The following is a 113381-nucleotide window of genomic DNA, read 5'->3' on the forward strand; positions in this document are numbered from 1 at the left end:
TTTTTGACAATAATTTTAAGTCTTAAAAACATCGATAATCTTCTCCATGCATTTTTTTGTACAAACTTGTTAAATAACAGAGGATTGTTTTCTTGGTGATTTTTTCTGTTCCTATGGCATTCACTTTTTTAGGGCAGTGTCGGGACCACGATCTCACTACCACAATTTAAAGCCAAATTTGAAGCAAGCTTTAATTAGATACTGGCCAGGTTGATGGACTCTGACTAGGTCCATCTCTGGGTTTCCAGAAAATGGCTCCTAGTCATGGTTTGCAGGGTTTAAAAAGGCAAACACCACAATTCACCACATTTTTCATTGGGTCCAATCAGGAGAAAGCTTACGTCTTGACACATTTCCTGCCTATGTGTCTCCCGCCTACACGTGACCAAACACAACCTGTGTAGTTGGATCAAACTCTTTTAGGGAAGTGAAAACAGCGGGGCTTGTTATCGCCCCTTAAACAAAAGCCTCCAGCTTTTCAGGAAGTGTTTGTCCTTGGGAAAGGGGCATATGGGTCAGAGACATTTTTATTTCACGGATCTCTTAGGCACAACAATTAGAATGTTAGCTCTCGTGGTTAGCCTGAGCTGGGTGTGTAGCCAAGGCTGACCTTGGCCTCCTCATCTCCCGGCTTTCATCTTCCAGGTACTAAGACTGCAGATTTGGGTCACCACATCTGGTTTTAAAGCATTCAATGTTTCAAACCTCTTTTGATGACTACAGGAGGCTGAGGAGCTGCCTTACTCCACTTTGAAAACAGGAGCCATTTTGTCATAGTGTTAAACAAGTTTCCATTTACTCTAAGAGATGAGTTTCTGTTTCCTGGAACCTGACCCAAGACCTTGACTTGTTTTTGAGAACACCCTAACCCTTGTAACTAGTGACCACATGATGATGGCTGTTTCTTGTGTTTGAGATTTTTCTCTACATCCTAACTGCCCTATTGCCTACAAACCTGCTATGCAACTACTTGTGATTTTACTCCTTAAAAGGGCCCTGAGAAACGTACACTCAACACTTCTCTCTCTAACCTGATTTAGGAAACAATCGCTGGCCAACTTTCTGGTACACCCAAATAAAACAAAATTTGCTTCCAATATGGCTCAAAAAATTATGCTAGTGGGCCTATTCTCACCCAGAGAATTACCATTTTCTGGAAGCCCCAGTGAGATAAGACCACCCACCCAAATTCTTTTTTTCTTTTTCTTTTTTTGTTTTGTTTTGTTTTGTTTTGTTTTTGAGACAGGGTTTCTCTATGTAACAGCCCTGGATGTCCTGGAACTAGCTCTGTAGACCAGGCTGGCCTCGAACTCATGAAGATCCACCTGCCTCTGCCTCCCTAGTGCTGGGATTAAAAGCATGCACCACCACTTTCCAGCTCCCACCCAAATTCTAAAGTCAGACTTTCACTCCAGGACCTTAGAGTTGAGGGACTACTTCAGGAGGTGTACACTTTGAGAAGTTCCAAGGCTCTGAGGCATGCTTTTGGTTTCTAGGACTACCAGAGTGAACTACCATGCTGAGAAAAGCAGCAAGCATCAACGGAGGCCTCCCTTGATAAAACATAGTAATTTTCTGTGACATTTGGTTCTGCTAAGATCCAGATCTAGAATGAGGAGGGTATGGCAAGACCCAGTACTCTTCCATCCAGAACAAAAAGCAGGACATCACACTGCCCACCTGAGGTTCTTGGTCTGGTTTTGTGTCTTGTTTGTCTTGTGTTTGTACGTCTTATCTTTGGCCTCATTTTACTGTCTCAGTCATATGTTCTTTCTCTGTCCTGTGTTAATTGATTTATCTTAGACTTGGAGTAACTGAACAGATGGACAGGATGGGTAATAACTAACAAGTCCAAAAGCCCCCTAGCCTGTGTTCTAAAGAATTATAGCAAACTTTACTCCCTCACACCAGAGTCAAGGGAGATTATGATTATCCCATCACTATAAACTACCTCCCAACATCCTGTGAAACTGAATGACCCACATTCAAAGTTGACTGGCCCCTCGATGGTACTTTGATTCTCAGATAGCCTAGGAGGTGGTGAATGTTTCCCTTAGTAAGCCCAGCTACCCAAATTATATTGAATACATCTTTCCCTGGCCCTATGCAGAAATTTGGGCCCCACATTGGGTGCCATTTATAGTTGGAATTTTCTTTGGACTACCAAAGAAATATCTACTCCTTCAAAATCCAACCTATTCTCTGGAAGGGGAATGGAAAAAGTTGTTGGTCCAGAAAATTCCTACAGTTTGGGCAGAGGACAGTCCTCCTGGCTTGGTCAAACATGTGCTGTTCCTTATAGTGCATCTAACACCTGAAGCTATTCCCTTTTGAGTCAAGCAATACCCCATCAGTTCAGAAGCCAGTGAAGGGGATTAAGGTTTGCAGCGGGTGCCTTCTTGAGATAGGCATACTTACTCCTTGCCATTCAGTCAAGAATACCCCTACTTTCATGTCCAAAAGCTTGGAACTAAAGACTATACACCAGTATAAGACTTAAGGGAAGTGAAAAAAATGGGTAGAAATCATTTGCCTGACTATTACAAATCCCCATAGTTTGCCCAATCTATTACAACCAGAGGATAACATTTACACTGTATCGGACTTAAAAGATGCATTCTTCTTCATCCCCCTGTCAAACTTAAGTCAGCCCGTCTTCACATTTGAACTGGCCATCCCTAAACTCAGGATATTGGGGCAGGTAATCTGGACCAGACTGTCTCAAGGATCCAAAACCTCTCCCACTACCTTTGATGAAGCATTCAACCAGGAATTAAGTCTCTTTTGTATTAAGTACCCCGAGGTAACTTTGCTTCAATATGTGACTGATTTACTATTGACTGTTAGAGATGAAGAGGACTATTTGAGAGCCACCCAAGGCCTTTTGGAAACTCTAGCCCAATTAGGCTGTAGAGTTTCTAAAACGTAAGTCCAAAGTTGCTCACTCCAGGTTACCTACTTGGGATATGAAGTGAGAGAAAGGAAAAGAAGGAAAAGACTCCATTTCCCGGGCTGTATAGAGGCCATAATGCAAATCCCAACTCCAACCATCAAAAAACGTTAGGGAGTTTCTGGGAGCTGTTGGATATTGCTGTCCTTGGATACCTGGGTTTGCTAAAATTGCCAAACCCCTGTACTTTGCCGGGGGTAACACCCCTTTGGGGGTGGACTGAGAAACATGAACAGGCCTTTAATAAACTTGTACAGGTCCCTGATTTAACTCCCCCTGATGTCTCCAAGCCCTTTCATCTTTATATCCATGAAAGAAAGGGTACTGATTAGATCCTGGATCTAAAAGGATAATAGCTTACATCTCAAAGAGACCGGATCCTGCACCCTCTGGATGCCTCCCTTGTTTAAGAGCCATGGCAGCCACTGTGATTCTTGTAAGAGAAGCTGACAAGTTCACACGTTTCTAAATATAACAGCCCCGCATGCCATGAAAGTTCTGCGAGAGATGCCACCAATCTGTGGGTTTCTAATGCCTGTCTGACTCAGTACCAAACCCTTCTTTTAGATAAGGAAAGATTGATTTTTTTTTTGATTTTTCAAGACAGGGTTCCTCCGTAGCTTTTTGGTTCCTGTCCTGGAACTAGCTCTTGTAGACCAGGCTGGCCTCAAACTCACAGAGATCCGCCTGCCTCTGCTTCCCGAGTGCTGGGATTAAAGGCATGCACCACCACCGCCCGGCTGGAAAGATTGATTTTTGATTAATCCTTGTCCATCAATCTTGCCACCCTGCTGCCGGACCACAGACGACTCTGAGGAGTCCATCTGTGACTCACTAGAGATGCTAGACATCATCCAAGGTTTGCGTCCCAACCTGATAGACGTTCTTCTCATCACCAGACATGTGATCTCTACATGAATGGCAGCAGCTTCATTCAAGAAGGAACCAGGTATTTGGGGATGAGGGTGGTCACAGGTCAGAAGGAGGTCATTTGGGCACAAATCTTGCACAGGGGCATATCTGCCCAGAGAAGAGAAATAATTTCTTTGGCACAGGCTTTAAGATGGACTGAAGGGGGATGGAGAGATGGTTCAGAGGTTAAGAGCACTGGCTGCTGTTCCAGAGGTCCTGAGTTCAATATCCAACGACCACATGATGGCTCACAACCATCTATGATGAGATCTGGTGCTCTCTTCTGGCATGCAGACAGAATACTGCATCCATAATACATAAATACATATTAAAAAAAGAAGATGGGTTGGAAAAAAAAAGGTGAACATCTACACAGACAGCAGATTTGCCACAGCTTATGCTCATGGACAAATAAACAGAGGGAAAGACTATTAAAAATAAGCAGGAAATTGTCCTGTTGCATCTGTCTGCCAGATCTGTGTACTGGTCACAATACATCGGCAAGGACATCAAAAGGGCCAAAGCCCCCAAATTCAAGGTAACAACTATGCAGATCAAGTCACCAAAAAGGCTGCTCTGGGGGAACCCAAAGCCCAGGGCACCCTGGAAACTATCTGCTGCTCCTCAGCCCCCATTCTGCTTCGATAAAGATGTTCCTGAGTACGATCCCGAAGACATCTAGTCACGTTCTGACTAGATCGTTGGGGGCTCAGGAGAGTCGCAATGGATGGTAGATCTTGCCTGACGGAACAATCCGCTTGCCAAAGACAATGGTCCCAAACAGGCAAACTGCCTTGCAACATACCATGCACTTGTTACATAAGATCTCGGGACTCACTTCCTCTCATGTCTGGCTACCTGGACACTGAGCAAAACTTCAGAGCATTTCAGACTGATGCCTGACCTGCGCCTAGGTATGTGCAAAGAAATACCTGTTTCCCCAGGACAACAGAGTCCCAAGACACACACTGTGGAAGATGAGCTCTTCTGACCTTCACGAGTGAGCCTGGGCATGTATACGTGTGCACACACACATACAGAAAATATAATTTTAAAATACAAAAAACCATATATATAAAGTCATAATTGCATAAATCATGTAAGTTCACATCCTTTCGTTTTCTGATGCCTAGTTGGTTGGATACTGAATTTTGGTTTCCACCAGGGGGCGCCAGCCTGCTCACAGAGGTCCGCCCACACTGCGCAGCCTCAGTGCAGGCGCAGCCTGGGCACGCCCGTGTTGACGCAGGTGACGTCGCCAGAGGGCGCGGTCCGCGGAGGGGGCGGAGCCTTCCCCGCCGCGAGGGGAAGGGCCCGCCCCCGAGCGCAGGTTCCAGGGCCGAAGTAGGTTGCGAGTGGCAGGCGGTGACTGCGGCTCCACTTGGGGAAGATGGCGCCACCAGTGACGGAGCGGGGGCTGAAGAGCGTCGTGTGGCGAAGTGAGTGCGGAGGGGTCAGGGCTGAGACTGGAAGGCTGCGGGTCCGCCGCACCGGGTCTTGCGTTCCCGCTGCAGCCTCTCCGGGAGCCGCACGGGCAACTTGTTGCTTTGGGACCAGGTCCCTGGAAGGACGCCTTCCGGCTTGCCCAGCGAGTCGGATTTCGTGCCAGCACCAGGGATGGGTGGGTTAACCACACTCGGCCTTCTCCCCGGCCTTGGCTTCGGCTCTCCCGGGTGAGGCTCACCGGCGAAGCCCCATCCTCGGCCACTCGGGCCGCCTTTCCCTCCCGGTCCCTGCGCTGGCCGGGGACAGTGTTTCCATTCCACTCCCCCCTCGCCCCACCAGGCTGGGACGTCTCTCCTCCCGACACAATCTGACCTCTGTGTTTCTCTATCCTGCCCTCGTCCTTGTGCTTTCAGAGGCCCCTTAGTGTCCACATTCCTGTTAGCATCAAGGGTTGTACTACCACGCTTTTCAGTGTCTTGTCCTTTAAAAAGTGCAGACGTTGCTGTTCAAGAGAGCCTTCTGCTACTGTTCCTGGAGAACACGACTTGCTAAACAACTACAACAAAAGTTCTTGAGACAGGACCATCGGACTGCTCAAGTCTGTCTAGCGTCAGCTCGCTGCATAGTCTGCTCTTTCACGGTTTTAAATGGTCTACTTGTTGGTTCCTGGTTTTCTGCCGCATCAACCACAGCTTTTATTAAAATTACACCAAACCTAGGCCTGCCAAGTTAGAGGAGAAATGAAAGCCTCAAACCGGAAGGACCTTCCTTGTTTGGCATCTCTGGGTTCGAAGTAATTATAGTTTAGTAGTGGAAAAGGAGTAACGTCTTATTAGTGTTTCTTACTCCACCTTGGTGAGCAAGAAACAGAATAGAAATTAGTTAACAGAATTCTGTCTTATAGACGTCTTGGTATGAAAGTTAAAATCCAACTTAGTAAGTACAGGCATATACTGTTTGTATAAGTATATAAAGAGATTTTGTGAAAGATAACGTTATCCTTTAAACATTTAGTTCGGGGACCAGTGAGGTGGCTTAGTGGGTAAAGAGAGGTGTTTGCTGCCAAGCCAGAAAACCTGAATTGGATACCCTGGGACCCATGTAGTGTAAGGAGAGAACTACCTCAGGCAGCTTGTCTGTATTGACTCTCAAACGAAAATGGATGGCATTTTTGAAAATTGGGTTGTATAAATTATTTCTGAGTTATAATGGTACGTTATGTCAGGGCTTATGAGAAAAAGATACCATAGTGCTCGTAATGCCAGTGTCAGTAGTGTGAGGGGGGACTAGAAGATGACAGAATTTCCCTCTTAATGTTAACTTGGGGTAACAGTACAGACAGGCTGTACGGGAAGAAAAAGATGTGAGGCTGTAAAATATTCTCTTAAACTTGTGTAACTAGAAATTCAACCAAAAGACAAGATAATAATAACCCAGTGTTTATTGCACAAAGCATGTATATATATTGAGGGGCTGGAGAAATAGCTAAAAAAAAAATGAAAATAACTCACATTTCTACAGGTTGATGTATGGATGCATAAACAGATGCATATCTTTTTCCAATAAATATAAGTAAAGTGCCGATATATTTTATGCTATTGCATCTTGGAAACATGCTAAGAGCCAGTCACGAAGGACCACATGGCGTGACACCATTCATGTGAAAAATGTCCAGGACAAGCGACTCTAAAGAGACAGGAAGGAGACTAATGTGTTCCAGTCTGGACAGAGGAGATTACAGGGATGGGGTTCTGTGTTGGCTTTTGTTACAATTATTCTTTTGCTTTGGTTTTAGTTGTTTGAAACAGGTTTTCACTGTGTGTTCCTGGCTGTCCTGGAGCTCACAGTGTAGTCTGGGCTGGCCTTGAACTCATAGAGCTCCACCTGCCTCTGTATCCTGAGCGCTGAAGTTAAAGGTGTGTGCCACTACACAGGGTTCTGTTTTGTTTTTGAAACATGGTCTCATGTCCCCTCAAACTCAACTTTGTAGCTAAGGATGACCTTAAACTTCTGATTTTCCTGCCTTCTCCTACTGAGTGCTAGCATTACGGGTAAATCCCACCCTAACTGGTTTTATGCAGTACTGGAGATTGAACTCAAGGCCTTTTACTAGGTGAGCAGTCTACCGACTGAGCTACACATATTCCAACCCCAAGGGATGAGGTTTCCTTTTAGAGTAGTGTACATGTTCTCACAATACTTGTTGGTCATGCAGTAATGGATGCATGACCGTGAGCTTGCTGAAAATGGGTAGGGTGTGCACTTTTGAGTGAGTCAATTCTGCAGTTTGTGGTTTATATCTTGATAATGCTATTAAAATGAGTCTGACAAGAGCTGTTAAATCTAGACCCAAGAGTCAGGCATAGTGGCACATGCCTGTAATCCTAATTTTTAGAGGTGGAGGTACATATCAGTTCACCCATAGAGCGAGTTTGAAACCAGTCTGAACTTTGAGATCCTGTCTCAAATAATAAGTAAAATCTACACCTAAGATTTATGCCTAGGTCTTTTGACTACAGTCAGGGTTAATGTTTGACACAGCTGTGGCTTCTGTCATATTTAAACTTTAGTTTAGGATCTTATTTTATACACAGTCTATTGCTTTAGCCTCTTAACCAAGCTTCAGAGTTCTTGCTTTTCTTTCTTTCCAGTCCATCCAGCAAATACTTGCCAGAGTAGTTTCTTTTACTAGTGCTGACTTGAAGACCCGCAGAGGCTCCCAGTTGCCTAATGTTCATCCCAGCCCACTGTAGACTCTTCCCTAGCTCAGTCACTATAGACTCTTCCCTAGCTCAGTCCCCTATAGACTTCCCTAGCGCAGTCCCCTATAGACTCTTCCCTAGCTCAGTCCCCTAAAGACTCTTCCCTAGCTCAGTCACTATAGACTCTTCCCTTACTCCAGTCCCCTATAGACTCTTCCCTATGTCAGTCACTATAGGCTCTTCCCTAGCTCCAGTCCCCTATAGACTTTTCCCTAGCTCCAGTCCCCTATAGTCTCTTCCCTAGCTCAGTCACTATAGACTCTTCCCTAACTCCAGTCCCCTATAGACTTTTCCCTAGCTCTAGTCCCCTATAGTCTCTTCCCTAGCTCAGTCACTATAGACTCTTCCCTAGCTCCAGTCCCCTATAGTCTCTTCCCTAGGTCAGTCCCCTATAGACTCTTCCCTAGCTCCAGTCCCCTATAGTCTCTTCCCTAGGTCAGTCCCCTATAGACTCTTCCCTAGCTCCAGTCCCCCCTGTGTTACAATAGTGATTTCCCCCGTGGCCATACTGTTTCTTCTCATTGCATTATTTTATCTTCCTGTCCTATCTTGGTGGCGCACTCCTCTATCTTTTGTTCGCTTTCCCTTATTCTTTACCTACTCCCATTTTAGCCTCCAAGTCTTACTTCAGATGGGCTTCTACTTCCATTAGTGGCTTTTATTTTCCCCCACCTTTCTTTGCGTTAGCATTTAGTTTACCCTTCCCACAACTGCCTAAGGGGAGCCCCTTCTGTTTTACTTTGCTTTGCTTTTTGTCTTTTCCTTTTGTTTTATTTCCAGACAGGTCTCTCTCTGTAGCCCAGGCTGGCCTGGAATTCGCAGTAGCCCTCCTCCCTGCTGAATGCTGAGGTTGCAGGCATGGGCCACCATTTGCAGTTAGGAGTCTCTTGAAAAGCTTTCATAAGGTAGATTCACTTTTTTTTTGTCTTACAGCCCTTTAAGTTTGTGTGTGTGTGTGTGTGTGTGCATGTGCAAATTCCAGTGCCCGTGTGCATGCTTGCAGAGGCCAGAGGTCAATGTCAGATGTCTCCATCTAATGCTCTCTACCTTAGGAGACAAAGTCTCACTGGACCTGGAGCTTCCTCGGCTAGGCTGACTGGTGGGCTCTGAGGATCCTGTTTCTGCCTCTCCAGAACTGAGCTTACAGATGTGCTCACCATGCCTGACTTTTGTGTGTGCTCCGTGGGTCTGCACTCAGGTCCTCATGCTTTGCCCTTTACCTGCCGCCTAGGCTGTAAGTTTTTAACAGTCCTCTGACCCGCTCACCAGCCTCTCCTGTAAGTTTTTAACATCCCCAGCAGAATGTGGTGGGTAGTGTGTATTTTTGTTCTAAATAAATGACACACTTCCTTAAATTTTCCCTTGTTCCCTACCTCAAAGACCCCATTAATGCAGCATTGAATTCCTGTGGGAAAGTTCCCAGTGCTCTTAAAGCTTTTGTTAAGGTGGGGATTAACAGGACATGAAGAGGAAAACTCGGGGTGAACATGATTATCTCAGTTTGTGACGCACAGGGAGAGAGGCTGCACGAAATAGGTGCATCAGGAAAAGTTGGTCTGACGAGGTGACATTTCTCAGACCTAAAACACGAGACAGAATCAGCCATTAGGAACTACCTTAAAACTCTTTAAAAAGATGAGGGCGTGAGGTGATGGTTCAGTTGATAGGCGCCTACCTCACAAGCATGAGGACCTGCGTTTGAACACACACTTAGGTAAAAGTCAGGCACGTCAGCTAGTCTAGTCTATTGATGACCGTGTTCAGTGAGAGACCCTGTGTCAGAGGTTTAGGCTGAGAGTGACAGAGGAAGGCTCTGCTGACCTCCAGCCTCCTTGCACGTGTGCACACACCCACATGAGTTCTTCCGGACACCACACACAGTGCAAGGCATTTGTTACAAAGGTTGGGGGCGTGTGGAACAAAAGGTGGGTTGGAGCCAGTTTTTGAATGGTTTAGGCATGCTCTGGTTAATGGAGAATCATTGAAGATGACATTTCCCCTTCTTCGCAAATAGCTGACATTGGCGTTTTGCCGTCTGTTAATGCCAAAAGGAAGCCATTTCTTGTTCCTATTTCTGAGGGGAAATGACCTTTAAATTTTAATTAAGTGTAATAAGCTATACTAATGTTAAGTGTACAGTTAGGTAAGTTTTTGCTCATGTAACTTCCACCTAAATCAATCTGTAGAATGTCTCTAAGCATTCAGGAGAAGGTAGCCCCTCCCCTACCCCCCAGTGAACACCGTTCTGACTTTCGTTATCATCCAGTAATTTATAATATAGTCTGTTTTCCTCTTGACACTCATGTTTAAGAGAGAATCCTTCAAACTGCATTTGTGTGTGTGTGTGTGTGTGTGTGTGTGTGCGCGTGTGTGCGTGTGCGCGCGCATGTGGCAAGCAAGGACTCTGCCACTGGGCTATATCTGGGCCCTGCCTTTGTATTTAGTTCTTGCAGTAGTCTTTATTTTCATAGGTTCTAGTTTCATATACTTTTTGAATTAAATATATAAGGTTGAAGAAATTATCAACTGGACTTACTGTATTGATGAATAAAATAATGGTCCAATAGAAAAATGAGCAGAGGAAATAAAAAGAAGCAACCTACAGATGACATAGTCTGCTTTTGACTTGGAGAAATCCAAATTAAAACCAGATACCCCCTTTAACCCATCATATTGGCAGAATCAGGTGATTGACGTCATGTAGCACCTGGAAAGCTGGCTGGTGGGGCATGATTAATTACAGCCTGTTGAGAAAGCGGCTGGCGACAGTTTAGTGAGACAGAAGACAGTGCTGTGTGGTTTCAACAATCCCACCTGAACCTTTCATAGTAAAAGTGATAATAATATACACGCAGACTTAAAATTTCTTTTCTCAAAGGATTTTTAAATTAGATTTTAAAATGTATTCTGTACATGCATGTACGCCTGTGTATACACTGTGGCACGTGTGTGAAGGTCCCTGCCGGACGTGTGGGTCCCAGGGATTGCACTCAGGTCACAGGTGTGACAGCAGGTGTCCTTACCCACTGAGCATCTGACCCACCCATACTTAAAGTTCTTTTTTTAACATTTATTTTTGTTTTTTTTTTGTTTTTGTTTTTGTTTTTTTTCGAGACAGGGTTTCTCTGTGGCTTTGGAGCCTGTCCTGGAACTAGCTCTGTAGACCAGGCTGGTCTCGAACTCACAGAGATCCGCCTGCCTCTGCCTCCCGAGTGCTGGGATTAAAGGCGTGCGCCACCACCGCCCGGCTAACATTTATTTTTAAGTATGTGTGTGTTTTGCCTGCATACATGTAAGTGCACTGCGTGTTTGCCCGGTGCCTGCGGAGGTGAGAAGAAGGTGCTGGGTTCCCTGGGACTGGAGTTACAGATGGTTATAAACCTCCATGTAGGTGCTAGGAACTACTGAACATGGGTCCTCAAAGAACAGTAAGCATTCTTAACTGCTAAGGCATCTCACTAGCCCCATTTAAAGATCCTAAGGCAATAGTATAGTACCAAAAAAATTGGGAAAATATAGAAACCTGGTGCATAGAGAATAAGTAAGATATGGCAGTATTCTTTTTAATCACTTAAAAAGTTACTGATGTTAGAAAAAGAATAAGTTATCTTTGTTCGTTATTTATATGACAACTATTCATGATGCATCTTTAGCAGAGAGGATAATAACAGAATAATATGTATATGCCGAATCTTTTTTGTGATAATTTGATTTTCAAGCCAGGACAAAGTTATAAAAGGGGAGGGGAGATGCATTTGAGAAGTTAATCAGAGTAGGGTCCAGTAGGGCTGTGGTTAGGTCGTGTTGTTGGAGAGAAGGTTGGAATTGTGAAAAGCTGGTGAGGAAGATGGGTGAGAATAGTGGTGAGCTAGGAGCTAGAGTCATCTAACTGACATTCCGGGCCAGGAGACTAGGTAGTGATGCTGTGTACTGATGAGGAGAAGGAAGGGGTGAGTTTGTGTGGGAAACACAGTTCTGAGTTACAGTACAGTGATTTTCCATGCTGGGTTAGGCCTCTGGTAGGCTTTGCAGATGTAGAGGTCTGCAGATCTTAGATACAGGAGCTGGACTAGAGATCAGGGCTCGGGTCACAGCCCGAGTGGTCCTGAAGCCGCGGGTTACGATGAGCAGAGCAATTAGAAACTAGTTACCTCTTCCCAGCTGAAATAGAGATCTTTTAGAAGGGGCAGGTTTTTTCACTCTCATTCCCTTGTTTATGATTTCCACATTGCTTAGGTTTTAAATGTCATTCTTTTAAAATTCTAGCTATCCATAGGTTATTTCCTGTTTCTAATACATTGTTATCATGTTCTCAGAAACTCCTTTGTGCCGTAAGGTCGTATGCAAGCCTTGCTTGTATTTCTCTCTAACTAGTTCTTGCATTCTGCCTTCACTGTGGCCGCCTTTTCCCTTTGCACTACAGTTGTGCACAGATTTCCTTTGTACCTAGAGGACCCAAGAGAGAGCAGGTGGGACTTGGTTTTCGTGGGTCACTGTTGGGATAGTGGCTGGGCTAATGGAGGCTGAGCCTAGAGGGTAGATAGAAGCCAGGAAGTGGAGTGTCTTGAATGTAGGGTTTAGATTTTCCTCAGTGGGCAGGTGAGCGTTTCAGGACTTTTTGGGGTAGATATTGTTATAACCATGGGTTATGTTTCAGGAAGGTGACTAGCAGGAGTGTGAAAAAGGAAGACAAAGGGATTGGAGGGAGAAAACAGCCAAGCCAGCTAGGAGACTATTGCCCCAGCTCAGTGAAGGTGTTTGAAGTCAGGGTGGTGCTGATGGCAGTGGCCAGTTGCCAGAGGACAAGCCATAATTCCTGCCGATTGAATGTAGAGGAGGAGAAAATAACCGAAGGCTGTGACTAAGAAAATGTCAATAAAACAACAGCCATGAAGTCTAGAGCAGTTCTCTCGTGGAAGGCTGTCTCCTTGTGTGTGTAAGTACTTAAACCTATTGTGTGTGACGGAATGAAGTCCAGGAGAGTGGTCCATGCGATTGTTGAGAACTGATGGGCTGACTGATGCTGAAACTTCAGCAGTGAGCACAGTCTCTGGGGGTGAGTATGGACCAGGCATAGCACGAGCATCAGTCTCGGGGCCACGGTTAGTCGCTGAAGGAAAGATGGGATGCTTTTCACTGTTTTCTCGTATGAAGGCAGTACTTAAGTTCTGTAGTACTAACCGCTGAGGGGTTCCTTAGCCTCTGCTCTCAGCGTCTGTTACCTGGGACCTGTCACTTCTTATCTGTGCTCCCATTCTCTCCGTCCACAGCTCACGACACTGACCGTGGAGCTATCTGTAGCATCTCGGGCTGTGCTTTCTACACAGTGAAGCTATAATGTGAGCTAGGTGATGTAGCTTAAAGTTTTGTGGTAGCCACATTAAAAAATAATAGAAATAGATGAAATTAATTGTAATTTACTTAACCTGACATAATCAAAAGTATTTAATATAAGAATTAATAAGGTAGGGAAAAGGAATTCATAGGATATTTTATACCCCCCCCCCCAATTTTAAGCTTTAAATTTGTTCTCTGTTTCTCTTGTTTTGGTGGCGCTAGGGATGGAACCCAAGCTTCACAGATGCTTGTCTTCTGCCACTGAGCCACATTCCAGCTCTCTCTTTTGTGTTATTTTATATCTCATGATTTTTTTTTTTTAAAGTCAGGTTTACTCTAGCACAGGAAGACTTGGAGCTCACAGCAGCCCTGCTTATCCTACCGGGTGCCAGAATTTTCCAAGTACGAACTACTGTGCCTGGCTACTGCTAGCTCTGTTTCCAGGGCTCCTAGTCACATGTCCTTGCTCCTGTCGTCTAGGGAGGGCAGAACAGGTATAAGGTTCGGAAACTAGTGACGTGCCCCCTGCTCCAGCAGCATTTGTTTCTTAGAGGGTAGTATAACTGTCAGGACCTGCATTGTCTTCTGTGCTCAGCTTGCCGTATATGCAGTGAAGGAGTCTCAGTGTCTGCGCTTTGCCTTAAAACAGCCTTCATGTTTGCCTGGCGTGTGCCATAGAAACTCTTGCTTTCTGGTTTAATTACAGTTAAATACTTCAGAGTTTTTTTATTGTTATTCCCCTATAACATAATCTACCTAGATCTTTCTATCTTTTTTGGGGGGTGGGGGGCTGGTGTGTGATAGATAGAGCCCAGAGTTTGGCAGTAGGTGTGCTCCTCTGTGGCTCTCCACCTTAGTCTCTCCCTGAACCTGGAGCTCCTCGTTCATCTTGGCTGGCCAGTGAGCTCCGGGAGCCGCCTTTGCCCGCTCCCCATCCCGTTCCCAGCTTGGCGCAGACGCTTGTGCACAGCTAACTTCCCACATGAACGCTTGGAGTCAGGGTCCGTTCCTTGTGCTTGCGCAGCCCACACTCCTTGGCCTCCACTGGTTTTGCTTTGTTTGGGTTTGGTTTGAGATGGATTTTGTGGAGCCCAGCCGGCCTCCACCTCTATGTAGCTGGCGATAATCTTGAATTCTTCTGCCTTTGTCCTCCTGTTACTGGGGATTTGGGTACCATGCCTCCACACTCAACTTTTGGGTGATGTTTCTTAACCCTTCAAAAATCTTCCTGATTACAAAATCGGATCAAAGGTTGTAAAACCCACGTGGGGTGTGTGTAAGGTAGTGCGGGCTCGCGCAGGCTGCAGTGTGCCAGTGGAGGTCGGAGGATAACTTACAGGAGTTGGCTCTCTCATTCTGTCATGGAGTCTGGGTCAAGCTCAGATGGTCCGGCTTGCTGGACAAGCAATTTTACCCACTAAGCCATCTCTCCAGCCCTAGAGCACACAATATTCTGTCTGTGTGTATGCCTACAGCCCAGAAGAGGGCACCAGTCCCCATTACAGATGGTTGTGAGCCACCATGTGGTTGCTGGGAATTGAACTCAGGACCTTTGGAAGAGCAGGCAATGCTCTTAACCTCTGACCCATCTTTCCAGTCCTAGAGCACAACTTTTGAATACTGCTTTTTCTCGGAACACTTCTAACAGCAAATATGTTATTTTCCTTCTTACTAACTAGTTCTCCAGCTCTTCACATGCTGATGGGGTATCCTGCCATTCAGTGCAATTCTGACTCGACTTAGGGCCAGCTTTGGCATGGTTAAGGATTCAGACCCATAAGACTGCCCCAGTTCAGATGACAATTGCAAGCAGCTTCCCACACTGCCCGGCTTGGTTGTGCAGTTGGGGCTTCCTAGACTCTGCCTTCCCTCTCAGGTTTAGTAACTCGGGCCTTCTAACTCCTGTAAACTACTTCCTGTTACCAGGGTTTTTGTTGTTCGGTTGTTCTTTGTTGTTTTTCTAAAGCATACAAATCCACAGCCAGCTGAAGTCTGTAGGTGGAGGTCCAGAAGGGGCTTCCCTCCCTGTGAGCCGGGCGTGTCTCCATTGCTACACATGACTGCGTTCAGTGACTCAGAAAGTGGGTGGGTTAAGGGACTTTCGTTGTGTAGGCCTTCCTGATGAAATCAGTGGCCACTGGTCATTGCCCCTGTTGTCTCCTTAGAAGTCATAGCTTGGTCTTCTGGTGAAGACTGCTTGCTGCTTGCTGAAGCTAAAAGAGTCAGGTCTCCAGCCTGCCATAGATTCTCTGTCACATAAAAAGTTTCAAAGATTTTTAGATTTATGACAGGAACTAGAAAGAACATATTTTTTTGAAAGATGTATTTTTACTTTTAATTATGTGTATGTTTATATGGGTATGTATACAGAAGCATAGTTGTCTGTGGAAGGTAGAGGAGGGCTCAAGTTACAGGTGGATATGAGCCACCCAGTGTGGTGCTGGGAACTAAACTCTAGTCCTCCACAGGAGCAATACTTGCTCTTAACCACTCATCTCCTCAGCCTCCCCCACCCAGATATTTTTTTTATTATGTCACAGTAATGCTTATTCATTAGAGTGTTAGAATTGTCTTTCTTTAGAAAAACATGGTGTCAAAAACTTGGTGGTAAACTTCCAAAAAGTATTTACCGAAGACATTTTAATTTAAAAATAGAAAAGTTTAGGGGCCCGGAGAGATAGCTCAGTGGTGAAGAGCACTGACTGCTCTTCCAGAGGACCGGGTTCGATTCCCAGCACCCACACAGCAGCTCACAGCTGTCTGTAACTCCCTTCCAGGAGATTCAACAGTGTCACACAGATGTAGATGAAGGCAAAACAAACGCTGATATACAAATAAATCTTTAAAAGAATAGGAAAGTTTAAACAAATTAAGATGTATGGTGGTACATCTTCAAACACCTGATATTTGATAAAGAAGCAAAAAATATCAAATGGAAAAAAGAAAGCATATCTAACAAGTGGTGCTGGCATAACTGGATATCAACATGTAGAAAAATGAAAATAGACCCATATCTATCACCATGCATAAAACTCAAGTCCAAATGGATCATAGACCTCAACATAAAGCCAGCCACACTGAACCTTATAGAAGAGAAAGTGGGAAGTACACTTGAACATGTTGGCACAGGGAACCACTTCCTAAATAGAACCCCAGCAGCACAGACACTGAGAGAAACAATTAGTAAATGGGATCTCCTGAAACTGAAAAGCTTCTGTAAAGCAAAGGACACGGTCAACAAGACAAAACAATAGCCTACAGAATGGGAAAAGATCAACACAAACCCCACATCAGACAGAGGTCTGATCTCCAAAATATACAAAGAACTCAAGAAATTGGACACCAAAAGAACACATAATCCAATCAAAAAATGGAGTACAGACCTAAACAGAGAACTCTCAACAGATGAATCTAAAATGGCTGAAAGACACAAGAAAATATTCAACATCCTTAGTCATCAGAGAAATGCAAATCAAAACAACCCTGAGATTCCATCTTATACCTGTAAGAATCGCCAAGATCAAAAACACTGATGACAACTTATGCTGGAGAGGTTGTGGGGTAAAGGGAACACTCCTGCATTGCTGGTGGGAGTGCAAACTGGTACAGCCCCTTTGGATGTCAGTGTGGCAATCTCCCATAAAATTAGGAAACAACCTTTCTCAAGACCCAGTAATACCACTTTTGGGTATATATCCAAAGGATGCTCAATCGTGCCACAAGGACATTTGCTCAACAATGTTCGTAGTAGCTTTGTTTGTCATAGCCAGAACCTGGAAATAACCTAAATGTCCCTTGATCGAAGAATAGATAAGAAAAATGTGGTACATTTACACAATGGAGTACTACACAGCAGAAAAAAATAACAACAGCTTGAATTTTGCAGGAAAATGGGTGGAACTAGAAAACATTATTTTGAGTGAGGTAACCCAGACCCAGAAAGACAACTATCACATATACTCACTCATAGATGGTTTTTAAACATAAAGAAAGCCAGCCTACAAACCACAATCCCAGAGAACCTAGACAACAATGCGGACACTAAGAGAGACTTACATAGATATAATCTACATGGGAAGTAGAAAGTATAAAAAGGCAAGATCTCCTGAGTAAATTGGGAGCATGGGGACCTTGGGGGAGGATTGAAGGGGGAGGGGAGAGGCAGGGAGGGGAGCAGAGAAAAATGTAAAGCTCAATAAATATCAATAAAAAAACAAAGAAAAAAAGATGCATGGTGGTGTGTGCCTATAATCCAAACATTTGGGAGGTAGAGACTGGAGGGGAATTGGTTCAAGATCGTCCTTGAAAGATGTCAGATGCCCTGAAACTGAAGTTACAGGTGATGAGCTTTCTGATACGGATGCTGCAACCCCACCCAGGTCCTCTGCATCCAGGTGTTCTTAACCACTGAGCTATTTTCCCAGCCCCAGCCTGCATGTGTTCTTTAACAGGAAAGTAAATGAGGATGAAAAACACGTATGCAGATTTGCCTTGAGCCAGTGAAAGATCTTCCTATGGGTTGTTTTTTTTTTTTTTAAGATTTAAGAAAGAAGGAAAACCTAAGTCAGATAATAGTTTCAGAACTATTTTCTGGACATGTTCATGCACGTGTTTGAGGATCTATCACAGTTTAAATCTGCAGGTTAGGTGTTGAATTGTGGTATTTTTACTTAGAGCTTACTCTGCAGTGTTTATGTAGCTCCTCCACACATCCCAGGTTGCAGTTGTTCTCGGCCGTTTTGAACCTTTAACACAGTCCTACATTCTAACTGTTGCTCTAGATTTCTAACCCTTTTTTTCTTAACAGAGATAAAAACAGCAGTGTTCGATGACTGCCGGAAAGAAGGCGAATGGAAGGTAGGAGTGTGTGGAGGGCGGGCTTCGGAATGTTGTACTTAGGGTGTTTCCATAAGGTCATAGGCCTAGAATGTCACTTTCAGACTTCATTGCCTCCCAGCTGTGGCACCTTGGACAAGTCGCCTAACATTTCCCTGTGTCCTTGTCCAGAGGCTGGGTATGGTAACACATTGTATTATGCAGATACTAAATGTCTGAGCAGTACTTCTTGGCAATAATTCTGTAAATGACAATTACATTCTTGGAAAATTTGATGTAAATATTAGATATATTTAAAATGAACAAGTGCTGCTTCGAAATAGAAATATTTCTATTTCCTTACTTGTATCTAATATTTACATGTATGTGTACTGAGAAAGTAAACCACCAAATATGCAGCTGAAGAGGAATTACTAAAATTCTGTCTGTTAATTGTTATTCTTGACAGCAGCTGCTTATGCTCTCTCTTGCTTTGTTTTAAGATAATGCTCTTAGACGAGTTTACCACCAAGCTTCTGTCGTCGTGCTGCAAGATGACAGACCTCCTTGAAGAGGGGGTAACTGGTAAGTGCTGCCCTGCTCCTGAAGGCTTGGCTTTGGGCTAGTGATACTCCTTCCGAGGATGGTATGTTTCCCTTCTTAGAGCTCTAGCCATAGCAGACATGTCTGCCCTCAGTTGTGAGATGTGGAGGTCGGTCCAGTAGTCCTCAGAAATCCTGAATGTATAATAATTATGTTTTGATATTTATGAATAAAGTGATTGGTTATCTATTGCATATTCAATTTGCATTTGCTATTACACTAGCATGTTTTTTAAAAGAAATAAAAATATTTACTTTTAAATTTTATCACATTTTGTCGTACATGTGGCGGTCACAGGACAACCTTCAAGAGTCAGTTCTTTCTGTCGACCGTGGGGTTCTGGGGACTGAACTTAGGACATCAGTCAGACTTGGCAGTAGGTGCCTTTACTTGCTGAGTCATCTCACTGGCCCTGAGAATTAATGAAGCCGTGTAACTTGTTTAAATTCCTACAGGCTGCTCTGGTAGAAACTAGAGTGAAACCCATTGATAAATACATAGAGTACCGTGCAACTGCAGAGCTAACTGCACTGTGGGGGCTTTGATTCTTTTATAGACCGTTGTTCCTTATTGTCCATCCAATGTTAGTAGGAGAGAGAGAGGGAGAGGGAGAGGGAAAGGGAGAGGGAGGGGGGAGGGGTCACAGGACCACCTGCTGGTGTCAGTTCTTCTGGAGAGGATCCTGGGACCAATTTAGGATATCAGCCTTAGCAGTAGGTTCCTTTACTTCTGAGCCACCACACTGAGACAAGAATTTATTTTACTTTTTGATGCATTTCTTGTTTCTTCTGGCACATTGATGCTTGTTCAGTACTCTGGTGCCCACCTGTAAAAGGTCTACTCTGTCCCTCGGTGCTGACACAATGCCACGGACAGTCTCAAAGAAAAGAAGATACCTTTTATTTTTTTTAAAGGATTTATTCATGCAAAAAGGTCCAATATATAAAAATGTGTTTCTTTATTATTATTATAAATGTAAAATACAATGAAGTTTATTTTAAAATATTTTAAACTTTGGTTCTATCAAATGACTTTTTTTGTTGTTATCAGTTGTAGAGAATATTTATAAGAATCGTGAACCTGTCAGACAAATGAAAGCTCTTTATTTTATCTCTCCGACATCAAAAGTGAGTATTTTCAGTCCTGAGAGTGAGGTTTGGGGCTGGGGTGTGCTTTCACACGTGCAAGACGCTGTAAACCCAGAACTTAAGACTTTGTTAATTGATTTTTATTTTGTATGTATGGTAGTGTTTCTGCTTTCTTACGTGTGCACACATGTGCAGGTACCCACGGAGGCCGGAAGGGAGTATTAGATACCTTGTAACGGGAACTTCAGGCGAGCGTCACTGCTGAGCAGCTTCCAGCCCCCAGCCCTTAATAGTGACACTCAAACAATGATCAGTTTCTTCACTAAGTAGTAAATATGCCTTATTAGAAGATTATTTCTATTAACTGCTTTATTTATGAAAGTTTTTCTGTATTATGTTTTATTTGTATTCCTCCTAGTAGAAATGTATAAGGAAAGATTTCCTTTCTCCTATCATATATAAAAGCAGAATTAATGCTATAAAATGGTAGTTTCTTTACAGCATTTGAGATTCACATAGCTCCTTATTGACCCTTAATTTTGGAAGAGATGGAAATGTAGACAAATAAGTCTTTTAAAAGACGTATTTGTCTATATTTTATGTGTGTGAGTGTTTTGCCTACATGTGCATATGTGCATCATGCATGTGCTTGGTGCCCATGAAAGCCAGAAAAGGGCACCAGATCCCTGGAACTGGAGTTACAGGCCATTGTAAGCCCCTCCCCTCCCCTGTGGTGCTGGGTCCTCATGAAGAACTGTAAGCACTCTTAGCCTCTTGAGCCACCTCCCCATCCTTGAGCAATGTCTTTATCTTACTGATTTTCCTGTAGTATACATGTTTATATAGAGATCTATGTGTGTATATGTGTGTTTTATGTCAAAGAAATTTCTTCAGTTTTTCTTTTGACAAATATGCCTTGACTTGCTTCTTGAGCCAAACTTGAAGTATAGAATTGAATTCATGTTTTTTTTCCATGCAGTATCTTCTTGGGTTTTTTGTTTTGTTTTGTTTTTTTTGAGGCAAGTTCTCACTATGTGTTTTAGACCGGCCTGGAAGTCACTATTTAAAGTGACTTCAGGCTGGTCTCAAACTCATAGACTCCTGGTTCAGCCTCCTAAATGCTAGGATTACAGGCATAAGCCACCGCGCCCAGCTCTTTGTAATGTCTGAGAAGGCGTTTTTCCAGCACCTTTTTTCACCCCACTTCTAACTCTTAGATATTAGAGAAGTGAGCGAACAGAAAAACAGTACACAAAAAATAATCTGCATATTGGCTGCTAGGAACACAGTGGGTTTTTTAAAATGATATTTTATCGTTTATCCATGAAGTAATATAGTACAACAAGAAAAAAATTATGACTGGAAAAAAAAACGCAACCTAAAAACACCATGTTTAGCGGAGCGTGTGGCTCGTGCCTTTAATTCCAGATCTTGGAATGCAGGAGGAGGTGGATCTCTGAATTTGAGGCCTACCTGGTCTGTATAGCACCTAACAAATCGTCAAAAGGATTGTGTGTGTGCTCCTGCGCTCTCTCTCTCTCTTAGTTATTCTAGCTATCTACGGTAAATGAAGCAAAACAACATACACTCTTTCTGTTTTTCGAGACAAGGTTTCCTCTGTAGCTTTGGAACCTGTCCTGGAACTAGTAGGCCAGACTGGACTCGAACTCACAGAGATCCGCCTGCCTCTGCCTCCTGAGTGCTGGGATTAATGACGTGCACCACCACTGCCCGGCTCTTAACATATACTCTTATACTGAAAGTAAGACTATCTGTATAAGAAACTGGGTTTGCCATTTTCTTTTTTAAATATTTATTTATTTATTTATTATGTATACAATATTCTGTCTGTGTGTATGCCTGCAGGCCAGAAGACGGCACCAGACCCCATTACAGATGGTTGTGAGCCACCATGTGGTTGCTGGGAATTGAACTCAGGACCTTTAGGAAGAACAGGCAATGCTCTTAACTTCTGAGCCATCTCTCCAGCCCCTGGGTTCGCCATTTTCAAGAAGTTTTTAAAAATATTTTTTAAATATTCAGTAAGAAATAAATGTAATCATTTAATTAAGATGATAGAAATAAATTGATTAAATTCTGGTAATTGATAAATTGTAGTATAAAAGACCATGTGGTCATTAAAAAAAAGATTTATATTGATTTAATTACTTGGAAATTCATTTTTAATGTTCAGTGACAAAAGAATGTACAATTACATATTCAGTAAAGTAGCAATTTAGAGAAGGCAGTACCTGACATGGCCCTAGTACTACCCACAACCAACTCAGCATTGTTTCTCACCTTGAACGGTTGGCCTGCAAGCCTTATAGGCCTCTGGGCAGGTGAGTGAGGCTTTGGAGTCTTTGGGAGCACTGTGAAGATTGTGAAATTTGCTTCCCGGGGCTGGGAGAGCCGGAGACCAGGGTCAGGGTTCCCAGATGAGAATCATAGACAGATTCCAGGAGGTTGGCTGGAGAAGATGCTAAGGGAGGTCAGCTGGTGTCAGGAGGGCCTTAGTAATTTGTGTACTTGGCTTAGGTGGTTTGCCCTTGGGAAGGAAAACTTCTTTGCCTTCCTGCTCCTATGGAAGTGGCTGTATTTAGGATTGTCCCAGAGTTGAGCCTAATTGCCGTGTGACTGATAAAGGAAAGCATCCAGCCACATACCTGAGGAGGTCCAGCTGCCACAGAGATGACATCCAGCTAGGGACGTCAGTGCTTGAAGAGTTTGCTGTCGTGAGCAGAAAAGTAGCACAGCGTGGAGAGACCCACGCAGCTGTTCAATCAGCTGATGGAAGGAAAGGGTTCTCTCCAGAAATTTGAATTAGTGGTCTCTAAGATCAAAATGGATACCTGTAAGGCAAAAGGAAAAGTTATTCATTAGAGACTAGATCTGTGGAGTGTTACAGAGATGGAGTTTTGCAAGAGAAGAAGGGTCAGATTAACTTGTTTTCATTTTCCCATTCAAATCAGTAACATTTTTTTTTTTTTAATTTTCGAGACAGGGTTTCTCTGTAGCTTTTTGATTCCTGTCCTGGAACTAGCTCTTGTAGACCAGACTGGCCTTGAACTCACAGAGATCCACCTGCCTCTGCCTCCTCTGACTCCTGTGCTGGATTTTGGGACCCTACTAATACTGGGTCACCTTCCCCAGCCTTAACACAAGGGGAGGTGCTTAGTCTTACTGCAATTTGATATGCCATGTTTTGTTGATACCCATGCGAGGCCTGACCTTTTCTGAACAGAAAGGAAGGAGAAGTGGGTTGGGGGTGGCAGGTGGCAGGGAGGGATGAGAAACTGCCTTCAGGATATAAAATAAATATATCTTTTAAATTTACTTTTATTTTACATGCATATATCTTTTGCCTATATGTATGTCTACATACCACATGTGTTCCTGGGTGCATGCAGATCCAGAAAAAGGCATCAAATACCCTGGCACTGAGGGTGAGGACAGCGGGGAGCTCTACTCAGGTGCTCTACAAGAGCAGTCTCTCCAGCCCCGCCTGTCTCTCTTTCTCAGTCTGTCCCCTTCCTCCCTGAGGTGCCCACCGCACTCGCGGTCTCAGCAGTTTGAGTTTTTCAACACTTCCTCAGTGATTAGTCTTGGTGATCTCATTGTCAGATGGTACTGCCAGTACCTTGGCTTCTCAGTTCCTTCATCTGTTGTCTGTGTCCTAGACAGCCTGTTTGCCCATAACACCATCCATGTATTCATGTTTCCTTCTCGCGTGTGACCTTATTCTGTGGTCTTAGCTGGCACTGACTGGAGAAGTGGTTAGCTTTAAAGATCCGTTCGTAGGTTAGACTTTTAGCCAGTAAGGGGTTATTTTATTGAGATATTATAAACTTGGTTACTTCAAAGCTAGCATATTGAAATCAGTATTTAATAAAATATGTGTTAACATCTCACTTCTTTTTAAGTCTGTAGATTGTTTCTTGCGAGATTTTGGAAGTAAGTCTGAGAACAAATATAAAGCCGCGTATCTGTACTTCACTGACTGTAAGTGCCTTACCTCGTCGTTCATCGTCCTGTTGGCCTTAGAGTCTCTGCTTTTTAGTTACCGTGTATGAGCGTTAGAAATCTTAACCATAATTCCAATTAACAGAAAGCAGCCTGTTGGAAGGTACCAAAGAAAATATTTGTTTGGCATATTTTATGGGAGAAAAAAATCTACCATATTTTTCCCATTGTATATATATATACCTGAAAAGTGGAAGAGAGGACAGAAGTCCCGAGACATTTATGTTTTATTTGTTCTGTTATGTAACTGTATGTAAACAAGAAGTCTGAAGCCGGGTGGTGCTGGCACATGCCTTTAATCCCAACACTTGGGAGGCAGGGGTAGGAGGATCTCTGAGTTCGAGGCCAGCCTGGTCTTCAGAGCAAGTTCCAGGACAGCCAGGGCTACACAGAGAAACCCTGTCTTGAAAAACAACAACAAAAGAAGCCTGTTACTCCCCGTCTGTGTCGTGCCTTGTATTGACTGTCTGTCTATGGGGTAATCTCTATAAAATCCAGCTGCTATGCATAAGAATATGATTGCATGTTAGGATGATTTATTCAAAATGTTTATGGACTTGTGCTTCCCCCCCAGTTTGCCCTGACAGCCTCTTTAACAAGATTAAGGCATCTTGCTCCAAGTCAATAAGAAGATGTAAAGAAATAAACATTTCCTTTATTCCACATGAGTCTCAGGTACTGGTAATTTTTATTTTTTAATTTTTGCTCATAATAGATTTTCAGAATTAGTTTTATAAGCTTGTTGCTAAATTGTGATCTGAGAATGTTTGATGTATTTATTTGGTGTTGGTAAATGTTATGCCTAACCTACAAATAAATGAAGAAATATGAACAAAAATTGGAATACAACATTAATAATGAAAAGAGGGGCTTAAATTTCTTATCTGGTCTCACATGCCATGTCTGTTAAGTTTCATCCCCAGTCATTAGATTATGAAATTCAGAGATCTTTCTTTAGCTTTTGTAATCCTTTATGATATTTAAACAAAAGTTTTAAATAAATATTTGATACATATAACTGTGAAATAAAGACTGTTTATTTGTTTTATATTTGACACAGTTAACGAGCTTGGTTAATGATGGTAGTGATGAGAATAGTAGTCACCAATAGAGTATTTACTCTGTCAGATCATTTTCTTGGTTGCTTTACATAAATTTAGTAATTTCAGCTTTTCACTAGTTCTGTAGATACTTCTATTCCCATGTTTTGTCTCGTGTTTTTTTGTTTTTTGTTATTGTTTTTTTGGGTTTTTGTTTTTGTTTTTTTTTTTTTCGTTTTTTTAAGGCAAGGCCTCACTGTGTAGCCGAAGCTGTCCTGACCAGGGTGGCCAGGAACTCAGAGTCACTTACCTCTGCCTCCTGAGTGCTGGGATTAAAGGGATGTACTGCCATGCCTGGCTTTCTATACCCATTTTAAAGGCTGGAAATTTAAGAGGTTAAAAACTTACCCCAAGTTACACAGCCGATTTTAGATTATCTAGAGGAATATTTGGAGATCTTTGGAACTACCAGGTCAGTATTTGGGACTAGAAAGATCCTAGATACAGTGTTCCTCTTTTCAGCTTTGCTAGTCTGGCAAACACTGTAGTCCGTAGTGTAAGATTTTTAAGACTCTATTAAGTTTTCTTAAAATTCATCCTTTAATACAGTATGTAGCTTTAGTGTAGGGTGAAACTAAGCTTCCTGAAGTCATGTGTGCTATAAACAGTAGTCTAGAAAATGCTGTGGGTATTTCCAGATCATTACTTCACAAAAGATAATAAATAGTTTTAGCCCCAGAATTCTTTCAAATCCTATGGTTGCTGTGTTTGCAGGAAGGAATTTTATAGCAATGCGACTTAAGTTGATGGCTTATGGCAGAAAATATCAGTGTATAGAAAGAAGTCCCCTGAGGGAGTTTACTACCAGTCTGTGAAATATGATCGTTAAGGTCCCCTCCTAATTTACTTCCTAGATATACATCTTATGAGAATTTACTTACAAAAATTATTTTGAGGTAGTGTCTGATTGTACCTAATAAGTAGTAGGATTAGAAATGCCCAGTACCATGCCTGGCTTTACCTAATAAGTTTAATTGCTATGGAAAAATTGTGATGAGACTAAAAACATATTGGAAATACATGTGACGTACTGCTAAATGCTCTAAGCTAGGAGCAGGGGCTCATCTGAGATGTAATCATAATGTTATTTCAGGCAGGTGTCATAGCGCATGCCTTAGATACCAGCACTAGGGAGGCAAAGGCAATAGGATCCCAAGGCCAGCCTGGTCCACAAGTGAGACTGTCCCAACTAGAGATGGCTACATTCAAGGCAGTTCTGTGGAGTGATGACGTAATAGCTAGTTTAGTCTCATTCGAGAACAGTGACAGATACAGAGTATTCAAAAGCTGTATCAGTTAGGATTAGGTTCAACTGAGTAAAGTAGGAAAATACAAGCTTTCAGTGGCCAAAACAGTGTGAAAATGTACTTCTTTCTGTTTAAAAAGTCAGGAAATGGGCTTTACTTACACAGTCTACAGAATTGTCAGGAACCTATTCTCTTAGGTATTCCCTTCATGATCCAGATGACTATAAAATTATTATATTCTTATTTGGGGTAGCAGGATAACAGAGGGTATATAATAAGTAGAGAGGCAGTATAAAATAAGAACCTTCATTTATACTGTATTTGCTAAAATTTAGTCCTGTGACTATGCTAAGCATGTGGGAAGCTGAAAGTGTCTTGGATAGGCTTGTCTAACTGTGCTTCCCAATGACTGGAGTCGTCACTGTAAAGTAAGGGAGGACACATGTCACAGTCAGCCACAAAAGGAGTATTTCCTAGGAGACTAGGGAAACATTTGAAAAATGAATACAGTTTTTCATGGTAGCAATTAAGAGGCACATTTTAGGGGGTAAGAATGACCTGAATGTAAAAATGCAGAAGCAGAAATAGGTGGGGACAGCAGGAATCTGGGTCACAAGGAGTGTGGTCCATGAGTGTAGACTGCAGGGGGCTACAGCATCTTCAAGATAGTATGGATGAGGAAGCTTTGGCCCAATCCTCAAGTCTTTAAGGAAAAGTGGAGTCTTGGATGTCACTGTGAAGTCATTGTGATTGGCTGGGGTTTTATTTAACATCTTCTGTATTCTGGGACTTAAGCTGAAGAAAACAATGGAGATATAACCAGGAAAAGAAAAAAATGTTGGAGCAGCCGGGCGGTGGTAGCGCACACTTTTAATCCCAACACTCGGGAGGCAGAGGCAAGCAGATTTCTGTAAGTTCGAGGCCAGCCTGGTCTGCAAGAGCTAGTTCCAGGACAGGCTTCCAAGCTACAGAGAAACCCTGTCTCGAAAAAAACAAACAAAAAATGTTGGAGCCAAACAATTCCTTTTGTTACTCTTGATGGTCATTTTTGTTGTTGGGGATTTGTTTGGTTTTGGTAGGTGTTGGGGATCAAGTCCAGGGCCTTGAACATGCCAGACAAGCGTTTAACCCTCCCTACCCCATCACACTTGTGTATACACACACACACACACACACACACACACACACACACACACACACACACACACACGGTTCTTAGAGCTTCTTGCATGATACGTGTCTGTTCTACTAACATTCCACAGTCAAGACATCAGTGGGTGGGAAATACGTTCCTATAGGGCACTGTTCTCAATCTCCCTAATGCTGCAACCCTTTAATACAGCTCTCGTTGTGGTAACCACAACCACAACATTATTTTTGCCACATAAGTGTAATTTTGCTACTGTAATGAAAAGTAATCTAAATACCTGTGTTTTCCAGTGGTCATAGGCAACCCTTGTGGAAGGGTCATTCAACCCCCACGACAAAGGTTGGGAGCAGCTGCTGTGGGGAGCAGTCTTTTAGGCACAGATACGGGATAGTAACATTTCTAACAAGTACCACTACCTGCTCCAGTGGGAGGGTGCGCTATGCGGTGACAGTTCATGTGCAGAGTGCTTGTTGGTTGGTAGTTAACACAGCAGCTGAGCCTTTGAGAGCAGAGACCCTGGGTGGGCACAGCTGAACTTCAGTCTGTGCTCAGGCTGCTGTTGTTGGTTGTTCAGAGAATAAATGACTTTGAAAGGAAAAGCAAGGAAGTTTATTCATAACTTGTTACATAACCTATCCATTTCCTATCTGTTCCTACACCCAATACCTTATCTAAGTGAGAGGGATTACTGTCACTATTTTTGAAAACCCCAAACTTAGGTTACTGAACTCTCAACTCCTCTCTGCCCATCCTTCAAATAACGCTCTAATGGGCTGCTAGCCTTGTTCCTTCATAGCTGAATGAATCAGTGCATCTGAGATTTCATTGTATTTGTGTTAAGTCTTATCTTTCACAGTGACTTATGATTTGGGGAAGAAAATCTTTTAAGGATGTGATTCTAAGATAAACAATTAAAGAAGTTTCTGGATTATTCTGAACTAGGTTAAGATTTCTTAATTTTCTTTCTGCCAGGCATTAGGTATTTTCATTTTGATACTTCCTACTTCAGACTCCTTTTTCTGTTGCGCAGGTTGTAAAGCTCAGTCAGTACAATCTGTGTTTGAAACAAGACTTGAAGGCGTGAGGCAGAGTAAACCGGGGCAGATGGGTAGAGGTGAAGGGTGGAGCTGAGTCAGATAGACAGCCGTCAGGAGTCAGCCTGCGAGCGCTCGTCCTCCCACATCCCAGCCACAGCTCTGGTTTCTTTGGAATCTGTAGAGTCAAGGTTCTAGATTGACAGTCTAACTTTTTCTGACCTCCATTAGGTTTATACTCTTGACGTACCAGACGCGTTCTATTACTGTTACAGTCCAGACCCTAGTAACGCCAGCAGGAAGGAAGCGGTCATGGAGGCGATGGCTGAGCAGATAGTGACAGTGTGTGCCACTTTGGATGAGAACCCTGGAGTGAGGTATAAGAGGTAAGGCGCGGAGTGTGCGTGTTGTTCGTTTGTGATGAGGCCTAAAGCACCGTAGCTCTGTTTTTTGTATCGCTTTGCAGAGTAGAGCTCCCTTGTATGGTCTCCAGGCTCTGCATAAAGAAAATCGAGAGTTTAGGCTTCAGATCGCAGAGTAACAGCCTCTGTAGCGGAACGTCAGAACTGAAGTTTGCTTTCGTTTACTTACAGAAAGCTTTGTTTGTTTGATCAGTTTAAGGAATGCTTCAAGGGTTGTTTTATTGGCTGTAAAGGCGAAATTTTTTAAACTTTTATACTACATACCTTTATTTACTTTTTTCTTTATGAAAACAAAGTTTAGTGTAAAGTACATTCATTTTCTGTATCAGGTTTGTAAGTTCATTCCAGTATGAACAGTAGCTGCTCGACCCTCATGTGAAGAACAGCTCCGCAGTATCCCACAGCCCCCCAGTTCCTACTGGCCACCTTCCCTCTCCCTCCCCAGAGCAAACTGCTGCTCACCTTTGAGGTGCGGCTCAGTTTTGCCTGATTTTGAACTACTATAGATGAGATCATAGGATTTTGTCTGTTTCATAGTGTTTTGTTCAATGTTACTCTCTAAGAGACACTGCTGTGTGTGCTGTCGGTCACTTGGGTTGTAATCCTGGCTCTGCTGCTGGCTGTGTTTAATCTGGTCTTAGAATGTATGATTATAAAATGGGAGTGATGGCAATGGCCTTCTCATGGAGTTGCTAGAATAAAAGGCCGTCACGTGTAAATTCCTAAGAAAGGCGGTGCCTCCACTCCACTGCTGCGCATAGCAAGTGTGCCATTGACTTCCTGAGCAGGTTCTGTGTCTCAACAGTGGCATCTGTCCAGTTGACTGGTAAACTCTTTAATTGCACATTTATGCATTGCTGCATGCTTCATCACTCTTAATGTTGGCATTTTAAAATCCGCTGTTGGTAGCTGGCAAGATGACTCAGCAAGTAAAGGGCTTGCTACCAAGGGTCTGATACTGAGTTTGAGCCACAGGGCCTCCCTGGTGGAAAAAGGGAATTGATTATCACAAGCTATCCCCTGACCTCTATACCTGCACTACTCCATGCTAGAGTCCACAAATAATCTCCTGTTAATTAGTAGAGCAGTATAATAAATCTCTTTAACTCAGACATCACCAAACAAGCTTTTTACCTTGGGAGTTAGGAAAACTGTAAATAATATGCTAATGATAATCTGGGCTTAGTGGAATTTAGCTAAGTGGTTTGCCTCTTGCTGGAGTTTAGTGTCTTTTAAGCTTCTACTGTTGTTGATGGTTGGTTAGACTCAGAAAAGTGAGTAAATATAAACCATTTATAATATAATAGTTTTATTACAGATATGCTTTGATTGGCTTTAAAAATTCTGGGGCCGGGAGACGGCTGCATTGGTAAACTACTAGTTGTGCAAGCACGAGAGCCTGAGTTCAGATCCCAGCAGTCACACAGAGGCTGGTCACATGTCTCCTACGCCAGTCTAGCTGAGAGGGTGAGTTCCAGGTTCAGTGAGAGACCCTGTCCCTCTGGCCTCCATAGACACACACACATCATAAATACACAAATTCTACCTGTTCTTTAACAGAATACTCCTTTATGCTATAGAAACTTTTAAGGTAAATTCTAAAATAAAATGACTTTTTTTAAAAAGCATTTTCAGCAAAAATATAAAAATCACTATTTGTGCCTTTATTTTTAAAATCAAAAGATTCTTAAACACTTTTAAAAGCATCATATGAGAACCCTTCCCCATTTTGCAGGTTAGTGTGCTAGCTGAAGAGCATTTTCCAACATTTTTCTTGTAGGTTTAGAAAATATACTAATACCACTAATCATGAAGTTACAATTTAAAGTATGATGCTACCATTCTTTCATTTTTTATTATTAAATATTTATTTACTTTTGTTTATATGAATGTGTTTGTGCCTGCATGAATTTATGTGCACCACGAGTGCACAGCTGCCCTAGAGGTCGGAAGAGGAACTGCAGTTAGAGTCTCATGTGTGCTCTAGGAACAAAAACCAGGCTCCCTGCAAGAGAGTTTAAGCCTGTTAAACCACCGAGCCGTATCTCCACCCACAGAGCATACAAGGTTTTAATGTGTAGCTGTCTTAGAAAACAGCAAAAGAGAGGATGTGAGGAAACGGCACGTGCTGCTGGGGGAGAATTGTCACTTCTTTTGGAAAGCAATTTGGGTTTTTTATTTATTTATTTATTATTTATTTTGGGTTTTTTTTTTGTTTGTTTTGCTTTTTGATTTGTTGTTGTTGTTTGTTTTTTGAGGAAGGGTTTCTCTGTAGCTTTTGGGGCCTGTCCTGGAACTCACTTTATAGACCAGGCTGGTCTCGGACTCACAGAGATCCGCCTGCCTTTGCCTCCCAAGTACTGGGATTAAAGGCGTGTGCCACCACTGCCTGGCTTTTGGAAAGCAGTTTGGTAACATTTAGAATGCATATACTCTAAGGCCCAGGATTTTTACCTTCATATGCAGTGCACCTAGAGAAATGTGTACGTGGAGAAATGTGCCAAGCGTTTTCTTTCTGTGTGTTGAGAATGATTTCAGAGTCCCTCCACTTTTAGGGGAATGAATATATAGAATCCAATGTAGTGATAGAGGGAGGGATACAGGAATGGCAACTTTATATTTAATATTTTATTTCTTCATATTAAAATTTCTGAAGCAGATGCTAAGGCTATGGCATATGACATGTTTGATAGTTTTCTATGTTTGTAAATGTTTGCATTTTATAACAAAGTTGTAGTCTTCTTTTAGAATTTACCTTTATAATATTGTAAAGTATGTCCTGAAAGATAATTGTTAAAATATTTTTTTCCATTTCTAGTAAACCTCTAGATAATGCCAGTAAGCTTGCACAAATGGTTGAAAAAAAACTTGAAGAGTACTACAAGATGGACGAGAAAGGCCTGATAAAGGTAACTGTGAACAGCACGCAGTGGCTCTGCAGAAGCTCTGCTGCTTCCCTAACCAGAGCAGCCTGTGCTCACCAGTTTTCTAGTATTGATGTGGGGATCACTAAGATGGATCTTCAGCTCTGATTTGAGAGTCCTTAGCGGAAACTTTAGTAGATTGTGTGATTTGACAGTTCTGTCGTGAGGGAGGCTGAGGCTTTGACGTCAGCAGTGTGTTCACATCTTGGCTCTGCCATTTAATGAATAATTATTTTAAATAAGGCATCTTTAAACTAATTTTTTAAGCCTATTTTTAAGCTAATGAAAGGATTAAATGAGTTAATTGTATGAAGTCTTTAGAATAATGCCTTCCACTGAGTTAGTATTTAATAAAGGCTGGGATTCCTGCTATTACTAGCTTTGCAATCTTGAGTTGTTTCTCAGCTCTGAAGTGAATGATAATGTGTGCCTTGCTTGGTTGTTATGAAAATTAGATGAGGTAACATCTAAGTATTTTGTACATGTAAGAGGAATACATAGCAACCTTTGTTATTGTCTGCTAAAAATAATGTAATGTAATCAAAGCCTAAAGTTGGAACCTGGGGAATGCCAGCATGTAGGCATGGCTAGAGAAGGAAGAGCCGAGGAAGGAGATGGACAAGTGGTGTCAGAGGCTGGGAAGCCACACAATAGCTAGAGCATAAAGGCAGGAACTGCCCTAGTCAGAAGAGGAGAAGGCCAAGGATGCTGATTGGCCGTGCTGTGCAGTGGGCGGCTTGAAAGGAATGCACAGAATACAGTGGCAACACAGGCTGGGAGTTATCTTACTCTAAACCTGGCTTAGAAGGTATCCTGCAGGAGGAGGCCCCGAGCTTCAAGAATGACTAGAGCATAATAAAGACAGTAATATCTTATTGCAAGAGTAACAGAGTTCTTTGGGTGGAGACATAGAAGGATAAAATTCAGTGTTAAACATGAATGGAAGATGTCAATTTAGAAATTATGCTGGTTACTTGAAAGGTGACTCTGGGCATAGAGGTTTAGTGAAAGCTGTGAGTCTACAAAGGTGGAGTGGCTTAACAACCATGGTAGGCAGTGACAAGTGTTTGTTAAGGCAAGGAAGTATAGTAGATGTCTCTTTAGTCCCATAGAGGTTCAGTGGGGAAAAGGCAGATGCTCGCTCTCTCCCTCCCTCTTTTTATTCTCTCTCCTGGAGAACTGCATATCCTTCAGGTGGCACCTTCCTTTATTCAAGCACCTATGAGGCTTACCTTGTTTTGAAACCTTTCCTAATTTGTCAGCCAAGTGATACCATGGTCTTTCAAATATTTCTATAAATGCCCAGGATTGCCTTTTCATTTGTGTGTTTCTGCAGACTCTCAGCTCATGTATGTTGTGTTTCATTGTAAATACATTTAACCTTCACAACAATCTCCCAAGGGAGAGGTCCTGCCATTTGATATAATTTTTACCAAGTGAATACTAACGTAAGAAAGGTTGAGAAACTTAACCGAGGCCATACAACAAGAAACTGATCGCAGCTGAACTCAACCCCATATCTGGTTCCACAGTATTCTCTTTCTCACTGTACCTCACTGCTTCACCTCTATCAGGAGAGGCGGTAATTCAGACGCATTTTCAAGTCTAGCTACGTGATTTACCTGTCTGCTCTGTGCAAATACATAGGAAATGTTGTCTGAATTGTAGCTAGTTACCTCTTGCTTAGGTCTTTGACTGCTAAGCTAAAGAGTTAGCTACTTCTAAGAGTGGAGTACAAACCAGGATTGCTACCACAGGGCTGTAATCCTAGTTACTCTGGAGACTGAGGAAGATCAAAGTTCAGGGCCTGCCTACAAAGTGAGCTCAACATCAAAAGTGAATAATAGCTTAGTGGTAGAGACCTGCCTAGCATGAAAGCCTGGGTTTGGTTCTCACTACCACACCCCTCACCCTCTCCCAAGAAAGAACTGGAAAAGATCCAAGCATTAGCAGTGGAATTTCCAACACTGCTCCTCGTCCGCTGTTTAGTGGTTGATATTGTTTTTGAATTAATGTTAACAGGGTTTTTTTATTATGATTTATAGTCTTGATTGTCATTAATATAATCTCTACTTTTTTGTTTTGTTTTTGCCTTGTTTTTTTGTTTTCAAGACAGGATTTCTCTGTGTAGTCCTGGCTGCCTTGGAACTCACTTTATAGACCAGGCTTGCCTGGAACTTACAGAGATCCACCTGCCTCTGCCTCCCAAGTGCTGGAATTAAAGGCATGCGCCACCACTGCCTGGCTAATGTAATCTCTACTCTTAAAATAGCTGATTTAATGCTGAATTTTAATGGCCTCTTTGTCATGTGGATATGATAATGTCTGTCTCAAGGGTGCCATAAAAACTGTGAGGTGGTATCTCTGTGAAATAAAATAGGCTTTTCTTGACTAGCAAATATCAACACAAAGAACTCAAGTAGTAGCTGCTGTTCACAGATTATGTCAGCCTTACTATTTGTAGAACCGAATGCACAAGAAGCTAACTTTGGCCAGGTGTTGTAGCAGCGTGTGTCTGTAGGCGCAGCACGGGGAAACTGAGGAAGGATGGCGAGTCCAACGCTAGCCTGGCTTAGCCACGTGGTGAGATCCCGTCCTAGGGAGAGAGAAAAGGAAGGAGTATTTAGGGAAAGGTAGATGTTACTTCTTCAAAGAAAATTAGGGAGTATTAAACTGATGTATATAGCCTCAATCTGATTATGAAAATGTTAGTTGCATAGCCTTGTTTTTCCCTACTGTGCACTCATGCTTTTGTTTGTTGTAATATAATTTCACATCTTAGGACATTCATTTGTTTTGTTTTATTGTGTGTTTTTGTTGAGGGACAGGATTAATCTTTTATTAAATACCAAAATTATTATTAAAAGTTTTAAATATTAAAAATGTGTTCACATAAAGATACTGAAATTTCTTAAGATACTTTTATCTTGTTATTCTAGGGTAAAACTCATTCCCAGCTCTTAATAATTGACCGTGGCTTTGATCCTGTGTCCACTGTCCTGCATGAACTGACCTTTCAGGCAATGGCATATGATCTACTACCAATTGAGAATGATACATACAAGCAAGTATAACTTGAAGGGCTTTAAAGGGCTGTAGACAGACTATCTAATGAAACCTGAAAGACCTGCAACCTGTTCATACAGAAGCCTTCTCTCTCTCTCCCTCTCCTGTAACTGTAACCTGACAAGATGTTCACTTTGTAAGCTAATGTGCAGCTTGCTTCAGAGCTTTTAAGTAGATTTGCTCCTTACCTGTCCTGCAGTAGAGGTGCTAGTCAACAAGTTGGTAGGGGTTTGCACTCATTCAGAGTAATGTCAGACTCATTATTATCATTTCTTTTTTTAATTTATTTTTATTTTGTGTACTTGATGTTTCGCCTACATGTATGTCTGTATGAGGGTATTGGATCCCTGTATCTGGAGTTACAGACAATGGTGAGCTGCCATGTGGGTGCTGGTAATTGAGCCCAGGTCCTCTGGGAGAGCAGCCAGTGCTCTTAACTGCTGAGTCATCTCTCCAGCTTCCCGTTATTATATTTCAAAATGTGTGTTATATCGAAAATGATTAAGCTGTGTTAATTCTAAATCATATTCCCAAAAGTGTTTTGTCGATATAATTTATTTTAAGACACCCAAAACCCAGTATAACGCTGCTGAGAATGGGCACAGTTGTACTGTTTCCATAGTTACTGATGTAATCTCTAAGCAAGGATATTAGGACAAGTGAATGACATGAGACAGCCTTTTTCAAGAAGCCATTTTACTTCTCATCAGTTTACAGGTATACAAACACACTCACAGAGCTTTATGATACCATGATCTCTAAATCCAAGTAGTAATTTTTCAGACAAGATTTGCTGAATGTTTCCGGCATTTGTAAACATTTAGCAGAAAAATCATGAATTTGATGCCAACCTGGGGTGCATGCCAGGTTAAAGATTTACTACTTGAACACAACAGTAAAACTAAGTATTAGTTTTATGTAATTTTGTTTATATTAATTTAGTAGAGCTGGATCCAGTGGTTCAGACCTATAATTCCAGCTGCTTGGGTGGCTTAAGGAGGTTTATGCTGGAAAGTCACAAGTTCAAGGCTAGCCTAGGCAGTGTAGTAGGCCCTTAACTCAAAAAAATTTTTTTCTTCCTTTAAATAAATGAGTAAAAAGAGGACTTAGTTGTAGAACACTTGCCTAGCATATATGGGGCCATACATTAAATTCATTGAACCACAAAAATAATTAGGAGTAGTTTTATTAAAATAATGCAACTTTTGATAATTATGATACTTTGCAATTTTTCTTAAATTGTGTATTTTCTATTGTGTTTTTATTTGCATTCCAGTTAAATCCTGATTTTTTTTTTCTGTCTTGTTTGTGTCGATATCAGCCAGGAAATCAGCAGAGCACCCCTGTTACCCTCTAGGTCACCAAGCTGCATTGTTCAGTAGATTTGAAAGAATCTGGTATCAGACCATAGAGAATTTTGTTCTAGACTTGCCAGAAGTTTAGAGAGTCCTGACCTAGTATTAAAATGTGCTCTCTCCAGATTTGCTGGCAAACGAAGGCGGGTTTAATTGCTTGGGGGAAGGAAGGCAGCTAGTTTTCACAAAGACAGCGATACCCTCTTACTCTAAGCCCCAGAAGTTGAGAGAAGACTGATGTGGGAGTATAAACTCCCCGTGCTCCGTCGGTCTTTACATGGGGCATGACTTCTTATTGAAAATAGTGTTGTAGTATTTGTGTGTGTGTGTGTGCGTGCGTGCGTGCGTGTGTGTGTGTGTGCTCACGCACATGTGCATACGCGCAAGCACAAGTACACACATACCTCAGCATGCATGTGGAGTTCTGAGGACAGTTATGCAGAGTGGGTTCTCTCCTTCCTTCATGGGTCCCAGTGGTTGAACCCAAAATTCAGCCGTCATGTTTCTGCTGCGAGTACTTTGATCCACTGAGCCAGCCCAGAAACTCTACCCCTCGGTCACTAAATCCAAAAGTCTGGTCTAACAGGTTCCTTCTTAATCCCTGCTTCCCAGGGTTGGAATGTTCTAGTGCTCAGTTTGTGGACTCTGTTTATATACTTTTGGAAGCATATTAATCTCAAGGTTTGTCTGTGATTGGCTCAACTGAGCCTTCTGCTTTAACTTCAGATTCACACCAACTCCCTAGCGAATATCTTCATTTGTAATGTCTGGTGAGCATCTTCAGTGTGTGTGTCCACACCTGAGTTGCTGGGAGCTCCCTGGAAAGTGCAGTGCTCCACATAGTAAATGCATCTCCTATCTCATAGCTACTTTCTCAGGCCCAAATTTCAGTCATGGCCAATCAAGTTCAAAAACACTCAGTTCAATAGTAAATCTTCATAACTACATTTTAAAGACCCAATTTTCCAGCTTGCTTATGACACCAGACTTAGCCTGAAGCTCACGATGTTAGCCCTCTGACCTCCCCCTCGCTGTCTTCCTCAGACTTCTCACTGACCTCTCATGCTCTGCTTCTGTCTTCGGTCCCCGCCCCCATCAGCTTTTCCAACTCGGGAGAAAGAGAATCTTAGTAAGAGCCAGGTCAGCGTGCCCACTTCACTCAGAACCTTTAAATGGTTTCCCATTATCCTCAGAGAAAAAGGAAACGTAGGTACAGCAGTCCCCAAGCCACACATCACCTGTGTCCCCCCATTTTAGTTTGATTTGATTGCCTGCTCTTCACCCCTATGTTCAACACACTGTAGAGGGACTCCCCTCCCTGCCAATCTCCATCACACCCTCCCAAGGTCTCACTATGTACTCCTGGCTGGTCGCCTTGAACTCTCAGAGGTCCAAGTGCCTCTGTCTACCACGTGCTGGCATTGAAGGCATGTGTCACCCTGCCTGGCCTCCATCACAAGTTTTGCTGGAACCAGCAATTTTTCTGCTTATTCATGCATCATAGAGACTGTAAATGTACTCTAATGGACTGTTGTGTCTTGGAGTGTTGCCTTCACACTACTGGTTTGCTTATAAGCCACTTAAATGGCATAAGTACACACTGGTATTTTGCATAACAAAGGACTTCCATCCTTAGGTTAGCCTTGTAATTGAACACAGCCATTTATCTTTGGGTATCTTAGACCACATTGTTTTGTAAATGAAGCCTATAATTTTGGGGTTATAGAAACTACTGCATTTATATAACAGAAATCAACATGCATTGTCCATAGTTCAAAACTAAGAAAATGCTGTGTAGTCCCTATCTGCCCGAGGAAATTGACAGCTGAGTCTTTCCTACCTCCACAAGGAAAAGGGTATCTGCATTAAAAAAGGAAATTACGTTGAGGAACTCAGTTTTTTTAAAGCCAATATCATGGTCCCCTGAACCTCCTGAATTGCTCTTACTCCAGTAGAACTTGGTAAAGCTGTCACAGTATTTTTACAGCCATATTAGTTTTCTCACTTCTTCCTATTTAAAGGAGACATGACTTTAGGCTTGGTTAGGAGAAGCTGCAGATGCTGTGTTTGTGGTTTTACACAAGCACTCTGGGCAGCCTAACTAGTGCGTTGGCTCTTGACGGATGGACGTGATGACTGCGCTGTGGATCACTAGCTAGCGTATCGTGATGCTAAGTGATTAAAGGCGCAGCTGCTTGGGTATTCAGCTTTGCTGCTTGATTGGTCTTTGTAGTCTTTGTATTTGAGACCGGGTCTCCTGTGACCCAGGCTGGCCCTGAACACTGTTGCTGGCGTGACCTTGACTCTGGTCCTTCTAACTGCCTTCCAAATGCCAGTCCACCTAGCTGCTTCTGTTCTTAAAGCTCACTGTGGGATGTTGAATTTTCAATTTGTAAGATGGCGTTCTGCCAAGACTGTAAACCTAACATTTGAGATGAAAAAGATGTTTTTCCTAAATTTCTAATAGAAGGGTTCTAATCTGCTTTAGGTTTTGACCCCCTTAAGTAACAGACTGAGTCTACTTTTCAGTACTGTTGTTTAGAAAAATGTTTTTTCTACTTTCTGAGGAAGAGATTCTGAAAATGTTCTCCCCGGCCTGTTTAGGTACAGAACCGACGGGAAGGACAAGGAGGCAGTTCTCGAAGAAGACGACGACCTGTGGGTCAGGGTCCGGCACCGGCACATTGCGCTTGTGTTGGAGTATGTGAGCCTGTTCTAACTTTGCTCTGTAGTTTTTAGGTACTAAATTATTAAAGTATATTTTATAACTTTAAAAGAGTTTTGTAAAGAACTAACTTAGACATTTTTCTCATTTATCTGACAGGGAAATTCCAAAACTTATGAAGGAAATTTCATCAACAAAGAAAGCTACAGAGGGGAAGGTAAGATGATAGCAAAGATGCATTTGGACTTTAAAGACAAAGTCTCTGAACTCAGGCTGATGGCAAACTCACCGCTTAGCTGAGCATGACCTTGAACAGGAGGTCCTGCTCCATCATCAGGTGCTAGGATTGCAGCTGTGTATTGCACGGGTCACTTAATAACTGTGTGTGTGATATGTATCTGTTTGTCTGTGTGTGCGTGTGCAATGTGTTTGTGTGTGGTGTGGCTGTGGGGGTATGTTGTAGTGTGTAATATGTGTGTGTGGTGTGTGCATGGGGGGGTGTAGTGTGTAATATGTGTGTGTAGTGTGTATGCATGTGTGGGGTGTTGTGTGTGTGGTGTATGTGCAGTGTGTAATGTATATGTGTGTGGTGTGTGAGTGATGTGTATTTGTGTGTGGTGTGTGTGATGTGTATTTATGTAGTGTGTATATGTAGTGTGATATATGTGTGGTGTGTATGTCTGTGTATCTGTATGTGATGTGTTTGGTGTGTGTGATGCATGTCTGGGGGGGTGTATATAGTGTGTGATATGTGTGTATGATATGATGTATGTATGTGGTGTGTGTGTGTATAGTACGTGGTGTGAGTGTAGTGTGTGATGTATGTGTGTGGTGTGGTGTGTGATATGTGCATGTGATGTGTGTATGTGGTGTGTGTGTGTGATGTATGTAATGTGTGCTGTGTGTGTGATGTAGTGGTCACAACTTTTGGGAGTTGATTTCTCTCCCACCTTTACATGGTTCCAGGACTCAAACTCCAGTTGTCAGCTTGCACAGCAAGTGCTTTTACCCACTCAGCCGCCTTGTCGGCCCTGCAAAGGCAAATTACAAAGTTGAAAGGAAAAGGGTGAAAATTACTGTAACTTTCTATTTGGGGCTATTCTAACACAGAGAGAATAGAGAAGTGCCTGTGTGCTGTGACCTCAGTTTTATCTGTGCTACTGCCATTAAAATTTAGTACTTAAAGGCCAGTTAGTCATTTTCATCAGCACATAGATGAGGGGTTTGGTTTTGTCTTGTTTTGTAAGAATCTCACTATGTTGCCCCTGCTGGATTGTAGACAAGGCTGCCCATGAACTCCGAGAGCTCGGTCTGCACCTATTATAGGCAGAGGCCACTAGTTCGTTTTCGGCTGCTCAGCCCCAAAATAATCAGATAAAAACCATATTATTTGCAATACTGTTTGGCCAATAGCTTAAGCATATTTCTAGCTTGCTCTTATATCCTAAACAACCCATCTCCATTAATCTGTGCATCACCATGAGGTCATAGCCTACTGGTAAAGTTTCGGCGGGCTCCAGTAGAGGGTTCTGTCTCAGGTGTGGCTACATGGCTTCTCACCAACTTCGCCTTCTTTCTCCCAGCATTCAGTTTAGTTTTCCCCACTTAGCTCTACTCTGCTAAGCCACGGGCTGAAATAGATTTGTTCATTAACCAATAAAAGCAAGACATAGACATAAGGACTTCCCACACCATGCTCCCAAGTGCTGAGATTAAAATCCTGTGCTGCTCTGCCAGGTTTTTGGTATTGAAGTATAATATTGAGGTTTTGGGTATTGAAGTATAGTGCACAAGTGAGTGCACAGATTGTAATGTGTGCTCGCTGGCTGTTCATGTGTACACATTCCCATGTTATTGTCACGCTAATGTTAGTGCACATTTTCTTTTTGGCATTTTTATAAATAGCATTAGTTTTAAGATTCTATTTTGTTAGCATATAAAATATAGGTGATTTTGTAAATTTTTACTATGGGTCCAGTGACCCTGTAATCAACTTACTTCCTTAATCCTAATACTTAGTTTAAAGATTAGATTTTGTTTGTTTGTTTTGTTTTTTGAGACAGGGTTTCTCAGAATAGCCCTCTCTGTCCTGGGAATTCACTCTTGTAGACCAGGTTGGCCTTGAACTCACAGAGATCCTCCTGCCTCTGCTTCCTGACTGCTGTGATTAAAAGTATGCACTACCACACCCGGCTTCTTTCTGCATTATTCTATTAACGTAATGAATTATATTCACTCTTTTTCTGATGTTAAATGAGCTGTCTTTCTAAAATGAACTCCACTTGGTCATGATGCCCTGTTCTAAGTGCTGATGGATTCTGTCTGCTGAGCACTGGGTTTGCTTGTTTCCTGTCTATGAGAAGTATTTCCTGTAACATGACTCTTTTGTAACAGTCTTGTGCAATTTTCATATAAAAATTATGTTAATCTTATAAAATGAGTTGTGACTCTCTCATTTTACCCTGAAAGGAATTGTGTAACATAATTGCTCTGTTGTGATTGGAATTCACCATTGAGGATAGAGTATCCTTCACAAAGAAGTCTTTAGTTATAATTAATGTAAATTCGTTAGAATATATATGCATATATATTATATAGAACACAAACATTTGTATGTGTACCTTTACCAAATTTTTGCTTGTGTCAGTTTAGAAAGACTATTTTTCAAAGAATTTGTCTACTATCCTTAACTTTTGAACTCTTTTCTTAGCCTCTCAGTGTGAATAGAAGCCATGCTAATGTTCTGGTTATTAATCTTTTTTTTGTTTTGTTTTTTTTCCATATGCATGAATGGTTTTTTTTCCGGTTATTAATCTTGATAACTGATTTTTCTCATGATTTTTAATGCTCCTACATTTAATATCTTTAATATTTCAAAGAGCCATGGATATAGCTTAGTGGGCGAATGCCTGTCTAACATAAATGATTGCCTGGATTCAAGCCCTAGCAGTGCAAATACACGTATTTTGATTCTGTTGATTTTCTCTGTGTAGGTTCATTTTGTCTGTTACTGTGTGTTTGATGTCTGTGTGGTGCATGGGTGCCGTGGTGCGCATGTGGAGGCCAGAAGACTTTAGTAAAGTCACCTCTCCTTCCATCTTCCTGTGGGTTCTGGGACCAGACCAGATCGTCAGGCCCTCACAGCCAGCAGTTTACCTGCTGACATGCTGCTGGCTCTGTATCGGCTAGTTTTAGATTTAGTTTATTTGTACACAGTTTTAATGTCTTTCAGTTTTGTTTTAACTTTTTTCTAGGTCCTTGAGTTGGACATTTGGAGTATTAACTTTTAACTTCTCTCCTACTGGGTCTATTTAGAGTTATTTCCTTCTCAGCATTAGCTAAATCCCAGGGGATTTGAAATAGCTTTTTACCTCTTTTGTTTTTAGTTTTGGTTATTTGAGATGTGGTCTAGATGTCTGCAGTGTTTACTTAAATCTTTTTGTTTTGTCTGTATCAGAGAATGCTACCATGTCCTTAGCACTGAGACTCTTCTGAAATCTCTGTCTGGGCTTAATTACCCATGTTAGTTTTCTCTGCTGGATCCTTGAGCAGTGTAGGGCTAAGGACACCCACCACGCATGGTTATATTTCCGTTGGTTCCTTCCTGTCCATACCTCTTAGCTTCGGGAGCCGACCTAGGCAGCCCTCAGTAACTGTGCCTGGGGACCGGAGGCTGATCTCAGTGATCACCTGTTCTGCTTCCGCCATCTCGCTGGTTGTCCGCTGCCCAGAAGGACTGTTTTATCTGTCCACAGGGAAGAGTGTGACAGAGTCAGAGGTCTCCTAACATTATTTTAAAACTTAGCTCATTTATTAAATTAGCTGGGTTTATTAGGACTTACAAGCTCTGGATTGGAAGCTATAATGTGGAGTAACTGAATCATGGGCTTGTTTAAGTTTGTCTTTTGTTGTGTTTGTTTTTCCTAGACATCACTTAGCGCTCTTACCCAGCTGATGAAAAAGATGCCCCATTTCCGAAAACAGATGACAAAGGTAAGCCATGGCCTGCGTGAGACTCTGCCTCTGATTGCTTGTCTGCTCCTGTGCCCTGAATAGTTAGTTGCTGGTAGTTGTCTCCCAGTCTTTCCTGTAGAGCTGAGAAATTCTAAATTAACCGAACTAGCCTCTGACTTTTCTAGTTACGTCATCTGTATTTTGTAAATCTTTAAAAAAAATATTTGTCTTAGACAGCTGAACAGAATAATTTGATATTTCTCTACCTCAAAGAAAAAGTCAGTATGAGATTATCTAGTGGCTGTTTTGTTTGTTTCCTGTGTTGGGCACCAACCCATGCATTTCCTTAAATTAATAGTAACAAATTAGATTTAAAATCATTTAAATCCAGACAAACTCACTCGCTTTCTTTCCATTCTTTTCCCTTCATCCCTCCGTCTCTCCTTCCATCTATCTGTCCATTTATCCACTGGTCCATCCATCTTCGGCAGAACTGGGTTAAGACTCACTCTAGCTCCCACTGAACTGGAACTCCCCTAACTCAGGCTTGTGTCAGACGTGAGGCAATCCTCTGGCCTCATCCTCGAGACTGCTGGTCTGTCAGCGTGAGGCACAGCCGCAGCCTCAGCCAGCCCGGCCTCTCCTAGAATAGCTGTCTTTGCACATTCTTACAATCTTGGAGCCCAGTTAAGAACCAGTAATGTAAAAGGAACCTTTTGTTTTGTTTTTTTGAGTCAGGGTTTCTCTGGCTCTGTAGGCCAGGTTGTCCTCGAAGTCACAGAGATCCACCAGCCTGTCTACCAAGTGCTGGGATTAAAGGTGCACCACCACTATCCAGTTTAAAAGAAACCTTTTGTTGTTCTTCTTCAGGAGTTGACTTTTTTCCCCTTATCCAAGTATTTATTTATTTGTTTGTTTGTTTGTTTGTTATGTATACAATATTCTGTCTGTATGCCTGAAGGCCAGAAGAGGGCACCAGACCTCATTACAGATGGTTGTGAGCCACCATGTGGTTGCTGGGAATTGAACTCAGGACCTTTGGAAGAGCAGGCAATGCTCTTAACCTCTGAGCCATCTCTCCAGCCCCCTTATCCAAGTTTTTGTTACTCTACAGACTCCACGTGATTCACCACTATATTGTTTTTGCTGTCTGCAGGCAAAAAGCCCATAGACATAATTTTTTAAAGAAGTTGGATATCAGTTACACAAAAAGTAATTAAAATGTTATAAATAATGACTTCCCTCTGTTTTTCAGCAAGTTGTCCATCTTAACTTGGCTGAAGATTGCATGAATAAGTTTAAGCTGAATATCGAGAAGCTCTGTAAAACTGAGCAGGTATGTGCAGGGCCAGGACCCCCGCTTCTGTGGTAGAGTTCCAGAGCAGCTGTGTAAGCCAGCATGCGGCCTCCGCCCAGCGCAGCAGCTGAGCTCCACACAGTCACAGAGTCTTAGACAGGGACTGACCTAGGCAGTATTGATGCCTGGTTCCCTGCTTCCTTACTCAGCTTTGTGTCACTTTAACAAATACCAGAAATGATAAACTTATTTTAGCTCACGGTTTTGGTTGGTTGTGTTTGTTTTAGATGTTGGGGCACACTTGATTGAGAATACTTGAGATCTACAGGGTTTTGTTCTTTTTTTTTTTTTTTTTTTTTGCTTTTTGTTTTACAAGACAGGGTTTCTCTGTAGCTTTGGAACCTGTCCTGGAACTAGCTCTTGTAGACCAGCCTATCCTCGAACTCACAGATCTGCCTGCCCCTGCCTCCCGAGTGCTGGGATTAAAGGCTTGCGAAACCACCGCCCGGCAAGATTTACAGTTTTATGATCAATTCACTTCACTGCTTTCGGGTGTGTGGCACATTATAGCAGAGATTTGTGGTACAAAGAAGCCAAGAGATAGACAGAGATAGATAGGCAGTTCTGCTGTCCCCTTCAAAGGCACAACCAAAGACTTGACGACCTCCTTTAGCTCCCTGCTCTCAATTCCCTCCAGAATTAAGCAGAAGCACCAGAGGACAAAATCCTTACCACGTGGCCCTTTGGGGCCAATTCTAGGTCCAAACTGTAGACCCAGCATTGACAAGTCGGTCCTCCTGCTCTGTGGTCTTGCAGTGTGCGTTGTGGAGTGCTTTAAATTACTGGAGCCTCTTCTCAAGGCTCTCTCAGAGTTCGGCACAAGTACTCTATCCTGCAGCAGTCTACGCAGCATCGCACTACACAGTTCCTAAGCTGTGCAGAGCATCACGTTAACAGAAATTGAATGCGAGTTGTTTGCACTGTTAACTATTCTGGTAGCCACATTACAAAGGAAAAAAGGAGTTAATTTTGGTAATAAATTTGACTTAACCTAATATGTTTGTTTTATTGTTTCAGCATGTAATTAATATAAAAACTGTTAGTGAGATATTTTCTGTTCCTTCACAAGTGTTCAGAAATCCGTTGTTGGCGCCCAGAGCACATCCTGACTACACAAGCACATCAGAAGTGCTCTCGCCCTCATTTGTGGTGGCTGCCGCAGTGCCCAGTCGGGTTGCCATGACTGTCTTCCCCTCTGATTTGCTTTATGGCCACCTGTGTTTCGTGTGATGAATAGTTTGCAGCTAACATTCACATTTCCTGTATTACGTCATCAGGGTTCCACAACTAATGATAGATACTTTTGACCAGAAGGTAAATTTGGATTGTGGAGCACTGTCTGCATTTTACTGTCCTTCAGGACCTGGCACTGGGAACGGATGCGGAGGGGCAGCGGGTGAAGGACTCCATGCTGGTGCTCCTCCCAGTGCTGCTCAACAAAAACCATGACAACTGTGACAAGATCCGCGCGGTCCTGCTCTATATCTTCAGTATCAACGGTAATGGCGCCTGCTCAAGTAGTCGCTCGGAAATCACTTAGATTCTTTGTACATTTACCTCCTGTATATTATTTCTGTGTGTGGTGGGGATCGTAATGTCATGGCCTATGACTAGAGATTATTTTATATCCAGATTTTAGCATCCACCAGTACTGACCACTACTTACATGGTATCTACTCTGTGGTCTTGCAGGTTAGGTACATTTTGAAGTCCTGTTTTCTCCTTCCATGAGGGTTCCAGGGACCAAACCCAGGTTGTCAGTCTTAGCAGCAAGCCTCACAAGCACCTTTACCCACTGAGCCATCTCCTTAGCCCCTAACACATTTTTAAAACAGTTTGTTACTCGCCGTAAGGGAATCTTAGGAACCCCGGAAGTAAATGCTAGTTAAGATAGGAAACAGAGAGAAGACTAGAAGGGACATGAGTTTGTTTTGTTGTTGTTGTTGTTTTTTAAGCTTTAGCCCTCGTACTGATTACTCCAAACCTAGAATTAGTTTTGGTAGCAGTTATCTGACTGTGCACTCTGCTTTCCCTTCCGTAAGGAACGACTGAAGAAAATTTGGACAGACTGATCCACAATGTGAAGATAGAAGACGACAGTGACATGATTCGGAACTGGAGTCACCTTGGCGTTCCCATCGTTCCCCCAGTAAGGGAGTGTGCGCAGAAGCATGCACACGCGTGTGTCTGTGTGTCTGAAGGGGAATGTGACTAAAGTAATCTCACACTAGCTCCAAATAGGGTATAATAAGGGGTTCTTTATTTAAGAGGGGACGCACAGATCACAACGGGAAACGGGAACAGAATCTAAAATGCAGACAGTGCTCCACAATCCAAATTTACCTTCTGGTCAAAATTATCTATCATTAGTTGTGGAACCCTGATGACGTAATACAGGAAATGTGAATGTTAGCTGCAAACTATTCATCACACGAAACACAGATGGGGGGGGCAAGCCAGCGGGCCTGGGTCTTTTTGGTACCCAAGGCCACGCCCTACCTGGTCCAGCCTCTCAAAGGCCATTGGCTGAAGGAGGTTCCCCATGTGTGTGTGTGTGTGTGCATGCATGTGCATACATGAACTACTTTTGGACTTTGTGTGTGTATGTGCATGTGTGTGCATGTGCATCCTTAACTACTTTTGGACTTAGGCACACTGCCATTGCACCATAAGGTCCTTACATTAACTGTTTTTGTTGATGGGAATCTTATAGACATTCTTGACTTCATCTTATAGAATTTGATTATTAAGTAAGCAGTTGGGATTTTTGTTTTGTTTTGTTTTCATTTTCTGTGTCAAGGTCTCATGTAGTCCAGGCTGGTCTCAAATTTACTATGTTTAAGGATAACCTTAAACGCCTGTCTTTACCTTCTAGCGCTGGGTTACAGTTGCGCCTACCACACTGGTATATGTGGTGCTGGGACTACGAGGCGAGCGCTCTGGCCGCCTGAGCTGCGTACCCACCCCGATGTTCTTTTCTAAATACCTTTCTCTCAGGTGATTCACCTGTGTCAGTGCACAGAGAGAAATCACATCCTCCGGAAACAGTTTAGGCTCAGACTGGGCACATAGCTTGGTAGTGTGGAACTTGCCTGAGGCCCTTATAAATATAAATGATAAATAAGCAAAAATAAGGCTCAGAGTCAAATTTGAAAGCTCTCCATTTAGAACACTTTCCCACCAAGTTTTATGATACTTTTACGTAAATTAGCCCTTTATGACACTCATATTTACTGCGAAGGTACAGATACTGTTAAGTGACCTCACATGCACCAAGTTGGTGTGATTTCTTTTCTTTTTTTTTTTTAAGTACGCGGTTTTCCTGTTAAATGGAATGCAGAGTTGCTGGTAATTAAACCTTCTTTAGAAAATGTAAGTGACATTCTGAAATGATCTGTCTCTTTAATTCTGTTAGTCCCAGCAAGCCAAGCCAATAAGAAAAGACCGGTCTGCAGAAGAGACCTTCCAGCTCTCCCGGTGGACACCCTTCATCAAGGACATCATGGAGGTAAGATCACAGCCTCCCACTAACCTGAGCGTCGCCTGTGGCTGCGCCTTACTCTTGTTTACTATCATTGTGAGCATAGCTGACATGCAGGGGTGTCTGGAGTGCTTGGAGGGTCACAAACAAAAGTTTATCTACTGGGATTCCATAGGCAGAGAAGCTTTTGAAGTCTTAGGGTCCTCAGGAAAATTCATCACTATCTGTAAATTTTTTAAAAAATGAGCACACACATTTCTTGAAAAACATTGCTGTTTTTTTAAATAACTATGTAGCATAAATTAATTTGAATGACAGTTGGAAACAATGACATTTCAATATTACTTAGTAAATGATAAGCTGGGCAGTGGTGGCACGTGCCTTTAATGCCAGCACTCAGGAGGCAGAGGCAGGCAGATCTCTGAGTTCAAAGACAGCCAGGACTAAACAGAGAAACCTTATCTTGAAACAAAAAGCAAAAAACTGAAAAGTATGTGATTAAACTGTAGTTTGTTGTTAGAGTCATCAGGTGGATTGCTTTTTTTAGTGCTGTTTGCTCTTAGAAAATATTAATTTATAGGAATTATAAACTAATTTTAAAATTGCCTTAGGAGCTTAATAAAAAAACATTCTTTCAGCTTTCCTTTGACTAATTATAGCTCTAATTTCTACTTTCCTTTCAGTGCTAATGCTCTTACTATTATTCTGCTTTTCAAAACTAATTTTACGTCACTTGTAAATGCATGAAGACATCCGAAAAGTGTAAGGAACTTAGACTTTGTCTTCTGCGATGTAAGTTGCCTCCTACCCCAACAGTGATTATTCAGGAACAGTTTCCGCATAATTGTCCTTGTTTTAACTCTTAACAAGGTTTTCATGCTAAATCCAGAAACCACACATTGGCTCTGTGGCTGTCTATGGCTTCTAGGGTTTCTCCTAACTTAAAACATTTCTTCCTCTCTGGCAGTCTTGTTTGTTTGTTTGTTTGTTTTGTTGCTTTTATTGTGAGACAAGGTTTTGCTGTGTAGCTTTGGAGCCTGTCCTGGAACTCACTCTGTAGCCCAGGCTGGCCTCAAACTCACAGGGATCCGCCTGCCTCTGCCTTCCGAGCACTGGGATTAAAGGCGTGCGCCACCACCCCCCGGCTCTCTAGCAGTCTTATTAAAATCCCCTTGAATTGCTTTGTCCTTCTGGGTCCACTTTTCTTTGCCATCATCTGTAAAGCAAATTGTATTGACTAATAAAAATGGAACCATAATAAATTCTAAAATATGAGCATGAACTTGTTGACTGACCAAATATATATTGCTGTATTAATAAAGCATTCATAATCTGTTTATATAATCCAAACATATACATAGCATATCATTGTCCTCAGTGTCTCAGGGTTAGGTCTGTGCATTCTGTTTCAGAGGCACTGCCATGAGGGACAGTGGCCTGGTGCCACTTAGGAACTCCAGTGTCCCTAGAGCTGACAGGTTCTCAGACCACTGCAGACCCCCAGTAAAGAAAGGCAGATCTGAAATGTGTTTTGGTTTATTATGTGAGTAAACTAGTACATTCATTTTTAAGTTTACTTTTATTAATTTAATTGTGTGTGTATATATGTTTGGGTATGTGCACGTGAGTGCAGGTGCCCATGGAAACCAGAGGCATGGGATCCTGGAGCTAGAGTTACAGGCAGTGTGAGCTGATGTGGGTGCTGGGAACTAAATTTCAGTCTCCAGAAGAGCAGTAAGTGCTCTTTCCCACTGAGCCGTCTCTCCAGCCCCAGTGTATTCATTTTTACTGCAAGACTTAGGGGTGTAAAGAAGGGCTGTGCACAGAACAAATTTCTGGTACTACATTTTCTTGATGGTTAATGGTTTTCTTCCTAGGATGCCATCGATAATAGATTGGATTCCAAAGAATGGCCATATTGTTCCCGGTGCCCAGCAGTGTGGAATGGCTCTGGAGCTGTGAGGTAAACCTGTAAACAAAGTCACTAAAATGTTTGTGCTAGGAGGCTACAGACAGTGATTGAAGATGCTGCACAGTGTTCTCTCTGAAGCATGTAGTAATGTAAAAGGTAGTTTTCTTCAACTGTGACCTGATCAGAAATTATAATACAGAATAATGAAACTGGCACCTCCCCACACACCTGCCTCCTTTTACAGCATAGCTCCCTCCCTCCTTCCTCCCTTCTTCCTCCCTCCTCCCTCCCTCCCTCCTTCCCTCCCTCCTTCCCTCCTCCCTCCCTCCCTCCCTCCTTCCCTCCTCCCTCCTTCCCTCCTCCCTCCATCCCTCCCTCCCTCCTTCCCTCCTCCCTCCTTCCCTCCCTCCTTCCCTCCTCCTTCCCTCCTCCCTACCTCCCTCCCTCCCTCCTTCCCTCCCTCCCTCCCTCCCTCCCTTCTTCCCTCCTCCCTACCTCCCTCCCTCCCTCCTTCCCTCCCTCCCTCCCTCCCTCCCTTCTTCCCTCCTCCCTCCCTCCTTCCCTCCCTCCCTCCCTACCTACCTCCTTCCCTCCCTCCTTCCCTCCCTCCCTCCCTCCCTCCCTCCCTACCTCCCTCCCTCCCTCCCTACCTCCCTCCCTCCTTCCCTCCCTCCCTCCCTCCCTCCCTTCTTCCCTCCTCCCTCCCTCCTTCCCTCCCTCCCTCCCTACCTACCTCCTTCCCTCCCTCCCTCCCTCCCTCCTTCCCCTCCCTCCCTCCCTCCCTCCTTCCCTCCTTCCTCCCTCCTTCCTTCCCTCCCTCCTTCCCTCCTCCCTCCCTCCTTCCCTCCCTCCCTCCCTCCCTCCCTCCCTCCCCCCTCCCTCCCTCCCTCCCTGAATTCTGCTTTGCAGGGCTTTGGGTTTGGGTATTTTTACTACTGTATGTTGATGCAGAAATGACACAGCACTTGTGCAGAAGTCAAAAGACAACTTAGGAGAAAGTTCTCCCCGCTACCATGTAGGTCCTGAAAACTGAACTCAAGCCATCAGGCCTGGCAGCAAGCAAGACACTTTACCTAAGGAGTCGTCTCATGGCCCGTGTAGGGTTTTCTCTTGATATTTGGCTGCTTTCAATTTAACTGTGTTATGTCAACATGCAGTTCTCTCTTGTTTATTCTACCTGGGGGTTTGTTGTGTTCTTTCGTCTTTATCAAGTTTGGGGGTTTTCGGTGTTGTATTTTTGAATGATCCCTTTCTCTCTCGCACTCTGAAGACTGGCGTTGTCCTGGTGTCGCTGGAGCTCTGCTTCCCTTGGTTCTGCAGTTGTCTCCCCTGTTTACCTTTGGTTCCTTTGAGGCTCAGGGCTGCTCTCTGCGTGTCTGTTGACTGTATTTCATTGTGCGGCATGTCTGCATTTGCCGTTGGGTCTCTGCAGTTTCTGCTTCTGCCGTTTGTTTCATTAGTCTTGATGCTGAAGGTGAAACCTAGGCTAGGCGAGCGCATCACGGCTAAGTCACTGCCGGTCAGCTCTCGTGTCATTCTGCTGAGCCTGCGCTGGTGAACGACATCTTTACAGTCTACATTCAGACAGCTGTAGATGTGATGTGGATAGAATCTGCTTCGAAGACTGCTCAGTACAGCCTCTGCCGAAGTATGGACCACAGCACATTGTGTCTTTGCATGTTCACTACCTTTTATTGAAATGGACCTTTTAGAGAATATAGTAGAGCAACTCCTGAGTTGCTTTCTGTGGTTTTGAAGATTTATTTTAATTATGAGTATATTTGGGAAAGTGTGTGCAAATGTCCACACAGCCCAGATATATTGGATCCGTCTCCTGGAGCTGGAGTCACAGGCAGCCTTGAACCAAACTTGAATCCTGTGAGAGTAATACCCACCGTCGGAGCCTCTCTCCAGCCCCTTTTGGTATAATTGTGTAGACTTAAACTGTAGACTTTTTCTCTCTTGCTGTGTAGAGTCGCATAGGCCTTTGGAGTTTGTTTATTTTCAGCTTGACTCTAGCGGTTGTTTCTGTCTGTGTAGTTTAGTGATCAGTAGTTGTCTGGGCAGACATTGTCATTACTTCAGGTATGTGCCTTTCGTCCTCCGTCGATCACACCGAGGCCTGAAGAATACGCTCTCCCATGGCCAGCTCTCTGGTCAGCTTTTTTCCTTCCCATCTTTTCCCCGATGGTCTTGAGTCTCCCTGCATGTGAGCGGATGAGCAGTTAGCTAGCACAGCCTACAGAGCATGTCCTTGGGTTTTGTTTTGCTGTTGTTTTTTCGATTTTTGGTTCCTCAGGACACTCCTGTTCCACTTCTGACAGATGTGATGGACACCACAGCTGTCCTTGCTTGGGTCCAAACAGTGTTTGTCCACCATCCAGTTGTGGAATCCCAGTAGTGGCTGTCCCAGTACCCCTAGGTCCTCCCCTTCTTGTCTTCAGATCTCACTCTGCAGGGTTTCATCCCTGATTTCCTAAAAATTTCAGCACATAGACTTTTCAGGGATAATAGGTTCTCATATTAAATAAAAGAGGAAGCTGGAAGGATGGCTCAGAGGTTAGGAGCTCTGGCTGCTCTTCCAAAGGATCCAGGTTCAATTCCCAGCACCCACATGACAGTTCACAACTGTCTGTAACTCCAGTTCCAGGGGATCCAACACCCTTCTCTGCATACATGTGGTGCACAGACTTACATGAAGGCAAAACAGCCATGCACACAAAATGAAAATTTAAAAATATTTTAAACATTAAAATAAAATAACATTAGCTTTATAAGTAAAATTGCTGAGCTAGACTTAGTGGGTTTTATTTAGGTTTTGGAATTAAGGTGTTATGTGTATCTATCTATATCTATATATTTATATCTATCTATCTATATCTATCTATCTATACATATATATCCATCCATCTCCTAGGCCAGCCTTGAGTTCTCTGTCCTACTATCTTATCCTCCCAAGTAAAACTGTAAGTGATTTATTCAAATTGAACTCTGGAGTGAGGCGGGTTGCCTTTGCCTACTGTGGTGAAATTGTACCCTGATTCCTTACTTCATTAAGATCAAGACAGCTGGTTCCAATGGTAAGTTTGAGAATGGTTATAATGTGTTTGTTTTATTTTTTACTTTCTAGTGCTCGCCAGAAACCCAGAACTAACTATTTAGAGCTGGACCGGAAAAATGGGTCCAGGCTGATTATTTTTGTGATTGGAGGAATTACATACTCTGAGATGCGCTGTGCTTATGAAGTTTCTCAGGCACATAAATCCTGTGAGGTTATTATTGGTAAGACTTCTGTATTTTCTGTTTCTTAAATGTTTAAGGCAATGTTTTGTAAAATTCCTGGTTTTTTCTTCCTAGTTGGTATTTTGATAATTTTATTTTAAAATATCCTGTTTTTAGAGGCTTGATCTTGCTCCTTTAAAACTGTGTCTTCTGATATTATTTGCTATGGCCATTAAGTACTTTTGTGACATATTAATGCATTTTTACTTCAGAAGTGTTTGTTTTCACATATATGGATCTAACATGAGGCCTGTGTGGAATTGAGTTTGAAAACCAGCCTGGGCTAGCAATGGATAAAAAATGCTTGCTGTGCGAGTCCGGCAGCCTCCAGGCCCAGAGCCCATGGTGTTGGGCGAGAACACTCTCCTGAGAGCCGTCCTCTGGCCTCCACGCTGTGCCACGGCACACATGTAACTGCATGTATGCATGCGTGTGCATACACACTAATAGTGAAGTCTCCTAGCCCAGAGCGCTGCAGGGCTGTATGCCAGGCTTCTCTGCCCGCAGACGACGGCTGCTATAGTTCTGTGCCGAGGACGGGGAGTCCCCGTTTTTCTCTTTTCTGGACACCAGTCTGTAGCACAGATCAGACAAAACACTAAGATGGGAGGGCGGTGTTTCTGAAGAGTCGCTGAGCATGCTCAGTGACAAGGTCGGTGTGGCTTCTATAAAAACTCTGTAGGAGGTGTTGTTCAAACGCACCAGGCATTGGTGTATGGGAAGGACAAGATTTTAAGCCAAAGAAGTTTTTCTAATTCTGAAAATTTACAATTTCTTCCACCAGGTTCTACACATATTTTAACGCCCAGAAAACTGCTGGATGATATAAAAATGCTGAATAAATCAAAGGACAAAGTTTCTTTTCTTAAGGAAGACTAGCTTTTTATTACTGTTTAAGGGTTTTGTTAATATGTTCAGCTAAAACAGAAGACGTTGCTGTTATAATTTAAACAATGTAAATATTTTACGGAATAATGTGCTTTTCAAGTATACTCTTAAGGGACTTTATGTATTATTGAATTTACCATTTCTAATAATTTAAATACTGTTGCTGCTTTGTACAAGATACAACATTTAAGTGCTTTCTAACCAGGAAGTTTTCACCTCTGGAGCAGGATCTGTTAGAGATATGAGTGGTTTTTACAGCCACCTATATACATACTAATTACTTACTGGATATTTATGCTGAAATACAGTGTTTTGGGGCAAAATAATTTTGAATGAAGAGGTTATAAAACTAAAAACTGTAAATTTATGTATGATAGAATTGTTTCCTATAAGTGCAGTTTCTTAAAACTGAAATAATTTTTAATGTATAAAATAATTCCAATTATTAATATGATTTTACTGTGTATATTACCTGCAAGATACTCCTAAAGAACACAATTTTATAGGTTTGAGATCATGTTTGCTCAAGTTAGAAACCAAAAATAATCATGAACATTCTAAGAAAATAAATATATAGTTATCAAAATTTTCTAAGCTTTTTCTCTTTTTTGATTCCGAATTGGAGCCAGAAAGCAGAAAAAGAAGAGCCTGTAATACTTCCATCAACTCAATACCTAATGATTTTCAAAACTAATATATTGTCTGTGTGAAGCTCGGTGGTGCAGATAGGTTTGCAGGTGTGTGTTCCATAGGGGAGCATCTTTTTCAGATCTCTGCCTGACTGTGAGCGTTCTAACTTTGAATTGCTCCTGTTCAGAGTTTTGTTTTTATAAGTAATGCTGCACTATCTGCCAACTTGCATGAATATTTCCATAATGCAAATAGCTACCGTGGCCCAGCATGTGTGTGCTTAGACCTTTGGTGGGTCTCACTGCGTTGTTATTGTCCCTCCAGGGCTGAGGATCAGACACAAGTGCTCTACCGCTTTATAACTGTTGTAGTCGGGGTTCTCTAGAGTAACAGAGCTCAGACTGGATCATGATCCCCCACCCCCTCTATCCGCTGATTTAACAGCGGCTGCCTATAAACAGAAAGTCAGTGGGAGAAGGGAACGGAGGGGAAACTGAGGTTGGTATATAAAATGAAAATGAAATTTTTCAAAAATATATTTAAGGGGCTGGAGAGATGGCTCAGTGGTTAAGAGCAATGCCTGCTCTTCCAAAGGTCCTGAGTTCAATTCCCGGCAACCACATGGTGGCTCACAACCATCTGTAATAAGGTCTGGTGCCCTCTTCTGGCCTGCAGGCATACACACAAACAGAATGTTGTATACGTAATAAGTAAATAAATAAATAATTAAAAAATATATATTTAAAAGATAAACAGAAAGCCCAGCAATCCAGCAGTTGTTCAGTCCACGAGGCTGAATGTCTCAGCTGGTCTTCATATACGCCAGACCTGAAAATAGGCTGGAAGGCCAGTGAAGGAGGGACTTGCTGGCCAGGGCAGCAAGCCCGCACAGAGCAGAACTTCTCCTGTGTCTATATAGGCGTATAGCAGAGCGTGCGGCCAGATGAGAGGTGGGTCTTCCCAGATCAAATGTTGTGGATGGAAGGTGGGTCTTCCCACCTCAAAGATTAGAAGTGGGGCTCCCCACTTGGAATGATTTAATTAAGCAAAACTCCCTCACAGGTGTGCCCACCAGCCATTTCTGGGTGTTAGTTAATTCCACATATAGTTAAATGGACAGCAAGAACAGCCATCACAATTGTTATGCAAGCGTTTATAACTTTTCTCTCTGGGCTCCAGAACTTCACCCTAGGGGTATAAATTCAGTTTCTTCTAGACCATTTGACTTTCCGCAGTTACTTCCATCCGACTGAACAGAAGTTAATGTATGAACGTGTGTGTTCAGTATTGGCTCCAGGCTGTTGGCATTGTCTTATCCCTCCCCACCCCCGCCCCATACCACTGAGAGGAAAACCTGGAAGTGACGTTTTATAGGTTCTGAAGTGGAGGTCTGTCATTCATAAGCATTTGTTTTGTCAAAATTTGGAAGGCAGGAGGAAGGCAGAGGCCATCTTGGCAGCCACGCTAGTACGGCCTGTTGTCTGGAGCAGTCTCGCGCAGTCTTAGTGCCTGGGTGCCTGCTTCCTGCCTGCCCTCGTGGTCATATTGACAGTGGCCTTAATTCCTGTTTTCTGTATCTGTGGACTGTTCGGTGATTTTGTAAGGATCTAATTCTTTTTTTGAGATTATAATATAATGTCTCTCCCTTCCCACCAACCCCCCTCCCCCCGCTCGCCTTCAAATTCATGGCTTCTTTTTTTCACTAATTATTATTGTATGCATATATATTCCTAAATATAACCTGTTCAGTCCATATAGTGCTAATTTTCTCTTAAACCCCTTTCTGTTTAAAATAGAGGATGTGGCCTGTGCTACCACGGGGGCCTCGGTGGCAGCCCAGCCCAAGCGCTGCTGAGGGACGTCTGGTCTGTCCTGCTGCAGCTGGGGTCAGTGGTGACGGTCATGACCTGTGTTGGCCCAGAGGTCATTGGAACCATGCTGTCCTGAGCCAGCCCCACCCTTTACTGGGTACCACAGGGGTGACCTCCCCCAACACACACCCCTTGCCACAGGCATGTACTTCACCTGGCTGCACAGTAGAGCTGACCCTCTGGTAGGGATGCAGCCAAGCCAACCCTGAGGGAGTGAGAACAGGAGAGCCGACCCTGCTCCCCCCCCACCATACCCCCTATAGCAATCAGGAAAGAGGGCCCTGCACCCTGCCTGGGCAAAACAGCTGGCCTTGGTGACCTACGAGTGGGGGACCCAGATCTGAGGACCCGAGAGCAGAGAACAGGCCTTGCTCCTTGCTGCAGGCTGCAGAGGGTGAGGTGGCCAAGAGAGCGCTGGAGAGCTCACCCAGTAGTGATACGGACAATCACTGACAACCCAGCTACCAGCCGGGCCAGAACCAGGGCTGTGAGGTGGCCCACCCCGGCATCCACGGAATCTATGGACTTTTGGAGCACGTGAAGGGGACGAAAACTACAGATCCAAAACAACAGGATCTCCATGACACCGGCCAACAACAGGTTCCCTAGTTGCTGGTGCCATTTTGGGAAGCTGAGGAACCCTTAAGGGGTAGGGCCAATCTGACAGGAGCAGGCTTCTGGGACCAGTGGGCCTTTGAAGCTGATCCTTGGCCTGAGCTCCCTCCCCGCTGTGCGCTTTGCTTTTAAAGTTCAGTTTGACCTCTTGTCACCTAGCGCTAGTGGCTTCGTTCTAGTTTGGTCCTTTGAAGTCTAATACAGGAGCTAGGTTTAAAAAGGGGGGGTTGGTCAATTCCCAGAACCCGTGTAAAGGTGGAAGGAGAAAACTCCACGGAGTTGTCCTCTGACCTTCACGTGTGTGCTATGGTATAGATGCACCAACATATGCACAATACACACGCGTGTGCACACACACACACGTACACACGTACAATAATAATAATAACAGCAACAATAAAATACTTAAATGATAACTCAAAAGCTTTTCTGGTATTTTGTGAGGAATGTTACAAATTCTCATAAGCCCTGTGATGGCTATTCTTGGTTGTCAATTTGACTACATCTGGAATCTGGAATTAACTAAAACTGAAATGTCTGGGTACACCTCTGGGTTTGGGCTTTTTGTTTGTTTTTGTTTTTTTTAATTAAATCATCTGAAGTGGGAAGACCCACTTTTTTAATGTTTATTTATTTAGTATACAATATATGCCTTCAGGCCAGAAGAGGGCACCTGAGCTCATTACAGATGGTTGTGAGCCACCATGTGGTTGCTGGGAATTGAACTCAGGACCTTTGAAATAGCAGGCAATGCTCTTAACCGCTGAGCCATCTTTCCAGCCCCAGAAGACCCACTTTTAATCTAGATCTTTTAGAGTGGGAAGAGCCACCTTAAATCTGGGCCACATGTACTGGGAGCCTATGTAAAGGACCTGGAAGAAGGAAGCTCTCACACTTGGATGCTTGCTCCAGCTCTCACTGGTAAGACCATTCTTCACTGGCATTTGAGCTTACTTATTCGGGATTCCAGTGTATACTGAAGACCACCTGGACATCCATCCTCATGGACCCAGCAGCCACGAGGTTCTTGGTCCTTTGGTTGATAGACAATCATTGTTGGACCGGGTGGATCTCAGCCTGTAAGCCATTCTAATCAGTCCTGTGTGTGTGTGTGTGTGTGTGTGTATTCATTTGATAAGTACTATTCCTCTCAAGAACTCCAACTAATACCAGCGCTGATAAGCAGCTTAATGACTTGTCTTCTAAAATGTTAGGACTGTCATTTTATATATTCTTGAGGTCAAGACATCATTAAGCAACTATACTATACACATACTTCTGGTTAGTTTTTGTTAACTTGACACAAAATAGAGTCATCCAACATGTAGGCTCCAACACCATCCGAAATGGGAACAAAGACCCAATCCATCAAAGACCTGGACCGTGGTCCCAGGATCCAGGAAAGTCCCTAACTGTACTAACCTTGCTATTTGGCTTCTGTAATTCTGCTTCTTGCTAACAGAGGTGTCCAAAACAGGAAGTAGATGTTGTGTATAAAAGCCAAAAGAACTGTGGGACCAAGGCTGCATGAGTTGGGCAAGTTCCCTGTGCAGCTGCCAGCAGGCGATACAGACTTTCTTTTCAGCTTTTAGAATGTCCGTATGTGTTCTCTGGTGGACTTACCTCAGACCATGATTGCTGTGACAGACACCATGACCTAAGCATCTTGGGGAGGAAAAGACTTTCTTGGCCTACAGTCAGCCCTCAAGGGAAGCCATGACAGGAGCTGAGATAGTACCACCGAGGAGTGCTTCTTACTAGCTTGCTCCCCATGGCTTGCTCAGCCTGCTTCCTTACACAGTGAAGGACCACCTGCCCAGGGGCAGTGCTGCCCACAGTGGGCTTGGCCCTCCCACATGAATCATTAATCAAGAAAATGCCCCGTAGATGTTCCCACAGGCCAGTCTGATGGAGGCGGTTCTTCAACTGAGCCTCCTTCTCTGGTGACTCTAGTTTGGGGACATTTAGGAATGGGCTAAATGCATTTTGCATTATATGAACATAAGACTTTAGGGACCAGAAGTGGAATTTCATGCTTTAAAAAGAGTGTGTTGGGGTGTCCGGTTGTCAAGGGATGATTTATGATGGTTGATCTTTGTCGTCAACCTGACAGGACTGAGACTGTTTAAGAGACTGTGGGTGTGTCTGTGAGGGTGTTTCTAGAGAGTGTAACTGAGTTTGCTCAGGCGGGAGTTCTGAAGGATGAGAATAAACGTACTGGAGTCTGGCAGGAGAGCGCCCTCTTCAGCCAGCCAACAGCACAGGACAGCTAACCACTGTCCAGTATGTTTCTGTGCCTTAATTCCACCTCGCTCGTGTTCTCTGAGTATGGGAAGAAAGACTGTAGCTGGATTCCTGACCAGAATGTGACGTGAAGATCTCTAGGCCAGTTCCCAACAGAGTCCTCGCTCCCCTCTGAAACCCCACCGTCCACGTTTCTCTCAGCGCTCTGAGACTCTTCCTCACCCACCCGAATGGCGGCCGCGCACTCTGCTGTGCCACCCTCAGCGCTGCTGTCGCCGGCAGCTCCAGACTCCTCCACATCCCTCCGTCAAACCAGTTCCAAAGGTCTGTCAGCCCCAGGGTCAGGTTTATCTCAGCAACGGCTCCACATCTCCGGTCCTGGTTTCTGTGTTGCTTTTTCTCATTGCTCTGACAAAAGTTCTAGAACGAAGGTTTAGTCTGGTTCATGGTGTGAGAAGGGCTGCAGCCCATTGTGCAAGAGAACAGCGGGTCACGCTAATCACAGCCAAGAAGCAATGCGATGCCTGGGTGCCCCAAATCCTCGCTCCTGTTACTCAGCCAGGATCCCAGCTCACCAGAAGTGCCGTCCGTCCAGGGAGGTTCGTCCTGCCACAGTTAAACATCGCTGAAAATGCCTTCCTAGAACCGCCCAGGTGACTCTCAGCCCCATCTGATTTACACACCTCCCCACCACAGCTGACTCTCGTAGCTCTCCATCTCCTTCGTTCCCTTGTCCGCCGACCATTCCTCGTTACCTGCTGTGGGAAAAGGAAAATGTACTGTCTCCTCTGTTAAAGGATGCAAAGAAGTTTCACCTCCAATGAAATTTGTAGACACCATGTGGCACAAATCCCTGCCACTTTGATGTGTTCAGAGTTGCTTCCTAATCTCAAAACACTTTGCCTAGCACCCGCTTTCTTCTTTTGGGCTAGCCTTACACGTTGGTTTTCAGCTGAGCCCCCTTTGAGTTAAACATCAGCAAGTGGGGGCTGAGCATGGCCTTCGCCTTAGGAATACATGAGGAATACGAGCCTGCTTCGCTGGTGGCTGTACGGCTTTCTGCAGAAGTACGGCTTGTCGTGTTGCCCAAGATGATGTGGCCATTCTCCTGAGACCCCACGACTCCCAGACATCATGCAGGACACCGAGTGACCCAGTGGCCCTTCCTGTGGTTGGTAGCATGCTGTGAGCTGTCTGTGAATTTTCTAAAAGCTCTTAGCAGAGGAACTGCTGGTCAGGTAGGTGCTTTTTGGAATTTGGTAAACACAGCAATAATTGAACTTACTTTTTTTTCAACTAAATGACAGTGTAAAACTGGCATGCATTCAATTGAAGCTACTCCTTTCTTTTGTTTTGTTTCTTCCAGACAAGTTTTCTTTCTCTGTGTAGCTTTAGAACCTGTCCTGGAACTCACTCTATAGACCAGGCTGGCTTCAAACTCAGAGATTCACCTGTGTCTGCCTCCCCAGTGCTGGGATTAAAGGCGTGTGCCACCACTGCCTCACAACTCCGAGGCAGCTGCGCAGTCACGAGAGACTATTTTACGTTATGTCACTAAGCAATTATGTTCTGTAAGCAGGCTGCCAGATACCAAGCACTTCTTATTTAAAATCCTTTGACTTTACCGCGGGTTTGTCAGGAAGCGAGCCGCTGTGATCTGGGTTTGTCAGGATTGAGCTGCTGTGAGCTGGGTTTGTCAGGATTGAGCCGCTGTGAGCTGGGTTTGTCAGGATTGAGCCGCTGTGAGCTGAGGAATAGAGTCACGTTGCCTTACAGCAGCGGGTGACAGGGTCTGTTCCCCATCTCGCTGACACAGTTTTATGAAGCGTTCCAGACTAATGGGTAAAAGTACTCGTTTTATTGTTTTTATTGTGAATTAGGAAGAACATAGATTTATTTTCACATAAATACCAAAAGGCTGTCTGGTTTTGTTCTGTTTCATTTAAGCACTTCGTGTGTCCATTTCTTACGGTGCTAGTGTCTTCTCTAGAAGACCACCCTCCTACACCGTGTCATAAGAAAAATACTTTGGAGAAGAATACCAAAAATGTTAACCCTTGGCTGCCTTGGCTGGCGCTAGTAGTGCCTCCATCGCTGTGCTTTGGCGAGGTCTTCGGCAATGGATTTGATCATTTGGTCAGTGGTCTTTTTCAATATGGTTGCTGTCTTTAAAGCATGATCCAAAGCCGAGTTTAAAATCTACAGAGGGAAAGTCCACATATTTTTGTTATAAAAACTTACTAATGTCTCTGATAATTGGACTCACTCATTATTAAACATTCCGAGACGGACCTTTTGGAGCATTCCGTTTCCACACAGTTTATTTCTGTTTTGGAGGGTTTGGTCTCCTAGGAAACCAGTCTGGGATGGAATGTATTTGTCAAGGGAAGGGAGGAAAAAAAAGATCAGCACGTGATTGATGAACGTGAATCAGAGGGTGAGGTCAGCAGCCTGCTGGCCTGTTCCTGCTGCAGAGAAAAAGAGGAGCTTAGGGACCAGCGAGGGGACTGAGGGTGGACACCCCTGGATACCGCACATACGCATGGAGGGGACTGAGTGCCGACACCCCTGGATACCACACATGCGCGTGAAAGTAACCCACCGGCTGGCGTTCCCAGACTGGACATAGGAAACACTGGCACCCCTAACCAGGGTCTCTGGAGCAGACTGCCGCCTTTGAGCCTGGGCCAGGGGAATCCTGCCGCAGCCGCACCACCCACCAACCGCTTTCTCCGGGAAGTTTCCTTTGGATCCAGTGTAGTCCTAATGCAAACCAGGTGGCTGTCGAAGCCCTGTGTTTTTAGTTAGTGCTGAGCAAAAATTGTTTCTAGCAGAACATTTTCTGAAGGCCCATACTATAGCTTGAAAGCTAAGCTAGCTGTTCTGTGCTTTTTTTGTTTGTTTGTTTGGTTGGTTGTTTTTTTTTTTTTTTTGGTTTTTTTCAAGACAGGGTTTCTCTGTAGCTTTGATGTTCTGTGCTTTTAAGACCATACGTCTGAACTATGAGGATTTTCTCCATCCTCACCTTAGATTCTGTTTCTTCCGTGCTATTCCCATCACGTAAGGATTGGATTCCAGGAATCATGAGGAAGCGGAGGTGGGGTGAGGGTGTTGCAGGGTCTGCGTTGCAGGTCAGGTAAATCTTGGTGTGTTTTCTAGAAGACAAGAGCACATTATTAACTGTGAATGGCACCACCCACGTGTGCGCTCTCCCACAGTGAAGGTTTTGTGTGTGCACACGTAAGTGTGCCCATTGCCTCTGTGTGTGTGCACATGAGTGTGTGTGCTCGTGGGTGTGTGCCTGTGCGTGTGTCTGTGTATGCGTGCGCGCATGCGTGTTTGTAGCACTCATGGTCCGAGGGGCCAACCACAGCTAAGCTTCAGGAAAAAGCGGTTGCTACAGCCAATGAGGCACGTCCTTTCAGAGCTGCTTTGTTGTTGTTGTTTTCTTCAGAACAGAGAGCCAAGACTCCAAAGAGATTCTTCTCTTGTCATTCTTGTGGGGCCAACAGTCTGCCTTGCATAATCATAAAACAAAGACACACACACACACACACAACTGCCAATACGATGCCTAGGCTTGGGTCCATTCCAGCACCAGGGACCGCGCCTGGCAAGGCAGCCAAAGCAGTGGGAAAATGAAAGCAGTGTCTCTTTAAGTCCGTGGGTCCCCACACTACCTGCTGTCCTCTGAGGAGCCATACTAAGTCTGCGCGTGAGGGATGTGGTGCCGGACCACTGGCGTGTTCAGGTTGTCTACTGCGTAGCTGAGGGGCCGTTCCCTTAGCCTCTGTGAAGAGCGGCGGCCACAAGCGCTTGCCGGTAGACAGGTCTGCTGTGGCGCCTCCTGCTTGTTCCTCTGCTAAGTCTTTTTTGGGGACGGACTCTTGTGAGCGATATCATCTCCAGGAGATCGCTATAAATGTATGTTACTCAGAGCCTCTCGGTCTCTCTGCCCCTGTTACTTTCACGTTTGTCTGTTCTGCAGTTCACTTAGCACATTGGAGTCATGCCATCCTCCGGATGAGAAGCAGTCTGTGTCAGGGGCTCCTGCTAATTAAAAACACCGGGCAGAGGGTGGCAGTACGGTATAGCGGGGACTGCAGGGGCTTTGGAGTTCTCCCCACATACGGAATCACCCAGTGCCTTGAACAGGGTTGACAGTATTGCTGAGTAGGCCACTTGTTTTAAGTCTCTTAAAATTCGCTAACAAACTTCATACATGTATGTAGCGCATCTGTGCACTGCATTCGGCTCACAGTTACCCTTTCCCTCCTATTCCCATCAGCTCCCTCCCGTCCGACCACCCAGTACTCCTTCCACTTTAATTTTGCTTTATTTTGTTTTACTTTGAGACCCACTAAACTTTTCCTATCATTTTCATTTTATATCCAGGAAAGTAAAGGCTTAGGAAGGGTAAGAAACCTTTCCAAGGAAAAAGATAAAACATAAACCCAGTCCAAGAAGTCTCTAAAAGTTACATTCTTTTGTTGGTTTGGTTTTCTTTTTTAATGATTTATTTATTTTTATTTTGTTTGTGTGTGTGCACGCATGTGCACAAGAGTGTCAATGTATACATGTTCGCAGAAGCCAGAAGAGGACCCTAGAGCTGGAGTTCCAGGCATTTCTGGATTGCCTGGTGTGGGTACTGGAAACCAAACTTCAGTCCCTTGTTTTGGTGAGTTTTTTTCTTTTTGTTTTTTGGTTTTGTCTGTTTGGGTTTTTTTTTTTTTTTGGTTTTGTTTTGTTTTGTTTTGTTTTTGAGACAGTCTCATTACGTATCCCTATCTGTCCTGGTACTTGCTCTGTAGCCCAGGCTTGTCTCAAACTCCCCCATGCCCTTGCCTTTCTCTGAGCAGTGATTACAGGTGAGCCCCACCATGTCTGACGTCAAATACTGTATTTTAAATGACTGTGCTTTTCTGGATAGCAGGCTCAGGCTTGAGGTCGAGGCGAGGAGGCTGAATTGTTGCCTCTCTGCCCCGCTGTTAATTTTGCCTTAAAGGGCTCCCAACCCCAGCTTCTGTCTCTATCACCCAAGTCACGCTGCTGGGAACCCATGAACTCTCCTCTTGCTTCCTCCCTTGGCCTCTGCGCTCCGGTTTCTGCTCCTCTAACCCAGTGCTCATTCCTCACCAGTGACAGCAACTGGTGTTATTGGTGTTGTTGTTTTGTTTTGTTTTATGAGATGGTCTCCAGCTAGCCTGGAACTCCTTTTACCCAGGTTAGCCAGAACCCCTCCCTAGGCCTTCTAAGTGCTGGGTTTGCAGGCCCTCTACCCGACTACTCCAGGGACCTTGTACAGTTCTCCAAATTTTCCAGTTTGAAAAGTCCCTCCTTTTCCATTGTTCTGAAGACTCTGAAGAAGCCTGCCTCCACCTGCTTCATCTTGCCCCTGCCACTCCCTTCGGGCTCCTGACAGACACATGGACAGGTTCCCAAGGGCCTTTTTTCCTCTAAAAGCCTTAGTCTAGAATGTTCTTCACGTCTATCCTGATGTCCTCTGATAATTCATTCATACTTTTCCTTTGAGCTCAGGTTCCCAAACCCCCCAATTTGGTCAGTAGCACTGCACATGTTCCTTTCTGGCATGCACGGCTCCTCTCGAGGGCAGATACCACTGTTATCTCAGCCTCGGCACCGAGCACAGTGTCCTGCGTCTGACTGTTAAATATTGACTGAGTGAACACATAGAAGACTGAAGTACATCAGATAGGTGTAGGCTTGTCTACAGTGACAGTGTAGGACAGGCAACCTTGTCTAGGTAGTTAATTGTACAGTACATGCACCTGAATAATGGAACTCAAGTGTATGTGCGCGTGCATGCATGCATGTGTGTATGTGTGTGTGTGTTTCTAGAGTCTTACTTTGCACCCCACACTGGCCTCAAACTCGCCACAGAGCCCAGACTAGACTTTGGCTTTGCTAAGCCTTCTGCCCTGACCTCTCAAGTTTAGAGATGCTGGGCCCGAACCACCACACCTGGCTCTGCTTTTGATATTAGTAATAATCAACTACTCACCCTGTGCTGGAATCACGCGCATCTTGAAAGGGTCCTGAATTTACTCGCTGGGAGCAGATCCATTTTGATGTTGCACAAGCTGGAAAATGTTAGCTGGGATTAAATTCAGAGTATCAAACGTGGCCTCCACAGATCTTTTGAGTTAGAGGCCAGCCTGGTATTCGCTGCCAGTTCCGGGGCAGCCAGAGACACAGTGAGAGCCTAACAAAAACAAAAACAAAACAAACAAAAACAACCAGAAACCTCCAAATGGTGAGAATGTCTCACTTCCTCTTCCTCAACTTTGCAGTACGGATGAAATAGTTCCTAAAAATTTAACTACTATATAAGGAACACAGAAAGCAGGATTTTCTTCCAAGAATTCTGAATTTATGAAACTCAATTTTACTTTTTAAATTTTTAAATGTATTGACTTATTTTGTTCAGGTGCACGCATGCCAGTGTGCTCACACAGAGGTCAGGGACAGTCAATCCTCACCACCATATGAGTCCCTGGGATTGAGCCCTCATCAGCAGGCTTGGCAGCGGTCACCTTTACCAGCTGTGTCACCATGCTGGCCCTATTTCTGGTTTGTGGATAGAGTCTCACTCTATCCTAGGCTGGCTTTGATCTCAGAACCCACGACAGGTCCTTTTGAGTGCTGGTGTTCCAGGTGTGAACCATGATGACCAGCACGAAACTCTGACCTAAAACTCTAATGGAGCTCAGGAGACTGAGGCAGGAGGGTTATCACAAGCCTAAGGCCAGCCTGGGCTACAAAGTGAGACCCTGCCTCAAAACACTGAATTTATCTGTCTCTCTATCCATCCATCCGTCTGTCTGTCTGTCTATCCATTCATCCATTATTTATTAGTAGTAATTAATGAGGGATCTTTATTCCTTGGGTGTTCACTGTGAAGAACTGGCATTGTTCCCAACTGTGAGCTAATATTTCATCTAATAAGCGTAGGGAGGCACAGTTTCCAAGAGGTGAAACCCAAGTGAACTCTAGACTCTCCATCAACTTCAGGAGCAAAGGGTTTAGGAGTCAGAAACGAACCATTATATTAGTAAGATAATTGCAGAAGAGAAACTAAATGATGAAGAGAAGTGTGGGAAATCAATATGGAAACCAAGGAGACAGCCAGAAAGGGACAAGTCAGTGGGAAAAAGAAACCTGCACTGTCTATTACAATGATTGTATAAGATGCACTTCCGCCCCACCCTAACCTGTTACAGTGTGTATATGAGATGCACTTCCGCCCCACCCTAACCTGTTACAGTGTGTATATGCCATGCACTTCCGCCCCCACCCTAACCTGTTACAGTGTGTATATGAGATGCACTTCCGCCCCACCCTAACCTGTTACAGTGTGTATATGCCATGCACTTCCGCCCCCACCCTAACCTGTTACAGTGTGTATATGAGATGCACTTCTGCCCTACCCCTAACCTGTTACAGTGTGTATATGCCATGCACTTCTGCCCCACCCTAACCTGTTACAGTGTGTATATAAGATGCACTTCCGCCCCCACCCTAACCTGTTACAGTGTGTATATGAGATGCACTTCCGCCCCCACCCTAACCTGTTACAGTGTGTATATGCCATGCACTTCCGCCCCACCCTAACCTGTACAGTGTGTATATGAGATGCACTTCCGCCCCCACCCTAACCTGTACAGTGTGTATATGCCATGCACTTCCGCCCCACCCTAACCTGTTACAGTGTGTATATGCCATGCACTTCTGCCCCACCCTAACCTGTTACAGTGTGTATATGCCATGCACTTCTGCCCCACCCTAACCTGTTACAGTGTGTATATGCCATGCACTTCTGCCCCACCCTAACCTGTTACAGTGTGTATATAAGATGCACTTCCGCCCCCACCCTAACCTGTTACAGTGTGTATATGCCATGCACTTCCGCCCCCACCTCACTTGGTTGCCAGTTGTGGGGATGTTTTGGGACCTGGAGGACCTTTAGGTGGTGGTAGGACTTGACTGGAGGAAGTAGCTCACTGGAGGGTGGATGCTATGAATTGAGCATTGGCTGGCTTCCAGCCAGGGCTCTGTTTTCTGACCACTAAAGCTGCCATTGGCGTCCTCCCACCCTCTCCACATGCTTTCTCCGCTATGGCAATCTTCACCCCTTCAGCCCATGAGCCACAGTGAGGCCTTCCTCAAGGTGTTTCTGTCAGGAAGAACAGGACTGCAGTGAGAAAATCCCTCTCCCCTCACTTTCTCCTTCCTCTTCCTTCTTCCTCTTCATTCCTGTCTTAGTCACTGGAGTCTCATAGTGAAGCTCTGCTTCCTTCCAGAGGGTCCACCAGACAAAGAAAACGAGCAGAGACTGTTCCTCAAACACAGGAGACAGGGTGGAGGCCCAAAGGCTTGCGTTTAGGCAGCTGGACCACCCAGTGCTGGGTCATGAACACAGGTGCTTATGACGTCAGCCTCAATTGCTAGCCGTCTGTAAATGTAGCCTTGGAGTTTGCTGGAAACGGGATTTGAAATGAGCTCAGTGTTGCAGGATTCAGTTCTAGAGCAGTCTGCAGTTCGACAGAGGACCTCTCAGATGTGGTACCCGGCAGCCACTTCCTTCAGCTCCCTTTACTGAAGGAAAGCTGCCCTCCCGTGCTGTCTCCCACAGAGAGTTCAGCACCTCATTTCAGGGATTCTGTGGCGTTTCAGTACGTGGATCAGAAGGAAAAGTCCGGGGCCGGATGTTCAGTAGCAGAGCGCTCGACTTACATGTGTGAAGCTAACAGGCTCCAGCCCCCACACCACAGAGGAGGAAGGAGAAAGGGGGCGAGGGGAACATGGGGTGGGAGGAGGCGGAGAAGAGACAGAGGAGGAGAGCCCCAAAGACCAAGAAGGCAGAGAAGAAACCCACTATGTGGTTCTGTAGGATCATAGTGACTCCCTTTGGAAGAATATGTCCAATTGGAGAATTTGTCCGTGGGGACGGCGGGAGAGGAGCTGATGGTTAAGTCAGGTAAATGTCAGTCTTTGGTCTTGGGCATTGGCAGTTGTGAAAAGCAAGAGCTGTTCTGCCTGGTGCTTGCCTCAGAGAGAAAGCATTCTAAAGACAAGGAGAGCGAATGGCTGGCCGCTAGAGTAGAACGAGATGCATCTTCTTCCTCGCTCCCTGTCCACACAGCATCTTCTGGCCTTGCTTTGGTACCTACTGTATTTGCCTTGAACTTTCCTTACTTGGCCAAGTCCCTTTCAGTTAGGAACTTCTTGGGAGATGGGTGCTGGGCCTTACTCATCTTTATAAATAAATGTGGGTTTCAGTTGTTTTCCAAGATCGCAAATGTTTGCATTGGAAATGAACGATAGTATGTCTAAAGAGTATGGAACCTCTGGACACACTGAGTAGGTAGTGATGGTGGGGTCACTCATTGGGTCAGAATGTATGCTTGCTACTGACTTGACTGGGCATGCTAACTGCACAGCCCTCACCACCAGCATTTCCCAGTTCCCAGCCCCGGCTCAGCCTCTTGTCACCATCATACAGACCTGAATTTAGAGGTGTCAAGTAAGTGCAGGAGGCCTGGGAGACTCAGTTATTAACACATATAGGGTCATACAGTGATGTCACAGATAGCATAATACAAAGATGTCACAGGGTCATACAGAGATGTCACAGATAGGGTCATATAGGAGATGTCACAGGGTCATACAGAGATGTACTTACAAGATGAAGGCATTTTATTGTCATGTAAGAAGTGTGACTGGGAAGCAGTACACCCTCCACTGTGGTGTAAATCATCTTGCCCTGGAGTGTTGTATCTGTAATGAAATTCTAAAAGGAGAAGGTTGAAACCGTAGCCTAGGATGAAGACTGTCCCTGCCCACCTGCTCTGAGGTCCCCAAGTCGGTCTCACCTTTTGGTGGTTCTTCATTTCTGACTCTCTGGGGGTTTCGATTCTTGCTTCCACTGTCCTCACCTTTATTACACTGCAGTCCAGGGTCCGAATCAGGACAGCAGCTGGGCCCTGGATCAGAACCTAAAAGGGTACGCAGAGTTGAGGTTTGTTGAGCCATAGTCATGAGGTGTGGATGTAAATGCTGATTGCAGAGTGTGTCTCAGGCACCAAAGAGGCTTTCCTCAATGATGCTCCCAAGGGGGAGCTGCCAACCAAGGGACAACAGACACCCGATATGAAAGTCCCCAGATACAGCCAGATCATGTAGACACACAGGAAAGGTCTGATCCACTGTGGGAGTTTGGTCTACTGGGTTACTGGATCCTCTTGTGTTTGTAGCTGGTTTGGGTTATTGGATCCTCTTGTTTTTTCCAGATTTGCCCCCACTGTACCCAAGTTCTTCATCTCAGATCTCTTAAGGTCAGGACTTTTGTTCTGTCATTCAGGTGACTGCAAAGATAGTTCCCTCCTATGTAATATTCACAAACTTGCAGGAGGATCCAAGTGGTCAGTTTGCCTAGCCTAAGAAGTTAGGGACGGAGGGCATGTGGAGCTGGCGCTGATCTAGAACCTGCTGGGCACACTGGGGGCTGTGGAGATGCCAGGGAAGGCCAGGTTCTTTAGAAGTGCACGCCCAGGGGGCTGGAGAGATAACTCAGAGGTTAAGAGCACTGACTGCTCTTCCTGAAGTACTGAGTTCAATTCCCAGCAACCACATGGTGGCTATCTATCTATCTATCTATCTATCTATCTATCTATCTATTATCTATCATCTATCTATCTATTATCTATCAACTATCTATTATCTATCTGTCATCTATCTATCTATCTATCTATCTATCTATCTATCTATCTATCTATCGTCTATTGAGGCAGGATTTCCCTACATAGTTGTGGCTGTCCTGGAGCTCACTCCATAGACCAGGCTGACCTCAAACTCACAGTGATCCATCTGCCTCTGCCTCCCCAGTGCTGGGATCAAAGGCGTGTGCCACCACACCTGGCTGACACTTGCTTTGAAAGGTGGCACTTGGGCTAGGGGGCATTTGCCTGGCGTGCACCGTGCACTACAGAGGGAAAGAAAGATCTTAGTCTGATTCTTCTCCTTCGTTATGGGTTCATCACTAACAAAATAAAGCAGGAACAATGGACCAATAACACCTCTCTTTCTTAGGTCCCTTGCTCATAAGGAAGCAGGCTGTCATAGCTCAGTGACAAGCACAATGCCTATTGGAGGTTTCACGAAATCTCCCTGTCAAGGAGCTTGTGAGTGAGCCACTCTGGCCCCTAATCAAGCCTTCAGGCAATCTCATTCCTGACAGGCATCCTCCTAGGGGACGCTGGGCCTAAACCATCCAGCTCACTTGCTCCCAATGCCAGACCCACAGAAACTGTCATGTAACAGTGTTCACTGTTTTGAAGCACTAGGTTCTGGGATACATTGTTATGAAGTGGGATATAACTAACACACTAGGCCTTTGATGCAGGGGAGATAATTTCTTTGAGCTGTATTTCTTTATCTGTAAAATAAAGTGTTCTTTACATTAAAATCAAGGACCCAAAGGGCTGGAGAGACTCAGCAGTTAAGAGCATCTACTGCTCTTGCAGAAGACCCAGGTTCAGTTTCCAGCACCCACATGGTAGCTCACAACCATCTGCTACTCCAGTTCCAGGGGATCTGATGCCCTCTTCTGGCTTCCACAGTGCTTGGGGCACACCTGGTGTACAAATATCCACATAGTCAAATATGCATCACATAAAAACAAGTCAGGCATAGTGGCTCACGCTCTTAATCCCAGCACTTAGGGGCAGGGGCAGGCGGATCTCTGCCAGTGTGAGGCCAGTCTGGTCTATATACTGAGTTCCAGGACAGCCACAGCTGTGTAGAGAGACCCTGCCTCAAATAAATAAATACATCTTTTTTAAAGAGGGGTTATAAATAACTTGTGTCCATATGGTTTTACCTACTAAATATGAGAACATAAACCATTTTGCATGCCATAAAAAAATTCTCCCCAAGGCAGGCAGGGTTGAGAGGCAGAGGCAGAAGGATCAGGAGACCAAGGCCAACCTCAGCTATAGGAAGTTTGGGGCCAGCCTGGGCCACATGAGACCATGTTTCAAAAGACAAAAAGCCTCCCCAGAGAGAAATCATCATAGACTATTTTGTCCCCCAGATAGACTTGCAAAGGTGTCTCGCTATGGAATGTGTAACACATTTCAGTACCGGATCGTCCTAAGGCTAAAAATGGACAGTTCTAAGGGTTTTTTAAGGTTTAAACTGAGACTTTACAAATCATTGTTGTATTTGAAAATAACAGGGCTGGGATGTGGGTCAGCTGCAGAGCTCTCACTTAGCATGTATGAATCCCTGGGCACAACCCTCTACATCATCAGTGATAGCAACAAGAAGAAGGCACAGGGCCACCTGCCTGTCATCCTCACCGCCTAACTGAAGCAGAAGTGTCCAGGAATTTGGGGACAGCGTAGGCAACACAACAATACTTTGAAAAATAAACAAAAGTAACGAATTCATCTTTTATCAACAAAGAAATATATTTTAAGTAAAAATATTTTTTCCAAAAATGAAAGTCAAAGCGAATGAGAAGAGTGTCATTGTTTAAGCTTTGGTAACTATCTTTGGCTTTGGAGCTGGGAACTGGGTTCCAAAATGGCATCCCTATTGATATGTTTCAATACTGGTCTTATATCCCCACAGTACAGTGCTGTTGGGTAAAGGAAGGCCCTCCTTCAGAGGGCTTTGAAAACTCCTGGTAGAAGCATTGAGTTTAGCAAGTGTTCAGTCCATGAAGTCAACTCTTTAAGGATTTATTTATGTGTGTGAGTGTGTGTGTATGCACACGCACATGCAAATGTACATATGCACGTGTGTGCTCAGGTGCCTATGGAGACCAGAAGAAGGCATTAGATTTCTTGTGAGCCTTCCAAACTCGAGTGCAGAGAACTGAATTCTAATCCTCTCTGCAAGAGCAGCAAGCATGCTTCACGGCTGAAACTCCTCTTCAACCCTCCATAGCTGTTATCTGAAAACACACCATCCTTAGAGAGGCCAATTCAGAACCATGTGGGACCTAGCAGAATGCTGAGTGGCAGGCAAGGCTCTGGGAACAGGGAGCATGCTCACAACCATGCTGTGTCAGCTCTCTGGCTTGCCCTTCCAGCTCGGCCGTGAGGATGGTTGGTTCCACTGATGGAGGTAGTCTAGGAGCTGCCTGAGAAGGCAGGCGTCTTGGTCACCTCTCTGTCACCCTCAGCAGTTTGAACAGAGTGCGTTTCTCCACTTTACACTGTCTTTGGGGCAAGGATCTTATGACTAGAGTCATTAAGTCCCACGTACACACGCCCTCTTAACTGCTCTCGCCCCCAGCTTCCTTCGCTTCTGTGAAATGCTCATGAGTGAACCAGCAACCCCTCCCACGGGGCTGGTAACCTTACCAGTGCACTTGTGGGTCGTGCCCCGAGCCTGACGAGAGGCAGAGGGTCCATCTAAGGCACGGATTGGCACTCCGCTCTGCTTAGCCACTTCTTAGTTAAATGGCCCATTACCAGTTCTTCATGTTTTGAAAAAAGGAAAACAAACACCATCCTAGTCAAATGCCAGGCTATGACGACAGCAGGTGGCAAGCTGGTACTCACTGTGGGCAGACCTCATATAGAGAGACCTTTAACGACAGTGTGCACCCCAACTCCTCCAACTTACTGAGAGGCAAATCTTGGTGCAGTGTTTTTTCCTGGGTGGTACTGGAAAGCTTTCCACAGTTGGCTCTTCTGTGGCCCCCTTTCTCCATTTTCTGTTTCCTAGAAGGAAAGAAAGAAAAAAAGAAAGAAAGAAAGAAAGAGAGGGGGGGGGAGGGAGGGAGGGAGGGAGGAAGGAAGGAAGGAAGGAAGGAAGGAAGGAAGGAAGGAAGGAAGGAAAAGTGAGATATTAAAATTATAGCACTGGTATGGGTAAACCGAAGTATTGAATTTCTCTGATATCCCCGGGCTGAAGAGATAGTTCAGTGGATAAGGTCACATGCTACCAAGCCTGATCCCCATATCATGGAGCGAGGGAACTGATAGCCACGAGTTGACCTCTGACCTCCACATATACGCCATGGCACATACCTACACACACACACACCTTTAAAATGTAGAAATAATACATAATTTAAGAAGAAATTTGCAATATAGAATCATAAGAATTGGTGTTTTCTTCATAATACTATGTCAAAATCAGTTTTTGGGGTTTTGGGGATTTTTTTAAAAATTTTTCAGACAAGATCCAGATATTACTAGTCCTGACTGGCCAGCAACAGTAATTCTGCCTCTGACCTCCAGAGTACTAGGACTTTAGGCCAAGCCACCATACCTGTCTCAGAGAAGTTCTTGGCTGAAGAAAAAGCGTGCTTACATTACTACTGGGTAACATCGCTCTTACCATAGCTCCAAGTACAAGCTAAACAGAGTCCAGCAAAGCGGGTTTTGGGTACCTTTGAGGGGCTAACGTTAGGCTGGGAGCCTGGCGTTCACTTTAATAGCGTACGGCCACCAGGGGGCGTCCGAAAGACACAAGTAAAATCAGTCTTTCTCGGGCCGGTGTAGTTTCACCCTTCTTCCACAGGGATTCTAACGCCTCCAGAAGACTTTTAATTACTAACAGCTCCTAACAGCGTGCATGCTCAGTCGGGGATACAGTAACAAGCCTTGGAGGAAAGTGTGCGTTCTAGTGTGAAAGGCGTGGCGTCCAGGACATCCTGATGCAGATGGGACGTGATGGCCCAGGGCTGGTTAAAGAACTTGAAGCGTTGCAGAGCAAACACATGTCCGTCCTAAGCCTGCTAGTAGTGAAGAGGGGACCCCATTTGGGGTTCCTGAGGTTTGGACCGGAAAGCCAGGCCCTTTCCAAGCCTTTCCTCCGCTCGGAAAAAACATGCTCTCCTCCTGAGTCATGTATTCTCTCACACCTCATTTTCTGTCTCCACCCTCTGCCTCTGGGGCCTGTGAACATCTGCTCTCCGGCTGGAAAACTTGGCCGTGGTTCAAGCGAGTCCAGTCCAACGCACCGATCGCATTTCTGCTGCTCTTAGACTCCTTTCCGCACTAAGATCTTCTGGCCCTGCAGAGCGGCCAAGAGCAAGTCTGCTGAAGAAGGCAGTTTCTCAGCCACACAAAGCGGCTAACACACACACTCCGATCCCTTATCCTGCATCAGAAATAGCACGCCGATCTAATCCACATGGGAAGTAGAAAAAGACAAGGGCTCCTGAGTAAATTGGGAGCGTGGGGATCATGGGAGAGGGGAGAAGGGGGGGGATAGGGAGGGGAGCGGGGAAAAATATATAGCTCAATAAAAAGAATTTAAACCGGGCAGTGGTGGCGCACACCTTTAATCCCAGCACTCGGGAGGCAGAGGCAGGCGGGTAAATTTGAGGCCAGCCTGGTCTACAAAAGCTAGTTCAAGGACAGGCTCCAAAAGCTACAGAGAAACCCTGTCTAGAAAAACCAAAATAAATAAATAAGATAAATAAAAAGAATTTTAAAAAAGAAACAGCACACAGGGATGTGAATTCATAGGTCACACCAGCCTATTTACAGTTAGGCAATTTACTATTTGTGCCCCATCAAACTTCACAACGAACACAACCCACTGATGACAGTAAATTGAGGCTTTTAACAAAGAGCGTGCAGCCTTAAGTGAAAAATTCCTCGGGACTATCATGGAGGTTACCCAGATTCAATTCCTCGGGACTATCACGGAATTAGGTAGACCAGGCTGGCATCTAACTAAGAGATCTCCCTGCCTCTCCTAAGATTGAAGATGTGTCACCAGGCCCTGCAATCAAAATCTTTTATAAATGTCAAAATATTTCATTAGACCTAATAAAAACCTTTTTTAAGGATCCCACATGTGTATTGCTACTTAATTCAATACACTAACGATCACAAGCCTGTTCTGGCCAGGTGAGAGCTCAGAGGCGCAGTCCATCCCAGGCAACACACGGGCCTCTGCAGCCCAACCCCACGCTGTTTCTTTATCTAGGGTTTATCTAGGGTCAGAAACTTAATGAAGCAGGTGGCTCCCGCGAGGAGCGCTTTCTAACAGGAAGCTACAGTCCTCAGCTGCTCTTATTGGAGCTCATCACGGACTTAAATAGTGGTTGCAAAACAGCCCCTCCCTCCTTGACTCTTGACCTTTCCAGGTAAATCAGCTGAGCTTTGCACTCGGAGGCGGCGCCTCTCCTAACTGATAGAGCTACAGACAAACATCCTGAAACCATACACCGGCTGCTGCTCCAATGGGTGTTCCAAAGCGTTACCGACTTTCCTTTAGGGTTTTGTAGCTTGCAGCTTGTTAATGCTGAAGGATTTCTTCCTTAGGAATTCAAAGGTCCTGCCCTGAGAAGAGGAACGTGGCTTGTTTCCCAGGAGATTGGGATGGGGGGGAGGGGGGAGGCTCAAGTGAGACCCAATAAGAAAGACCGTGTGTGTGTGTGTGTGTGTGTGTGTGTGTGTGTGTGTGTGTGTGTGTGTGTGTGTGTGGTAGTCACAGGAATGCGTGTGTCCATGCACTGAGAGGCCACTGCTCTCCACCTTATTGCCTAGAGACAGGGTCTCCTACTGAATCAGAAGCGGGAGGGGGCTCCCATTACACACATTCCTGGCTAATGCTAGGGATACAGAGATCCAAAGCCATGCCACGCTCTTCATGGAGGTTGGGGATTTGAACTCAGATCTTCATGCTTGTACAGTAAGTATTCTTACCCACTGAGCCTTCTCCTCAGCCCCAGGAAATATTTTTGCTCACCCCAGATAGCCTGCAAATGAGAGCTATTCTTCCGTGTAGACCGTAATGCCCCAGCCGGGCTATGTTCAGGCTGCAGACCATGGTGCGCATGCTCACCAGAATAGCCTGGGAAGCTAAAACGAATGGCTCCTGCCAGACCACCCCTCCCAGCGACGCCGGCACAGTAGGTGGAGTGGGGGCGTGTCCATTATTTTAAAAACTCCCGCAAGGATTTTGATGTTCTCTGCAGCAAAGAACTGGCAATGGCAGATATTCAAGGTTGGGGGAGCCCATCCCTGAACTCCAGGCTTCTGTAGCTAGCCAGCGGCTTAGTTTAGCTATCCATGTTCACTGGAGTTTTGAAGCCACCTTCAAGAAGCCCTCGCCCACCAAGAAGCGAGCAACAGAAAGCACAGTGCAGATGGTGCACTTCCGCAGGCACTGCTAGGATTCTCCCGAGCCACAAAGCACAGCCCAGCATGCAGCTCAGACCTGGCTAACCTCGCCACATCAGGACCAGAGACAACTGCCAGGCAACTCATACGCACAGGAATTGGGCCCAGGGGACCGGAGGAAGGAGCGCATCCTTAGCTCTGATGTCTCACACTGTGGACAGAGCCTCTCGTGCCTGGTTTGGGGAAGGGAAGCCTCAGTCTCGGTTGCACTTCTTTCTTCCGAACATATTTTGAAGTCTGAGTACACACGAGAGAGAACACTTTCTCTCCCCACCCCACCTTATTTTCAAAGGCCCCCACCCTCCACCCCAAGATGAACAGATTTGGGAAGTTGTTGGGGTTTTCTTTTGTTGCAAGGATGGAGTGAACCTATGCCAAGCAAGTCATCTGCAGCCCTACCCCAGAAAATGCTTTTTTAACTATTTATTTGGAATGCACATGTATGTGTGTGTGCGTGTATGTGACACGCCACAGTGTATGTGTGGAGGTCAGAAGACAAGTTTCAAGACTCACGAAGAGTGACATTCCACCTTCCACCTTGATGAGATGGGTTCCCCCCCCCCTTGGTTCTTTTTTTTTTTTTTCTGTTTGGTTTTTTGAGACAGGGTTTCTCTGTGTAGACCAGGCTGGCCTAGAACTTGCTCTGTAGACCAGTCTATCCTCAAAAACTGATCTCTCTTGTTTCTGTGGATTCCCTGTGTAGTCCAGGCTAGCCAGCCTGCCCGAGCAACTGTCTCCACCTCCCATCTCTCTGTAGGAAAGCCACCCCATCCGTCTATACACGTGAGTTCCAGGGATCAAATGTGAGCCAGCAGGCTCAAACAGCTAGAACTTTTACCCACTGAGCTATTGCCCAGCCTCCAGAAGAGAATTTTAAAACCAGTCTGACCACTGAGTCCTCCAGATCAAAGTGGTATTTTGGTTTGGGTTTTTGTTGTCCAAAGAAATATATTCATTCATGAATTAAGCCAATATCTGGGGACTGCTGATAGCCGGAGCGATGGGAATACACGCGAACTCCTTAAACACACGTGATCGCACAACTTAGCTGCAAAGGCCGACAGCACCTGCCATGTAGTGTGACTGTGCTCTTAGCCTTCATGAAAACAGATCATAAATGGCCCCTTTCCACCCTTATAAACAATACTGGCGCAAGCATTACTGGACACGTGGGTTTTTCCACCTTTTGAATTACTTCCTGGGGAAACATCTGGGCCAAAGGTTTTGCGCGAGCTTGTGTGATGATACACAGTTTGTCAGGCTGCTCTCTGCAAGTTTTGCGATTGGATTACGCAGCTGCCAACAATGTGGGTGGCTCAGCTTGACCACACCTTTCTTGCTACCAAAAATGATTACCTGCAAATGTTTTCGCTAACTGAAAGTGGGGGGGAGTGAGTTGTGTCCACTAGCATCTTTTTCAGCGTCCCAGGAGGAGAACGCATCTCTTGTGGGTTCTTTAGTTCTCTGCCCTCTTCACGGCTTCTCAGTTCATATCCTATTTGCTCATTATATTTTTTGAAGGGCTTCAGTACTTTTTCTTTGTGGAGAGAAGCATCCACAGTACCTGCAGTTTTCCTGTTGTGTCCCAGAAGCCTCTCGAGCGCCCTTGTCTGTGACTCTGTCGTCCTAGCTCTGCCATCTCCACCTTTATGATGGATTGTTTACTATACAGGGAGAACTTGACAAGGCCCCAGAGAGTAAGCTGTTGAGCTGCGATTTACCTTTCCTGTGTGACTCATGGGCGTGTGTTCTTAACCCCAATTCTGCTTCCTTGTCAGAACCCTGGACAGAACAAAGATTTCCCCACCAACAATAGACACTTTTCCCATTTTCCCAACTGATTGACTTAAAACAAAACAAAATTGAAGTTTTGGCATTAGATACAGGGTTGGTGTCTCAGAAACTGAGTAACCAATAAATAAAGGAACACTGGTGAATATCACAAACGGTCAAACAGAAACAAACAGGGAGACAGCAGTTTTTACTTCCAGAAAAGACTGTCTGGGGTGGGCTGGAGGAGGAGAGTCTGGCATTCCCATGGAGGGGTGGGTCCTGCACACTGGCACCCACCTGCTTCATGAGAAGGTTCACTGTGCATGTACCGAATGATCCATTCCCTGCAGTGCTGGAATGTGGTTTAAGAAACTGGTCCGCTTTGGACAAAAGCCGGCAAGCAAGATGATGCTACCAACAACAGACGTACGAAGTGCTATGCAGAGACTGGAAGGCCACACACTACACTACAGAGATGATCTTTCTCAGGGAAACTTCTTTTTGACAAAGTGTCTTGCCTTGTATCTCTAGCTGGCCCAGAACTCATTATGTAGACCAGGCTGGCCTCAAACTTGTAGCAATCCGCCTGCCTCTGCTTTCCAAGTACTAGGACTACAGGAATGTGTTACCATTCATGGCTGGGAACTTTTCTCTATACCTTTACCATTTTCTGAGTACGTTTTATTAAGTACATTACTTGTTTGTTGTTTTTTTGAGACAGGGTTTCATATAGCCCAGGCTAGCTCCTGGTGCCCGTGCCTCTGCCTCCCACATGTTGGGATTGCAGACATGCACCGCCACACCTGGCTCTCATATTTACAGTTCCCCTGCCATTTCCCTCCTGTTTTCTTTTATTATCTTTTTATTTTTATTATCTTTTCTTTTATTACCACTAAGATCACAGAATCATTCCCGCACTTAACATTTAAACTCCATTCACAGTGGCAGGACAGAGACGTCCTCAAACATTTTGGGAGACCTCCGTTTTATTATCTTTCTTGTCATTTGTTTTCATGCATGTCCTACCTTCCTAAAGCATTCCTCCTTCATAGAAGTCTTTATAAGCCAGCAGAATTACTGTATTATTATTTTCTGCCTATTACAATTAGTAATGGTTGATTTCCGTCAACTTAACACAAGTTACAGTCATACGGAAAGAGGAAATCTAAATCGAGAAAATGCCTCCCTCAGATTGACTGTAGGTAAGCTTGTGGGTCATTTTCTTGATTAATGATTGATGTGGGAGGGCCCAGCCACTTGGGATGGTGCCATCCCTGGACAGGTGGTCCTGGGTTATATAAAGATGTAGGCTGGGTGGGTGGGTCATGAGGAGAAAGCCAGTAAGAAGCCTTTGCTTGTGGTCTCTGCTTCAGTTCCTGCTCTGACTTCCCTCAATAATGGACCGTGACCCATGAGGTCAAACAAACTCCCTCCTCCTCACGCACACACACATTGCTTCTGGTCATGGTCCTTATCACAGCAACAGAAACCCAATCATGATATAGACCTGGAGTATTTAATTCAAGTATTTCCCACTCATCCACAGTGAAATAATCTCTAGAACCTGGTTCCTCAAATGCTCTCACCCATATGGGAACCGGCACCGTTGATACCACCTGGGAGCTTGCTCTAACTACAGAAGCACGGGCTCGTATCAAGCCAACTGAACCAATGCCCACCTTTCAATAAGATGCAGGGATGACCCCTAGGTCCAGGTACCCCAAGTCTCTCCAGGACTGGAAGGGTGGGAAGCATTAACTACACCAGCTCTACCATCAGGCTGCCCAGGAGGTACAGAGCCTGGAGCTGAGGTAGAGCTCGGTGCTAAGTGGGTTGAGTATGCTGGGGCCCTGGGGACAAGGAAAGGAAGAGATGGGAGAGAGGTAGAGAAGAGGATGGGAGAGGGAGAAAGGGAAAGGGCTAAAGAGGAGCGTGAAGGAAGAAGGAGAGAGAAAAGCACGTGAGCCAGTTCATCTTCACAGTCCCAAGGTCCATCAGATTCAACAACAGGGTTTCAGGATTTGAGGGTTTGGACTCCGTGCATCCTAACCCTGTGCTCGCCTCCTGAACCACATCCCCAGTCTTTCCCAGCCCTAGCCCAGAACTCACTCTGCAGCCTGGGCAGGGGAGTAGTTAAAATTGCAGGCCTGCACCACAGGCCTGACAACAGGAATTATAACAAAGGAGGGTGAGCTCATAGGATCAGAGCAGCCTGGTGGCCGTTCGATCCATTTAGTGCTGGGCAGCTGTATCCATACTTGGTCTATTTAGGTAAGTAGGTTTGATGCTGTTTGCTTTCTAAATAAAAAGGAAGAAGAGGCAGTGTGCACATTCACGTTAATTTCTGAACTTCCTTCTCCAGCTGGTGAAGGGCCCGTGGGAATTTAGTTCAGTGCTCCTGGGCCTGTAGAAGGAGCCACCTATGGGACGATGTTGTGTGGATATCCTGCAGCTACTCAACCTGTGTCATTCTTCGCTGTGTGGGGCCCTTGCCCTCTGCCCTTGGGCTGTGTAGCTGGATGCAGGCAGAGCCCCCACCCCACCCACTTCAGGCTTGATACCGGGTGGTGGAGGCACCCGGGAGAGGACTCACATCTTTGGGGCCAGCTCTCTGAGCTCCTTGGAGGTGACCTCCTGTGTCCCTGCCCTTGGTAGCCCCGTCACCTCACTTCTCCGTGAGCTCCGGGGTCCTGGAAGACAGCCAGTGTGCTCCTTGGTCATCTGCAGGAACACACACAGGAGCCATTAGGACTGCAGGCTATAGGAAGTGACACAATCAGCTCAGCACCCAGACACCCCAAGGTGCCTGTGCCTCCTGTCCTTTGCTCCAGTCTCTTTACCTCGCTGGGATCTCACCTTAGGACTTAGTTCAAATGCCCCTGGCCACCATCTGTCCCCTGGGATGCTGGCCTCTCATGCCTCAGTTTGGTCATATCCCTTTATTTAATGGGCACGACAAGCCAACACCCAGCCCATAGGCTGACTCTGCTCCCTGCCCTGTTTTAAGTACCTTACACACATTAGCTCATCTAAACGTGCTAACCACCCTGCCAGACAGGCACTGTTATCCCCATTTTCCAGAGGAGGAAACCGAGAGGTTGCATATGCCCAGAGAGGTTGCATAACTGTCCCAAGATCACAAACCTGATAAATGACAGAACCAATATTCGAACTGAGGTGGCCTGGTTTCAGAGTCACGCAGAATGTTTTATCACCCCTCAAAGCTCTTTTATCATTCTGCAATCATTCTGATTCGGTTTGCGAAGTACGACTCTTCCTCAGAGAGGCGTAAGTGCAGCCATGGCAGGCGATTTTCTGTTCTATACTATATTCCTAGAAAAGCGTCTGGAGTTTCCCAGTAACTGCTGTAAGAATGAAGAGTTACTGACTGAAGGGTCTTCTAAGTCGACTCTCTCAGGACTACTTGTTGGAGTATACAGATGCTGTCACCTCATTAACCATTTCTGTGAACTTAGGACCAAATAAAGAGCAAACACAGACTTGTTGGGCAATGGCTGGGCTTACTCAGGCTCCACCCACTGCTAACTCAGGATCAGGCCCAGTGGGACATCATGGTAAGAACCAGCAGCTAACTCAGGTTCAGCCTCAGCGGGGTACCATGTCGCCAGCAGTAGCATCTTGGGTAGCACTGAGGCTGTTGTTAAATCCAAAGGGCTCTGGGCTTCCCATACGGAGCCCCCACTCCATGTCAGAAATTTAGGGTGCCTGGGCACAAAACAAATCAGACTCAGGCTAAGATTGCACAAAGGCTGGAGCAAGGAATCCTGCTTGGGAGGGGGGTGTGGGGCGGCTGATGGCGCAGGTGCTGTGCCTCTAAAGTTTGCCTTGAATGAGTGAGAGTTGCCCAGGACGCAGGTGCCTGGAGGAGGCAGACACACATCTTTGGAAGAGTTTGCACTTATATAATATCTTGGCTTTAGCTGACAAACGCCTCATTCAGATTTTGAATATCTGCTTCAGGCTGGGTCTTCAATGCTGCATGAAACCAAAGAGTCTATCGAAGGCAATTATTTAGATGACTCAGTTTCTCAGAATTTTGACGTCGTCTGAATTGTTCTGATAATTGAGGCTACGGAAACAAAAGGTTGAGTCGGGTGTGGTGGCTGATACATGCACTCTGGGAGGCAGAGGCAGGAGAAGCAAGGCAAGTTTGAGGCTAGCCTGGTCTTTGTGACAAGTTCTAGGATAGCCTGGACCACATAGCAAGACCCGGTCATAAAAAAATTAAACACAAGGGCTGAGAGGACCCTCAGCTGCTAAAGAGCCTGAGGGGCAAACACTGAAAACCAAAAGGCATAGGAAGCCACGGGGGGGAGGGGGGTTGATTCCCAAGCCGGCATGAATAGCTAATCTGAAAGATTTTAATTTGCAAGAGAGAATACAGAAGAGGATTTAGGGGAAATCATTAGTTTACTGAACTTGGTTTCTCTTTTGTTTTTGTTTTGTTTTGTTTTGTTCATTTAAAAGGAAACTATAGGGCAGCACCCACACCAGGTGCCTCACCTTAACTCTAGCTCCAAAGTGATCCTATGCCTCTGACCTCCCACAGTGCCTACACTTGGGTACATATACCCACACACAGACGTGTGTACATAATTAAAAATATTTAAAGAGGCAGCATAAAATTATGAGGAGGAAAAAAACTATCCAGGCATGATCCACAGAAGTTTTTTTTATTTTATTTTATTCCCAGAAGAGTTAGTGGCTTGTCATTTTCAAGAGAGGCGTTGAATCCTAAAGTAATAGTGTCTCAAACATGAACACTTGAAATATCTTCCAATCATGAAAAGCTGGCTCCATTTTAAACAATATGACTCATGAGGCTTTGGCAAGTCAAGGATTAAAACAGAATCCAGCAAGCCCGTGAATTGGGAGTCTACATGTACGTAAATGGCGTTTCTCCTGGCGCCACGTCAGGCTGTTGTGTTAGCTCATCCGAGGTTGAATATGCCACATCCAAGATGACTGGAGAGCACCGGGGAGAAGAGGGCCCAAGCGCACTGGCGTGCATCAGCTTTCCCCTTAATGTCCTCAAGCAGCACCTCCAAGTTGAAGATCACACCTTCCACTTCTAGAGTAGAGACTGATAAACCGGCGTCTTCTGGGCTGTATAGTCAGCTATCAGGCTAGGGACAACAGCTCATAAAGAGGACCCTGGGCTGTGTTATTCAAGTTGCCCGTCTTTAGGCAGGAAGGGAAATGCATATCTGCCCCGAGTAGCATCCTGTTTGGAGTTTTGTTCCAGCAGTCCAGGCTCCAGTCCTCACTCCCTGCTTCCAACCTCCCTACTCTATCCTGGCAGGATTAGCCTTGCTTCTCTGGACTTGATGATGCCAAGGCCACTCACGCTTGCTTTTCTTCTACGATTATTACTTGGTGTGTGTGTGTTTCTGTGTCTGTGTGCAAGTGTATGGAGGTCCAAGGAGTGGAAGCTGGCTCTCTCCTCTCTGTGAGTCCCAGATGTAAACCCAGGTCACCAGGCTTGACAACGTAGGCCTTTACCTGCTGAGCTGTCTGCCCAGCTGCTAGAGAAGATCCCCGTTTCTCACAAGCTGGATGCTAGGTCTTTCTGCAGAGTTGTGGAAAGGGGCCCCAGTTTTGCACTAGACTCAAACTTCAGGGAGCATGAGAAGCCAGTGCTTTCTCAGGGAGCCGCGTCCCTGCCCCCATCTCACCCAGATTCTGAGGAAATAGTTGTCATGTGAATTTATAGGAGGGGAAATAAAAAGCTGCACCCGTTCCAACAAACTTGTCATGAATATATGCACATATTTATATAAGAACACGCTTTCTCCAACACTCGCCTAAACTCGGATTAAATAGAAAATTTTAAAAATGGAGGATCAGGGCTGGTGAGACAGCTCAGTAGGTGACAGCACTTGTTCTGCAAGCTCAACAACCTGAGTCATCATGGGAAATGCCAGACTCATGCGGGGGCACACAGCTGTAACCCCAAAACACCTGTGGTGGGAATGGATGGGGGAAACAGAAGAATCATTTAGAACCTTCGGACCTGCTCGGTGGAGGTGGCACACGCCTTTAATCCCAGCACTCGGGAGGCAGAGGTAGGTGGATCTCTGTGAGTTCGAGGCCAGTCTGGTCTACAAGAGCTAGCTCCAGGACAGGCTCCAAAGCTATAGAGAAACCCTGTCTCAAAAAACAAAACAACAAAACAAAAAACAAACAACAACAACAAAAAAGAGCCTTCAGACCAACTGGCCTGGACAGTTGAGGAAGTATGAGGAAGGAGAGAATCAACACCCAAAAGTTGTCCTCTGTTCCCACATGCATAGCATGACACTCATGTATACCTTCATACAGAAGCACATGCACACACACACACTCACACTCATGTATACCTTCATACAGAAGCACATGCACACACACACACACACACTCATGTATACCTTCATACAGAAGCACATGCACACACACACACACACACACACACTCATGTATACATTCATACAGAAGCACATGCACACACACACACACACACTCATGTATACCTTCATACAGAAGCACATGCACACACACACACACACACTCATGTATACATTCATACAGAAGCACATGCGCGCACACACACCACACACACACATACACACACTCATGCAATTAAAATCATAGAAATTGGGACAAGGAGAGACCATACCTTAAGACAAAGAAGTGAGGGCTGGAGACACAGGTCAGAGGCTGAGGGCTTGCCTAGGCTATCAGTGACTTCTCTGGTGCTGTGATAAAACACTATGACCAAGACGACCAACAGGAGGAAGGACTTATTTGGGCTAACAGTTCCAGAGTGACAGAGTCCATCCCGGCAGCAAGCAGCAGGCATGGCAGCTGGCGCTGAGAGCTCACATCTTCAAATGCAAGCATGCAACAACAACAACAACAACAAAAAAGTGAACGGGAAATGACTCGAGTCTTTAAACTCTCAAAACCTGCTTCCCGTGACATGCTTCCTCCAACAAGGCTGCACCTCCTTAATCTCCACAAACAGAGCTACCATTGGAGAACCAAGTGTTCAGCTACATGAACCTACAGGGGACATTCCCATTCAGATCACCATACCTAGCATACACAAGGCCCTGATTCAAGTCCAGCGGGAAGGAAAAGTTAGGTTGAGAGCAGGGCCCCTGCCAGGTGGAATAACGTGGGAGCTCAAGGACATCTATGGTGACTGAAGATAAAAAGACTTGGAGTATGGGAAGGATATTTTGGGGGAAATTTATAATCTTTTCTGTAAAATGGAAAGTAAGATTGTATTCTAGAAATATCAGGGGGAAGGGCTTGATGTGTTTAGAATCTATTTATCCACTTCTTGACTTGGATGGAACCTCATGTAGCCCAAGCTGGTCTGGAACACACAGAATAGTTGAGGATGACCTTGAACCGTTAATTCTTTTGTCTCCACCTCCCAGGAATGATGCATGTGTGAAACTGTACCTGCTTTATTTTGATTTTGAGACAGGATCTTCTGCAGCCCAGCCTGGCCTTAAACTCGCTCTGTAGCCAAAGCTGGCTTTGAACTCCTGATCCTCTCATTTCCACCTCTTGAGTGCTGAGATCACAGGCAGGCAGCACCACACCTGGCTTCCAAAGCTAATATGGTTGTAATAACAGCACAGCTGCTGAAGAAGCAAGCAAGTGCGCAACAAATTTGCCAAATTCTCGCCCCTGCAGAGAGAAATTATCTATATCTACATTATCTATTGGGTGGACCTCTGCTAAGGTTCTGCATTCTGCAAGACCCTGACGTTGCTTGGAATGCTACCCATTGCTGCGTTAGCCCACATGAGGCTGAAGCCCCTGGCATTCGTGGGGTGCTCCCCATAGCCATGTTAGCCCACATGAGGCTGGAGCCCCTGGCATTCATGGGATGCTTCCCATTTGCCACATTAGCCCACCTGAGGCTGAGAGCCCAGTTTGAGCTATCGGCCCTTGCTTGTCCTGATGTGGCTTCAAATAAGTGTAGAGAAAGGCTGGGTGCCTCCCTTTTCCCAGTGTAGAGAACTTCTCCCATATATGGGATATAATTGCAGCTCAAACCCTTTTGATTTATATTCATACCAGACACAGTGTGGTTGTAGCTAGGATATAAATAAACATTGTATAACTTTGGTCTCAATGCGGACAGAGGCCTGTCTTGAAAATGGCTGCCCAAATGAGAGATTCCTTGGGAAACTCTATCAATTTCCTTATAAAAGCAGAAACATGTGGCAAATATCCCCGCCCCGCCCCCCAGGAACAAAAATAAAAAAACAAGCCTCTGGGGAGAAAACCAGTATTAAACCCTTCACCGCTGGCTAATTGCACAGCATTGACCAAAGGTAGACGGCTTTCATTTATTTTTCTAAAAAGGAAAATTGTGCCTCAGGGAAAAATACTTCAGGACGCTATTTCCAAACATCAATCGTTAAAATATTTTGGCATCCAGAGGCCCTGTTAAAATGCTGTGAGTGGAAAAGAGCTGAACTTGACAGATATTAAGTCTACTCAATGGAGTCTTTCAATTCATACCCGGAAATTAGTGAAAACAAGCCTAGCCTGGAGTTCTGGAATGAGTTTTAAAGTTATTTAGAGCGGAGAGAGAAGAGAATGACTCCACAGAAAAAGTGGAAGGTTCAATAGGAGGGTGAATCCGAGGGTCTAATGTGACAACGAAGGCCTTTGTCTGACCTTAAGCTTCAGCGTTTTCCCTGTCTCGGGATCGATGGCGGGTCACCCACAACCTACGCCATCTGCGGAATGGGTATCATGTTTACGTCATGGAGAGTTGGAAACCCGTGAAGTCAAACTACCTTAAGTCGGTTCCATCTGAGCACACTCCATAGACTGTAGCAGCTGGTGGTGCTCATTCCCATCCGGATAGAAATGACTGGGCATGGGGGTGCGCACCAGGGCTTTGGAGGCAGAAGCAGATGGATCTCGGTGAGTTCGAGGCCAGCTTGGTTTGTACAGCAAGTTTCAAGCCAGCCCAAGCTATATGAGACCCTGTCTTATAAAAAAAAAAATACTGAAAATGAATAAACATGACTTTGGAAACTATTGACAGATGGCTGACCTGGTGGTTGTTTTTCCTTCTTCCTACAGCCACTGTCTGTCTTTCTCTGCAGGAGGCTGGCCCGGGCCCCACTGCATTATCAGGACCCTGGCTTCTATTGATTTTAGCCAAAGGAAGACAGCAGCAGGAGAAGGGAGTTGGCTAAAGGTAAGATGGGAGCTCCGATTTCTCTGATTCTCCAATTGTTGCGCCATCACAGACAGATTGGCTGTCTCCTTCTACCAAAAGCCACAGAATATCTCAGCTACTCCTACAACTGCCGCTGTTCCCTTCGGCCCCAGGGCATGCATTTCCTCTGCTCATGTCAGGCCTGGGGGTGAAGTAGCTCCCGGTATCCTTCGTGGTATCCTTCGTGGGCTTCCCTTAGCCTTGCCCAGGCTGTTGTAAAGCAAGGCCTTTATAAGCGCTCCTCAGTTACCACATTCCAGTCAACCATCTGGTCCCTGCCAGGAAGTGACTGATACTGTGAGTCTCACAGGCGCCCCTGGGAGGTGGAAGGGATGGGACAGGTCTGACCAAGGTGAGGAATGAGGAGAGACTAACAGCTGTGAGGGAGAGTATCAGCGTGGGGTAAGATAGAGTTCACAGTGCATATCCATGTCCAGAAGACGGACAGACACTGACAGCCACAGGCGAAAAGCGAGGGCTAGCCATTAGACTCTGAGAGGAAGCCAGCAGTGTAAGCTGTGAGAGGGGGAGAGGTGGTGAAAACAAACAGGATACAAAGGGAAGAGATGGCAGGCATGGTGGTGTATACCCGTGAGTCTTCGTCTATGGGAGTCAGAGACAGCAGAATCATCTCAAGTTCAAGGAGTGCCCGGTTTACACAGTGAGTTCTAGGTGAATTGGGGCTATATAGTAAGGCTCGATCTAAAAGATCAAAAGGATTTTGGTATTTAAATCATATTTCAGAAGTCGGCATGGTTTATCTCATTTAATTTGCGAACAGCGCTGAGATTAAGGACATGGTACAATATGTCTAAAACCATACACTTAAAATCCAAATGCCTTGCACTATGTCCTACTAAGAAGGGTGGTCACTTGGAACTCTGTCCTCGGCCCTTTCCACTTAATACCTCATGACTCTTTGTTGGCTGGGGCCATCTCACCCACACCGTAACTTCAACTATCCACCAAAGCTTCTATTCTGACCCAAATACCACTGAGGGTCAGATCTATTGCTCTGCCTTCGCGCAGCTGGATCTCCTCACTTGAGAGTCCTTAAGGGGACCGCAAACCTCCTAAGTTATACTCGATTCCTGACCTGCTTGCCACACCCTTCCACTTTGATTTCTGACTTCGGTTTTCTAAACCAGGACTCAGTAACTATCCGTATTTCTTCTTTTTCTTGATTTTTTTTCCTCTTTAAATCTGCCACCCACCCTTCATCCTCATTGCCAGCCTTGGTTCAGACCCTTATAAGTTGCCCAGTACTGGCTTCCTAACCAGCCCCTACCTACAGTCTCACCCCCGTGGTGCCTGCTATGCCCTGACTTCAATGCTTTCCCCATCACTCCACCATCAAAGTCAGGATACAATCCACGCTCCTTTCATGACACGGTCCTCGTCTGTCCTGCTAGTCTTCGTGTGCACTCTGAGCTCACACCAGTTGTGTGTGGCATTTCATTTGCCGTTTCTTTTTGATTTGGAAGATTCTCGTCCCCTGTTCTGCCAAGCTCACTCTGTTCCTCTTGTAATCCCCAAAGGAGCAGTCCCTTTGAGGACCACCGAGTGTCTCCCCTAGATGGCAAAGGACGAACTTCCGCTAGGCTGCAATACAATGCTGTCACAGCCCTCAATCTGCATTTCATGATCTCTCTCCACCAATCTGTCCCTGGTAGAATAAAAGACACTAACAAAGGAGGTGTCCCTCGTGCTTGGGACATTAAAAAAAAAGTGCTTGATAAGTGTTTTCTGAACGACAGAGCAGTTAATGACGGTGATGAGTGAACGAATGAATGGATCAGTTATTAATATGTTGAGTAAACAACCACGGATCCCTTCCTGGGTTTGGCCCTAGTGTGTGGTTTCTGCAGAAGTTTGTCCTGAAGCTTGCTCAAGCCTCCATTAGGTCCGCTGGCTGTTCCTGGTGCTCACCCGGTGGCCTAAACTCCATCTTCCACATCTTGGGCTCCTGTGCTCTGCCCCCTCGCTACACCTTCATTCCCTACCACAGAAAAGCTGCTACGGCAACCCCACAAATTAGTCATTTGATGGGCTATGATGACAGGCAAGGGTATGGAAGCATGTTGAAGGTTCTGATCTGAAAGTCCTGCTTTGAGTTTCACGTCCAAGTGTTTTCAGAGTCTTACATGTCGCGTTGCCAGATACCAGCTACTTTTACAATGAGAATTTACTAGGGCCCGACCACGATGGGCAGGTTCACCCTTTATAGTGAGGTTCATAGTCTCTGGAACATTCCATGGCCTCGGGTTTATCACGAGGTCACTGGTGAGAGAAGTATAGCTTCCTTAGGAAGAAAAGAAGGATAAATACACAGAGAAATAGAACTCTAGGCCACGTAGCTCCAGAAGCTAAGATGGTTAATTTTCCTTCTCCCTTCCTCCTCCTTCCGCTGTACAGACGATGTGGTACTATAGAATCCTCCACATTACCCACCACAATTCCCAAATATAGATGAAAAAAATCTAGATAAAGTTCATTACCAGTCTTATGTCTTGCAAATGACAGAAAGAGTCCTGTTTTACTCTTTTGGAAAATTCTTGTACCTGCAGTTAAAAAAAAATGCAATATTTCATTCACGGCATGGCCTCTTCTGTTTGACGTTCATTGTTTCTATTGCAATGGACAAACTCTGAAGGTGTTTGGGGCTAGCGAGATGTCTCAGTGAGCACAGGTAATTTCAGCTAAACCTGACAACCTGAGTTTGTTCCCCGGAACCCACAGAGTGGACGGGGAGAATCTTGTGCTCTGACCTACACGTGTGTGCACGAGCATGCATAAGCACACACGCGCATTCTGAACAAGTTACCTTGGTCTTCAGTAGGTCAGTCTGTTCTTTCAGTTTCTGGCACATCTGTTTTCCTTGGGAGATCTTTTGAAATATGTAAGAATTTGGGGGAGGCTCTTTCTGAGTGGTCGGTGTCAGCTTCCAGTGACGTTTCTCAGATTCCGCTCCTACGCAGAAAAGGCCATGTCAGCTTTCCACAGCTTTACCAAGTATTACCAAAAGGAGTCTGTAATAGTGAGCACCATATTTTTAAGGTTCAAAAAATGCTTCTTGAAATAATAGTTCAAGACACTACCTGTGAGGGCTTCTTGGTGGGTGTGGGTGGCAGGCTCCATCTGCAAAATTAAAGAGGAAGAAGGCATTGGCTGTGGGGATAACCAGCGACACCACTGTTCAGAATGCCTTGCATCCTGGTCATGGAGGGGGCAGCACAGTGCTATGGTCCCAGCTGTGATCACCATGTGGAGGCTGAATTTCACTGTGTTGCTGTGACTGGGAGACACGGGCAATTGCTCGTAAGCCTCAGACATCTTGGTGGTAGAGTGGGGGCTGCTATCTGGATTAACTGGGACACACATTCAGTTGGCGTTCATGTGTTCGACTCTAGCATGTAAAATACTCCAACACTTCCCCTAGACGTAGGCTCCACAGGGGCAAGGACCCCTGTCTGTCTTGTCACAGGTCTGCGGCTGATGCTCTTGTTAACCCCAAGCCTGGCAGCCAGACTCTAGGAATCATACAACACGCACTGAATGCTAAACACGCCAAGATGGTGGTGGTTCCTACTGCTGCAGGCGGACTGTGCAGGGGTTTAAACTCTTGATTAATTCGCCTTTGGGATCTTGAGGAACATATACATGCTGGAGAGATAAATGACTGTTCAAAACTGACTCTGACCATTACGGATATATCCAGTAAAGAAAACTGCTAGCCTCAGTTCTCCAACTGAAGCTGTTAGGACTGATGGGGGGAAAATCAGCCCAGTCAAGCTCACTGACAAATTCAAGCATTGCTGAGGAGAGATGAGTGGACAACCATTCTGATCCCACAAACCCCAGGCCACTAAGAACTGGCCATGCATGAACACACTCTTGTATAAAGACAGAACCCCAAGGCTTCCCAATATCACAGGAATGTTGGTTTCTCTAAGACAGGAAACAGCCCAGTCAGGCCAGATGGGCTGCTGGCTCCAGGTGTGTGTGTGTGTGCATGTGTGTGTATGCACGTGCGTGTGTGTGTGTGTGTGTGTGTGTTTTGTGTGTGTATGTAGTGCTGGGCAGGAATGGAGATTTGCACAAACCTTCAGGGTGTTCAGCTGAACTTGAAGAGTGTTACAGATAAGAGATGTGGGGTGTAACAGAGACCGATGGTGTGTCTCTATTCAGAATGCCCTTCATACCTTCATACAAGGCTTAAAAGGAAGATGATCCAGGAAGGAAGAATTAAAATTTTTCCTGTCAATTTTTTAAAAGATGAATTTACCTATTAACTTTAAATAATCAGTGAGATCCTGAACCTCATCAGGACGGGAAATTAGGTGGAAATGAGAAGACAGGATAAGGAAAAGGAAAAATAGTATATAGATTAGCTATTAACCAAATTTATACTAAACAGGCATTAATAAAATATTTGAATTATATAATTAAAGATCTTAGCTTTATTTCATTTGACTTTAATAACTGAGGGAATAATGGCCATAGAACACGAGGCCAGGCCTCGCTGGGAGGCAGCAATGGAAACCTGAAGATAAAGTCCTACCAGAAGAAACGGACCTCTCCCGGCTATTATGATCCAAAGCAGCTGAGATGAACTGAGAACAGAATTCCTATCCAACCCTGCCATGCCATCCTGGTACGAATTCACCTCAAAACTCCCAGCCAATGTCTCACAGAATACTTGCCTATCGATGCTTATTGCTACTCTGTTCGCAATGGCTGGGTTGCGGAACTAGCATCCAGCAATGGGAATGAATGAAGAAAACACGCCTCACATAGAAGATGGACTTTCAGCCATAAAGAAGATAAATTACATCATCTGCAGGAAGATGGGTATAGCCAGAGATAATATCAAGCAAGCTCAGTCTCCGAAGGACACATGTCGCCTGTTTCCTCTCGTTTGTGGGCTCTAGATTTTATACAAATACAGAAGATCATACAAGTACAGATGACAGAAAGGAGAAGTGGAGTGGTCTGGGGGGGGCAATGGGAAGGAAGAGTAGGGAGAAAGAGAAGTTTGGGGGTGGGGGTGGGAAAGCTCATAATGTATTCTGTATCTGTATGACTGCGTCCTTGTGTTCCCCAGTTTCCTGCAGTGACCCCTGTGAACAGCGATGAAGCTGCAGTGAGTGAGAGCCGTGGGTAGATCTGAGGAGTAACGTGGCCTGAGGGAGACTTGAGGGAAGCTGTGCAAATGGATATTTTCTTTGGTAAATCAGATTAGGACATTTTAAGATGTGTGGTGGTTCGCTACTGTAATCCCAATGTTGGGTGGTTGAGACAGGAAGATCAGAGGTTCAATGCCAGCCTGGGCTACATGAGACACTTTTTAAAAAAACAAACAAACAAACAAACAAAACAGAGAAGTTCCCTGTGAAAAAGGAATTTGGAGAACTTGGGGCCTGAGAAGAGCCAGGTCATGGTCGCGTCTCTCAGGGAAGGGCTGAGTTTAGAAGTCTAAATAAGGTCTGGGGAGATGGCGCAGTGGTTAGAGCGCTGGCTGCTCTTCCAGAGGACCCAGGTTCAATTCCCAGCACCCACATTATGTGTCGCAGCCATCTGCAACTAGCTAGTTCCAGAGGATCCAGTGCACTCTGCAGGCACTAGGCACGCAAGTGGTGCACATGCGTGCATGCAGCCAACACCTATACACATGCAATAATAAGATTTAACATTAAAAAGGGAACATACTGGGGAATATAGGGGAGGAACTAAGAAATGAAATTAGGGTGGATTTTATTATATGTATGTACACAACTTTCAAACAATGAAATTGTTTTCGGATTTTAGATGAAGTTAAGAAAGATATTGGAGGCTGGGCATGGTGGCACATACCTTTAATCCCAGCACTCTAGAGGCAAAGGCAAGAGGATATCTGTAAGTTCAGAGCCAACTTGCTCTACATTTTGATTTCCAGAATAGCCAGGACCATAGAGGGTCTCTGCCTCAAGAAAACTAAAAACCAAAACAAACAAACAAAAAACCTTGACAACAAATACTCATAATAGCAACAAAGGAAAAAAGGAAGAAAGATGACATTGGGAAGGCTTTGAGGAATTTGAATTTTATCTTCCTCTATATTTTTTTGAATCCAGCTTCTGATGCTTTCCATGAGGTCACCACTGAGCTTCTGAGAGGTCTGCTCCTTTGTCCCAGATAACTCAGAGGCCTAATGAAACCTCAGAGCTGCAACTAAGCTCTATGTACAAGTCCACCATGGGATGGCCACGCTGCGATGACCACTCTGGGATGGATGACTACCCTGGGATGACCACCTGGAGATGACCACCCTGGGATGACCACCTGGAGATGACCACCCTGGGATGATTACCCTGGGATAACCACCTTGGGATGGCCACCTGGAGATAACCACCTGGAGATGACCACTCTGGGATGACCACCTGGAGATGACCACCCTGGGATGACCACCTGGAGATGACCACCCTGGGATGATTACCCTGGGATAACCACCCTAGGATGACCACCTGGAGATAACCACCTGGAGATGACCACTCTGGGATGACCACCTGGAGATGACCACCCTGGGATGACCACCTGGAGATGACCACCCTGGGATGATTACCCTGGGATAACCACCCTGGGATGACCACCTGGAGATGACCACCTGGGATGACTACCCTGGGATGACCACCTGGAGATGGCCACCCTGGGATGACCACCCTGGGGTGACCATCCTGGGATGACCACCTTGGGATGACTACCCTGGATCAGTTTTGATAGGGACCATTCTCATTTACCTGGGTTCGTTGCAAAGGTTCAGTAAATTTCCTTTCTTGTTCTGGTTGCTGTTTTCCAACACAATTTGGCCCAGACATGGTTCCTAAATTATCTTGCACAATTGTTGATTTATTTCTCAACCTAGGAGAAAAGCTGGCCTGGTTAGCTATTGTAAGTGGTTTATTAGTTACCGTATCCCTAGGGATTTTCGCTTTGGGAGAAACTTTAGAAAAATCTGGAAGCTGGTAATGCACTTGACCTTGGCTGTATTTGAACCAGCCACCTGAACTTGCTTTTTCAGTCAGCTGTCTCTGGGGCGTCTGCCCTTGGCAGTTTTTATGTTTATCACCTGGACCTTTAGGTCTGCTTAGAAAGCTTGGATCTTGGTGGTTGCTCTGCCCAGCAGCTACCAGCTTTCCTAAGGGAGAGGTTCTTCCTCCTGCTGTGTTTGGAGAGCGACTGGGCTTATTGCTATTTTCCACACCACTTTTGGGACTGGGTCGATCAGCAAATGCTGGGGTATGTTCTTTGGGGCAGTAAGTCTTTGCATAACGTGAAATGACATCTGTCAGAATAGCTGCATCATCGAGGCTGTCGGCATTTGAGGTCTCTGGGAGAGTGTCACAGCCAGTGCCTTGTCCCCTTAAGAACTGCTCCCTGGAGAGATGATGGAGTAAAATATCCGAAGTGTGTGACTTTGAGTCATTGCCTTCATTAGCTGGAACACAAGAAGCCAAGGCACACTGCTTATCTTTATTGTACCTGTTGGTGACAGCATTTTCAGCGATCTTATCCCAAGTCACGGCCACAGCTGTGTTCCCGTACACCTCACAGCATGCGGCCTTTTCCTCGGGGCCTTTTTCAGACAGAACAACTTCTTCTGAGACAGCAAGGATGCCGTTTGTTGAGGGCAAGTCGTGAGCACTGCACACCTTCATCTGAGAGAAGTCCCCATCGTAAGGCAAGTCCTCCTGTTCTCTATAGGTTGTGTCTTCCGAAAAGTCAGCTTCGTCCATGATGAAGTGGGCTGATGTCTGTGGTCCTCTGCTGCCTGGCCTTGGTGTTCCTAGTGGTCACAGTATGTCGCCTGGGTTTCACTGAATGTCTGCCCTGTGGGTTCTATGCTGTCAGAAGAGAAAACAGCTTCATTAGCAAATACATCAGACTAATGTACGGAGCTATGCTGATTCTGGTTCTATGGAAGAGTAGACACAGATGTTTTCCATTTAGAAAAGTCGCAAACCTGACAGCAGAAATCTCAGCCAAAGGATAACTCATCCTGAACACCACTGGGAAAAAGAGTCACGGGAGGGTTATAATTTTAATCCACTCCATCTGAGGAGGTGTGGGCCACACCTAACCACCACATCTTCATCACTCTCTACTGGGAGGTACCACTTGGCGTTTGTTCCCATCACTCCTCAGCCTTGCCGTGAAGATCATATGTGGATTTGGTCCCTCAGAATGGGAGCTGGAAACGCAGATGAAGGTCGTTTTAAGGATGCTGTGCATTGTCTGTGCGTCCCTGATGTCTTCGAATCATGGGATGCGAGAAGCTGGCTCAGCTCAGGCACACCACTCAAGTTCTCCGTTCTGATGCTCTTTGTGAAGTGGTGTTGTATTTTCTAATTGGCACACGTGTTGTAAATATCTGGGGCACAAAATGTGATGTTTTGATATATGTATAGGAAGTAGTAGCATTAAAAAAGGTACAGGGTTTCTTTGTTTAACTCTAACTGACCTGGGACTCACGATGCTAACCAAGTTGGCCTCAGATTCAGGTCAGCCTGCCTCTGCCTCCCAAGTGGCAGAATTAAAGGCAAGCACCATCACCCTGAGCCTAAGAGTAACTTATTCATCACCTTGAACATGTGTTATTTTCATAGTGAAATTTAAAAAATCCTTTCTTTTAGCTATTTTGAAATATTTTTAAAAGTTTATTTTACATATTTGAGTACTCTATCTGCATGTACACCTTTATTCCAGAAGAGGGAATCAGACCCCCATTAGAGATGGTTGTGAGCCTCCACGAGGTTGCTGGGAATTGAACTCAGGACCTCTGGAAGAGCAGTCAGTGTGCTTAACCACCAAGCCATCTCACCAGCCCTATTTTGAAATATTTATCATTGCTAAGTATCTTATTTAACAATGTATCAGGACCTATTCTTTCCAGACTAACTTTGTGGCCACTGACCAGGTCCTCCCTATCCCTGCTACAGCTCTGCTAACCATTGCTTCCCTTTTTGCTTCTATAGGATCTTTATGCATGCATGCATATGTGTGTGTGTGTCTGTGTGCTCACTGACTGAATGAGTATCTGTTTGTGTGTGGTATGCTTGCACAAATGCGTATGTGAGGGGAGACCAGAGGCCAACATCAGCTGTCTTCCTTAATCACTCTCGATCTTGCTTTTTGAGACAGGGTCTCTCATTGAACCTGGCGCTTACAGTTTGACTAGACAGACTGGCCAATAAGCCCCGAGGATCCTCCCATCCTATCTCTGCTTCCTCAGCACTGGCAGTCCAGCCAGACCTCCGTGTGCTTGGCTTCTTACATGGGTGTTGGGGTTCAAATTCAAGTTCTCATGCAATGCAGCAAGTACTTTCCAGACTGAGCCATCTCCCAGCTTAGCGTCTCTGGATTCTGCATATGAATGAGATCAAGTACTTGTCTTTCGTGCCTGGCTTACTTCATCTCACATATGAGTCAGTGTTCTTTCCCCTGGGCTGTCTTCCAACGGGTTCCCCTTGTTGTGTCTTAGCAGAGCATAGAACAGTGGTTCTCCAGCTGTGGGCCACGTCCGCTTTGGGAGTCACAGATCAGCTCTCCTGCATATCAGATATTTACATTAACATTCATAACAGTAGTAAAATTAGTTATGAAGTAGCAATGAAAATCATTTTGCTGTAGGTTAAGATCACCACAACATGAGGAGCTGTATTAAAGGGACTTAGCATTAGGAAGGTCAGGACTGCTGGCTTAGAAGGATTGACAGAAAGATGCCCAAGGGAGGTCTTTGAACACCTGGAAGACAGGTTCTCCTAGGACCCAGGCAAGAGGCTTGCCAGTGGCGCTTTATCTCAACAAGGCCCTAGCAGCTGCCACAACCCAGAGGGTAGGGTAATGGAGGCCAAGGGTCTCAGGGACATTTCTGGGAAAAGGTCAGGGCACAGTTGGCTGCCACTGGGGACAAATCCTTTTTGCTAAAGAAAACCTATGACAACCAGTTAGAAGACAGCACCTCTTGCTTGGTGAACAACACCTTAGAAGTAGTAAAACCACCTCAGCTTTTAGGGGGCTCTTGCTCCCCAAGAGAACCAGTCATGTCCTGAGCTCAGCATAACCGCAGGGTGACCATAACCACTGGCTGTCCCCTCCCATCTGATGATGGGGTTAGGTGAACAGATCTTTGATGAGGTCCTTCCTCATCCAGATTTTTATGTCCAAGAACTTATGGTTTATTAGTTAACCTCAAAAGCTGAAATAATATGTTTGACAAAGAAAACCATCAAACTAAGTTCCCCCAAAAAGAAGAGCGCAAACTTAAGGCATCTGGGAAACATCAAACCAAAATCACAGTTTATAGTTGCACACCAGCGTTAGAGCCCAGAGCCCAGATATTAAAAAGCAAAAATTGCTTTGGGGAGGGGAGGCAGAGGAAATGGCCACAGGATTAATTTGTCATTTATATAGAGGCAGATGCTTACTGCAGAGCAGAGAAGGCACATCTGTGTAGGCAGAATTACTGGTTTCTCCAGCCCAAGCTGAAGGCAGGAGGAAACATTTCCCAGGAGAAACGAAGAAACGGCGGAAAAGCTGGAGTCAGCTCCGGATTTGGTTCTTACGCTCCATTCCTCAGCTGTGTTGGCATCTACAGGTGTTTAGCTCCTCCCCTTCCTCCTCGGCTGCCTCGTCTGTTGTCCTGTGATAAGAACTTAACTTTATCCAGCTGCCCCCAAACTCCTGGGATGAGTTGGTCCTTCTGCTTCAGCCGGGCCCGTAGGCATGCGTCTCTCTGCTTCGTTTTTATTTAGCTTTTTCTGAGCCTGTTTTTCTTCTGAAAAGACAAAAAGGAAGAATGAGAGTGCCTGGTTCCCAGGACTTCTAGATGATGGCAGAACGTTAGGCGTGTGAGGCGTGTGGCTCAGAGGGAGAGTGCAGCAAGCCCGGGTTTAAAAATAAAAGATCACTGGGCGTGCTGGTGCACACCTTCAATCCCAGCACTCAAGGCAGAGTTCAAGGATCTCTTTGAGTTCAAGGGCAGACAAAGCAACTAGAAACCCTGCCGATAGATAGACAGACAGACAGACAGACAGACAGACAGAGATAGATAGATAGATAGATAGATAGATAGATAGATAGATGATAGATAGACAGACAGACAGACAGATAGAGATAGATAGATAGATAAATAGATAGATAGATAGATGATAGATACATAGATGAAAGAGAGAAGATAGATAGATACACAAATACATAGATAGATGATAGATAGATAGAGAGATAATAAACAAATCAGGAAGATAAAGGGCTGACAAGATGATCACCAAGCCCCATTGTTCAAAGCCTGGGAACCACATGGAGGAGGACAAAACCAACCCCTGAAATTTGTCCTCTGACCTCCACACACTGATGTGGTACAACATAGTCACAGTACATAGATTTTCTTTCTCTCTCTCTCTCTCTCTCTCTCTCTCTCTCTCTCTCTCTCTGACACACACACACACACACACACACACACACACACACACACAATTATTTAAAACAAAAAGGAAAGACCTCACAAAGACAAGCCAGAAGCCCAAGGAATTCCCTCCTTACACACAGAAGAACACCAGCTCCAGAATTGCTATCATTTCCCTGAGTGAACATCTAGAACACCACAGTGCCTTTTTCTGGAATCCTTTGCTTTAGCATCACAACAAGCCCCTTACAGGCAGCTGGAAAGAACTGAAACATCTCCCTGATACCACCCAGCTCAGTCTTGGAATCTGAAGGAGTCTTCTGAGAGATTCTGATCAGAACCCAGCAGAACTTTTGGCACCACAACTGCCCCACAGATGACCTGAGCATTGTGAGCTCAGGGGTGGCTCATAATCACTCTGCAGAACAGAGGAGTCCCAGTGCCCCTCAGCCTGAGGATACCTTAGTCCAGCCCTGAGCTGAGGTGCACAAACCCACCATGCTGATGGCTCTTCTGAGTGTGGCTTTCGACATCATAACATCTGAACGGGATGCTGAGGTGCAGGCCTAAGCTTGCTAACTTACCTGGGGAAGAGAGGATGGCAGGAAGAGCTGGCTTCTGGGAAATCAATGGTATCTTCAGTTTGGGGGCAGGGCACCAGTCAGGGTAGAGGCAAATGTTGGTTAGCTGACTGTTGTTTCCAGCTGGTAGGTGGTGTTTCTCCTGTTTATTCGGTTGGTTTCATGATGCCACAGCTTCACATCCCGGGAGGAGTTGGGTTTGTTGTTGTTTTTGTTTGTTTTGTATTGTAGTATCTGGGGTTTAAACCAAGGGCCTCATGCATGTTAGGCAAATATCCTACCACTGAGCTACACCCCCAGCCTTCTTAGCTGAGGATGATTTTGAACTCCTGATTCTTCTGTTTCTGTTAGAATTTCTATTGCTAGGGTAAAACATCATGACCAGAAGCAACTTGGGGGGAGAAAGGATTTATTTCACCTTACAGTTCCCAGGCCACACTCCATCACTGAGGGAATTTAGAACCTGGAGGCAGGAACTGGAACAGACGCCATGGAGGACCACTGCTTACTGTCTTTCTCCTCATGGTTTGTTCAACCTGCCTTTTAACCAGAACCACCACAGTCCTCCCCCAGACATGGTCAGGTCTGTCCGCAATACTCCATTCCTGGCACTGACTTCTGTTGAAGAGTTTCTATTGCTGTGATAAAACACCATGACCAAAACCAACTTGGAGAAGTAAGGGTTTATTTTATACTACAGTTCCCAGGTCACACTCCGGCATTGAGGGAAGTAAGGACAGGAACTCAAGGCAGGAACCTGGAGGCAGGAACTCCTGAGACCACAGAGAAGTGTTGCTTACCTGCTTATTCCTCATGCTTGTTCAGCCTGTTTTCTTAAAGGACCCAGCACCACTATCCCAGGGGTGGCTGCCAATTGTGGTGCCCCCTTAGGTTCATGTCTTTGAATGCTTGATCCCTAGTTGATGGACTAGTTTAAGAAGGATTAGGAGGTGTGGCCTTGTTGAAAGAGGTTTGTCACTGAGGGTGGATTTTGATGTTTCAAAAGCCCATGCCAAGCCCAGTCTCTCTCTCTCTCTCTCTCTCTCTCTCTCTGTGTGTGTGTGTGTGTGTGTGTGTGTCTTCTCTCTCCCTCTCTTCCTCTATCCCTCCCTCCCTCTTCATTCTATGACTCTAGCTTTTATCAAGTTGACATAAAACTAGACAGTATATCCTGTCTTCAAACCCTTGAGGGAGGATTCCAGGTTGTGGGAACACAGTGTGCCTCATCATGACAAACTGATGCTAGGAATGGAATCCCAGGGTTCATGCATACTCAGCCAGTTCTTTACGGATGAAGCTTCAGCACGAGCCCTCCTTTTAGTTTTTTGAGACAGGGTCTCAGTAGGTTGTCCAGCTGATCTGGGACTCATTTTACTGCCTACAACCATCTGAATTTCCTGTTCAGCTTCCTATCACAGCTGGAAATATAGCTCTATACCACCAGGTACAGTTCCATGGCCATCTTTTGATCTCAGTACCCCCTATTCCCTGCTCTGCGAGCCAGGTAAATGTCTGTGGCCCAGTTGTGGAAGGGAAAGGCAGAATAACTTCTATTTAAACCTCCTCTCCCTCCTCCCCTCCCCATAAGGTACCCTTCTAGCTCAGCCACCTCCCCCTCGTGATCCTAAACCCACACCTCTGAGATCAAGTGTGCTGACTGAACCGGCGGGAAGACTTAGCTATTGGAGGCAGGGATGGAGGCCGCCCCCCATACTTATGCTGTTATTTAGAATATGACTGACTTAGAATCAGGAGCCTTGAGCATCACATTTGTTCCACACAAAGTGACATGCCGCCCGGTCCTCAGGAAGCACCGTGACAGTCACCACCAAGAGGTGAGACAAGGGTGACGGCGGGAGAAACTCACCTGGATCTTGGGGCCCCGACATCATGCAGTGAAGTGTCTTGCGATGCAGATGAGCCAGCCTCAAAACCACATTCTATTTTTGTTCAATCACTAGAAGTTGGTTGCCATTGAACAACAGAACAAAAGTGTCCCCTCAAAACTGCGGTGTGTCGCTTCCGGTAGGTCCTTTCAAGCAAGGGATTGTTCTTAGAAGTCACTGGAAACTTCCGACACAATGTAAACTTTTCACCTTTGTTTTAAGCGCAGTCAGAAAAACACTTGGTTTCACTCATAATCTTTATGTTCGCTACCTGTGGATTTCTGTTTATCCATGAGGAAAAAAGGGGCAGCCGGTTCAAAATAAGTCCCAAGCCACACCCAGGGGTCAGACAGTCAGGGATTTTTCTATCCAGTCATTGGTGTCTCTAGATTAAAATATTTGCAGAGGTAACGTGATGAGAGCCCCTCCGTAGGGGCCGCATCGGATTCCGAGCTGGTCATCCGATCTGCTTACTGGAGCACAGCCCTACGGGCTGCCCATGAATGCGGTGTCTATAACAGTAACTGTATCTCATTCTGTGCAGTGGCCCAGCTCCATCTTGTCATTGTGGCGTGACAGCGGGGAAGCTGTGATGGAGCAACAGATCAATCTAATCCTCCCTCGAGAGCCAGGTGGATGTATTATTTATAGTCAGGCTTAGGCCACGCTTCTTCCAGGACCGGGCATGGATGTGGTGACCAGCTGCTCTAGAGTATTTGCCTAGAGACGGCTTTGGAAGTCTTTGAGCAAGCCAGCATTTGGAGAAACACCTTGTCCTCACTGGCTTTTCATCTAGTTTTCCTGCTCACCTAGCCCCGTTGCCATCATGGGCGGTCTAACCTGTACCATCACCCATGGATGTCGACATGTGGAAAGCAACTGATTTTCTGAAAATAATTCTCACGATAAACTTCCGTGTGTATGGGGTGCATGTGCGTTGATGTGAGGGGATGTGCATGGGGGCCCAGGTGTGCGTGTGGACGTCACAGGACAGCCTCCAGTGCAGGTCGTCAGTGCCCACACTAGCTGGAGACAGAGGCTGTACTGGCCTGGCACTTCACCACATGGCAGGCTCTGCCATCTCACCTCACTGCCACTGGGATCAGGGGTGTGGGCCCCTGTGCATGGCTTTCCACATGGGTCCGGTGGATCTGAATTTAGGGCCTCAAACTTGCAAAGGAAGTGCTTGAACAGAGCACACTAGATTTTAAAGACGTATTACACTAACAACTTGTGGGCCAGTAAGATGGTTCCGCGGGTAAGGGCACTTTCTGCATAAACTGGAGACATGAGTTTGGTCCTTGAGAACTATTACAGGCTTGATGCAAGCACCTTTACCTGTTGAGCCATCTCCGAGGCCCAGAAAACGGACATAAAACTGCAATGCCAGCACTTAGGAGACAGAGGCAGGAGGATCACAAGTTGGAAACTAGCCTATTCCACATTGCAAGTTCCAGGCCAGCCAGGGCTACATAGTGAAATCCCATCTCAAAAAGCAAAACCCAGTCATTCACTCAGTCAGCACATACGTGCTAGGGGTATTGGTAGAGTGCTTGCCTAGCTTTCATGAAGCCTTGGGTTTGATCCCTGGCATAAGCGTGAACCTGTAGTGTTAACGCTTGAGAGGCGAAGTCAAGATGATTGGGAGTTTAAGATCCCCCTGGGCTGCTAGGCAGTGGTGGTGACACCTTTAATCCCAGCACTGGAGAGGCAGAGACAGGTGGAGCTCTGTGAATTTGAGGCCAGCCTGGTCTACAGAGTGAGTTCCAGGACAACCTGTTACACAAAGAAACCTTCTCTCAAAAAAACCAACCAACAAATAAACAACAAACCAGGAAAAGAGAGAGAGAGAGAGAGAGAGAGAGAGAGAGAGAGAGAGAGAGAGAGAGAGAGAAGAATTATTCTGAGCTATGTAGAGAGGGGCTTCAGATCAGCCTGGAGCACACTGAACCCCATCTAAAAAATGAACAAACGAAAAACAAAATAACCAACCAACCAAATCTCTTTCCATATGACTATGTGCCTGATACCTTTGTGGTCAGTTTACAGCGTCCATTATTACATGTGATGTTTAGAATGCTGTATGTTAATGTGAGTGGTGGCCAGAGCTGTGGGGAATAGGTAGGGGAAAGACTACCGGAGAAACAATGTTAGAATGAGAGAAAAGGTTTCCTTGTGCATGGTGAGGCAGGAAAGAGTTATCAGAGGACATGCATTTCAGACTGGAGCCTGAGGGACTGGAGAGACCCAAAGTCAGCTATGCGAAGAGAAAGAATGTTCCGGGCTGAGGTGGCAAGTATGCAAGACCTGAGAGCGAGTGAGAAGAGCTTCAAGTGCCGGCAAGTTGAAGGCCAGCATGGCAGCGGCAGAGGCTTGAAGAAGCCCATTTAATACAAAGGAAATAGTGCTCATGTGTTCAATACATAAGAAATAACTTTGGAGAAACAGTGTACGTGTCAATACATAAGAAATAATTTGGGGAAGAAGTCACCAAGCACTGGCAAGGTGCATGGGAGAGTGTATGAGCAAAAGGAAACACAAACCCTGTTTCCTTGGCCACACTTGCTAACTTTCTAGTATTGTACAATAGAAATCACACAAATCAACGTGAGAATGACCTCAATGGGGAAACATGTGGAATAACAGAAGTACACACAACCCTAGGAAAAGATTTGCTGCTTGTTCACACTCTAGAATATTCTCTTAGGCACTGAACACATTTGGAAGTTTTACTTCCTAAAACCAAAATTGTAAATTTGGTTGACTCGAAATCCCTATGTAACGGAGGACGCCTTGAACTTTTGATCCTCCGGCCTCCACCCACACAGTGCTGGGATTGCAGGCACCAGGAATCAAACCCAGGACTTCCTGCACGCTGAGCAAGCACACTCCCCCACATCTCCAGCCCTACACTACCTCAAAAATATAAAAAGCAATGAGTGGATGACTTTTTAGACACAGCGTGCCTTCCAGACAAAAGTCTCAGTGACCTAAGTGAAGCTGCATCTTTGTCTGTTTTTCAGAAGAGGTCTCACTCTGGCTGTCCTGAAACTTACTATGTAGACCAGGCTGGTCTCAGAGATCTGCGTGCCTCTGCCTCCTGAGTGCTGGGAATAAAGGTGTGATCCACTATGCCCAGCCTGAAGTTATACCTTACTTTTCAAAATTTCAATTTTGCTTTGTTATGAGCCTTTTGCCTGCACATATGTCTGTGTACCAGGTGTGTCTGATACCTGTGGAGGTCAGAAGCAGGTGCTGGATCCCCTGGAACTGGAATTAAGATGATTGTGAGCCACCAGGTAGGTGCTGAGAATCAAACTCTGATTCTCTAGAAGAGGAAGTCAATGCTATTAACCTATGAGCCATCTCTCCAGGCTCTGTGTGTGTATAAATATATATATACTTATATATATATTTATATATATATAAATAAAATTATATGTTGTTTTGTGTGTGTGTGTTCCTGAGTGTGTGTACCTGTATGAAGTGTCACTGGAAGCAAGACAAAAGCATCAGATCCCCTGGAAATGGAGTTACAGGCAGTTGTGACCCACCTGATCTGGGTACTGGGAATTGAACCTGAGTCCTCTGGAAGAGGAGCAAATGCTCTTAAGCCTCGAGTCAGCTCTCCAGCCCTGAAGCTCTACACACATGGAATCTGAATGAAAGTGAACCTGTTTTTCTGGACAGCTTGGGATCACAATGAGGCCCTGTCTCAAAAAAGAAAAAAATAAGAAAGGTACCAGGAAATGGTACTTTGCGTGGTGCCAGGAAACAGAAGCCACCCTGAAGTCTTGAGAGAAGTGCAATATATGTGTGGTCTTCATCCTCGCCTGACCTACCTTGATCTGACCAAGTGTCTGTCTTTACGTGTGTGCACAGCAGTTTTCCACAGGAGCCACAGAAGAGTGTCTCGGTGTTTGTGTTTTGTCTCAAGTCTTTTTACCTGGAAGAAGGCAGGGAGGCTGAGAGGCTATGCTGCCTTGCTTACAGGAGTGAAGGGGGCCTGCTAATGTCTTGGCTTCAATTAGGGGACACAGCAACTTAAATAAATTCAGTTATTCCTTATTCAAGACACCCCAATTGCCAAGAACACTGTTCAAGGCGGACAGGCTCTGGAAGCACCCAGACAAGGATCCTGAATCCTGCTGTTAGCACTTCCTGGCTTTACAATGTGGCATGAGTTACCTAAATGCTCTGGTTTTTATTTTTCAACTTTGTAAAATGGTGGTGGCAGCTGGACTGCCAAAGATTCTTGGCTGAGTCTTGCACAGCTCGTTCCTGGAAACCAGACTGGAGTGACACAGGAATGAAGGGCAGACACACAGACACGTGTGCAGAAAAGTTGGGAGCGGGTGGGCTGTGCCCGCTCTCAGGGAGTGGCACCTACTACATAGCAACCAGGAAAGCCGTCCTGTTGACTATGTGCAGCACAAAGAGGGCTCTCTAGTCTCCCAAGTGTCTGCAGCCGGAGTAGTCTCGGGCTGTGAACATCTCGGGGAGGAAGCTGCAGGCCACACTTTCTGGGCACTCCGTCAACTCTCACACACAGACCAGAGGCTTTGCCAGCTCCCTGACGCTGACTGGGAAAGGTTTTACCAATTCCTAGAGTCTGAGGCAATGGGGTATTTGTCCATTACACATAGTCACTCGGGGTTTCCTCTGCTCCCCACAATTCTTCTAAGAAGAAAATGTGCTTCCTTCCTATATAATCTGTCGTAGAATGGAGGCCAGTGCTACAGAACCAAAGACCTGGGTCTTACTAATCCTCCTCTGCTCTCGCCCCAGAGTGAGCCATCCTAAGCCAGCTACAGACGGGAACATTATAACCAAATAAATGCAGCCCATTAGGGTTGGGCTGTGTCTGCTTTAGCTTTAACATGAGCACTGAATTTAGAGCAGTGCTTACCGTATAGTGTCTCATAAATACTAGCTTTAAAACACTATTAACTGAAGCCAATGGGATGTCCAGCAGATAAGGCACCGGCTGCCGAGCCTGACAACTGAGTTTGATCCCCAGGACCCATACGGTGGAAGGAGAGAACAGACTTCCCTAAGCTGTCTTCTGGCCTTCACACGGGTGTCAGGGCACGGGTGCCCACCAATTTCATGTAGGCACACAGAATAAAACGAATTAAACTGTAGAACAAAAACTATGTTGAAAGGGCTGGGGTATAGCTCGGTAGTAGAACACTTGTCTAGCATCCCAGTGACCCCGAATTGAATCCCTACCACGGTAGCTATTACATAGGAATCTTAGCCTTTCAGTCCATCTGTATTGTTTTGAAAGCTAAGGATTTGACATGCAAACCTGTTAGAAAGTATAAAGTCATAAAGTAGAAAAATGTCAGCTATCGGTATTCCCATAACCCTTGTAAACAAACAAACCCATATACTCTTCCGAATAAATTAGAAACCCCCTGATTATGAAGTAAATAGTAGCTCAGCTAATACTGAAATGCCAACCTTTATTGGACAATATCAGCTTCTGTATTAAATACCGGAAGTGGAAATGATGCCCATCCTTTAGGTAAACAATCCACATTTAGCTTTTTAAAGACAGGCTCATGTAGGCTTAACAGGCATTAGTTAGTTAACCTCATTTCAGAGGTGAGACCAGCTTGATGCTGAACGATTTTGGACCACCAGCGATGATCTGCTCAGAGCATAGCTCTGTACCTAAAACACACGTCAGCGGCACCGGTCACATCACAAACCTAACTAAACACTAGGAGGGAATGAATGGAATCATTGCTTACATTCACTGGCTGTTCATGGAAGAGATGACATTTAACTAAAATTAGGCCTCGGTCAAGAGCCTTTAGGGGCCTGAAATCAAACATTTGTTGGGGAGTGAAGACTATTTATTGGGTGCCTAGTACCATTTTGTAGGTACCGTCTCCGATTTCTCCCACAGCTCTCAAGGAGAGACACAGCTTCCTTTTCTATATTATACCATGTGTCACACAGAAGGAAAGGCAGACTCAGACTCAGAGCTATGCTTTTTCTCTCCCTCCCCCAAGACTGGTTATTTATTTATTATCGCTACTATAACGAATTGCTAAACAAAATTTTCAAAGAACTCTATTTAAAGTCCGTGATGGTCACTCTCTGTTGTCAACTTGACTAGACTTAGAATGGCCTAGGAGACAAGCTACTGGGTCTATCTGAAAGAGTGTTTCCAGAAAGTTCTCCTGGAGGTGGGGTGGGATAGGAAGCCTCACCCTGAATGTGGGTGATTCTGTTTCACGTGTGGGGTTCAGGACTGAATCAGACGGAGAAAAGCAAGCTGAGGGCCAGTGCTCGCCTTGCTTTCTCTGTGTCCTGATTGCAGAGGTAGTGTGGCCGGCGGTCTCCTGTTCCCCACTCAGTGGACTGTCCCCTGCAACTGTGAGCTACAACCCCCTTTCTTATGCTGTTTTCAGCAGACATTTTGTCAAGGCAGTAAAAAAGGGTAGCTAACAGAAGATCTACCTAGCTTTTCTGGGCGCTGATGAGCTGAGACTTTGGAATAGGAAGGTTCTATTTTGGTTGGTCTGCTGAGGCTTAAGATAACGACAAGATAATGACCGTTCAAAAGTCTTAAATAAAATTATTACAGATTTAGTGACACAGTGCAGAACAAATTTGTTATCTTTCAATACTTGAAGCTGGAAGTCGGACATTAGATTTACTGATCAAAAGCCAAAGTACCGGCACCACTCCGTTCCCTCTGGAGGCTGCGGGGAAGTCCGTTCCCTTGGGTTTTCCAGCTTTAGGGACTACATGCGTCCTGTGACCCTGACCCCTTTCTCCATCTCAAATACCCCATTCATTTGTGGGTGTTTCAAGAAGAGCGAGAAGTTGAGAATTTATTTCCCACGTAGTCAAAGCTCCTTAGCAGTGAACAGCAGCCCCATTGTGGTCTGTGGTTGTTGACTCCTCCCACCTGCCCTCTGGCCACACCTACTTGAAGGTCACGCTTCAGAAGTCAGGAGCCTCCCACAGGTTGCCAAACTCAGCAGGTGTTTTACACCCTTAAGTGTTTGGGAAAACCTTCCACCCTGGCCTCTTCAGTTAGGTGAGAGGTTCTTGCTCCCACTGGTCACCTCCATCTACGGTCTGAGATTCCTCACCATCTGATAACTAAACCTTTGTTCTGTCCTTGCCACTCTGCCAACCTGGGCAAGTAGTGGAGACTCAACGTTTATTTTATGGACTTGGAACCAGCAAACGTTGGAACCATCAATGTGTCTATATGTGAAGGAGCTCTGGTGAAGGGGAGTTCAAAGGTCACTGGAGGAAGGGACAAAACTACTTATTAAGTTGGTGGCAGTCATCCTCCTGGAGCCTAAAGCAGAGCAGCTAGTGGGTACTCGGAAGGAAGGCAGGGCAAACCCCGAGGCTTCGGGAAGTGGAGAATTAGTGCTGGCATTTAATATCCACAGACTGGGTTAGAAGCAAGGCACAGAGCGGTCCTGTACAAGAAGAGTCCATCCAAAATGCCACTAAGGTTATCGTGCAAAAGATAGGACTTGTCTGCTATGGAAAGATCACGATTGATCTTTTCCTGGGTAGCTGGGGTGAGTGTGGGTACAGTGAGTGACGGCATTCAGAATTCTCCCCAAAGGAACTATTTTTCAAATGACTCTTTGTTAGGCTCCTGGCCTTCCCTTCCTCAAATACATTGTCCCCTGCCCACTGAGGGTCTTTTCTTCATGCCCTTTTCCCTGTGTGAGACATATGCCCCATTGAGGTGGACTATTTGTACTCTGTGGGAAGATGTATTTGCTGTGATTGATGTAACAAGTGGAATGACCAATAAGTAGGCAGGAGATAAAGGAAGGATTTCTGGGGAGAGAAAGAAAGAAGAGGAGGAATCAAGGAGCACAGGAGATGCGGAGAGGAAATTAGAGGTGCAAGATGGAAAATAAGTAATGCCACATGGAAGAACATAGATCAATATAAATGGGTTAATTTAAGTTGTAAAAGCTAGTTAGGAATAAGCCTAAGCTACAGGCCAAGCTTTCATAATTAAGAAGTCTCCATGTCATTATTTGGGAGCTGGCTGGTGGGACAGAAGACTCCTTACACCCCACTCTTCTGCTTTCCTTCCTGTTTCTTTCTCATCTCCGAGCATGTCACTCATTCTAGAACCTTCTCTCATCCCAGCACTAGGGCAAGGTCCTCTGCTACAAACCTTCAGTGCTCTCAGCGTCTCTGTATGACATTAATAATGCCATAAAATGTGGTGGGAAAGAGGAAGGAGGTGCGTGAGAGCAGCAGGTGGGGGCAGGGGTGTGGAGAAGATCCACTCCTGCGCTTTAGGAGAATCAAAAAGTATCAGTTCAAAAAATTGCAGGAAGCCGAAGGTTAGCTCTGCCGGTGGAATGGTCTTTTAGCCTGCGTGAAGCACCTGGTGGTGCACACCTGTAATCCTAGCACTTGGGAGGTGGAATGAGGAACAAAGTTCCAGATCATCAACAGCTACATGGTGAGTTCGAGGCTATCCAGAGACACATGAAACTCTGTCTCAAATGAAACGAAACAGGGCTTGAGAGATGATGGATGGCTCAGTGGGTAGAGAGGCTTGCTGCCAAGCTCGAGGACCCAAGTTTGACCCCCTAGGACATGCAAGGTAGAGGGGGAGAAGTGACTCCTACAAACTGTCCACTGACCTCCATGTCACATGGTATTCCAATGGACAAATACATGCAATACAATTTTTGAAGACAAAACAATGAAAACTAGAGTAAGGTTCTCATCTCTATCTTACTGAGAACCTTGGTAAATTGTCTGAGGGATCCGAACCATTTTTGCCTCATCCTCAGAATGGGGATGAAGGCTTGTACAGGGATTATTGAGGTGAATAGATGGAGTAGCTTTTTCAATATCTAAGGAGTGTGGGTGTTCAGTAAATAGCAGATATATTTTCCCTTCTTCCCTCTTCTTGCCCAAATGCAGGCATGTGAAGGAAGGCAGTAAAAAAAAAAGGGGGGGGGCTGGAGAGATGGCTCAGAGGTTAAGAGCACTGATTGCTCTTCCAGAGGTCCTGAGTTCAATTCCCAGCAACCACATGGTGGCTCACAACCATCTATAATGAGATCCGGTTCCCTCTTCTGGCATACAAACATACATGGAAGGAATGTTGTATACATAATAAATAAATAAATCTTTAAAAAAAATCTGGACTGAAAAGAAGCTTTGGAGCTAGCATGGTAGAGAGGAAGTCTAGAAGACTTCCAGGTGGCTTGACAAAACTGACTTAAACAAAGCTTGTGGTCAGGAGGTGGCAGTTGGACAAGTCATGAGTGGAGGCAATGATGAGAATTTTGACATGTATATGTTATTGTTTTTAAAAGAAAAAAAATATTGTCTTTATATTCGCAACTCTGCACACTGGCATAATTGTCTGTCCGTGTCCATAGGGGAATGCCAGAATCCACCTAAGTCTCTTACATACATTGATGCAGTGTTTACATGTAACCTTCACACCTTTCCTGTATATTTTGAATCATTTCCAGGTTATAGTACTCAACTGTGATGATCACTTTTAATTGTTAACTCGACACAACAAAAGATGAGTTGTAGAGAGAGTCTCAACCGGGGATTGTTCAGGTCAGGTTGGCCTGTGGGCACATCTGTTGGGGGTGGGGGTTGTCTTGATGGCCCTAACTGACTGGGAGGAACCAGCCTGGGTTTCGGTCCTGCACCGTGTAAGAGTGAGAAAGCTAGCGGAGCAGTAACTATGTATCCCCTCATTTCTCTCTGCTCCCGGCTGTGGGTCTGATGTGACTAGCTGCTCCAGGTTTGTGTACTGACTTCCTCAAAATGATGGCGTGTAAGCTGGCAAGGTGAGTAGTTCCTTTTGGTCAGAGCATTTTCTCACAGCCCCAGAAATGAAACTAAGACATCGATACATCACACATGACCTGAATTACTTTTCCATAGTGAAAAGACGCCAGGAGCAAGGCCTCTTATAGCAGAAAACATTAAGTGGGGCTCACAGTCAGTGGGTTGCCTGACAGCAGGCAGGTGGGAGCACGAAGCAGTAGCTGAGCCCTTATAGGTAGAGACAACAACCAATGGGCGGGGGGAGAGATGGCACCAACTGGAAATGGCATAGGACTTTGAAACCTTAAAGCCTGTCTGCAGTGACACACCTGCCCCAACAAGCCATACCTCCTAAATCTTTCCCAAACACTTCTATTAACTGGTGATCAAGTATTCAAATATACGAGCTTATGGGGGAACCACATGGTCCATAAGCAGTTGTAATGCTATATTTCTTGGGAAATAATTACAAGTCTGAACATGTATAGAATTTCAATACACAATTGGTTGAATCTATAATGTATAGAACCCACCAATTTGGAAGCCAAAAGTATCTGTAGGACCACTGGACCTGGCTTCCTGAGAAGTGAGATACATCTTAAGAGTGACTTCCACCGGGGCACAATGGCTTATCCTCGGAACCCAAGCACATCAGGACTGCCATGATTTTAAAGTTAGCCTGTGCTGTGTAGCCAGTACCAGCCCGGCCAGAACAACACACAGCAAGACTTTGTCATTAAAAAAAAAAAGTTACTTAGTTCCTTGTATCTCTGAGATGCATCTACTGGGGTCATGCTTGTTCAACTGACAACGTCTGGGAAGCATCTGGGACAAGCAGCCGAGGTGGCGTGTAACCACGAAGAGTAAAAAGAGTTCCATATGGTGATAATTTAGGTTGCTAGGACATGCTGTCCAAAAGAACCTCTGGGCACATTTGCTATCCCATAATTAAGACTGATAATAGCATCGTAAAACAGGGGAATTATCTTCAGAGGGGAGCATCTGAGTAAGAACAGAGCACCAACTCTTTAAAGTTAGGACAGTCATAGAGGCTCCTGCTTCTCTCTTGCGCAACTTACCCTACTAAGTGGTCCTTTGAGCAACAGGGTAGCTGGGTTGCACACGGCACCACATGGATCTAAAGCGCTGGCCTCATCTGCTGCCTGGCAGCCTCCAGGTCAGCCCACTGCTGTTTTGTCTGCATTATTTAAAAGCCGGTGAGGCTGAAGTTCCTCTGAAGACACACTGTGGCCCCTAGAGTTTCCATTGCAAAGCGCTGGCCCCGTCCTGTGCTTTACTCTTGGGTTGTTGCTTTTATTTACATTAAATCACTTAAATCCCTAATAGTTCTTTAAATACTAAGTATTTAGTATTAATCCATTGTCAATAGCATATGACTGTAGTTATGGCTTCATTATGAATTAGCAAGGGACATAAAGACATGGCAAAAGCATAGCCTTGAGACAGATCTGTTCTGCTGTTTACCAGGCAAGTGGATGCACTTCACTGATGTCTAGCTCTCTGTTACTGTGACAAAATACCGGAGCTAATAACCAACTTAATAAAGGGATGAAAAGTGCTGGCACTAAAAGTATGCACCGCTATGTCCTGCAAAAAAATTATTGTGTGTGTGTGTGTGTGTGTGTGTGTGTGTAGTGCTGGGAGTTAAACTTAGGGTCATAGGTCATACCTGTGCCAGGCAAGCACTGTGCCCCTGAGCTATATTCCCAGCCTTCATCTTTGAATTTATACTTTTTAGCATCTTTGACGAGTGTTTTGCTTGAATGTGTGTGTACCACATGCCAGGTACCCAAGGAAGTCAGACGAGGACATATCTCCTGCCCCATCACCTTAGATTTTAACTAGACATGATTTGGACCATCTCACTCTCTTTTTCACATTTCTCTTTTACTTGAAAATATTTTGCCAGGCAGTAGTGGCATCCCACTGTAGTCCCAGCACTCAGGAGGCAGAAGCAAGCAGCTTTCTATGCATTTGGGCTCAACCTGGTTTACAGAGCGAGTCCCAGGACAGCCAGGGCGACACAGAGGAACCCCATTTAGTAAAACAAAAACAAAACAAAACACAAATTTCTTGAGTTGTACCTGCTGCCCCCCAGCTCTCTTTTCGTCTTAGTCTGCCAAACCTGTACGCCGAATTTTAGATTTCATTGTTTCCCCTATTTTACTTTTTATTTTGTTTTATTCCCTATTCTCTATTTCAGTTGTTTCCCTAGAAGATTTATTGGATTCTTTTTGAAACCTGCCTGCTTTTTTTCTTTTTCTGCAGTCCTTGATTCATATGTTTATTTCCTTAAGAATA

At 44.9% G+C, this 113381-nt stretch overlaps 2 protein-coding genes across 2 annotated transcripts; one reads left to right on the plus strand and one right to left on the minus strand.

Annotated features, from left to right (window-relative positions):
• The first annotated feature begins 5119 nt into the window (after positions 1 to 5119).
• Positions 5120 to 54367, plus strand: Stxbp3 (syntaxin binding protein 3). The gene is made up of 19 exons (XM_075981580.1): positions 5120 to 5301; positions 18215 to 18264; positions 18726 to 18807; positions 19876 to 19952; positions 23837 to 23915; positions 24511 to 24611; positions 28699 to 28853; positions 31708 to 31798; positions 34753 to 34877; positions 38839 to 38934; positions 39059 to 39116; positions 42827 to 42892; positions 44109 to 44189; positions 45571 to 45709; positions 46253 to 46359; positions 47626 to 47718; positions 49569 to 49654; positions 52734 to 52885; positions 53670 to 54367. Exons 1-19 carry the CDS (start codon positions 5253 to 5255, stop codon positions 53762 to 53764), a joined length of 1782 nt encoding a protein of 593 aa, XP_075837695.1. The 5' UTR covers positions 5120 to 5252; the 3' UTR covers positions 53765 to 54367.
• A 6622-nt stretch (positions 54368 to 60989) lies between these two features.
• Aknad1 (AKNA domain containing 1) lies at positions 60990 to 95111 on the minus strand. Its single transcript, XM_075979017.1, has 11 exons — positions 94116 to 95111; positions 90438 to 90477; positions 90164 to 90309; positions 89838 to 89900; positions 80677 to 80804; positions 72790 to 72887; positions 69027 to 69149; positions 68837 to 68944; positions 65156 to 65234; positions 62159 to 62288; positions 60990 to 61332 (listed from the first exon to the last, which is right to left on the minus strand). Exons 1-11 carry the CDS (start codon positions 95109 to 95111, stop codon positions 61210 to 61212), a joined length of 2034 nt encoding a protein of 677 aa, XP_075835132.1. The 3' UTR covers positions 60990 to 61209.
• Positions 95112 to 113381: the final 18270 nt, after the last annotated feature.

This window comes from Microtus pennsylvanicus, chromosome 7 (genome assembly GCF_037038515.1).
Source record: "Microtus pennsylvanicus isolate mMicPen1 chromosome 7, mMicPen1.hap1, whole genome shotgun sequence".
Taxonomy (NCBI): Eukaryota; Metazoa; Chordata; class Mammalia; order Rodentia; family Cricetidae; genus Microtus; species Microtus pennsylvanicus.

Bases quoted from the DNA above. Each gene is read 5' to 3' on its own strand.
- Aknad1 (XM_075979017.1), bottom strand. From the start codon at position 95,111: ATGGACGAAGCTGACTTTTCGGAAGACACAACCTATAGAGAACAGGAG. The intron at 90,478-94,115 runs GTAAATGAGAAT...TTAATTTTGCAG, and splicing joins AACCTTTGCAACGAACCCAG to ATGGAGCCTGCCACCCACAC. The intron at 90,310-90,437 runs GTAGTGTCTTGA...TTTTCTGCGTAG, and splicing joins CCACCAAGAAGCCCTCACAG to GAGCGGAATCTGAGAAACGT.
- Stxbp3 (XM_075981580.1), top strand. From the start codon at position 5,253: ATGGCGCCACCAGTGACGGAGCGGGGGCTGAAGAGCGTCGTGTGGCGA. The intron at 38,935-39,058 runs GTATGTGAGCCT...TTTATCTGACAG, and splicing joins CACATTGCGCTTGTGTTGGA to GGAAATTCCAAAACTTATGA. The intron at 46,360-47,625 runs GTAAGGGAGTGT...TAATTCTGTTAG, and splicing joins GCGTTCCCATCGTTCCCCCA to TCCCAGCAAGCCAAGCCAAT.